At 47.0% G+C, this 142,345-nt stretch overlaps 4 protein-coding genes and 1 non-coding gene across 16 annotated transcripts in view; 3 read left to right on the top strand and 2 right to left on the bottom strand.

The window, feature by feature from the left end:
- CPNE5 (copine 5) overlaps positions 1-39,251 on the bottom strand; it is a 90,775-nt gene extending 51,524 nt beyond the window's left edge. For 3 of the 4 annotated variants that reach the window (XM_029244004.1, XM_029244002.1, XM_029244006.1), the window contains exons 1-3: positions 38,749-39,163; positions 25,050-25,090; positions 22,999-23,045 (exon numbers count right to left, since the gene is read on the bottom strand). In XM_029244004.1, coding sequence (XP_029099837.1) covers positions 22,999-23,045; positions 25,050-25,090; positions 38,749-38,843 — 183 coding nt within the window. In that variant the 5' untranslated portion in view covers positions 38,844-39,163. Of the gene's footprint in view, positions 1-22,998; positions 23,046-25,049; positions 25,091-38,748 lie in introns of all 4 variants that reach the window. The other variant, XM_029244005.1, reaches the window with a different exon arrangement.
- Positions 25,662-25,734, top strand: TRNAK-CUU. The gene has a single exon. It is a non-coding gene; the product is annotated as a tRNA-Lys (tRNA).
- A 9,086-nt stretch (positions 39,252-48,337) lies between the features above and the next one.
- Positions 48,338-74,275, bottom strand: PPIL1 (peptidylprolyl isomerase like 1). Of its 2 annotated transcripts, XM_029244048.1 has the most exons (4): positions 74,208-74,275; positions 71,539-71,693; positions 54,736-54,804; positions 53,285-54,194 (listed from the first exon to the last, which is right to left on the bottom strand). In XM_029244048.1, exons 1-4 carry the CDS (start codon positions 74,261-74,263, stop codon positions 53,974-53,976), a joined length of 501 nt encoding a protein of 166 aa, XP_029099881.1. In that variant the 5' UTR covers positions 74,264-74,275; the 3' UTR covers positions 53,285-53,973. The 2 variants fall into 2 exon arrangements, with proteins under 2 accessions (XP_029099878.1, XP_029099881.1); XM_029244045.1 differs by lacking the exon at positions 74,208-74,275 and having other exon boundaries at positions 48,338-54,194; positions 71,539-71,770.
- Positions 74,276-78,432: 4,157 nt separating this feature from the next.
- Positions 78,433-111,829, top strand: CUNH6orf89 (chromosome unknown C6orf89 homolog). 7 transcript variants are annotated; one of them, XM_029242654.1, is made up of 10 exons: positions 78,473-78,563; positions 81,925-82,016; positions 83,003-83,110; positions 86,500-86,707; positions 87,164-87,377; positions 98,373-98,527; positions 98,646-98,785; positions 99,950-100,079; positions 102,945-103,068; positions 105,954-111,829. In XM_029242654.1, the coding sequence occupies exons 4-10, from the start codon at positions 86,519-86,521 to the stop codon at positions 106,046-106,048; spliced, it is 1,047 nt and encodes a 348-aa protein (XP_029098487.1). In that variant the 5' UTR covers positions 78,473-78,563; positions 81,925-82,016; positions 83,003-83,110; positions 86,500-86,518; the 3' UTR covers positions 106,049-111,829. The 7 variants fall into 7 exon arrangements, with proteins under 7 accessions (XP_029098488.1, XP_029098489.1, XP_029098490.1 ...); XM_029242656.1 differs by lacking the exon at positions 83,003-83,110 and having other exon boundaries at positions 78,454-78,563; XM_029242653.1 differs by lacking the exons at positions 78,473-78,563; positions 83,003-83,110 and adding an exon at positions 78,599-78,799.
- Positions 111,830-128,501: 16,672 nt separating this feature from the next.
- On the top strand, positions 128,502-138,700 carry PI16 (peptidase inhibitor 16). Of its 2 annotated transcripts, none has more exons than XM_029244347.1 (6): positions 128,502-128,751; positions 132,702-132,923; positions 134,736-134,845; positions 135,131-135,219; positions 135,858-136,535; positions 136,751-138,699. In XM_029244347.1, exons 1-6 carry the CDS (start codon positions 128,581-128,583, stop codon positions 136,870-136,872), a joined length of 1,392 nt encoding a protein of 463 aa, XP_029100180.1. In that variant the 5' UTR covers positions 128,502-128,580; the 3' UTR covers positions 136,873-138,699. The 2 variants fall into 2 exon arrangements, with proteins under 2 accessions (XP_029100180.1, XP_029100181.1); XM_029244348.1 differs by having other exon boundaries at positions 128,557-128,751; positions 135,858-136,406; positions 136,751-138,700.
- The last annotated feature ends 3,645 nt before the right edge of the window (positions 138,701-142,345 follow it).

The raw sequence follows: 142,345 nt of genomic DNA, 5'->3' as shown, positions 1-142,345 counted from the left end.
AGTTGCGGCGAGCGGGGGCCACTCTTTGTTGTGGTGCGCAGGCCTCTCATCACGGAGGCCTCTCTTGCTGCGGAGCACGGGGTCTTCAGTAGCTGTGGCACGCGGGCTCAGCAGCTGCGGCACACGGGCTCAGTTGCTCCGCGGAGCGTGGGATCCTCCCAGACCAGGGCTCAAACCCATGTCCCCTGCACCGGCAGATGGATTCTTAACCACTGTGCCACCAGGGAAGCCCAGAATCTGTACTTCTAAAAATGCAGGTGACACTGATGTTGCTGGTGCAGGGACCTCCCTTGGAGAACCACTGGGCTAGACTGTGGTCCACAGGGATGGGAGCTCCCAGGAGCCTTCCCATGTCATGGAGGGCGGGCAGTGTGGGCACCGTTCCGGGCTACCAGTTCCATCAAAGCAGCTCTTTTACGTCTTCAATCCACTAGATATTTTTGGTGAGATTTTATTTTTAAAAAGGGACATGGGTCTAAAAGATAAAGTGCAAAAGCACTGTACACTCCATGGTGGTAGGGCATGATATTCCCCAAACTAAACAAGATAGGCAGACAAAATGAAAATATTTTAAATAGGTTGTCAATCATTCTTAACATGTTTCCAGTTGTCTGGGACATAGCTAGGTGTCCCCTTCTCCCCTGAAGTAAGTTAGAAACCTGCAAAGAGAACATCCCACCCAGGGCAGTGTGGGGTCATCTGGGGAGCACTAGATTTGGCACCTTCCTGCCCTCAGGCCCACAGCAAATCAATCTCTCATTCCCATCAATTCCATCAGCTAAACCTCTCCCCTCTCCCTGCCTCCTCTGCCGTGGCCTTGGTCAGGACTCTTCATTTTCTCGCCTCAAACACTGCAATAGCCACCTCCTGGCAGGTACCCCAGGTAGGCCAATCGCTAATGCTTAAGGCTCAGCTCCCCGGAAGTCCAGCTCTCTAACTCCCACCCCTTCCCTTGCACTCCCATAATCCTCCTCATATCCCTATGGCTGCACTCATCACAAGACCTAATAATGATCTACTCTTTCCATCCCACTAGACTGAGCTTCTCAAGCAATGGGTTGGCGGGGATCCAAGTGTTCCTCATCTTTGCAGCTCAGGACCTGACACAGTGTTTAACAGAGTCACAGGCTCACAGTCCCACATGATTATAGCACCAGCAGCTGCAGTAAACACTTCACACCATATTACCTTATTTAATCCTTTTATGGCAGGCTTCCCTATTTTATGGATGAGAAAATGAAAGCACCAAAAAGCCAAGTAATTTGTCCAGGGTCACATGGCTAATAATTGCTGACTTCAAGGCACAACCCAGGCATTCTGGCTCACGTTCTCTAAGCCATGTTACTCTACATATAAGGTCCTGAGGGCAAGGACAGCAGAAGCCCACTGCTCCCAGTGACTGGTATACAGTAGGTACTCATTGTTGAACGAAGAAAGGTTGAATGAGGAAATCGATGAGAAGGTTTGAGTCCCAACTTCATCACAAGATGATGGTGTGACTCGATCGGAGACTTTCAAAGCCTCAGTTTCCTCATCAGAAGATGGAGAATAATACTCGTTCTGCTTGCTTCTTAGAGTTATCCAACTCAATCCAATTATGAATTCAACAGTCTTTAAGCACTTATAAAGTAGGCCAGGCAGTGTGGTGGGTGCTGGGTTACAAACATAAATAGAACACGAATCCTGTACTTAAGGACTATCATAGGTGGGACAACTCAAACAAATAACTACAATACAGTGTGACAACACTGTTAACAGAACTATATACAAAGGTCTAAGGCAGGGTGCTCCACCCTAGCTGGGGAAGTGTGAAAGTTATTAAAATGTACAAAAAAGCAGAGCACTGGGCATCCTGTTTCGCATACTAGTCCAGGTATCTGATTTCATAGAGGTCTGCCCGTTCATTATCTCTGAGCTACTTTACAACTCCGCAAATTACAGAAAGCATAGAGTAATGCAGATGACTTTATCCATAGAAATGCAAATGGATTTCCTCAGTGGAACGCAAGTGATCATTTGATTACCACCCTGTGGATACAGACCAATTTTGCAGCTATTTGTAAATTCATTTCAGTATTCCTGATTTCATATACGTGTGTGGTGTTGGAATTATTTGAACGAGTTATAACATCTTTCTGGGTCCCTCATTGATTAATAAGTTGAATAAATCTTTGCCGTGTGTTCATTTTATATTTCTACGGGAATCGTGATTTTATCTTTAAAGAAACGTAGCCTTTAACAGGAGATTTTTAAAAATACCCATGCTTGGAATTCCCTGGAGGTCCAGTGGTTAGGACTCTGCGCTTTCACTGCCAAGGGTGAGGGTTCAATCCCTGGTAGGAGAATTAAAATCCCACGAGCCATGAGGAGCGGCAAAAAAGACAAACAAACAAAAAAACCCATCCGTGCTCAAGCCCTACCACAGGCCAATTAAATCCGAATCTCAGTGGGTGGGGCCTGAACAACTGTATTTTTAAAAAGTTTCCTACATGATTCTAAGATGCAGATGGAGTTGAGAACCACAGATTCTCAGTAGGAACATGGTAGGAGGAAGGAAGAAAACTAACATTTACTGAGCCCCTTACTGAATGCTTAGTAGATCAAGTGGATCATTGAATTATCGCATTCAATTCTCACAAAAACCCTGTGACCATTTACCCATTTTACAAGTGAGAAAACTGAAAATCAGAGAGGTTAAGTGACTTGCCCAAGCTCACACCAGCTAGGCACAGCTGGGATCTAAACCTAAGAATGTCTAACTCCAAAGCTCATTTGATATTTATATATATATATATATATATATATATATTTTAAATTTGAAGATCTAATTGGCTTTATTAAATGACTCACGAATCGGGCAGCATCTCATCTAGGAAGCACAGAGATACTCCCCAAGGCTTATTATATTTTTACTTCATCTAACTGCCAAGAGTCCTCAAGCATTATGAAAGCCAAATAAAGATGAGGTTTACTTCACAAGCATTTATAGAAGCCTCCCTGTGTGCAAGGCCATGGTAAGGACATTGAGTTGAATAAGACTGGGTTCCTGCCCCACCCCACAAATTCCATAACGATCTTATAACCCTGGTTGCAAAACAGTTCCTGCATTTTCCTCTCCTGCCCTTTCTAATTCTTAATCCCGTGTGTCTTCAGATGCAAAGAAAATTTCTCCTAATAGCTTTCTAGAATGTAGACTATTCCAGGAAAACACCCAGGTTCGAGAGAATCCTCTCTTAAGAAAGGGACCTACCTCCTCCTCAATGCACTGCCTTCCTCTCTCAAACACAATAAAAAAATCCCTCCGGCAGAATTTTATATAAACCCCAGCCCAGAAGAGGCAAGTATTCCTTTGTGCATCCTTCCATCTCCCTCCACTCCCGGCAGAGACTCCAAGGAAAACACCCATTAGGGAAGATGACAGCGCTGCTTTTAAAATGGCACTTGAAGCTCAATAGGGGGGAATTCCCTAGAGATTGATCTCTGCTGGAGAAGAAAATGGAGTTCCCCTGGAAACAGGACACGGAGGGGGACTCCAAGGGCACCCAATATCTCCTAGAGCAGGAAAGGGGACAAGTGAGCCTGGCTGGGCGGTGATAAATTACCAGGACCAGGGGTAATTAACATATATGCACATCCTAAACTACTGCGAATGAAATCTTAAACCCAGGGACTTACTAAAGATGTTTTATAGCCTTCATTACTTGGGCTAATAACAAAGGGAAAAAAATGTGAAAACTTGGATTTTAAAAATCCAGGAAGCCACTGGGTCCGTGTCAGACCCAATTTATACCCCTATTAATGACGGTCAGATCACAGCTGAACTGATGTTTTTTTTTAAAAGAAAAAGAAAAAATTAATTTGGTTGTATTTCGTTCTACATAGAGAATTAGAGATTTCAAGCCAGAAGGGACTTGGAGAGATGAGGTTTTAGCAGCGGGAAGCACGCAAAGGCACGAGATCTGACTCTGCTAAGGGGGGCTTGGGGAGGAGGGGAAGGTAGGTTAACCCCTCACCACTCTGTAACCCTGAGCCAAGCCAGCCCTGAACGCCCTTCTAGGTCCCTGGAAGGGCCTGTCCCTCCCTCCATTCCATTCTGAAGCCCTTTGTCCACACTTGGTCTCTAAGGATGGGAGGGGGCCTGACACTGCTCAAGTCTGGGGCACAGACCACCAAACACTGGTAGGCACAGGAATTCTCTGATTAACAAAGCTGCAGGGAAGCCCAAAATCTGCTTTGTTTTACCAAGTGATTCTGATGCAGAGAACCCTAGAGAATTGTTGGGTAGGCGGCAAGTGTGGACTGGGGAGGCTGTGGTATGAAATTGGGGAAGGGGCTGAGCAGTCGGGGAGGTGAGGGGACTTTGACCCCAGGGGCTGGGACAGCCTCCCAGAGAGGAGAAAGTACAAATGAGAAATAAGCCTGGAAATTAGGGTATTCACCCTCTGAAAAGCTTACTTCTTGTCCCTGGCAACAAAACTCAGTGGGAAAAGCTCCTGACATGTCACAAAAGATGCTCCCAAGGGTTCCTAAAACCCCTATGACTAAGTCCCAAGAATATCAATTAAGCAGCATTAATTATATATCATCAGTTTGAGCAAGACCCTCAGAGGGGAGGCAGACTTGAAACTTCTTTGAGGACTAAATTAAGTGGCTCCCAGGGGCTGTGCTGCACATAGAAGTCGAGATTTATGGGGGCAGGTGGGCAGCTGTCCCACCAAACTGCCCTGGGACAAGGGCCAGTGCAAGGCTGGGATTGAGCACCCAGGTCAGGCAGAAGGTCTTCCCTTCCCACATCCAACCTACAAGGCCAGGAAGGGGCAAGCCTGTGTCAAGACATGGGCCTTCTGACCTGCAGGGGGCACTGAGCTGGCAGTTAGTCCTAGACTGATTTGGAGGCTTGTTCTCCGTGCCGGAGAGTCTCCTGCTGCCGCCCCACCCTGCCCAGCTCCTTCTCCATTCCAGGAGATTGCTTCCCATCAAACTCCATCACCTGGTTCCCTTGCTCTGTGGGTTCCAGTTGGGTTTGGCCAGTGGGAGGCACTGGCAGATGGCAGATGGCAGATGGGAGACGGGAGATGAGAGAATGTGGGCTATTTCCTCCGTCTCTGGCCCAGTCTCAGCACCATGGTTCTGGGAGGGGCTGCTCCCCCCACGCCCACCACCACGCTCACCTCTCACTCACGCACAATAACATTGTCTCCTCCCACTGCCTCTTCAAGCCTGGGTGGAAACAGCTCCCTGTTGTTGCCAGGCCCTGGGTGCTGCACTGTCCCTGTGGGTGTCCTCAACCTCACCCATACCTTTGAAAGAAATCCATTAAATCTCTTCAGTGAAAACAACTGAGTAGAATTCTCTCTCCTGCTGGGACCCTGACTGATATATTTTCTCTCTCACAAACACATTCACACACTCATACCATTTCCAACTCACCTGAACACAAACCAAGAACGGTCCCCACCCCCACCCCATTCTTCTTAGACACGGTAACATTCATGTCACCAGTAAAGTGTGTGAATCCTGCCCATGCAGCCTAGGTACCCAAGGTCTGTGACAGCCCTCAGAGATGCAGGGTCCCAACCCAGCCATCCTACCTGTGGGCCTTGATGGGGACTCTCAGGGTCTAGGGCTCTCACCACAGCCTCTGCTTTGTAGAAAGTAGCCAACCTGGCCCCATCCACACAGATGTCAGAGAGCCCAGCAGGGAAGGGCAACCGCTAGATTAGAACCAGCTCTGAGTGGGCTGTGACACTCTGAAATTGAATGCAAATATCTGTACATGTCCTCATTTTCTGGGGAGAGAAGCCATGGTTTTCATCAATTTCTCAAAGGGAAGCAGAAAGCTTTAAGAACCACTAATTCTAGCTTTGAGATCTTGGGGGTTTGCACATAAGGCAGTAAAGTGAAGTAGTTAATAGAGCAGTCTGAGGCCAGGCTTCCTGGTTTCAAATCCTGGCTCTGCTATTCACTGGCTGTGTGACCTTGGCCAAATCCCTTTGTTAGGGAACCGTTGACCGAAACTGTCCACCTTGGCCAGGCACCATGATAACCACTTGCATAAGTTTCTCACAACAGGAGGTCCTGATAAGGAACATGGTACTGCTGCTGAAAACTAACTGGGAGAATATGGGAGGGGCCAAAGAGAGAGGGGAGATGCCAGCCCATAATACGTCTTGTAAAACTAACTGGAAGAATTTGGGAGGGGCCAAAAGGAAGGAGGAGACGCCAGCCCATAATATGTCCTACTAACCTCCCAGAATCCTTTCGCTGGAATCCATCTTGGCTGAGAGATGCACGCACCACCAGGAAGGACCCTGAGTCAGACCAAGTCTGGGCCAAGCAAGATGACTGGCCAGAGACAACCCGGCAACTAACCCCATTACCATAAAACCTGAGACTGTGAGCCACGTGGCAGAGCAGTTCTCCTGGGTTCCCTTACCCTGCTGCTCTCCACCCAGGCACCCCGTCCCAATAAAGTCTTTTGCTTTGTCAGTGTGTGTGTCTCCTCAGACAATTCATTTCTGAGTGTTAGACAAGAGCCCACCCTTGGGCCCTGGAAGGGGTCCCCCTTCCTGCAACACCTTCACCTCTTTGCCTTAATTTCCTCTTCCATAAAATGGAAATGACCATTTATCCACACTTTATAGAGTTGTTGGAGGCTTAAATGTGTATGTAATATACTTAGAAGAGAGCCTGGGACATAAAACATGCTCTGTAAATTTGTGATTCCACACTCTGGTTCTTTATAAATCCCAAACCCTGGCCCAGCCACCCAGGAGGTATATATCTCCCAAGTCTCTGAACTCAGCCCTGTCTCTGAGATGCTCCTGGCCCTAGCCGCTAACATTTCCTACCCATCTTCCATGCCTGAGAAGGTTTCTATCCTCCATCTAAAGGGGTCCTCTGTGCTTAAGTCCCCTGGAGGTCCCAGTTCTGTGTGGTTTCTCTCCAAATAACTTCCACATACAGGGTAAGGCTGAGGCGAAAATTCAGGGCTGGCCCTTTGCTCTTACAAACTAGCTGCTCCATTAAGATCAAGGTTCTGCCCTCCCTGTGGGCTCCCCTCAACACCTAGCAATGCCCAGGCCTCAGTTAGAAAAAAGGAAGTAGAATGTGTAAATTTTGCTTAGCCACCCAGGCCTAGAGAAGAAAATTCACTCTGGCCACTGCAGGAAAGGGAAGGCAGGAGGAGCCCTTGGGCAAGGAGGCTGCTAGTGAGAATGGGGGGAGTGGTGCCCTTGGCCCACTCATCCCCAGCTCAGACACTGGAGATGCAGAACAAAGGCAGCCTGGGAAGAGGCTCTCTCTGTTGCTTCCAGATTTCCAAAATCTGGTCCTCTTCTTCTTCCTCACAACCCACTTGCTGGGGGCAGTGACAGCAAGCAGCTCAGGGATGTCTTCCAACATGTCGGTCAACTCCCCACAGATGCCCATGGCTGGAGCCAGGGAGGTGCAGAGGGGTAGCCAGGCCAGTGGCCCAGGAGCCCCACTGGCCAGGGTTCTGTTACTTATTATCTATGTGGGACCACCTGGGTAACCCCTCAGAAGGTGCATTTCCCCATCGCTAAAACAGAACATCCTTCCTTCTCCAGGGGAAGGCTAGAGGGAAATGTGCATGAAAGGCTGCACAGAGCATCTGCTGCCCAGTTGGTCTTCAATACTGATAACAACTGTCACCAAGCCCTACCAGGTGCCAGGTGCTAAGTGTTTTCCATATATTAACTCATTTAATATTCATAATAACCTTATGAGGCAGTACTATTATCATCTTCATTTTACAGAAAAGTAAACTAAGATAAGGCTCAGAGAGACTGAGTGACTTGCCCAAGGTCACACAGCTAATGGGTGGAAGGAACAGGATTCAAACTCAGGCATTCTGGCTCCTAATCAATTAGGAGTTGATCGAGTCACTCAACAATAAGAGGTTAATACTGTGAATGAGGCTGGGACTATGTCCTATCAGTCTTTACCCCAGCCCAACCTCTGAACTTCTTCAGTGCTGACTGTCCCTTCCACCTGGTTAATTCTTCCTGTGGAATTGGGTGGTTCTACAGGTCAGGTGGCACAGGTGATCGCCCCGATCTATTCCTCTGCTCAACCTCCACACCACCTCTAACCCCTACACACACACACACACACACACACACACACACACACACACACACACACACCACAGTCCTGGTCCTTCCTATGATTTCTGTGAACATTCATTGACTAACAAGTTGACTCAGAACTGAAGATTTTAGGGCCAGAAGGAACCAAATCCTCTCAACCAATGAGAAAAGAGCGGCAGGGAAGCGGGGATGGGGTGCTCTGACAGAGGTCACATAGCTGATTAGGAAACGGGCAGTGACAAGAGCCCAGGCCAGGCGGGGCTCTGGCTCTGAGCAGTGCCCTCTTGTCCCAGAAGCCTGTCTATGCCCCCCTCTCCCAGGTTTCTCCCTTCCATCAAATCCTCCTCCTCCTTCCGCTTTGTATCGTGACTTCTCATCTTCACAACACTTCCACACATTCATGATCTCATTTAACCCCCCACTGACCCCCATGGAGATGATTTTATTATCATCCCCATTTTACACATGAAGAAACAGAGCTCCAGGAGGCCCGGGGGGAGGGCCAGGGCTCCCAGGAGTGACAGGATCACGGTGTTCACTGCGATCCTCTGCCTCAGTAGTGAGTGGGTGGCTCTGCAAGCCTGAACAATCTTAACGGCCCCTGATTTAAGCAGCTCTTGCCTTTTTACAAATTACAGCTGGATGAAGCCTCAGAGACCTTCCCCCCCAGCTGCGAAGCCCCCAGTGACTGTGCTGGCCAGGACAGAAGGAGGCCAGAGCTGACAGGCTGCTCTCTACCTCCAAGCTGCCCACCCTTCCCCAGCCGGAGCTCCCCTATAATTTTCATATATTACTGATGGCTCCTTAACGGCAGATTCTAACATCTTGCTGCAGAGCCCAGCCCCTGGACCCTCATGAATCATGTTCACTGGGATTAAAATTAGAGGCCAGAAATCTATCTGACTCAAATACAAATAGGACGAGGGAATCTGCTTGGCTCTGGGAATAGGGGACTGGGTGGGTATCCAGGGCTGGGGAGAATGGCCAGAGGTCTGGGCATCAGGCAGGAGGGCATGGGTTGTGCGGAGGGGCACAGAAGTCCCATGCCAGGTCCACCACCGTCTTGGGTCTGGAAATTTCTCTCAGGTTCTCTCACGGGAGGGGTCCAGGATCCTGTGGCCATCTCTTCCTTAGAGAGTAAGGGAAACGAGGCCCAGAGAAAGCATGGGGCTTACCTAAAGGCACACAGAGTGAACCATGACTTCTGTGGCCTGGTGGCCTCCCAGACCATTTCCTGTTTTGTCAAGGCCTCTAGGTGAGGAAGGGCAGAGGTGGAGATGGGGGGCCTGAGGCTCCAATGGCCTTCCCAGTGCTCAGGCCTGGACAGAGAAGGTTCCTGTTCTGGCCCCAGACACCAGCAGTGGCCTGTGAAATTTTATCAAGCTTCATAATAAAAGACTTCCTGCCAAAAAGCTTAGTTCCTAATTAGCCATTGTTTCCGATAATCTGTTAAATTGTCCCAGCTCCTGGGGGAGTGGCCCTTTTACCAATAAGCCTGGCTGCCAACCTGCCGGCAAAACACACTCCACTGGCTTGTGCTTCTGGTCCTGCCTGAGCAGCCGCTTTGGGGGGAATGGGGGAGCCTGAGAAAGCCTGCCACAATAGCACCTGTCCCCCAGCACACCCCAAAATGTCTATGGTTCCTATCAAATGGCATCATGACATCTGACATGATAGCATCAGTGGTTCCTTCCTTATACACCATCAGTGAAATGATAGCATCGGTGGTTTCTCACTTAAGGGCTTCTTACAGGAAAAGCCATTATTGAGCATTCTCTACGTGCCAGCCCCTTTACACGAGTTAACTCCTTTAATCCTCACAGCAGGCTTTTGAGCCTAAGCATTTGCCTAAGCGCCCCAGCTGGGAAGGTGGTGGCCTGGATTTGGACCCAGTTACCTTGACTTCAGAGCCTGCGCTCTCAACAGTTCAGCTGCAGCTATGAAGTGTGCCTGGACACTAACGCCAAAGAATAAATAGATTTATCAGCTACCAAGGGACCTGGCCTAGATCCTCGGGGTTTACTAGAAAGGCAGACTCCTTTCTTTAAAGGGAATCTTAGGCTCCTGTCTAATGTTATCACACAGAACTAACAAACACCTCTGGCTGAATGGGGGAAGGGGTGGCAGGAGCCACACACAAATTCACAGTTGGACCCTGAGGCACCACATCAAACCCTGGAGCCAGAAAAGCCCATTTTGAAAGTCAGTGGCCTGGGCAGATGAAAGGAGCCCGGACTCAGACTCAAGACCACATCACACCCCAGCTCTGCCACTTGCTAGCAGTCGCTGGGTGAAGCAAGGACCCCTCCATCCAACTGCTTCCTCATCTGGGATGTGGTGAGGGCCAAGGCAGATCACACGGTGCTGACGATGTGGAGACTGCATGGGGAGTAGGAGTGTCAGTCATCCTCCTGTTGAGGATCAGCAGGACAGGGGACAGAGCCGCCTCATAGCTTTGTCTGACTGTATTGCATAATAATACTATTTAAAGTATTGAGCACAACAAGGCACTGAGGTGATTCTGTCATTACGTCCCATCACAGCCCAATGAGCAGGCATCAGGGTCCCAGGGTCCCATTTTGCTGATGAAAAAAACTAGGACTGAGAGAGGTTATGGGACGTGGAAAAGACAGGATTTGAAGGGACATTGTAAGCAGGTTCTAAAGCCCTAACCTTAAAACTGGGAAAAGGTACCTGTGGACTCACCTGGTCCCTGAAGTAAGGCCTTGGTCCTAGACTGCCTGCTCCTGATGACAGGGAGTCAAGGCCCTGGAAATGCAGCTGTGTGACAAGAGCAAAAACCACTAAAGGCTGCCCAAGGGACCCAAGGCTCAAGAGGGACCTTTCTTTGCAGAGGCAGACTCCTCTCTGCAAAAAGGGGAGAGTCGGAAAGCCAACCCCATGCTGGCCTGGGAATCCACCTCCTAGCGAGGCTTGCCTCCTGTTTTGGGCTTTAGCAACAATAACAGTCCATTCATTACTTTAAATCTTTTGATAAAGGTCTACATTTTATGACGGGGGCCAGGTCCTGTTCTGGTCATCAGGGATCCCAACTGGGCTCACAGCCTAGTGGGCGGAAGGTCATTTCATTTCACACTTAAACTCTTGGCCATTGGATCAAGCGGATCCCCACTGCCCTTGCCCACCCCATCTTATCCCAGGAGCTCCACAAACACTGCAAATTGTCTTCCTGCGGCTGCCCCTTCCCCTACAATCTGCTCTGCACACAGGGGACAGAGTTATCTTTCTGAAACATAAACCAGGCTACATCACTCCCCTGCTCAAAACCCTCACATAGCTTCTCATCACACTTAGAGCAGTGTCTGAACTCCTACATGGCCTACAAAGCCCTGCAGGATCTGCCTGTGCAACCTCTGTGACCATATGGCCCACTGTCTTTATTATTCACACCACTCAAACTGTACCAGTCTTTCTTTTGGTCCTTTGACGAAAAGAGCTTGTTCCCACCTTGGGGCCTCTGCACTCGCTGTTCCCTCTGCCTGGAACCTCCCCACCACCAGACTAATGCATGGCACCACTTGGGGCTCAACTCGCGTCACCAGCCCCTCAGCAGGGCCTCCCCTGACGCCCCTTTAACTAAAGCAGCTCCCTTTTCCCAGGTCACTGTCTCATCACACTGTCTTATCTTTTTCACAGCACTGATCAACCAGCACCTGAAATTATCCAATTTCTTTGCTGACTACACTAAGCCTCTCCAGAGCATGGACTCTGCCTGTCTTGTTCTCCACTGTATGCCTGGATCAGTGTATGGCATATAGTAAGTGCTCAATAAATGCCAGTTCCCTGACTACTGATTCTGGAAACCGTGATAAAATCTAAGACCACATACTCCCAACAGGGCTCCCGGGGGGCGCCGCCCTCCCCTCTGGAGCTGATCTCTAACCTCCCTCCAGCACACACTGGGCTGCAGTTGGACTAAGTCACAGCCAGCTAGCTCATGGACACGCAGGCCATTCCCACCCCCAGGTTTTGCTCATGTCGGGTCCCATTCCTGGAATGCCCTTTCCTCCTCCCACCATCCTTCAAGTCCAAAGTATGGTGTTGTCTCCCCCTGGAAGCCTCCCTAGCCCTCTTGATCTCTCCCTGCTGTGAAGTGCTGAGAATTCATGTCTAAACTACTTGGGAGGCTCTTGGACTAGTTGTGGTCTGAAACTTGGGGCCTCAGAGAGGATCTGTTCCAACACCCTCAACAAGATGAATAAATGAGGCTTTTAAATCCTTCTATAGGGCTTCCCTTGTGGCGCAGTGGTTAAAAATCTGCCTGCCAATGCAGGGGACACGGGTTCGAGCCCTGGTCCAGGAAGATCCCACATGCCGCGGAGCAACTAATCCCATGCGCCACAACTACTGAGCTTGTGTTCTAGAGCCTATGAGCCACAACTACCGAGCCCACGTGCTGTTGCTACTGAAGCCTGCGAGCCTAGAGCCCATGGTCCGCGACAAGAGAAGCCACCACTCGCCGCAACTAGAGAAAGCCTGCATGCAGCAACAAAGACCCAACACAGCCAAAAAATAAAAATAAATAAAATAAAATTTAAAAGGTAAATAAATAAATCTTTCTATATATGTGTCTGTTCTCCCCAGCTCCCTGTAAGGTCTCTGAGGGCAGGGACCTCCCTGCTACAGCTTTGCACCCTGGAGGATACCACAGTGTCTTACCTAAATTACTTCCCTTCTCTTGGCCTCCACACTGCTATTTATAGAATGGGCTACCTGAGATAAAGTATATAAACTGCCTGGTACATTGCCCGGCACCATCAGTGATCTATTAACAAGAGCTATCTTTTACCAAGTGCCTACCTGGCTCCTGCAACTTATCCTATGTTATCTCAAATCCTTAGACAATCCAGAAGGTAAGTATTGTTAGTTGTTCATATTACATGTGAGGAATCTGAGGCTCAGAGGGGATAAGTGTCTAGGCCACACAGCTCTAAGTACCAGGGTCCTGAAACAAACCCAGGTTTGTCTGACTCTTAAAAGTGCCCAGGATCCCACCCCTCCTCTGTGGTCTGGGCATAATCTGTACCTGCCTGCAAAGTTGTTATAAGGATTAGGGATGATGAGTATGAGATGCTGGACACATGGCAGGCACTCAATAAAGGATGCCCGTTGTCACACAGATTTTCCATACATCTTGGTTGATTCTTTGAGTAGCTTAAATAATCAGAGTTATCAGGGAGCAATCATGGCTGCTGGGACAGAGGTGTCTGGGGATCTCAGAGACAGCTTAAGGTGGATCAGAGCTGGCTAAAGGAAAGGGCATGGTGGAGAATCTCCTCTGGAGGAATAAAGTGAGGGTGGGCAGTACGCCAGACTGGGGGCTATGAGTGTTTGGATGCAGGGAGAGGGACAGAGCTAAGAAGAGCTTCTTCCCTAAGATAGTGGGTAACAGGCCCTGAGGTAGGGAGGGAAAAGCCTGGAGTCAAACAGCTTGGGTTTTGTTCTACTGTCTGTAACACATTATTTTAAATTATTTTTTAATGAGTTTCATCCATCTTATGAGTGGGAGTTACATTTGAAAGACCCTAATTAGGAGGCCTCACCTCTAATACGTTATCTCCTGGGTACTGGAGAGCCCTATTAACAGAGGGATGTTAGCAATGATTTTTCACAACCAACAGGAAGGGGTAGAGAGACACCTGGATGGTTAGGAGTGCTGTACAAGCACTTAAGCACTTGCAAAAGCAGGGAGTGAGAATCTGCAGAAACCAGTGACCTCAAGCCTTGGGAGTGGGCCTGGGCTTCTGATACCCCTGGGTTCTCCCACAGATGGAGGCTGCTGTGGCCTGATCCTTACCAACGCTGGAACATCATCCCTTGGCTGACTTTCAGAAGCCTTTCAGGCAAGAGGCAGGCCCAGGGACCTCTCTGAGCTTGTAAGGACAGGTGTGTGACTAGGGGCCACTTACTAATATTAGGTTAGAGTCTAACCTTAACTGTTAGACCATATGAAATTGCCAAAATTTTCAAATTGCAGATTCATACGGTTCAATCTAATTCACAGGTGCGTGCGGCAGAAATCAGCCTGAGACCTGCTTTCACAGTTGTGTAGGTCCTGGCGTCGAGGTTGAGCGGAAGCAGAGATGTGCCTGCACCCACTCCTGACTGTGGGAGGCTGCAGGTCTCTGTCCCAAAGACCTGGCAGCTGGCCAACCAGGGTTAGGTGGCTTCATAACAGATTGAGTCCCAGCCCCACACTGATGAACTGCATGGCCTTGCATAAGCCGCTTCAGCTTTTCCCGTCTCAGTTCCTACCTGTGATCTGGGCCAATCACTTCTCCTCACAGTTGGCTGCAGCATTAGGGATGCGCCAGCAGAGCACACAGCAAGGGCTGAATCCATGGTAGTTCCTGTCTTATGGCCATGTTTAGGGTAGTCCAAATGGGAGAGGCTCTAACACCAGGCTAAGAAGTTGATGTTTTGTCTTAGAGCCTTGAGAAATGGGTGAATTCCTGAGCTGTCATTTGGAGAGCCACAGGAAAAAGCCCTCTTCTGTTCAGGAGGAGCTAAAAAGGAGACCTTGGGGATGAGCCTGGGGGTGACCTTTGGGGCCAGAGCCAGGGAGGATAGTCAGGGTCTGATAGGGGGCAGGAGGCAGACAGGCCACCACCAGAGAGGCAGAGTTTTGTGGGCAGACTGAGAGGAGATACCCAGGATAAACACCAGCAGGGGACAAAGGCGCCACAGAGTCTGGGAGTGGGTCTCCTGCACCATCCGCAGCCACCATCCTGGTGGCCGGTATGCCATGCTACAATGCTCTGGGCACGACACAGGGATGACATCCCTGTGTCCGGCCTTTCCTGAAAGAGCCCCTCCTGATGAGGGACTCCTCACACACAGGGTTGGGATGCTTCCCTTCAAGCCCCTCTCCCCCTGGAAGCCCTCACTCCTTGGAGCGAATCAGGTCCTACAGCCCCAGGCTGAGGAGGGAACTCGGGTTTCCCAGGAAGCTTGAGTATTTGAGAATGTTGGCTGTTGCTCCTGGGTTCCTGGTGCGGGCAGGGTTGGTTTAGTTCCCAGGGTCTCCAAGTGTGGCCATTCCCCCTGTGAAGGGCGCCCAGGGGCCCGAGCTGGGCAATGGCACACTGCAGTTGATATTTCCAGGCATTTCACAAGCATTATCTTAGTTAGTCCTTCCAAGAAGCTCTCCTAACCCCATTTTACAGATGAGTAAGATGAGACCTGGAGAAGATAAATACCTCACCCAGGTCACGTGGTAAATCTCAGAGCTGGGATGGGCATCAAGTTCAGGGCGTCATCTGACAAGGTATTTGACTGTTATTCATGACATCCTTAGGGACCAGATGCAGAAATATGAGATGGGTTATAACAAAGTTATGTAGATCCTAGGTGGCTGAACAGCACTCCCCAAAGGTCAACTGAGATCAATCTGGGAAAAGGTCTCTAGTGGAGGACCACAGCTCTCCATCCCTATCACTCGCGTGGACAATGACTGCCCCTGACCCAGGACCAGGAGGCACAACCATAATTCAACGTGATCTTCACAGACCTAACAACAGACTGAATCTGCCAAATGACATGTAACAGAGATAAATGTAAAATTTCACATTTAGTTTCAAAAACTCAATTGCCAAATCTGAGCTGGAGGAATTCTGTTTGGATAGCAGCTTGTTTGAGGAGGATACAGGAGCCCCCAAACTCAATATGAAGTAAGTCGAAGACACCTGCCAAAAAGGCCAGTGGAATTCTAGGTAATGTCGATAGATATATAACCCTTGGAAACAAACACACAGAATGCATGATTGTCTAGTCCAAGCCCCTGTGAGGAGGGAGCCAGCCCACGATGCTCTGAGCTGGAGAAGGGAATGGTGCAGGACACACACTTTGGGAAGAACATTGACAAATGGACGTGTGTTCCAGGGAGTGTGCCCAGATTAGCAAAGGGACAAGAGACAGTTATATAAAGAGGAACTCTTGATAGAAATGGTCACATTCTAGGTCTGCCCCAAAGCGTACTAACAGGGCCATGTGAGCTGTCCTCAAACATTGAAAGAATATGTGGGGGACTTCCCTGGTGGCACAGTGATTAAGAATCTGCCTGCCAATGCAGGGGACACAGGTTTGAGCCCTGGTCTGGGAAGATCCCACATGCCGCAGAGCAACTAAGCCCATGAGCCACAACTACTGAGCCTGCATGTCACAACTACTACCTAGAGCCTAGAGCCAACCACGCACCTAGAGCCTGTGCTCCACAACAAGAGAAGCTGCTGCAATGAGAAGCCCGTGCACTGCAACGAAGAGTAGCCCCCGCTTGCTGCAACTAGAGAAAGCCCTCGCACAGCAACGAAGACCCAACACAGCCAAAAATAAATAAGTTAAAGAAATAAATTTTTTTTAAAAAATAAAGAATATGTGAATGAGAAAATCAACTTACTTGCACATCTAAGGAGTGTGGAATTAGGAACGAGTGGAATTATGCCCTTTATGTATAACTCTATTATAGTTCTGACGTCATGTTCTAGAAACTACTTTCACATTAACCACTCTGGGCTTCAGTTTCCTGTTTTGTTAAATGAGGCCAATAATAATAATAACAGTAATAATGCTGCTGCTACCTCCTTCACAGGTTTGTTGTGAGGATCAAATGAGTTACTACAGTAAGTGCTTTTTAGAACAGTGCCTGGTACATCACTGTTAGATATGTTTGCTATTAGCATTACTATTGCAGTTATTGTTGTTTTTGTTACCTCCCTGAATTGAAAGTGAGCTCTGGCTGTAGGTAGTGTCTGGTCACCCTTTGTGTCCCCAGCATTCATCTCCCAGCACACAGTAAGTTGAGTCAAAGTTATGTGGAGGCTCATGTCAAGATGCTCCGAGGAAGATCATCCCAAATATCCAGAGATGAACTGTCATTCCCAGCTGGTGTTAAGATGTTCAGCAGGCTGAGGTTGCTCAAAAACAGACTGAGCGCTCAGGCAGGGACATGTGGTCATGGCGGCTGGGGCCACATGCTCTGCAGGTGGTGTGGGTTGATCAGCGGGACACCCTAAGATTCCATGATACACATGTCCTCCTTTCTGAAGGGCCCTCAGCCTGGACAGCCACCTGGCAAGGGAGGGGCAGGGATCACCCCTACACTTTTCTTTTTTTTTTCTTTTTTCTTTTTTTTGGCTGTGGGGCTTGTGGGATCTTATTTCCCCAACCGGGGATTGAACCCTCACCCTCGTCAGTGAAATCATGGAGTCCTAACCACTGGACTGCCAGGGAATTCCCAATGTGAAATTCATTATTATTATTATTTGCTGCACCCCTACGCTTTTCAAATGGGGAACCAAGCACAGCTCCCTCTTCCTAGTGAGAGAGTTTCTGGGACTCCTCCTACCTGGCCATCCTGCCTCTCCTGGGACATGCAGAAGGGCTTAGTAAGCCTTGATGCAAATAGTGGTCGATTTCCTGGGCTAAAATTACATCTTGAGTCAATTTTCACAAAGTGCAGTGACAGATTTAGGTGATGGGAAGACGGAGCTTTCTCAGAAGGCATTACAATGACCCAAACGGTTAAAATCAGCTGAAACCAGGCAGCCAGGGGCTGCGAGAGCAGCTTTCATCCTTCTGTGGTCTTATGCAAACATGGGAGACCCTGCCTAGGGAAACTGCTGTGCTTGCACTTGACTCCCTCCGGCCATGGATTGAGTATCTCTTGGCCAAGATTCCACTAACAGAGAGACTTTTTGCAATGAACTAGCAGGTGGAGCCATGGGAATGGGTTCGTGTTTACTAGGAAAAACAGGCTTCCATCCCAGGGACAGTTCCATAGAGATGGATCTGGATTATTCTTTAAACTCTCCCTTCCTGATACTTTCCTCTGCAGGTCACACAAAGAATCAGGCAAAGTAGGGCCTTGATATGTTTGAGGGTATCTTTCCTTCTACAGAAATAGCTTGAAGCCTGTGTCCCAGGGGTAGCCCATGCAACAGAGCTCTGTCACTGTCACCCCTGAAGGCTGGGCATGGTGCTGATGGTCTCTTGTAAATGGGGTCAGTCTCCTCTCTGACATTCTGACCCTATGACCCCAGCAGTCCTCAGCCTGAGAGTCAGGAGCTCCCTTCAGCTGCCTCTCCCTGTATCTTACCAGCCTCACACCCTGAACACCAGCCTCACTCATCTGCTCACCCTCTGTTTTGGATGGTCTCCGTTGGCCCTCTGGATCTACTTCCAGCCCTTCCCCACCCTGCTCTGTGCCCGGGAGGCCAACCTGTGTGGACTGGATCAACAGCCGCTCCCTGCTCTAAGTCTTCCAGTGGGATTCCACCAATGGGAGGTGAAGGCAGGAGAGCAGAGGGTGGGGAGAGAGTGAGGTTGCCCAGGCTGACCATGTCCATCCACTGAGGGCCCCTGCTCCGGTAGACAAGCTCCCTTGGGGTTCCAGGAACCACCTCCACCCCTTACCTCCTCAGGCCTGGAGTAGTCCCACTGTCCCCAGCCCCTGTGATTCACCAGCCCACGTTGGTTTCCCTGAATCCCCACTCCTTTATAATTAGCCCTGTATTATATCTCCCAACTCTGCAGGACCTGGACTGGCCTGCTTACTCCAGCCACTTCCATGCCTTTGCTTTCACCACCATCTTTTTTTTTACAAATTTACTTATCTATTTATTTATCTATTTATTTATTTAGGCTGCATTGGGTCTTCGTTGCTGTGTGCAGGCTTTCTCTAGTTGCAGCGAGCAGGGGCTACCTCTTCGCTGCGGTGCGCAGGCTTCGCATTGCAGTGGCTTCTCTTGTTGCGGAGCACAGGTTCTAGGCACACGGGCTTCAGTAGTTGTGGCACGTGGGCTCAGTAGTTATGGCTTGCGGGCTCTAGAGCGCAAGCTCAGTAGTTGTGGCACACGGGCTTAGTTGCTCCGCGGCATGTGGGAATCTTCCCGGACCAGGGCTCAAACCCACGTCCCCTGAACTGGCAGGTGGATTCTTAACCACTGCGCCACCAGGGAAGCCCTCACCACCATCTTTGATGCTGGGTCCTTGTGTATGGCCCCCGGCTTCACTGAAACCCAGATCGACTCAGCTCCTCCAAGTGGACGCTGCCACTGCACTGGGGTCCAGCACCCTGATTCCAACACATGAGGCCAATCCTGCTCCTCTATAGGATGAGGAGGGTGAACCAGCTGAGCCCTGAAGTTCCTTCCAACCCACATTCTCCTCTGCTCCACATCATGCATCCCTTAGCCAGATGGCTGGTGTTGAGGTTCAAATTCCACTGAAAAATCCAAATGACATTCTGGCTGTAATTTTCTCTCCTCTGAACTCCCATTCTATTCTCATCAATACCTCTCATCACAACCTCTGTTAGCATCATTCACGCATGGGAATCTCCCCTTCTAGGCTGCAAACTCCCTAGTTCCATCTTGCGCTTTTGGTGAAACACTTTTCTTTTGGCCTATCTCCCTCTTCCCCCCGCCCCATCTCAAGAATGCTTACTGTTGTAAATATTGACTGAAATGGGGGAGGGACCAGTAAGGCCCGAACACTCTGGATGATGTTGTACAATGATATTTACCAGACAATGACTACACAGCATGTATGTTATATCCATCATCTTGCTTTGCCCTCACCACAGGCCTACAACGTAGGTGTTACCCCCGTATTACATATGTGGAAACAGAGGTTAAAAGCAACTTGTTCCAGGGGACTTCCCCAGTGGTCCAGTGGTAAAGAATCCGCCTTCCAATGCAGAGGACGTGGGTTCGAGCCCTGGTCTGGGAAGGAAGATCCCACATGCCCTGGGGCAACCAAGCCCACGCACCACAACTACTGAGCTCGCGCACCTCAACGAGAGAGCCCACGTGCCGCAAACTACAGAGCCCACTTGCTCTGGAGCCCACACGCCACAGCGAGGAACCCACACACTGCAACAAAAGATCCTGCATGTCTCAATGAAGATCCCACGTGCCACAACTAAGACCCTATGCAGCCAAAAAATAAAGAAATAAAGAAAAATAAATAAATAAACACTGTGATTAAAAAAAAAAGGGACTCCCCTGGTGGCTCAGTGGTTAAGAATCTGCCTGCCAATGCAGGGGACACGTGTTCGAGCCCTGGTCCAGGAAGATCCCACATGATATGGAGCAACTAAGCCCACACACCACAACTACTGAGCCCGCATGCCACAATTACTGAAGCCCACGTGTCTAGAGCCCATGCTCCACAGCAAGAGAAGCCACGGCAATGAGAAGCCCACACACCGCAACAAAGAGCAGCCCCCGCTCACCGCAACTAGAGAAAGCCTGTGCGCAGCAGTGAAGACCCAACACAGTCAAAAATTAATTAATTAATGGGAAAAAAATAAATTAATTTAAAAAAAAGTAACTTGTTCCAGAAAGGGTTGGAGCCAGAAGTGAAAGCACAGGTGTATCTGATTCCAAGGCCTGTCACCGTTCCTCTGCTCCACCCTGCAGTGTGTGTGATAACAAGATGCAACATGGGGATTCCCCTGGCAGTCCAGTGGTTAAGACTCTGCACTTCCACTGCAGTGGGCATGGGTTCAATCTCTGGTTGGGGAACTGAGATCTCGCATGCTGCAAGGCGCAGACAAAAAAAAAAAAAAAAAAAGATGCAACATGGGCCCTGACCCAAATGAGACAAGTCTCATTACAGGATGTAATTAAGGGTTCATGGAGCAGAACCCTTCTGAAGAGGCCCTTCCAGACTTTCCTGAATGAATCACCGAGACATTAGGACATTACTGTTCTCTATGAAGCTCGGCCAAAAGGTCTCAAAAGTAATTAGTTCCTTTAAGCTAAACATTTCCCCAGCAATCTGGTTTACGCTTTAATTGGCTTAGAGTATTGGAGAGGAAGAAAAAGTCAACTTTAGCCCAGCCCCTGCGGAAATATTTCCCATACATTTTATGGATAAAATTCATTCCCTTTGGCCACTTGCTTCTGCCAAGCTTGAGGGAGGGCAGATCAGGGAGCAGGGCAGGTGATGCTCCAGTCAGTCCACCAACGAGGAAGGGGAGGTTCGTTTCTGAAGCCTGAATTACTGAAGCTTTACTGGCTGCTCTCATTCGCATCAAGTCACCTGGGACCACCGCCCCTGTGGGCTCTTGGCTTTGGTCATCTCATGCACCACTCCTCTTCCTTCCCTTTCCGCAGGCTCTGGGGTCTGGACCTGTGTCCTTCTGCTCTTTGGAGCTGTCTCTGTTCCATTAGTCATTGGTACCTCCCTCTCTCAGTGGAGACACCAAGCTGAGTCTCTATCCGGAGCCCCTGGGCCTCCCTCCCAGGTCTGGGTAGAGAAGGGCATGGGTAGGGCTGCCAAGGTCAAATTCCCTCTCGTCCCATCCTTGGGCCTCTTCTGATCACCAGAAGGAGTGAGCACAGCTATGAAGGTCACGGGAAACTCCCTTCAGCTCTGAGTCCAGTAAATTCACTCCCACCTCCTCAACCCTGGAAGAAAACATTCTTCACCTCCCAGACTTTGACCTCATCCTTGCTTGGCCAGATCCTCTTCTCTAAGAGTAAGGAGGTCTGCTCCTTCTTTGTTCAGACAGGAGCCAGGGGCTGCAAGGACCCTCCCCCTTGACCAGTTCCCCCTTTTATTCTCTGCACCTGAAAACCAGCTGGCACAGAAGGTCTAAGGGAAGAAGGAAGCAGAGACGGGAACGAGACAACAGCTGCCACATCCTTGCCAGCCTCTGTCACCTGGCTCCTTTTCCTAATCCAGTCATTCCTTCAACAGCCATTTATTAACACCTACTGTGTGCTGGGCATCTTTCCAGGTGCTCAAAATGTAAGAGTTAATGACAGATGAAAATCCTTCCCCTCATGGAGCTGACACATGACAAACAAGATAAATAAGTAAACCAGAGTATCGTTTATGGCTTATGGTGAAAAGTGATAAGGAGGCAAAATTAAGCAGGAAAGGGTGGAGAGGCTGAAATGTTAGATGGGGTAGCCAAGGGAAGGCCTTGATAGGGTGATGTCTGAGTCAAGATCTGAGGGAACTGTGGAGGGGCCACGTGAACATCTGGGGAAAGAGCATTCCAGGAAGAAGGAACAGCAAGTACAAAGGTCCTGAGGCAGGAAGAGGCAGGTGTGGCTGGAGTGGAGTGATGGAGGGGATGAGCAGTAGGGAATGGGTCAGTCAGGTAAAGGAAGTCAGATCCTTTAGGGCCTGTTGGGTCACCACAGAGACTTTAGTTTTGCAAGATGGGAGCTACTGGATGGTTCTGAACAGAGGAGGGACAGAATTTGACTTGGGTTTTAATAGGATTCCTCTGGCTTTTGGGTGGGGAATAGACTGAAGGTATCTAGCAGCCACCCACTAAAAGTGTCTGTGATTCTTAAGAGTGAGCACTTCAAGTCTGCCCTCTCCTTAAACACCCTATCACAAGGGGCAAAAGGCCTCTGGTGGGGACAATGGAATTGAGACAAGGCTGGAAAAGCGGGCCATCCTGAGTTATGGCAGAGCTTGGAAGTCAGACTAAGCAGCTGAGACTTGATTCAAAGACGAGGGGAGTCACCAAAGGTTTCTGAGCAGGAGAATCACCTAACTAAAGCCACACTCACTCACATTAGTCAAAAACCACGGGAAGGTTGCTCTGGCTGAGACATGGTGCTAGATGCTGTACCCATGTCTCTGGTCATGATCTTGGTAGGCCTGGACTCCCTGTCTCCCCCCTCAGACTGGGGCTCCCTGAGGACAGGAAATTTCTCTCCATCTTTAGTCTCTTCTTGCATCAGCAAGGACAAGACTCTGCACGCCTTACTATCCTTCCCGGGGGTTTAGATGCTGAAGTTGGAAACACATCAGGTGGGATGACTGCAGAGTTAGACGAACAGACAGACAGACAATCAGGAACAGGCTGATGTTTCCACGGTGGGAGAGGGGCTGTACCTACCTCCCGCCACTGCTTGTTCTCCATCCCTTGAGTATACATGACGCATACTGTGAGGAGAGGAGAGAAAAAAGGGTTAACACCCCAGGCCAAGAGGAAGGTGTGGGCCCCAGATGCGGAGGGCCCTGAAGGGTCAGGCGCCTCAGGACACTATGGCCTGGGTAGCAGTGTTGGGTCTGGGTGGTGTCAGCTTGGAGGAGGGGGCCCAGAACATAGGTGTGTCTGGGAGGGGCACCCTTTGGGAGGAGGGTCGGGGTCACTCACATCTAGGCTAGAGCAAGTGTAAAGTGTGAGGCAGGTAGACAGGTGTGCATGACAGAGGACTGAGTGGCAGAGGTGTGGCAGGAGAGAGCATCTGAAACCTGCTTGTCCCTTTAGAGCCCAAGGTGGCCTCATGGGGCCTATTATTATCATCAGCCCCACTTCCCTGATGGGGAAACTGAGGATCAGAGGAGGCCAATGAGTTGTCTGAGGTCATATACTTGAGCAGCATTGCTTAGGGCTAGAACCCTGGGCTCCAAAATCAGTGCTCATCCCCCTAGGCCACAGATATTTGGGGCTCTTAAATGCACTGGTTTCCCTGGGGCTGAGACCTTCTGAGCCCTCCCTACCCACTTGGTTGTGTTGAGGCTTCACAAGTACGGGGGCTGGGAAGGGTCAGACCTCCAAGTTTTCTTTCTCCAGACAGTATCTGTGAAACATTAGGTAGCCTTGATGTACTGGGAACGATGCCTAGTACATAGTGAGCACTCAGTATAGGCTCCTGTGTTGGCTACTGTAGTAGTCATAATGCCGTTGTAGCAAAGGAAAGTATAAAGAAAACAAAACGACAGCCTACATACAGACTGGGAGAAAAGATTTGCAAATGATGTGACCAACAGGGCTTAATTTCCAAACATACAAACAGCTCATGCAGCTCAATAACAGAAAAAGCAAACAACCCAATCAAAAAATGGGCAGAAGACCTAAATAGACATTTCTCCAGAGAAGACATACAGATGGTCAACAGACACACGAAAAGAGGCCCAACATCGCTAATTATTAGAGAAATGCAAATCAAAACTACAATGGGGTATCACCTCACACCAGTCAGAATGGCCATCATCAAAAAGTCTACAAAGTAGAAATGCTAGAGAGGGTGTGGAGGAAAGGGAGCCCTCCTACACTGTTGGTGGGAATGTAAATTGGTGCAGCCACTATGGAACACAATATGGAGGTGCCTTAAAAAACTAAAAATAGGGCTTCCCTGGTGGCTCAGTGGTTGGGGGTCTGCCTGCCGATGCAGGGGATGCGGGTTCGTGCCCCGGTCCGGGAGGGTCCCCCATGCCGCGGAGCGGTTGGGCCCGTGAGCCATGTCTGCTGGGCCTGCGTGTCCGGAGCCTGTGCTCCGCGGCAGGAGAGGCCACGGCAGTGAGAAGCCTGCATACGGCAAAAAAAAACAAAACACAAAAAACTAAAAATAGAGCTACCATACGATCCAGCAATCCCACTCCTGGGCATACATCTGGAGAAAACTCTAATTTGAAAAGATACATGCACCCCAATGTTCACTGCAGCACTAGTTACAATAGCCAAGGCATGGAAGCAACCTAAACGTCCATGGACAGACGAATGGATAGAGACGATGTGGTACATAGATACGGTGGAATATTAGCCACAAAAAGAATGAAATAATGCCACTTGCAGCAACATGGATGGATCTAGAGATTATCATACTAAGTGAAGTAAGTCAGACAGAGAAAGAGAACTATCGTATGATATCATTTATGTGTAGAATCTAAAAAGTGATACAAATGAACTTATTTACAAAGCAGAAATAGACTCACAGATATAGAAAACAAACTTATGGTTACCAAAGGGGAAAGGTAGGGGGGAGGGATAAATTAGAAGTTTGGAATTAATACTATATATAAAATAGTTAAACAACAAGGTCCTACTGTATAGCACAGGGAAGTATATTCAATATCTTGGAATAAACTATCATGGAAAAGAAAAAAATAAAACAATGTCGTTGCTGTTGTTGTTACTGTTATTACTGTCAGTGCAGGACTTACATGGGTCAGACTTGGAGAACATGTCTTTGTCCAAAAGGTTCCTGAAAGAGGGGGAGAGAGCAGGAGTTAGCACAGCCCAAGGATCTCAGGGGATTCAGGCTGTTACTGAGATCCGGAGGCTGCCTCGGGCCTGGCTTCAGGCAAATGCGAAGAAGGAGGCTCCTTCAGCACAGTTTATTAGGGTTCATTGGAGCTGGCTGGGCCCCAGAGGTTCCTCAGCTCAGCTCCTAGGGTGTGTAGTGCTTCCTGCTTCTCACCCCCGCCACCAACACACACTCCTGTGGACCCTGGTGCTCTGGATCCCACAGCCCCTTGCTCTTGGGCCGAAACACAATCTGCCCAATGTTGTAGAAATTGTTCTAGAAATTCTCCTTTTACCACTTCTCTGTCTCTGAAAAAATAAAGTGAAATCAAGCCACTAATGTACCATTCTCTCAGGGCTCTACTTACAGCCAGTTTATTCAATCATCTCACCTGTGCCAGTGGATTAATTAATGATACCTCCCAGGGGATGCAGACTCATTTGAACAGGGTCCTTTTGTGGTCAAGGCCAGAGCTAACACATGGTCCTAACAATTAGACTTGAACTCATGCAGCAAGATGACTGGGAACTCCCTGGTGGTCCAGTGGTTAGGGCTCTGCGCTCTTATTCCCAGGGTCCCAGGTTCAATCCCTGGTTGGGGAACTAAGATTTTGCAAGCCGCACAGCGTGGCCAAAAAAACAAACAAACAGAAAATGATGGACACAATGTTTGGAGGCAGAGAGCTCTCACAACAGGAGCGGAGCCCCTCCTTCCGTGCCTCTGTGCAATCATGGCTCCTACTCACTGAACCCCAGGCACTGCGCTAAGCGTTCTGCAAATATTAGCTCCCAATTCTCACTCTGTCCTGCAAGATCAGTACTGGGTAAGCATTATCCCATCTCACAGATGGGAGATCATAGGGAGATCAGGCAAGGGCGTGTCCTGCACATCTGGTGTCCCTCACTCCACAGTGACCCACTGCTGTCAGGAAGCAACATGGCTCAAAGAAAACTTGGTCTCTGGCTGGGAAGTGACTTAACCTCTCTGAGTCTGTTTCCTCATCTGTACAATAGAGAGAAGAGTGCCAGCTCTGAAGGTTGCTGATGCTCGGCCCTACCCCTTCAGCCCTCCTAGTTCCTGTACACACCCACAGTTTCCTCCTACTTCTCTTCCAAGGGCTTTCTCGGGGAGGCGGGGCTGCAAATACCAGGAAGTTTACACTCCCCACGGCAGCCCATGATGGGCAGGAGTTGGAGGATAAATGCCCGGCTTCCTGACTCCCCCCGGGACAGCTCTGAGCTGTGCTTCACACAGCCTCCCAGAGGTGCCCACCGGGAGACCCACTCATTGAAGACCCTTGTTGACTCGAGCAAGGGCTTTATTGCAGAAGGGGCTTCCTGTGAGCCCTCCCACCTGTTGGAGCTACTGACTCCTTCCTACACTGAACTAAGGTCAAGCTCTGCCCTTGCCAACCATCTTACCCATGTCCCACTTGCCTCCCAGATGTCCCCGGGGGTCTTCTCGTCCCCGCCTCCACTCCCCTACTCCCCCACGGGCCCCGATGCCCCTTGCACCCTTTCCCCAGAGAGGAGAAACACTAGGCTATGTGGCTTCCTGCCAGCCAACTCCAAATATCAGAGCTGGATGGGTCCCTCAGGATCATCTGTTCCACCTTCTCCTTGAGGAGGGGGAAACTGAGGCCCAGGGAGGGGCAGGGAGTAGCCATGTTGCACAAGCAGTGGCAAAGCCAGAAAGGTCTAGAAGGAGACCTCACCCTAAGTCACCATCACTGAAGCCATCAGCAGTGACAGCCTGTCTGGACAACTTGACCCACAGTCAACCCCACCACCCATGCTCCCCACTCTGAGGTGGGAGCCAAAGACCAACCAACAGACAGATAGATGCAACAGCAGCCTGGTGCCAGGATACAGCATCCTCTGCTACCCGGGGAGGTCCCAGATGGTGCTCATCAATCATACCAGCTCTGGTCCCCGACCAGATTCCCATCCTCTGCTCCAGTCTCTTCATTCAGGGCCCTCTCCCCAGAGGCAGCTACCCTGCTAGCCCTCCATGACCCAAAGGCACAGGACCCTTCTGCTGGCCTCCATGACCCCTCTCCCAGACCTGCTCCCAGCGGCTGTCCCTTTGGAAACCTTCTGATAAACCTCCCAGCCCACTGCAGTGAGCATCAGATGAAATGATACACAGGCAGCTCTGAAAAGTAGGCAGCAGGAGCTACAGGTAAGATACCAATTTGATATATGCTCATCCACACCGAGATGGGCTGACCTGGACCTGGGCTGACCCTCCCCTCCTGTAGTGTGCTAGGATTCAGGGCAGGAGTGTCTGTCTTGATTTAAACAAAGGACAAAATGCCTAAATTCCAAAGATGCCTCTACAGTGGTGGAACTCAAGATGCGGTGAGGAGCTGGAAAGTAATACAGAGGGTTGGGGGATGGAGAAAGAGGGGGCAGGGTGAGGGGGACTCCTACTAAAGCAAGTGCTGAGGTTTATCTTTGAATTCTGTAATGAAATTCTATAATTACATAAAATTCTAGAATGTTCAATCTGGAAGGGACCTCAGAGGCCACCTTTTCTAATTCCTTTATAAATCAGGAGTGTGAGACTCGGAGAGAAGGCAATTGACTTCTCCAAGGTCTGTGCCTCCTCCAAGTTTAGTTCTGGAACTCAGGTTCAGTCATGTCTAAGCTAGTGAGAAAGAGAGTGAGACCGTGTGTGTGTGTGTGTGTGTGTGTGTGAGAGAGAGAGAGAGAGAGAGAGAGAGAGAGAGAGAGAAAGAGAAAGAGAGAGGGAGAGATTGACAGAAAGAGAGAGAGATACAGATATGGGGTCTTATCTTCAAAGAGAAGCAGATGGGACCTGCCTGGGCGAGAGGCACACAGCTGGACTAAGAAATAGAACCCAGTCACCTAGCTTCGGTGGCTCCCTGCCCAGTGACCCTCCGGACTCTCACTGAGCCGTGTGGCATGGGTCATCCTGGCTATGGCACCTGAAGACAATGCAAACCCTCTTCCCCCTACTCTGCTGAGATTATCCTTACCATCCTTCCAGAACCATTCCTGTTCATTCTCCTCAATTCTGCCTTCCTTGGACAGACACTGACCAACAACCATTTCCTCTGAGCTCTCTCTGGCCTGTACTGTGCCATCCTCTGACTTATAGGACCCATTACCATACTCAGCACACCCTGGACTGCAAAATCAGGGGCGCCTCTGTCTCTCACACGGGGCAGGGACCCCAACTCTGCTCCAGGCCAGCCTAGCACCTGACTCAGAGCAGGGTCCTGGCAAATTGGATGGATGAAGGAAAACCAAAAGGAATGGCCAATGGGTGAGCAAGCCTCTTGTCTCCCAACATGGTCATGCTCAGGGCCGGCCCCTATACTTCCTCTTAGCTGTAGAGCCTAATGGTTAAGTATATGGACTGCAGTCAGATAAGCTGGGTTCACATCCCACCTCTGGACAAGTTACTTGCCTTCCTTGTGCCTCAGTTTCCCCACCTGTAAAGTAGAGTTAAAAAACAGTTCCTCCCTTAGGACTGCTGGGGAGCACTTGGACAGAGTGAGGCTCATCACACAGGTTAGTCTCCATCATCGGCCTGGTGTTGAGCGGAGCGGTCATTCTCCTGGTGGGTGCTCAGGCTCACTTGGTGACAAAGGAGAGATGGGACAGGTGACACAAGCCACTTCTACTTACAGGTCCCAGGAAGCCCATCCCATCACATACACTCCCAGTGCCCTGTTGGGGTTGATCCACTGAGGACGCCAAGGCTCAGAGATGGTGAGTGACTTGCCCACAGGCACAGAGCCAGTAAGAAGCCAAGGGGTAAAAAACCAGGTCTTCCAACGCGAAGCAGGGCTCAAACCGCAAGGACACAGAGAGACCAGACCATAAGTGCTTTTCTCCACTATCTTTCTTTGGAGAGCTCAAAGAGACTTTTTTCCAACAGGCAAATGTATTTTTCCCCCAAAAAAAGCATAAAATTCTTCAGATGTCCTAGCGACAGCCTAAAGCTTGGCTTCTTTTGTTCCTTAAATCAAGATCAGGGAGCAGAGCAAAATGCTCTTTTCCTCACTGCTCTCCCCCCCAAAATCATTTCAAAAACAGTTGCAGGAAGAACGGCCATGCACTGGGCGTTGAGAAGACCCCAGCAAAGACAGAAAGCACTGGAAAGGCTGAAATGAGAACTCCTGCCTGGTGCTAAAGGACAGGGCCTGAGGGTGACACCTTCGCAACGAGAAGCTTACAAGAATCAGAATACAAGCTGGGGCTCTCCAGTCAGAAAGAGGAAGAGATGCAGCCCTCCGCTCAGGGAGTCTTGTTGGAGGAAAAACAGCAATGCCATCAGGGAGCTGCAGCCTGAGGGGAGACACAGCCCCGCCCCCGGGGAGCCCCGGTCTGAGGGGAGAACAGCCCTGTCCTCAGCGAGCCCTAGTCTGAGGGGAGTCACAGCCCCGTCCTCGGGTAGCCGCGGTCTGAGGGGAGACGCAGCCCCCTCCTCGGGTAGCCGCGGTCTGAGGGGAGACACAGCCCCGCCCCCGGGGAGCCCCGGTCTGAAGGGAGACGCAGCCCCGCCCCCGCGGAGCCCCGGTCTGAGGGGAGACTCAGCCCCGTCCTCAGGTAGCCCCGGTCTGAGGGGAGACGCAGTCCTGCCTCAGGGAGTCCCACTTTGAGGGGAGACACAGCCTGACCCTTATGGAGCCCCAGCCTGTGGAAACACAATCCTACCCTCAGGGAGCCTCAGTCTGAGAGGGAGAAAACAGCCTTGCCTTTAGGAGGCCTACTCGGAGGGGAAATACAGCCCTCACTTCAGGGAGCAGAAGTCTGAGGGGAGACACAGCCCTGCCCTCAGGGAGTCCCAGTCTGAGAAGAGACACAGGCGTGCCTCAGGAAGTCCGAGCGGGTAGACACAGTCCCTCCTGTGCTAAATTACTCAGTGAACTGATCATCACACATTCAGGTTGTCTCTAAACGAAGCCCATACACGCTCCGTGGATTTACTAGCAAATGACTCTGGCTATAGAATAAAAGGAAACGCACCAAGAACACTCATCTCAGCTTTTCCTGGACTGGCGGTCCCTAATAGAGGTCCATGGACCCCCCTGAAACTATAAGCAAAATGTGGCATATTGGTCCATATGGATGCATTCTTTTTTTGCAGAATTTTCATCATATTCCCAAAGAGCTTCCTGAGGTTCAAAGGCTAAGGAAATATGGGGTTCTTTTGTTTGTTTGTTTTGGGTTTTTTTTTTCTTCATTATTTATTTTTGGCTGCGTCGGGTCTTAGTTGCGGTTCACGGGCTTCTCTGTAGTTGTGGTGCACGGACTCAGAGTGTGAGGGCTCTTCGTTGTGATGCATGGGCTCTCTAGTTGTGGTGTGCGGGCTCAGTAGTTGTGGCGCAAAGGATTCGTTGCCCTGGGGCATGTGGGATCTTAGTTCTCCGACCAGGGATGGAACCCGCGTCCCCTGCATTACAAGGTGGATTCTTAACCGCTGGACCATCAGGGAAGTCCCCAAAAATATGGTTTAACTTCTTTGCAACAAGCCTCCCTAATCATCCCTCCAACCTCTGACAAAAAGTTGGTGGTGATGAGCACATAGCTTGGATCTTCAATGCTGGGTCCAAAACCCAGCTTTACCCCTTAGCTGTATGACCTCACTTAGCCTCTCTATGCATCAGTGTCCCCATCTGTAAAGTGGGAGTAATAATAGTCCCTCTCTCCTACAGGTTTTCTGAGAATTAATGGAGTTCATATATGCAAAACAGAACAGTGTCTGGCACATACTAATTTGCATTTAAGTGCCTGGCATACAATAAATGCTCACAAAAGCCCTGTGGAGAATAAGGTGGCTTCTAGGGAATCCCCATGTTCTCCCCTCCCTGCTCCCTACTGCTGGGCTTGATCAGGACCTCGAGCACCTTCATGTCCTCGCCCATCAGGGTCCACCTGGCTGTTGTATAGCCTTCATTGAGGAGAGCAGACTGGGGACAGGTAAACCACTATCAGGGAGAAACAGGAATCCTGAAGAGGCTGGAGAGACCCCGAAGCTTGAGGGGCCCTCCAGATGCACCCTATTTCTCCATGGAGCACTTTAACACCAAACATCTGGTTAACCCCAAGCAGGCAAAGAGGGTGGGAGGGGGCCACATTAACCGTGGATATAATCGGCACCAAATCCTTTGTTGTGTACTTAACCTATGACACCCTGTTCACCCTATGTATCAATGCTGGGAGGTAGACATTGCCTCATTGTACAGGCAAGACAGCTGGGGCTGAGGTGTGCCAGTGTCACCCAGCTTGCCAGGAGCACCGAAACTGAACTCTGAAGCCGGAGACCATTCAGAGGTGCCTGCATTACTAAAATCCAGGGTCTCCCAAATCCCCACCAGCAGTGCCCCTCACATCCTCACTCTCCTGTTTCCTACCCCCAGCTTCATCAGGGGTGCTCTCAAAGGAACAGCTGAAGAGGACTGGAGGGCTTCCCATCTCTTCCTGCCCTGCTCCCTGTCCTAACAGGCAGAAGTAATCCCAGGAAAGGAGAGGGACCTTGGCATCCAGCCCCTGGCACTCGCCCATCTCCCCTTTCAAATCCTGTTCCTCACTCCCGTGCACTGTCTCCCTGCCAGGCAACCTCAGCAAGGTCTAAAAGGCAATTTTCACGTGGCTTAAAGAGCTCTCCTTCCTGGAGCTATTTGCATTTTTGTTATTATTAATTATTGTAATAACTGTCCCTCTTAAGCTACATGACCGAGGAAAAACAGCCTGAGCTCTGGCCTCAGATCCATTCAAACTAGAATCTCCACACAGCCACATGGTAATTCTGTGACCTTGCACAAGCTACTTAACCTCAGTTTCCTCATCTGTGCACGCAGTCACATACCTGCCTTGTGCAGTTGTGAAGCCAATAGCTTACAACAGAAATGTAGGAAGTGTGCTTGATTTTTCTCTCCCTCACGCCCACCCCCCATCCCATTCATCAAGTCTTAAAATTTCTCCTACTGGGAGCACTAGGCTAGGCCAGCAGAGGTGAGTGACATTAGGAGACAGAGGCACCTTGCAATGTTTTGGAATCACACTAAGTCTTTTTTTCTTGACCAGGAAACTAGCAGGAAAAGAGGTTGTCAGGGGTCCAGCCAAGCTGTGCTTGGAAAATCAGTCCCCAGTCACTTAACACTGGCTGTCCACTGACTGCAGGAAAATCTGAGGAGTCAGTCCTCAAAGACACCAAACTCGAGGCCCCTTGTAGCCCCAGGGATCTCAGGTAGTCTGTGGGTCACCTGGAAAGCCTCCTTGTGGCAGAGGCCATGGCTGTCCACCCAGCAAGCATTCCTCACTCCCTTCCTAATAGAATCCACACTGGTTCAGTTATCTGATGCAGATGGCCTAAAGTCAGAGAAGGTACGCTCCTGTCCTTTGTTGCTGTTGACTGATTGTGTAATCCCCCAAATTTATACATTGAAACACTAACCCCCAATGTGCTGGTATTGGAGATGAGGTCTGTGGGAGGTAACTAGGGTTATTTGAGGTCATGAGGGTGGGTCCTTCATGATGGGATTAGTGCCCTTATAAGAAGAACTTGCTCTCTGCTCTCACCTTCTCTCTCTGCCATGTGAGCACAGTGAGAAGGTGGCCATCTGAGGCCAGGAAAGAGGGCTTACCAGAATGTGACACCCTGATCTTGGACCTCCATCCTTGAAAACTGTGAGAAATAAATTTTTCTTTCTCTTGTTTAAGTCACCCGGTCTATGGTATTTTGTTTTGCCAGCCAAACTGACTAATATACTGGCCTGGGGTGGACATGAGACCTGCCTTTGGCCACTGAAATAGAAGGGGAAGTCTGCTGAGAGATTTTGGGAGCGACTGTGCTTTCTAGATAAAAAGAAATTTTCAGAGAGAGGCCTTTGGTCCAATGTCTTGCTTCCTGTCTTTGGATGTGGTTGTGATACCTAGAAAAGAGGCAGTCATTTTGTAACAATGAGGCCCACCATTTGGATGATGGCAGAATAGAAAGACAGCTGCATCCTTGATGGCAAAGTGAGCTGACAAATCGGAACTGAGATAACCTACGTAGAGACTCACTGTGATCTGAGAAAAATAAATGTATTTTGGGCTTGACCTACCATCAGATTTTCTGTTACCTACAGCCAAAGAATTCCTAACTGAATCTGATTCCTCTGTGCCCCAAACTTGTTCCAGCCTTATTCCACTCACCTCCTCCCCACCCTCTCTTCCCAATGGTAGGTCATCTCCAGCAATGGACTTAGGTCTGAGCAGGGAGACCTGTGGGCTGGAAGAGGACAAATGGTAAGCTACTACCATATGGTCTAGATGCCAGGGAAGGCCAGCTGCAATCCCATGACTCTCTCTGGTCTCTGCTCCCTAGGGATTCCTCTGGTTCTGGGTTTGCCTGGCATCCCTGAACAAGGAAGGCCTCTCATCCTTGGAGATAGAGTACCTACTTCTTGGCTACATCTACCATGGTTGGTACCCAGGCCCTACCATCATTCTCATCCTTGGAGACCCCAATCCTCAAACTCAAGAGGCTCTCAAGGTTTTGAAGTCTGAGGAAACTGGATTTGGATCCCCTTCTCCAAAACACACTAACTGTACAGCCTTGGGCCGGTTCCTTAACCTGAGCCCCGATTTCCTAATGAGCAAAAAGGGGAAAATACTACTAGTATTTTCCTAGTTCACAGGATTGTCATAAGGTTAAAAAAGATGCAGTAATTGTGGTAGGCAGAAATCTAAGATGGTCCCTGCGATTCCCACCCCCGGTGGGCAAGCCTGCACAATCCCTTCCCCTTGAGTGTGAGTGGGACCTGGGAATATGATAGGATACTCACTTCTGTTACTTTATATCAAGTAGCAGACTCTGGAGAGATTATCCCGCTGGCTTTGAAGAGGGAAGCTGCCATGTTGTGAGAGGCCCACATGGCTGGACCTGAGGGCAGCCTGTAGGAGCTAAGAGCCCCAAACCAACAACCAAAAAGAACACAGGACTTTAACCTTACAGCTGCAAGGAATTAAACTCTGCCAGCAACCTAAATGAGCTTGGCTTAGACCCCAAGCCTCAGATGAGATCATAGCCCCTGCAGGCACCTTGATTTCAGCTTGGAGAGACCCAGAGCAGACAAGTCAGCTGTGCTGTTTCTGACCTACAGAAACTGTGAGATAATAAATGGCTGTTGTTTTAAGCTCTAGGACTATGGTGATTTGTTATGCAGCAATTGAAAACTAATATAATAGTCTGAGTTTGTACCAAATTGCTATTTGAGTAGGTTAAAAACAGCTGAGTACAGGCAATTGCATATGGTTCAGCCTAGTACAGATGTTAATGCCCGGCATGTAGTAAGCACTCAATAAATCCCACTGTTTTTATTCCTCTGGCTCCACTAAACAGTATCTTAATGTAGTCAGTGGCTGAATAGACCTCTTTTTCCTAGCAATGGCTCTAACAGCTGCCACACTGCCCCCAGGCTCCTCCTTCCCCCAAAGCCACCCTCCCCCTGCCTGTCAGAAGACAGTGTTCTGAGCCCATTCACACCCCTTCTGAGAGGCTGAGGGCACAGCTCTTGAGCTAGGCTGCCTCTCCAAAACGCCAACCTGAACAGACAGCAGAAAACAACATCTCTGGGGCAGAGGCAACAGCTGCCCACCAGCCCCACGTCAGCTGGAGGGGAGAGGGCAGCTGCTTGAGAGATCCCAGCAGGGCTAAGCCACCACCTGCCTCTGGACTGTCCCCTCCTTGCCTTCCCTGTGGGTCTCAGGAGCCCCGCCATGTAGAATCGTTCAGTGGTTCTGCCAGCAAGACCCCACGGAAGTGCACAGGTTTCCTGTTACATAAAAAATGCAAATTGCTCTTTCTAACCAACACGCTGGTCTGGATCCCTGCATCAGACGAGGCATAGAGAAATAGTGGGGCCCTTGGGAACAGGACACTGGACAGGTGAGTTTTGACTGGGTCTGCAGGGAGGCTAATAAAGTCAGGAAAGGTCTGGAACAGACCAACAGAGAAAAGAGAAGCTCGTGGCTCACACTTTCTACGATGCCTGCTGGAATCTGGTTTCACAAACCATCTACCTTACTCCCCAAACAACCCCTCAGAATCTCTAAATGTACACAGTATGTCAAATATATGTCAATAAAGCTGGGGGTGGGGGGAAATAGAACTTTCTAGATGGATCAGATCTCCAGAACCCACACAAACCAGCTATAGAGACAGATTTTTATTTACTTTCAGGTGTCAAATAATAGGCAACATAAATTACTATTCGTGGCTTAGTCCATTTAATCCTTCTACTGTGAAAAGGATTATTACACTTACTTTACAGGTGAGGAAACCACAGCCCAAGTTAAGTGCTTTACCCAAAATCACAGGGATTTGAACCCAGGTAGACAGACCCCATAGACTCATGTTCTTACAAGCATTGAGCCAGACAACCAGAGGCTTTAAAATCTTTGGCCCGAGTTTACCAAAATCATTGAAAACAATTGTTTGGGAGTAGACTATAGATTAGCCCAGGAGACACCCAACACAAAGAAGCAGGGGCCCAAACACATCCATCCCACAGTGTCACCTGCCTTCAGCAGAGGCTTGGATGGGCCTCTGCTGTGGTCCTGTGCTAGGGCTCAGACATGCCCCTGTGCCAGGCAGCTTTGCTCAGCTAGGAGTGTCCTAGGATAGGCATGGTGGAGGTCAGGTCCTCCCCTAGGCAACAGCAGAGACCTCCTAGGGCTGCAGGGGATGGCAGGGACCTTCCTAAGGAGCAGAAGGGAAGGGAACTAGCTCCCAGGAATGCTAGTTTCCAGTTCCTTTGAAACACTGGACCCCTCATCCCCAGCTGCCCATTCTGAAGCCCCCTGGAGCTCTCAGTCCACCAACCCCTCTGCCTGCCCTACTATTCCCTGCCCACCAGCAGGTGTCACCTAGATGCTCTGGGCAGGGGCACCCTGTAGCCTCCTCCCCCGGGCTCAGTGAATGCTGACCATGAGATGCAGGGGAGGAGGCCTTGGCTCTCATTAACTGGTGGCCATGGAGTATAGAATATGCTGGAGAAAGCCATTCTGTGCAGCTCTCCCTCCTCCCCATCCTCCTCCTCCTTGCCTCCTTTTCCTTTTCTCTCTCTCCCTCTCTCGATCTGTTCTAGAAACTGGATAGTTAGACCTGGTTGAGGCGAAGAGATGGATTTACAATTTCAAGTTTATCCACATTGTTTTCTTGCCTCCCTTCCGTTCCAGGTGACTCCTCCCTCCTCACCCCGTCCTACCAAAACTCATTATTCCCCACTCTCTGGCTTTTGGGAGGGCAGGAGCAGAGCCTGGGTCATGCCCTTCTCAGGTTGATGTCCCATGAAAGGGAATGAACACCAGGGTTGATCCCAGAATCACATCCCCCAGGAACTCAACTGCATCCCTAGGTACTGCTTAGGCAAAAGGTTTGAGTCTTTGGACACCTCTGCTTCCAGAGAGCAAACAGGAGGGGCCAAGTGCTACTGCCTTACAATAATCACTGTAGTTATTTATTGAGCACCTACTGTGTGCGAAGCAAGTGCAAAGCAGCATGCTGGATGCTTCATGATCCTCTACTCCTGTAAATTAAGTCCTCCAACAGTATTCGGTGAGGACCTACTACATGCCAGCCATGCTTCCAAGCATGAGGGGTACCTCTGTGAATAAGGTTTCTCCACGAATAACAGGTTCGTTGTTTGCACTTGACAAATGGGGGAAAGCGAGGCTAAAAGTTTGCCCCAAGTGGTGGAGCAGATTCCATTTTAAAGTATCTGATTCCAAAGCCACAATGCCCTGTGCCCTCTGCCTCCTCTGGGTTCGTGGGTCTGAGTCAGGGTGGGGATCGCTGCCCTCAAATGCTTACAAAGTTGCTTTGGGGGAAGAGGAATGAAGTCTACACACCTGAGATGTCTTCAGAGGTTTTGTGCTCAATATGTGAGAGACCCGGTGGCCCAGGCTGAGTGCTCAGGACCCAGGGAACACAGAAGGCAGTGATTTGGGCTGCGTGTCTCTCAAGGGTGAGAAGGATGGCTGGAAGTGGGGAGCATGAGGCCGGGCTTTTCAGGATGGGGGGACACAAACTGGCAGAGATGAAGGCAGGGTGAGATATGGATGGAGATTGTGCTGTTCAGAGGCTCTGAGGTGAAAAGCCTCCCGAGACAGCTCCGACACAGGCATGACTGAAGGCTGGGAAGGAGCATCTGGCGCAGGGCTATGCACCAGCAGGGAAGGGAGGACAGGCTGGGGCAGCTGTGGATGGCTGAGGAGGTGAGGCCGGAGCTAATGGGCAGTCAGGAATCTCCCAGCAGAGTAATGGCAAGATGCAAAATGGCCTTGGGAGATAATTCTGACAAAACCGTATGTAGGACCATAGGGGAGACATGTGGGGTTACCACAGAGGCCCCCAGAAGGGCCTGATGCAGGGGCCAGCTATGTTCAACTTCATCAGCCCTCACTCCCACTCACCCTAAACCGCAGCCCCCCGCCAAGTCCTTCCCTCTTTCACATCCCAGCCCAGTTCCCCTGGCTCCATCTACACCTCCCCAATGCCACAACTTGGGAACACAGGGTTGGGGTGCCATGAGGGTGGGTGAAAGGTCTGATCAAAGAGAGGCCTGGGCGATTTGGAACAAGTGCACACCCAGGACCCCGGAAATGCTGTTGGTCACTTGGGGCAGGGGAATGGCATTTCCAGTGGAAACTCAAGAGGTGGCCTCTGCGTAGGCCACAGTGCCCCCTCACAATCCCAGCAAGGCAGTGACCCTAGGCCAGCCACAGGGTGACTGCACTAGGGATAAATTCCCCCTTCCCCACTTGTATCCCTTACTGCCTGGGGCAGCCTTCCTCTCAGATAGGAGAACCTGGGGGAGACCCAGCTTAGATGGAGAAGTGACTCCCAAAGCCTGTGTGACACGACTGAGGATTTGGGGGTGGCAGCCCACAAAAACTCTCCTCCCCCTCCCCTGCTGGACTCTAAAATTCCACACTCATCGTTCTAGTCCTTTGGCTTAAGATTTTGCACCCCCAGTTATTGTTTTTTTAATGGTGCACTTTAAGTCGTTATCAATGATCCACATCTCAGGATGAATGAGTCAATCTGATCCTTTCCTGAGAGTCAGTTTTGTTGTTGGAGGTGAAGAAAGGCTTTCAAATCCTGGGGTCTAGAATGGTGGGTGGGTAAGGGAGGAGAGGGTGAGGGTGTTGGGGCAAAGGAGGGGGGAGAAGAGAGGGAAGGAGGGCACAAAATGCAGAGGCTGGGCACGCCTGGGAGGGATGAGGCAAATCATTCTCTTCTGGATTTGGGGAGGGGATGATCAGAAATAGACTGCTGTGAAGACCCTGCTATGTCCTTTCACTCCCTCCCTCTCCCCACACGGGCGTCTGGACCCCCGTTCCTGTGTCTCCTCTCCTCTCAACAACAGCCCAGAGTGCAAACTTTCTGGGATACGACCCTAAGCCTGGCTTCCCATTCCGCAGTCGCCACCCGTGGCTGGGCAGGGGCTCTTGCAGGAAAGGCAAAGGGGCGTCCTGGAGAAGAGGACACTCTGGAAGGGGGCGCACGGAGGTAGATGGTCGGAGCCAAAGGGGCGCAGGGGCTCCGGGGCCAGGGGCGGGGCCGGGGGCCAGGGCCAGCGGGCGGCTCACCTGCAGGACACGGTGATCTCCACCTTGGTGGCCGGGATGCTGCCCGCCAAGGAGTCGAACTCGCTCAGCGACGCCATGTCCTCGGGCTGCTCCATAGCCCACCGCGCCCTCCACCCCAAATTAGTAAATCCCTGCGCGATTCACGCCTCCTCCGAAGCAACCGAAACCCTGGGCTCTCCCCCAACTCCAGAGCCGGGGCTGGGCGGCAAAGGGAGGAAAGAGGAGAGCGAAGAGGGGGCGTGGGAAGTGAGAGAGGGAAGCGGGGCGGAGGGAGCGGGGGCAGAGGATACAGGAGGGGGCGCGGGTGACGCGACGAGGAGGCTGGGGGCCCAGCGGAGAAGCGCAAAGAGCACAAGGGAGCTGAGGCGCAGCCGGGAGAGGCGGAGGAGCGCGGGGAGAGGGCACCGGGAGGGACGCGCGGAGTCGTGGAGGGGGCACCGGGAGAGGGGCGGGGAGCTTGGGGCGGGGACAGAAAGGGTGCAGGAGAAGGAGAGGGGTGTGGGGGGCCGGATGGGGCGCGAGCTGCGGGGGTGGCCGAACTCAGGCAGCGCGGAGCGAGCCCGGAGCGCAGGGGCTGGCGGCGCCTCTCGCTGGGTCTCCGCGGCGGGGTTGGGGACGCGGCTGCGAGCGCCACTTCCTCGGCTCGGGCTCTGGCTCCGGGGCTCCCGGGCTGCGGGAAAATCAAATCTGCCCGAAGCCGCCGCCTCCCGCCACCCGGGGCGGGCTGCGCGCCGGGTGCGCGAGCGCCGGAGGGGACGCCCGCAGGGGCCGGGGCGGGGCCGCGGGCGGGGTCTGCGCGCTAGTGTGAGTGTGTCCCTGCGAGCATGTGAATCTCTGTGCGTGTGGCGGGCGTGGAGACGCGGCTCCAGATGCTGGGAGCCTGGGGAGTGACAGCTAGAGATGGTCTCGGCCGTGCGCGTCTCCGTCTGCGCCCGCCCTCCACTCCCCACCTCCCTGAGGGGTCTCCATCTCCGGGGAGGGAAAGGGATGTGTGAACCAAGGGGCATCTGTATGAGAAGGGTCTATGCGGAGCGGGGGTGGGGAGGGACCTGTGCAAAAGGGACAGCAACCCCCAACCAGAGGTTTGGAGGGGGGGATCTTTGCTGAGGGTGCGCTCCAACGGAGGGCAGGTCTCAGTCCAGAAACAGATTACACATCTCCTGGGGAAGCATGTGGGGCCGACCCCGGTGTCTGGAGGAGCCGCCTCGGTTTCCCAGTGAGGGTCCTTAGGCCTAGGCAGAGTGGGTGCATGGGCGCTCCCCCATCCGCCTCTGGTTCTCGCCGGGCCTGGCCACGCGGAGTCAGCCACCTAAGCCACGCGACAGTGCCCTCCCCATCCCCGGCCCGTCGTGACCACACGGCTTAACCAGCCCCCAGGTCTAGAAGCTTCCTCCAGCCAGACAGAGGGCGGCCCGAGATCCCCGGGGGCTCTCTGCAACCTGCACCAAGTAGGCGCCTGCTGTGTGCTGGGCTCTGATCCCAGCCGTGGGAGCGAGGAGAGAGTTGAGGCACCTCTCAGGCGGGCCCCCTCCCAGCCAGGCCCGTTGCGGCCCCACCCTGCCCCAGTTTCGCCCTTCTGGGTGTGCTGTGGCGTCTCTCCAGGGCTTCGCACAGAGGGTCGTCTCCAGGAAATCTCCAGCGACCCCTCCTCAGCCTCAGTCTCACCCTTGCGGAGCTGAAACCTCCTCCGCGCCCACCGCCCGGCGTTTGGACACGACGCGCCCCTGTGCCCCGGAGAGGGGTCCTGGCGAGGCCTAGAGCCTGAGGCTGGCCCTGGAAAAGCCACGCCCCGCGGGCCTGGCTTTGGCAGCTGGGCCTTAACAGGCGCCTCGAGATTCTGTTTGAAGTCAATTCCCAGAACATCAGATACAGCCAGAGTCAAAGATAAATAAGAACACATTCATCGGCCTGGGTTAAGTGTTTTCCTTTTACCCATGGCTCAGGATTGGCTGCAGTGTGTTCTGCAACCTGGGACCCGACAGCAAGAACAAAGGCGCTGGGATGCCCAGGGCAGTGGGGGCTTGCTGCGTCAGAAGGCTCCACTCTCCGGTTTGGGCTTAAGACCCTCTCTGCAGGATAAGTCGGGCCTCCTTTTCTGAAGGATGCAAAACTGGGCTTGGACTCTCTGTTCCCTCCCCCCACCCCATACCTGTCCTACCCATGTCCCAGACATACTTGTGGAATATGTTATCCATTCATTCTACCAGTATTTACAGAATACCTGCCCTGTGCCTGGCCAGGTGCTAGGGCCCCTTGGAAAACTTCCTTGGTAACAGTGATAACCACCATTCCGTTTTCGAAGAGACTATCCTGGGCCAGACACCATGCTTAATTTTTAAGATATTATTTGCGTACTACAAAATTCCACCATCTTGTGTACAATTCAGTGGTTTTAAATATATTCACAAGGACTATGCGTGATTATAAATTCTCAAAATAAGTACAGGCATGAGGTATTATTATCCCAGGGAAGCTAAGTAACTCGCCCATGATCACCCAGCTGGGAACTGGCAGAGTGAGAATTTGAACCCCAGCCATTGAGACCAAAGCCTGACTGAACAAACCTTGACTGCCTCTTAGGATGGGGCCAGATGATGGAGGGTCTTAAAAGTCATCCATGAAATTAGGCCCAGTTGAGGAGGACAACAGGTGGGATCCACTGTAGGTAATTAAGCAGGTGAGTGGTGAGACTGAAGTTCTACCACATAACCTTGTAATGTGACAGCATCTGGTCACATAACCTTGTAATGTGACAGCATCCCCTGATTCTCTTTCTAGAAAAATTCTGGAACTTGTCTGTTTCTCTCCGTTCCCCCTCAGTCATTGCATTTCCATGGCTGGCTCTTTGGGGAAAAAAAATTATACTGGGCACCATCTCTGTGCCAGGTGCTGTGTTAGGCTCAGAGAATAAAGAGGTGAAAAGGACATAGTATCTGTCCCCAAAGAGTTCCAGGCCAGTGGGGACCCCAGGACATGCAGAAAATAAATGACAATGCAGCATGAGGAGTGCTGTTGAGGTAGGTATAAAGGGCCCAGAGAGTAGAGAAGAGTGACCAACAGCTCTACCCCAGGAGTGGGCACAAGGGAGGGTCAGGAGCAACTGCAAAAAGGAGGTGACACTGAGATGGACATTGATGATGTCTGTTTGGTTCCCTCAGAAGCAGACCCCGAGAGAAAGATTTAAATGTGAGCAGTTTATTGGGGAGATTAAGGAAATGCTATGTGGGGAGTGTGGAGGTGAGGTAAGGAAGGCAGACTATAAGGGTGGTTTATCAAACCAGTTATCACTGTGGGCAACTAAGGCTCATTCCCACTGAGGAGCTCTAGGAGACCATACAAAACACACCTCACACTTAGCCCACCAGAGCGGCGAGGGAGCAGGGGTATGTATACACCAACTTTCATCAGTCACTGGCTCAGTGGCTGAGGGCCGCTTCTGGAGGGCTTTAATTCCCTGACACTTCTGGCCTGACCAGCACAAAGTGGCAATGCAGGTTCCAGAAGCCAGAGAAAGCATCAGGCAAAGAAGTACAGGTGCTGACAGTTGGATGTGGGGCTGGAGTGCACTGAAGTGGTAAAGGTGAGGGTACAGACAGGACAGTGGCTGCTACGGATGATGAACTAACTTCTGCCTGGAAGACAAGGCCGAACAGGTGCTCCTGGCAGGGGACCAGCATGATTCAGGGCCAGAGAGCTGTGTTTGGGGACCCTAGTGTGGCTGGAGCACAGGTTGAAAGTGGCAGAGATAGAATATGAGGCCAGAAGGTGAGGGGCCATGATGCAAGGCCATGGGCCTTGGCCTCCTCTGGGCACAGAGGCTTTTCAGAAGGGGACACTGAAGGAGGGGTGGTCTGAAAGACACCCCATAGCTACATAGCTAACCAGTGACCGCAGAACACAAAACTTGCTGATCAGGCCCAGAGCAAAATGCTCACAGTGCTCGCGCAAATGAACTGCTGATGGTTCAAAAGCAGTCTATGGTGTTGACATTGGAGAGGTCATTTCTTCTTCGAGGGATGTGATAGTGTCAAGTAACTGAGGTCACCTGTGATATTTAGGCAAGCCAGCCGGCAGGCCATCAGGCACTGCAGACGTGTTGTCTGGGCCTGGCAACCAGATTAGAGCCAACCACAGCTCTGCCCACCCCACCCTGTAACCAATGCTCGTCCCTCTGATTACAAACTGTGAGCACAGAATGGGCCATGTCCAGAAGATCTGGAATAATCAGCATCAGCGTTTTGTCTTTGCCATCCAAGACTGCAAACATACTCTCATCTGACCTAATCTGCAGTGTTAATGGCAGCAGAGCAATTTCGAGAGGCAACCCGCAGCACTGGTGAGGAGAGGAAAAGCACCACAGGGCTCGGGAGGCAGAGCTCACAGATGAGGCAGCTGCTGCCCCCCGCCCTCCCCCAGGCCTGTCGTGTAAATGCTGCCCTCAGATCTGCCCTGTTTGAGGCTGGGGACGGTAAGACAAAAGGAACACAGAGGAGCAGAAGATGGAGTGAGCATGGGACAGGGGAGTGGGGGCTATCCATACTGCACCTCAGAACAAGCTGGAAAAAGGCCTTCTTTACTTTGGGTAAATGCATCCCTGAGCCAGCCAGGGCACATGGCTTGTGGAGCAGACTATGGGCTTGATTTGAGCCTCCACTTACTCCCTTGGCTGGGTGCCCCTGTGAGGTGAATGCCCTGCACCACTGTACATGGGAGCCCTGGGGAGATGGAAAGACAGAGGGCGTGACAGGAACCTGAAACCACTGTGGCAGTAGAGAGGTAGGGGAGATGCAGTGTCTGATTCCATCCATTAATAGAAATGCTAGAAGGGGCTTGGTTGGAGACCATCTAGGTTAAACCCCTTCTTTCACTAAAAAGTTTAGAGAGGGGGAGTAAAGGACTCAAGGTCACCTGACTCTTCCCTCAATAAGAAACTCCACTAATAACAGCAAGGTCAGGCACCCAAGTGCAGTGCGGACCTGCCTGAGAAGGTCTGAGGAGCAGCCATGTTCTGCTGGGGTGGAGCAAGAGGCACAAGCTGGCCACAGGGCTCTCCACACCTCCAGCCCCCATTCCTCCTGGAGATGCCCCACCATCCCAATTGGAACCCCACCCTGCCCCTCCTTTCTGCCTCTCCCCACATCACAGCATGGCTAGATCAGTCATCTGGGCAAAGGGAAGCCCCAGGGCCTTCCAGCTGCTGGCGCAGCAGCCTTTCCCGCCCCTAGGATCCCATCTGCGCCCCCCACTCCCACCCCTGGGCTTCCTCTCTCACTTCTCTTGTGCTCCTCCTTCCAGCCTCTCCTGCTTTTCCAAGTGAGGGAGCCCTCCCTGCCTTTACAGTCTAGCTACTAGAATCTTCACACCAGACAGGGGATCCACTTGAAACCAGAGTCGGGTTGTGTCACTCCTCTGCTTCAGACCCTGCCCTGGCTTCCATCTCTCTCTGTGGTAAAAGGACTTGATGGGCCATGGGCTCTGTGATCTCTCTGACTTCATCTCGTCCTTCTCTCCCCCTCACAGTCCTCACTCCAGCCACACTGGCCTCTTTATTGGCCCTGCAGGCTCCTGTCTCAGGGCCTTTGTACCTACTGTTCCTTCAGCCTAGAACACTTGTCCCGGGTCACCCAGGTCTCTGCCCAAATGCCCTCCCTGCAGGGGGCTTTCCTTGGCCACACTACCTAACACAGTACCTTGTTACTCTAAGCCCCCTGACCCTCCTTTATTTTTCCTCAGAGCAGTACCCTTGTCTGTTCCCCCACGAAAATACAAGTTTTATGCAAGCAAGAACTTTGCCTTGTTCATGGTTACACTCCCAGCTCCAAAGACAGTGCCTAGCACGTAATAGGTGCTCAGTTGATCGTATGACTACATGAAAAGTTCACCTCTCCCCTCTGAAACACTGACTCCTTCATGATGACCCTTGGCTTCCACCTAGCAGTCCCAAACAGGGCCCAAGTCTTCACTACCACATACATCTCACATCTAGCCTTCCATTTATTGAGCAAGCATTTATTGAGCATCTATTACGAATTCAGTTGTTGAATTGACAACTATCAGATTGAGAATCTCTGGGCTCCTTGACCAGTAGCACAGAGAAGGGAAGAGATTCCTTTTTTTTTTTTTTTTTTTGGTGGTACGCGGGCCTCTCACTGTTGTGGCCTCTCCCGTTGCAGAGCACAGGCTCCGGACGCGCAGGCTCAGTGGCCATGGCTCACGGGCCCAGCCGCTCTGCGGCATGTGGGATCTTCCCGGACCAGGGCATGAACCCGTGTCCCCTGCATCGGCAGGCGGACTCTCAACCACTGCGCCACCAGGGAAGCCCGGGAAGGGATTCTTATCTATTTATTTTGTTTACTGAGAACCTACCATGTAATAAGCTTAGCAATAAGAATTTAACATCCATCACACACTGAATCCTCACGATAACTATGATGCTATTGTCTCGTTTGATAAAACTTTACTACTCTGTGCAGTGAGCTGGGCTAGTTCACTGCCAGGGATAGAGAGATGAGGGAGACCCAGTCTCCTCAGAAGCTCTGTCCAGTGGAGTTGGAGCACTCGTTTTGAGTTATGCTATAGGAATCTGTAGAATACGGGCCTTAACTTGCCCAAGCTCACACGGATAAGTGGCAGAGACAGGATGCAAACCCAGGACTGTGTGAGACCAAAGCCCCTGTCTTCGCCTGACACCAGGCTCTCTTGTTCCAATCTTCACTCAGGGCTTGTCTAGGTGACTCAGTGTCTGCAACACAGCCCCTCGCATGTCCATGGGGCCTAGTCCAGCACCATGTGATCTGTGCTCAGAGCCTTGTCCCTTCCACTTTTCACCCTGTCCAGCACAGACATCACAGCGTGTCACTGTGCACCCTCCCCCTGCCACACACACACATTTAACCCAGTATTTAGTCACTATTGTTAGCTGCGGTATTGGAAACCTCAGTGCTGCAAAGGACTTTTAAGATAATGCAACTCACTTCGATTTTACAAATCTGAAGACTGAGTCCTAGAGAGGGAAAGAAATTGGCCCGAGGTTGTTTTGCTAATAAGCAGCAACTGGAGGTAAAAACTAACAGGAGTTCAGATTAGAATCAACTCCTAGACCTTTTTTCTCACCTCAGCTCCTTCAAGAAGGGATGGGTCCCCTTGACTTTATTTATAAATGCAAGTGTCCTATCTCTGGGCCTTTTGCGATAAGGGCCAATGTGAACCTCCATCTCCCCACCCCCACCATCAGCCTTTTACACCCAACCAGGACCAGCCACATGGTTGCCCCCAGCCTTTCTTCCTGCCATTTCCTCTCCACCAGGCCCACATTCTACCCTTCTTTCAGGTAAAATCTCTTCCAGAAAGCTTGCCTGGATTCACCCAAGGTCACCGAGTTTCTCCTTCCATTGAACCTCCAAAACACTTCTCTTAGGTAGACACTTCTCTCTTCTCCTGCCTAGCAGGGGGCGTGCCCTGAAGGTCTTGGTCTTGGATCTTGGTCCTCCACAGCCTAGCCTTTCCCAGGCCTCAGCTTCCCTCTCTTCCTTTTTGCTGGATTTAATTACATTTGAATATATTACCCCCCCAGTCAGCCAGTCTGCTCTTGGGCCTCCTGAACTCTCTCTCCTCTTGATATCAGCCCATTTCCTCTTATATTCGCATCTTGGGAACTGGAGAATGAATCCTCGCATTTGAATCTTCAGAAGCTTAAAAGCAGCCTATGTCCCTCCCTGCAGTCCCAGCCTCCCACCGACACACTTGATGATTTCCTGATTGGCCTGGGTGAGGGATGAAAGAGCTGGACTTTCAACTGGAAAGGCTTGATCGAGTCTATTCCCCCAAATCCCTCCCATTTCTCCCCTGCCACAGTTGTTTGAGGGTCTGCCTAGGCCTCAGGACTCTGTGCCCCTCCTCACCTCAGGCTGATGGGGTGGGGCAGGGGGCTATTTCCCACCCCACCCCCGCCCTCGGATTTTCCCTACACTGCTGCTCCTTAGCATGTCCCCTGGCTGTACCTGCACTGGGCAGTCTGAAAAGCCACCAAGGGTGAAACATTCTTTTTTTTTTTCCCCAAGTGCTAAATTCATTTTCATGCCAAGCTGCTTTTATCTGCCTGCCTGGCTGCTGAAGAAAACTGAAATGTGCACAAAATGCCACGAGCCTGGCTTTGTGTGGAAGCTGAAGTCCCAGTGGCCCTGCCCCTGGAGCCCGTCTGCTTGCATCTCCAGCTGCCCGATGTGATTTCCCTGAGTTTTATTAACTCTGGGCCCTGCACTGAGAGAGGAGCTCATCAGACACACTTCACATCTTGCCTCCTCCAACCCTGGCTAAGAAAAGTTGCTCTGATTACGGTAAGTATGTGTTCCCCAGTTCTCCGATAATTCTATCAGGAGCCAGGGTGAGGCTCAGGTGTCAGGGTTTGGGAGCTGCTGCTGACAGCCTCTCAGAGGCCGCCTGCCCGCCTGCCTGGGGGCAAGAGGCAGTGCTGGGTTGTCTCCATTCCAACCATTCATGTTATGACCTTGAACCCCTCATTCTATCTCTGCTTCTCAGGTTCCCCTAGCTTAAAAAATGGGGATGATGATACCCATACGCCCATCCCCTCCAAACTGGTATAAAAGTCCAATTAGATGAGAATGTGCTGCAAGAAAATACCATCATAAAACTGCCCAGGTTTAGACCAGAGAAACCAAGTCTGGCCTTCTCATTCCATAGATGGAAAAACTATGGCTCAAGGAAGTTGCCAAGGTTACACAATGACCTGGCTCGAAAACCAGCTTCCATATTTTCTGAGCTGGAGGGAGGAGGGGGCAGAGAATGGTATGGAAACCATTCCTGTGGGAGTTTTGGGTATGGCCGAGGGAGACAGCAGACCCCAAGCCTGAAGCTCAGCTCTGCCAAAACCCAGCCATCTGACATGGAGCTTCATCCATGAAATGGATTCATCTATGAAACGGACATTATGATGTCTTGTTCACAGGCCTTCAGAGGATTAAATGGAATAATACATGTGAAGCACCTGGCATGTGGTATGTTCCCCAAACATGAGTTTCTTCCCTTCTCGTTTTCTCTTAAAGTATCACAAATGCTTTCAAAAAGGGGAGGCACAAAGGGAACATTTTCTCTTAGAGCTGAATGTTTCCAAAGACAGTTGTGAACCTTGGACTCCCTTTCCTTGGGGGCTTTCCTTATACAGTGAATGTGAAATGGCCATTTTCCCCGTCAGCATAACGAGGAAGTAGAAATATTGCTTTCTCCCTCCTTCCCCACCACCTCTGCTGTACAAGAGCTTCCTCACAGGTACTCAGGCCAGCAGCTTTTAATGGAGCTGTGGCCAGATCCTCACAAAGACGAAAGTGAGTCTATGAGATTAGCTGAGTGGTGAGGCTAATACAGTTATGATCCAATAAACACACTGATTAGGGTCATTTGTGCTCCTTTCCTCCCTCCCTCCTTCCCCCCCTCCCTCCTTCCCCCCCTCCTGCCGTGCCTTGGCAGGCCTAGTGCAGGCTCTGCTTAGAAGGGTCTTGGAGATAACTAAGGCTGGAGCCTCCCAGCCAGCTTGGGCTGAGGATGCTCTAGGATGGACAGACTGCAAGGCAGGAGTTTTGGGTCCTAATGCCTACCCTGCCACCAGATCATTCTCTTTTTCTGCACCTCATCTTCCTCCTCTGTACGTCAAAGGTAGAGATAAAAGGGCTAAACTTGGGATCAGAAGTTCTCAAGTTCAAGTCCTAGACATGCCTTTTACTAGCCCTGCAACACTGGGCCTGTTATTCCATACATTCATTCACTTTGTACAAGGCTCAGTGCTACTTGTCTTTGGTCCTCAGTCTGCTCACCTGCAAACGGGCATAATAATGCCAACCTCAGAAGATGGCTTTGGAGATTAAGAGAAAAATACATATAAGAAGCTTCCACAGACCATGGAACAGAGAAAGGGCAATAATTTCTTCTAAGGTTCTTTTTTTTTTAATAAATTTATTCACTTATTTACTTTTGGCTGCATTGGGTCTTTGTTACTGCATGCGGGCTTTCTCTAGTTGCGGCGAGCGGGCTTCTCATTGTGGTGGCTTCTCTTGTTGCTGAGCACAGGCCCTAGGAGCACGGGATTCAGTAGTTGTGGCACGTGGGCTCAGCAGTTGTGGCGCAGGGGCTTAGTTGCTCCACGGCATGTGGGATCTTCCCAGACCAGGGCTTGAACCTGTGTCCCCTGCACTGGCAGGCGGATTCTTACCCACTGCATCACCAGGGAAGTCCTCTAAGGTTCCTTCTGGTTGACTCTGAAAATATTTGCTATTGCTGGGCCTAAAAGAGGGGCTCCAAGATTACTTGCTGAATGAATGGCTTCAACTGTAAAGTGCAATATTAAGTGGCTACGAGGGAGCTGGCTCTTTACAATGAGGCATGCTACAGAACCAGGCCCCGGGCACAGGGGCTCAAGCACCCTCATCATGCACGGAGGGCTTCTCCTCCATCTAGTCCAGTAGACAGGAAAGAGGGCTGGCGGGCCTGTGCCGACAGTCTTCCCAGGCCTTTTCAATGCCAGGCTGATGTCTCAATTCTGGCCCCACTCAGTCTGAGCAGCTGCTGGTTTTCCACACCCAAGGGGTGCCAGGCCTGGCTTAGAATCATGAAAAGGCATTGGTAGGCATCTGCCGTTTGAAGAAGCTGCAAGGCTAAACTGTATTCACACTGGCCTCTAGTGGCAAATTTCCAAAACAGCATTCTAAATGGAAATTCGGCAGCTGAAGGAATCTTCTCAGAATGACCTAGATTCAGAAATTTAGGGCTAATAGGGGCCTTGCTCTGATCTTCGTTTGATGAATGAGAAAACCAAGTTTCAGAGGTAAAGTGATTCACCCAAGGTCACACAAAAGCCTCACATCTCACTGTCCACAAACCTGACCCAAAACTGGCCATCTGTGGTTTCAGACAGTTAGGGATCATGGATTACCTACTTGGAAGAACAAATAAGGACCCATTTTTCAAAATCAGACCAAGCCGGCCTTAGAGTGAGACCCTAACATGTTTTCTTCCCCTATACTTTGCTTCCTTTTTTTGTTTTTCTCCCCTCTTTTAACTGTAAAAAAAATGTTGCTGGAAGATCCCTATCCAATATTTACCTGAAAAATAGTAATCTACCCTACAGGCAACAGGGCTCTGAGGCCATGAAGTGCTTTGTAGGCAGTAAACTCTGCCACTTAAACAAATGTGCTCTTCAATGTTTCCTCCTCCACACGTTGCAAGAATGTAGTGCCAGAAGGGGCCACGGTGACAGCTCAGATTGGCTCGAGGATCTGAGGGTAGGAATCGTTTCCCTTGTGCAGGGAAAGCTATTTTGACATATTCTGGAGACACAGTCCAAAAATAAATCAAGCTGAGGACTTCCACAGGGCTTAGTGGAAAGGCTTTGCTACCATACCAGCTAAAGCCTGGGTTTGGAGACTTGGGGTAATGCTATTATTTCTGCAAATGGATCTCAAATCTTTTCCTGACAGAGAACAATTTTTAATTTGATTTATTCAGCAATAACCTCAAAGAATTGCATAAGGTGCTAAGAGAACTCCCAGAGGGGAATAAGACAAGGGCTTTTGCTCTCAGAGGTTAGCCCAGCGGGAGGGAGAGGTGTGCAAGGTCAGGCTGCTGAAACGTTGGTGTGAAAAGGCAGAAGTATGTGGTGGCTTCAAGGGCCGCCGGTAATAAGGACAGCTGTTTCCTAAATACTGGTCCCTGTTCTAAGTACCTGCTCTAGCTCATTTAATCTTCACAATAGCCTTACGAGGTTAGGACCATTATCCTCATTTTATAGTTGAGGAAACTAAGGCACAGAGAGATTAAGAAACTATTAATAGTTCATCACACTGCTGCTAAGCAGTGAAGCTGGGCTCTGAACTCTGGCGTCTGGTTCCAGAGCCCTTTATCCTCAGTGTCATAATTGCTGATGACCTCTCCCCTGAATTTCTGTGATATCTACTGAACCATACCATCTCACCCACGCTGGTACCCTCACAGGATCTTAGTGTCACACATGGTCTGATGTCCGCGGTGTACTAAATGGGAACGGAAGGTGGAAGAGCATTGTTTCTTAAAGCTCAATCTTAGCAGCCAAAGCCAAGAGCTTTGAATCCCTTCCGTTTTCTAAGACCACTACTGGTCTAGGAGGCAGAAGAGAAGGTTATTGTCCTGATTGCTCCATGCTCTAGGAACCACTCCCCACCCCAATTTCATGTTGATAAACATGACCTTTAGGCTCTCACCACTCAAAGTGTAGTATCTGGACCAGCAGTCACCATCTCCTGGGAGCTGGTTAGAAACCCAGAATCTCTAGCCGGATGCTGAATCCGGATCTGCTTTCTAGCAGGCTCCCCAGTGATTCTTGAGTGTGGCAAAGAGTGAGAAGCCCTGGGCTAAGACCCTTGGGGGCCACGCACTTTCCAGTCTGGGTACCAAACTTCTAACCCATCCCATGGGCAGTTGTTTGAAGGCTTCTTTCGTTGGCTTATCTACTCCCAACTTCAAGCCTTCTCTAAAAAGTCTGGAATCTCCTACCCTTCCCACCAAAGCTATATATCTCCTGTCCCTTGATTAGCTCTCACAGTCCCACAACCTATCTTCATTAATCTCCATCTAAGTTACAAACTCATCCTGCATTCTCTGCGTAACCTACCTTCACCTTGATCTATCTGAGCTGTGACTGAAATGAGCTATCTGTGCCCTAGCACACCCCACTTCCACAAGACTTGTCGTAACTGTACTTTTCCAGAGAGGGTGTAGACACTCGTATGACGAAAGGATCAACCAGGATTCCTTTTACGCAAGCTCCCTTTACACAGAGTCAGGAATTTCTATATCTCTGGCTAACTGGCAGAATCACTGGAAACTGAAACAGTTCAAGTTTTACTCTTTGAGGTCACATCCTTTAGGAAAACTGGCATATGTTGCATGTGTGATCACCTCGGCATACATCTGGTATATTATCCAGAAACAAGGACCTGTGCCTGTGTAGCTCTTCCCAGTGTAATCACAACCTTCTTTACTTCTCAAAGTAGCGATGATATGTTTCCACCTCTCTCAATGACCTGGGTGAAAGCAGGGATTTTCAGGATTATAATTCTGGAAGGTCAGTGGTTGAGTGTCTTATTCCTTGCTCCTAGAGGTGGGTCCAATTATGTCCACCCAGTCCAGGCTGAAAGAAATATATTTCTATTTTCCCAGAATAGTACTCTATACCCCAAAACCATCTCTGGGAGGTTACAAAGTCATTTATATAGTTTGTTGATGGGTTTTGCTTTTTTGTTTTTCAGAGAAAAGAGACAGAGAGATGGAGAAAGAGGCTGAACATGGGGAAGGCTTGGGGAACAGAACCTTGTTTGGCCATTCCATAAAGTAAATCACCATTTCCAAAATATGTAGAGTGATAAGGATGAACAGTTAAGCTATAATCCCCTTTTCAATCAACAAACTACCCATTTAAGAAAACAAACACAATGGGGCTTCCCTGGTGGCGCAGTGGTTGAGAGTCCGCCTGCCGATGCAGGGGACACGGGTTCGTGCCCCGGTCCGGCAAGATCCCACATGTCGCGGAGCGGCTGGGCCCGTGAGCCATGGCCTCTGAACCTGCGCGTCCGGAGCCTGTGCTCCGCAATGGGAGAGGCCACAACAGTGAGAGGTCCGTGTACCGCAAAAAAAAAAAAAAGAAAACAAACACCACAACACATTTTGCCTCTGGGCTTGTGATGACATGCAGGTGTATCTCTTCCAAGTTCAGGGAATGGTTCAGGTCTCTCAGCACATCCACTTGGTCAATCTACAGGGGATTCCCCCTCACTCAGAAATGCTAATCAACATCACTTCTTTCTTTGGTGCTGCTTTTTTAAAGTCAAACCTACTATTGGATGGGAGAAGTCTACTAGAGATGCAAAAACCTAAAATGATATGAAAACTTGAATATCAGTCCTGCAATACTACTTGAAAGGGTTCAGAGGTCCAAATGGCTGTTAGAACCTCATACAATATTTAAAATCAAACTACAGCAGTGATTTCAACCATCAATGGCATTTTATTTTGGAAGTTCTATGTATTCCATAGGTATTAACTTCCTTTCTCTCACCGCCCCCTCCCTAAAAAAATCAGAAAGATTAAAAAATATATATATAAAATCTCTTATCTAGTTTCTCTAAAGTCTTAGGTTAAAAAACTTAAGTGGTGGGCTTCCCTGGTGGCGCAGTGGTTGAAAGTCCGCCTGCCGATGCAAGGGACACGGGTTCGTGCCCCAGTCCAGGAAGATCCCACATCCCACAGAGCAGCTATGCCCGTGAGCCACGGCCGCTGAGCCTGCGCGTCTGGAGCCTGTGCTCCGCAACGGGAGAGGCCACAACAGTAAGAGGCCCGCGTACCGCAAAAAAAAAAAAAAAAAAAAAACTTAAGTGGTGCTTCTCCTTTATGAGGATACTGCTTTTTAAGAAGAATTCATAGTCTTTCCGTATGCTCACTATAGATTTCTACTCCTTCCTGGGGAAAAAATGGTCAATGCTTCTGCTTCTTTTTAATAAATTAATTTCTCAATTATTACACATTATCATTCCCCACTTGACACATTCTTAGAAACTTGATTGTTGGATGCATTTTTCACTTGGCAAAAATTCAATGTGGCTTTGCGTGGGATGTCTAAGTGTCGGAAACAGCAGTGTTGATGTTCTGGTTTTGAGAGGGAAAATATATAGAGAGATGCATACAATCCCTGGAAGAACAAAGGCAAGAGACTGAAATAGGGGGTGCACACAGTTAAGAAGGCTGATAGACACTACTTGGTTTTGAATTCTACGGCTGTCAGCCACCAAAGACTGCAGTGTAGCCCAGAATATAAATTTCTGCAAGAAGAGGCTGGTTAGGCACTGCGAAATGACAGAGTTGGCTTCATTTCGTTCCAAGTGTATAGAGCAGATACACACAAGAAGGAGCAGTATGGGTCATTTGCAGTGAGCAGTAACCTGTGAACAATCACGCATGGGCATTTCTGCAAATGCTCTGTTAACACAGGCACTGGGGAAGAGAAAAGAAGCATCCTATTAAAATACACTTCCATCTCTAACTCACCCAAGACCCCAGGCCTCCTCAGCGCCTCAGATTTGCAAGACCAAAATGCAGTTTAGAGTTACGTGTCATTCTAGGTCATCTGGAAACTGGTTCACTGGGGCCATCTCAGAAGACCTGGGCGTGCGCAAGAGTGCGGCAAGTCTACCCAGAAGGGTATGCCTTAATGATCTTCACATCGTCCACAGGACGGTCCTGGGAGTTTGTTTCCACCATTCCTACTCGATTCACCATTCCTATACCCTGGCACACACGGCCAAAAATGGTGTGCTTGCCGTCAAGCCACTGAGTGGGAGCCAGGGTCACAAAGAACTGGCTGCCGTTGGTGTCTGGCCCGGCATTGGCCATTGCGAGAATTCCAGCCCCTGGCGGGAAAAAGGAAGAGAGGAAAGAGTATGAATAACCCCAATAGCTCCAGCCTGGATCTGCAACACCAGCCTAGGGATAAAAAGAAGCCAGACCAACCACCCGACCAGACAACCTTCCCCTCAGGGCAGGCTCTCTGCCCTTGCACAAGGGCTAAAAACTGCACTACCCGATGGCCTCATCTTCCTTGTCTTCACCTACTCCCTAGCCTCTATCCATCATGATCCCTGCTAAACTCTGGACCATGTTCTCAATTCCCCTCAAAAATTCAAGAAGGTCAACTGCTTCTTTGAGGAAGCTTATAACAGCAACATTCAACAAGTAGTTAGAATCAAGATCACTCAGATCGGCACTCTGAATCGCTCAGGACTCTTGAGGCCGCTTTCTCTAATCCGCCAGCGCTCTTTGTGGCTCTGCAGCTGGGCAGCTACATGGCACCGGGCCACGGTGTCAGGCATTCACCTTGAATCACAGCCAAAAGAGTGAGCTTTTAAAATCCACTCCCTCTTCCTACCCAGTCCAGACAGGTCATATACCTACCTGTGAATTTCAAGTCTGGATGAAGTTCATCTTCAAACTGCTTGCCATAGATAGATGCACCACCTCGACCTGCCAGTTAGAAGACAGGAAACCAATCAGCCCACATTCCACCTCACACCAAGAACCACAGTCCAGGGTTAAATGACTTTTGGAGTACAGGCAAGGAAAATCAGTGAGCATGCCTAGCACTGTGCTAAGTACACTGCAACTACACAGCCCGGCAGCAGAATCAAGCATTGGCACAGCACATTCAAGTCACTGGTTTCAGTTAGGTAAGACGTTTCTTTTCAAAATAACACTGAGTGTTTTTTTCCTGCTTATGAAAGTGATACATTTTCACTGTCAAAATGTAGAAAACATAGATCATTATCAAAGGAACATTAAAGTCCCCTGTAATCTAACCATCTACAAATAACCACCATTCATGGTTTGATGTGTTAAGAGGTTTCCTAATTTTTTACATTTTTACGGGTACTTTAGACAGGAGTGCTCCAAGTCCTGACCCTATGTCCATCACAGACACTGCTAATCAATCAGCACTCTTCCCTGCTGAGCTTAGACTGGGCTCTGAATCCTTATCAACCCAGAAATCCAGGCAGCCATTTTTAATGGATCAGATACAGCATAAGAATTGAAACCTATTTGTCATCCTTAACCTAGATGAAGGAAAATAAAATTCATTTAAGTCAAAGATAACTAGCTTAAGGAGAAACAAGGACAGTGCTGAGTGGCAATGTGGCAGAAAAGAATAATATTACAGTAGGGAGAATTCATTGGGAGGAGAAGCAGTATGCTGTAAGGAGAATATGAAGAAACATGGCATTGGGAATGATTTGCTAGCAACATCACAGGTTATTTATATATCCACAAGAGTCCATACCCTTGCTGTTCTGGGCACCCAGGTTTTGTTGTTAGAGAAAAATGATACGTTAAATAAGATTTTTCCATAGGAAAAAATGTCCTAATAGGAGATACCTCTCTTAATTATTTAGTCAACCATATGTCTTGTTGAACTACTTTGGTTTCTCCAAGTTGACCAGTCAAGACAAAACAGCCTGAAACAAAGTGAACAGATTTATCAGCTTACTCTGCTTGCCTGGCAGACAGGAAACAGGCCAGAGGCAAGGAGCTCACTTCCTCTTACAGCCTGCTGTGAAAGTAGCATGTTAAAGCACCATGTCCACCCCCAGAGGCCCCTGGGCCCTGCCAAGGTGTTTCCATGGTAAAAAAATCCTTTGCTGTGTCTTTTAGGATGCTCCATCACAGGGAGCCTGTCACAGCCCCCGGTTCAGGAAGAAAACGCTGTTCTCATGCAAAGAGGAATGGGGGTGAATGTTAACAGAGTTGGGGAAACCTCCCACCTGGCCCAGGCTACCCATGCTTCTGGAAAATTACTGAACTACCAAACTATGCAAAAATTCATTCCAAAAATTCCAACATGCCAGTATACCTCCAAACAGCAATTATATAAGCAGTATGTTCCCTCTGACTACAGAGTCAAGGTTCCTGCTTGAGCTTGGGGTGGGGGGTTGGTTAGTAGAAGTGCTAGGGCTGAAGATGAGAGAGGAGAAAGAGGGCTATGGGGACAAACTAAGGTCAAGCCCTACCTCCAGGGCTTGAATGAGCATGATGAGGATGAAGCTCAGCAGTGCACTGTCTGTCTGCAGGCTGAGCCTTGGAAGTGTGATCTCTGCAAGCCAAGGACTGCCAGAACCTCAGGGCCCCACTCTCAAGGAACTGAAACCGAACATATGAATGGCACCACAAACAGGATAGGCCAGTCAAGAGTCACAGATAAAGCCTGGGGGCTTAAGCAATCGGAAGGAGATGAGAGGAAAGGGCATGGAAGCCCCACTTCACTCACTAGGCATAGTTTGACCAACTGCAAGTAGTTTGGGCCTCGAAGGCACCATTTAATCATAATATGTTATCTTTTCATAACCTAATTCAACTCAGTAGGGTTTGCAGCAAATTGTCAGAAAGACAAATAATTCCAATCAAAACACTCCTTTGGGCATGCAGAATAGTGGAGAAATGGACAGGGAGTGATTAAAGAGTTCTCTGGTGCACAGCAGGCAACAGATGTCAATGATCACATATAAAGCCAAAAATTAGGAAGCTCTGTGGTAAAAACGTGCTGTGTGCCTCCTCTAGTACAGATACAAGGGAGACAGGCACAGGCCTGTTTTCCAAACTCTGTGCCCTCAAAGTTCTTCCACTCTTCTGCCCTCTCCTTTAAACATTTATTCAATGTATTTAATATTTCAGACATAAAAAGATACAAAGAATAATACGACAAACAACTGTGCAGCCTCCCCTCAAGAAATAAAGTGTGGCCAATCCAGTCGAAGACCCCAGGCACACACACCCTGTTTCCCTACCCCAACTCCACCACTCCCCCAAGAGCTAACAACTGCTGTGAAGGATCTCATTTTCCTCTCAGGTCACCACTACCCTTTCTGACCAGGAGTTTTGTCATTTCCGTGCATTTTCTTTTCTACTACATATTGTATGCATCCCTAAACAAATGTACTGTTGTTTGCATGTTTTTAGGTTTATATAAATGGTATTATACTCTATATATTCTTCTTCAGTTAGCTTTTTCTGGGTCACCACTGTAAGTGATATTCATCCATTTTGTTCCATGCAGCTCTCTGTAGCATTCGTTCCACTAAATGATTACAACACCATCTTTTCTCACGGTGATGGATAGTTAGGATCTTTCCAATGTTTTTGCTATCATAAACCATGCTGCAATAACCATTCTTATACTGTCTCCCAAACACAAGTGCAGGAGCTCTCAAGGACTATACCTCATGGGGGATATGCAGGCTCACAGTGTATCAGCATTTCACCATTACTAGATTTCCCCAACTATCTTGCCAGAAGTGGCCCCAATGTGCGCCCCACCCACAGTGCTCTCACTCTTACCCTTACTGCTCGAGGTCCTTTTGCCAGGCTTTTTCTAATGTTTGTCGTTCTGAAAGGTGTCAGATCTCTTGTGTGTTTTAAACTGCGTTTCCCTGAAGCTGTGCGTAATTTCCTGTTTACTGGCTATTTAGCTTCCCTCCTGTCAACAGCCACATTTCTACCGAGTGGTTTCACATTTTAAAATTTATATATATTTTATTAGCAGGATTATTCTAGACACTAATCCTTTGTCAGTTAATGCTTTTGCAAATACTTTTTTCCAGTTTACTTTTTTCACTTTTTTTTTCTGCTTTATAACAAAGTGAATCAGTTATACATATACATATGTTCCCGTATCTCTTCCCTCTTGCGTCTCCCTCCCTCCCATCCTCCCTATCCCACCCCTCCAGGTGGTCACAAAGCACGAGCTGATCTCCCTGTGCTATGCGGCTGCTTCCCACTAGCTATCTACCTTACGTTTGGTAGTGTATATATGTCCATGCCACTCTCTCGCTTTGTCACAGCTTACCCTTCCCCCTCCCCATATCCTCAAGTCCATTCTCTAGTAGGTCTGTGTCTTTATTCCTGTCTTACCCCTAGGTTCTTCATGACATTTTTTTTTCTTAAATTCCATATATATGTGTTAGCATACAGTATTTGTCTTTCTCTTTCTGACTTACTTCACTCTGTGTGACAGACTCTAGGTCTATCCACCTCATTACAAATAGCTCAATTTCGTTTCTTTCTATGGCTGAGTAATATTCCATTGTATATATGTGCCACATCTTCTTTATCCATTCATCCGATGATGGACACTTAGGTTGTTTCCATCTCCGTTGGTACATGACTCTTTCTGAATTATGGTTTTCTCAGGGTATATGCCCAGTAGTGGGATTGCTGGGTCATACGGTAGTTCTATTTGTAGTTTTTTAAGGAACCTGCATACTGTTCTCCACTGTGGCTGTATCAATTTACATTCCCACCAACAGTGCAAGAGGATTACCTTTTCTCCACACCCTCTTCAGCATTTATTGTTTCTAGATTTTTTGATGATGGCCATTCTGACTGGTGTGAGATGATATCTCACTGTAGTTTTGATTTGCATTTCTCTAATGATTAATGAAGTTGAGCATTCTTTCATGTGTTTGTTGGCAGTCTGTATATCTTCTTTGGAGAAATGTCTATTTAGGTCTTCTGCCCATTTTTGGATTGGGTTGTTCGTTTTTTTGTTATTCAGCTGCATGAACTGCTTATAAATTTTGGAGATTAATCCTTTATCAGTTGCTTCATTTGCAAATATTTTCTCCCATTCTGAGGGTTGTCTTTTGGTCTTGTTTATGGTTTCCTTTGCTGTGCCAAAGCTTTGAAGTTTCATTAGGTCCCATTTGTTTATTTTTGTTTTTATTTCCATTTCTCTAGGAGGTGGGTCAAAAAGGATCTTGCTGTGATTTATGTCATAGAGTGTTCTGCCTATGTTTTCCTCTAAGAGTTTGATAGTTTCTAGACTTACATTTAGGTCTTTAATCCATTTTGAGCTTATTTTTGTGTATGGTGTTAGGAAATGATCTAATCTCATACTTTTACATGTACCTGTCCAGTTTTCCAAGCACCACTTATTGAAGAGGCTGTCCTTTCTCCACTGTACATTCCTGCCTCCTTTATCAAAGAAAAGGTGACCATATGTGCGTGGGTTTATCTCTGGGCTTTCTATCCTGTTCCATTGATCTATCTTCCTGTTTTGGTGCCAGTACCGTACTGTCTTGATTACTGCAGCTTTGTAGTATAGTCTGAAGTCAGGGAGCCTGATTCCTCCAGCTCCGTTTTTTGTTCTCAAGGTTGCTTTGGCTATTCGGGGTCTTTGGTGTTTCCATATAAATTGTGCAATTTTTTGTTCTAGTTCTGTCAAAAATGCCAGTGGTAGTTTGATAGGGATTGCATTGAATCTGTAGATTGCTTTGGGTAGTAGAGTCATTTTCACAATGTTGATTCTTCCAATCCAAGAACATGGTATATCTCTCCATCTATTTGTATCATCTTTAATTTCTTTCATCAGTGTCTTATAATTTTCTGCATACAGGTCTTTTGTCTCCTTAGGTAGGTTTATTCCTAGATATTTTATTCTTTTTGTTGCAATGGTAAATGGGAGTGTTTTCTTGTTTCACTTTCAGATTTTTCATTAGTGTATAGGAATGCCAGAGATTTCTGTGCATTAATTTTGTATCCTGCTACTTTACCAAATTCATTGATTAGCTCTAGTAGTTTTCTGGTAGCATCTTTAGGATTCTTTATGTATAGTATCATGTCATCTGCAAACAGTGACAGCTTTACTTCTTCTTTTCTGATTTGGATTCCTTTTATTTCCTTTTCTTCTGTGATTGCTGTGGCTAAAACTTCCAAAACTATGTTGAATAAGAGTGGTGAGAGTGGGCAACCTTGTCTTGTTCCTGATCTTAGCGGAAATGCTTTCAGTTTTTCACCATTGAGGACGATGTTGGCTGTGGGTTTGTCATATATGGCCTTTATTATGTTGAGCAAAGTTCACCTCTATGCCTACTTTCTGCAGGGTTTTTATCATAAATGTGTGTTAAATTTTGTCGAAAGCTTTCTCTGCATCTATTGAGATGATCATATGGTTTTTCTCCTTCAATTTGTTAATATGGTTTATCACATTGATTGTTTTGCATATATTGAAGAATCCTTGCATTCCTGGAATAAACCCCACTTGATCATGGTGTATGATCCTTTTAACGTGCTGTTGGATTCTGTTTGCTAGTATTTTGTTGAGGATTTTTGCATCTATGTTCATCAGTGATATTGGCCTGTAGTTTTCTTTCTTTGTGACATCTTTGTCTGGTTTTGGTATCAAGGTGATGGTGGCCTCGTAGAATGAGTTTGGGAGTGTTCCTCCCTCTGCTATATTTTGGAAAAGTTTGAGAAGGATAGGTGTTAGCTCTTCTCTAAATGTTTGGAGGAAGGCGATCTCCGCGTCTTACTCTTCCGCCATCTTCCTACTTTTTTCACTCTTTTAATGGGATCTTCTCATGCAAAGAATTTTTTGCAGTTGAAATTCCTTAATCTTTTTCTTTATGATCTGTGCTTTCTGTTTCTTTAAAAAACAAAAACAAAAAACCTGTCTTATCCCCAAGACTGCTCTGATGTGCTTCTTCCTTCTCCTGCTCACTGACTGTAGAAACCTCTCAAGATGAACTAGAGTGGCATCTAAGACATGGAGAGTGGTCTCTTACACAAAGATTACCATACTTGGTGCTGCCTGTGCCTACCACTCCCATGCCACAGCTGATGGAATCACGGATTAATATCCAGCCCTAAAGCAGCCACAGGTCAGCCAGTTAGCCATTAGGAGGCCTACATGAAAGCTCTGCCTGGGGCATTCGACACAAGAAGGCAACTAACCAAACCAATCAAAGCCTCTCTTCCAGCAAGAGAGCCTCTAACACATACCGCAAATATCCTCTGAGCATTTCCAACCCCTTCTCCATGGCCTACCTCAACCTCAGAGACAGAAAAGGCAGGTACTGACCAGTCCCGTTAGCAGCTAGGGGTTGCCAGATGACCCAGTTCTGACTTACTGACATAAACAGTAGCCACTGAGTAGAGCTTCTAGGAAAGCTATAGCTTTCCTGATTAAAAAAGGACAACACACTCTTGTCTTTCACCCATAGCTCTTTCCTCATCTTCCTTCTTTGAAAGCAGAGGTGATGTCAGGAGCAGCAGCAGCCACCTGGCAACCATAAGACAAGTTTGAGACCAAAGGCCAACACACTGAGAATGATGGAGTGGAAGGACACAGCAAGGCTGGGTCCCTGACAACTCTGCTGGGCAGATGAACCAGTGCCTGCAACTGCTTACCTCCAGACATTTTGTTATGTGAGAAAAACAAAAGCTCTCTTTGTTTAAGCCTCTGTGGTTTGAGTTTTCTGTTACTTGCAGCCAGAAGCATCCCAAATTGATACAATCACTTTGTTAGTAACAGTAGGAAGGGTGAACTGACTAGTGGAGCTACTATTGGATTACCAGGGCAAATGCCAGATACCAGATCTAACACAGCAAACAATACTACAGTTCTCCAAGAAGCTTTAGCTCTTAAGATAGAGTCCTCTTTTCCTCACTTGCCTTTGGGGTCAGAGAGATCTGGATTTCGGTTCCCACTCCACCACTTACTAGCTGTGTAACCTTAAGCAATATACTTACCCTCTCTAAGCCCCAGTTTCCTTGTCCAAAAAATAGGAACAGTAGTAGCACTTATGTCTCATAGGACTGTTATAAGAATTAAATAAGACAATGCATGGAAACCATGTAGTATATAACATGAAGCAAACACAGTAGTATCAGTGATGATGAGCCTCCTTTAACTGAGATAATCTGAGCATTTTCTTTGAGAGACGACTGTAGGTTGTGACCAACAGTCCACCTTGGGAGGCAGTCTGGCCAAGTTTACGCCAGTTCCTCTGTCTTCAAACCTCCACCATTCCCCCTCTGCTCCTTGCCCTTTGTGGATAACTTTGCTTCTTATTTCACTGAGAAAAAGGAAGAAAGCTTTCACATGTTCTCATCACCAAATCCACTTTCCTTCCTACATCTCTACCCATTTACCTTGCTTCATCCATTATTAATACACTGTATAAATAAATTGTTCAAATGACTATCCCACCACCACATACTAATCAATCCCATTCACCTTTAAGGAACTTTGCAGGTACAATTTTCCCTTCTCCTGTATCAGTTTTTCTTTCTGATAGATCACTCCTATCAGCATAAAAACATGGTATTACTATTTCACATTTTGGAAAAATGACAACAACACTGTCTTCCAAGTATCTCCCCATTTCTCTTCATCAATTTCCAGAAAAAACCCATCCCACTTCTTCTCCAGCCTCTTGAACGCTCTCCATTCAGATGTTTGCCCTCACCACTTCCCTGAAACTGCTCTTGTCAAGGTCATCAGAACCACCACGTTGTCATTAAATCCACTGGTCAATCCTCAGGCCTCACCCTGCCTGATCCAACAGCAGCATCGGACAGTTGATGTCACCTTTCTTGAAATCCCACCTTACTGGCAGCTCTTCATTTTCCTCTACTGGCTCCTTCTCCACTTCCCTCTCTCCTTTCACAGAAGTTAGACCTGCACTGATATGTGAAGACTTCTCCTTCCAATACTTGCTCCCTCCCCCCTTTACCTTTCACAAGTGTTACCCCATTAAATCTCTTGGATTTCTCACTCTGTCTTGGCATGTGCTTCCCAGAGGACCAGAACCAACAGAACCCCTATCACCATAGTGCAAACTATAAGCTTTAGCTTTGACAACAATGAAAGTTTCTAATTCATCTCCCTGCTTCCGGCCTTGCCTCCTGCTTTCCACACCAGTCTATTCTGCATGTGGAAGTCAGGGGATCCTTTTAAAACAAGTCTCATCATGGCAGTCCTCTGCTCAAAATCCTCCAGTGACATTTCATCACACTTCAGACAAAGTCCAAAGTCTTCATCACAACTTACAAGACTTTCCATGATCTGGTTCTCTGATACCTCCTGCCACTCTCCCCCTCACTCACCTGCTCCAGCCACAGTGGCCTCTGTGCTGTTTCTTGCGGAGCACATTCTGGTTCTAAGACCTCTGACTGCCATTCCCTCTGGATTGTCCTTGTCCCTGACATTCTCATGGTTCATTACTTTATTTTATCCAGAGCTCTGCTCAAATTCCTTCTTATCAGAGAGGTCTTCCCTAATCACACTATCCACAGTAGCACCTCCCTCACTATCCCAGTGGTTCTCAACCAGGGGTGACTCTGCCCCCTGGGGACACTGAACAATGCGTGGAGACATTTTTGGCTGTCACACCGAGGACTTCTACTGGCATCTAGGGAGTAGAGGTCAGGGATGCAGCTGAACATTCTACAATACACAGGACGGCCCCCACAACAAAGAATTGTCCAGCTTAAAATGTCAGTACTGCCAAGGCTGAGAATCCCTGCTCTAACCCCTTGTACATCATTTTTTCCATATCATTTGTCATGTACAACCTGACAGTGTACTACGTACTTATTTGTTCACTGCCTCTCCCACCAGAATGAGAGTTCCATGAGGGCTTTCTTATTCATTATTGTATCCCCAGCTCTTAGAATAATGCCTGGAGTCCAACAGACATTTGTTAAATGAATTAACAACCAAAATAAATAATAAACACCCATACTTTTTTGAGCTCCTATTTTGTGTTGAACCTGTGCTAACCATTTTATAAACATCTGCTCGTTTACTACTCACAACAATCCTCATGAGGTACATATAACCACACTCCCCATTTATATATAAGAAGGCTCAGCAAGGTCACATAAGTTGTCTAACATAACACTTAGTAAGTGTTCGTGTGAAGCCAAGATTCAACCCCAAGCCCAGCGGGCTCCACGACCCTCTGTTCACCCCACTATACTACCTTGCCGTATATCACGGCTGGATTAAATGTCCTCACACATTTTTCTAATCAAGAGTCCCATATGGTCCCTGAATGATGCTAATTCAAATCTGAACTCCCATCTGGGAGTCTCCATGAACTGGCCCGATCTTAACCCCCATGCTGTCTCCTACTACTCTGTGCACTCTGCCCCAAACTGCTCCTCCCTTACTCTCCCCTAAGCATGCAGTTCGGGGGTCTTAGAAATCACATTTTATGCATCTGTCCTGGGCGTGGAGAGGTGGCTGGGTCACGTCACAGAGCCAGTCCAGCATGAGACGCGACACCTGGGGTGGTGGGTTCTCCTTCACACCCTACAGGTGTGTCACTTGTGCCTCCATTCTGTATTCACTCTTCTTCCTAAATCTATCAATAAAATGCCCTTCCCTGTCCTCTCAAAAGTTAAAATTCTACATTTCCTTCAAGGCCCACCTCAAAATATTACTCCATCCCATTCTAACCCCATTCCACTGTACTTTTTCTCTCATTATGAATTATTCCAACAAATGTTCTATACATAATCCATAGCATACCACCATGCATTTGCATATTTATCATATTATTACTTTCTAGTTGTTTCTTATAATGAATACACTGTCTTCTTGGCAGGGCAGGGTTCTCTGCAAAGAAGAGAAAAATGCCTTGGCTTCTAATGCTTAAATACTCCTCACAGGCCTTAGAATAGTACAGGATACCCCACAGATTCTTAGCAAATATTCATCAAATGAATAAAATTAACAAGAGCTTGCTGTTCAACACGTTAAATTTCAGGTGTTCCTGGAGCTACTAAGAGGTGAGATGAAATCAGAGTGAGGGTGACACACAGCATAATCAGCACATAATTAATCACTGTAATCATGGCAGCTGGTGAGCACTGTGAGGCTAAGTGCAGAGCTGGAAACGTGAAAGGAAGAGCTTGATAGGATGCCATGTCTTATAGGAAGAGGATAAAGAGAAGAAGTTAGTAGAAAACAGAGAAAAGACATTCAGAGGGCTAAGAGAAGATCCAGCATAGAGTTATTACAATAAAGGAAATTTAAAAGAAGAAAATGGTTTAAAATGAAGCAGGAGGTCAAAGACATCTGAATTGAGAAAACATCTGGCAAAGGTGTATCAGAAAGACCCTGGAGGACTTTCCTGGTGGCACAGTGGTTAAGAATCCGCCTGCCAATGCAGGGGACACGGGTTCGATCCCTGGTCTGGGAAGATCCCACATGCCACGGAGCAACTAAGCCCGTGTGCCACAACTACTGAGCCCGTGCTCTAGAGCCCACGAGCCACAACTACTGAGCCAATGTGCCACAACTACTGAAGCCCTCGCGCCTAGAGCCTGTGCTCCACAACAAGAGAAGCCACCACAATGAGAAACCCACATACCACAATGAAGAGTAGCCCCTGTTCACCACAATTAGAAAAGCCTGCACGCAGCAACGAAGACCCAGTGCGGCCAAAAATAAATTAATTAATTAAAAAAAAAAAAAAGAAAGAAAGAAAGACATGGAAAGTATAGTTCCAGAGGAGCCGGACTGAGGGACAGAAAGGATACATCGGGGATAGAAAAGCTACATCGACCTGCTGAAGAGCCCAGAATGCCACATGCTGGTCATCTGAGATGTTCAGCAAAAATTATGTTACCTAGTCAGCCAGCAGTCCATACTAGTGACCCAGGAGGGCCTAACTCCTGTTTGCCTTCCACCATAAGCCTGCCAACAGGCTCACTATACTTGAGGCTGGACGCAATTATTTGGAAATCTTTTGAGTGATTCAATTTCATTAAAATTACCTCATGGAAATGTGACATTATGAAGGATTGCAAACTAATTACAGAAATACAGGGAAGTTCTGACAAGAGCACTCACATCTGAGTCACTTCCAATTCTTGTACACTAATCAAGAACTCTCAGTTCACTGGTGTTATGAATTAAAATTTTATCTCATAACAACAAGAAAGAGGAAGAAGACAGGAAAGAAGTACAACAAAGTGTTGACAGGACATTTTCAGATAAAGAAAGTGGACTGAAGCAGAATTAGACTCAGCCTTCCCCAATAACTGATGAAGCAAACACAAAAAATTCACTTTCTTTCAAAGCCAAAAATTCATCAGCAACAACCAAATAAGAAAAGGGAGACAAACTTATTCCAAAGATTCTGAAAAGAGTCAGTCAGGGAAAGAAATAAGAGATCCTTCTGCCTGCACTCCTGAAAAGTAGTAATCAGGAAAGGAGGAGTGTCACCCAGAGAATTCTCAGAAATACCATCCAATTTTGAGAAGCCAACAAGGGGAGTGGGTGAACAACCCTGAAGAAGTTAAGAAGCCCTTGAAGACAGAAGCCCACACACCACAGGCGCTCAGGAGTGGCAGGTCAAGATAATAGCAACGACCACCTTAGTCAGGTGGAGGAACACAGGGCCATGACAGGGATCAGGACATGCTACTCCAAAATTAGGCACCCTGGCATAATGAGTATTTCAAGTTGAAGGAATGTGAGAAACAGCAGGTGCAGGAAGGACTTTCTGACATTCCTCTGAAGTGGGTCATAAGACTCTCAAATGAGAGGTCCCCTCCATATACCTGGAGGAAAGGAACATCCCTACTTTCATGAAAGAGGGACACCCAAGAGGAATCTGAATGAACAAGCCTTGCTAAGTCTCTCCTAGTTTACTACACTGAGCTTATACTCATAACCCTTTTGTCCACTCACATTTCCCCACAACTTTCCACTCTTTATCAAACCTAGCCTAAAAACGCTCAAGGTAACCCCTTCTTCAGGTCTTCATTTCCCTATAAAGGAAATGTCATGCAGAACTTATATTAAATAAATTTGTATGCTTTTCTCTCGCTAATATGTCTTCTGTTATAGAAACCCAGCTGAAAACGAAAAAAAGGTATGAGGCCTCTTTTCCCTCTGCTACAGCTGTACTCAGGGGCTACCCAGGGCCTGGGGTGGGGGTAGAGGGACACCACCGGCATGGAGTCTGGGAAGATAGAACAAAAGTCAGCCCTCCCACAGGGGCTCACTGTGGGCTGAGCTGGTGTTCTCTCCCACACCCTCAGCAGGCTAGAATAAAATGGAAAGAAAGCAACCTAGCATTTGGGATGGGGAAGATGACTGGTCCCACAAAGGTAGGGAGAGTGACAAAGAGAATCCACTTACACTGTACCCAAGCAAATAAAAGATAAGGTCAATGCAGGTTCCGACGTTAAGTGTGGATGTGACAACAAGAAATGGCACAGAGACTACGCAAACATATACAACAAATGGAAGGAGAGAAAGAAGGGAGAAAATATGGGCTTCCCTGGTGGCACAGTGGTTGAGAGTCCGCCTGCCGATGCAGGGGACACGGGTTCGTGCGCCCCGGTCCGGGAAGATCCCACATGCTGCAGAGCAGCTGGGGCCGTGAGCCATGGCCGCTGAGCCTGCGCGTCCGGAGCCTGTGCTCCGCAACGGGAGAGGCCACAACAGTGAGAGGCCTGCGTACCGAAAAAAAAAAAAAAAAAAAAAAGAAGGGAGAAAATATAATCCAAGAAGGGCTTCTCCATGGTTGTCTCAGCTACAGATGCTTCAACAAAAATAAGAATCCAAGAAAACAAGAGCTCAAAGACAAGATAACAAATCAACAGAATAAGGTGAAAAGATTGCAGAGCTGAGAAAACAGACTGAGAGCCAAATGACACCAAGACAGCTCTAATAAATAAATTAGAGCAGTAAAGAACAGAATAAACAGGGCTCAAAACTGAATAAGGCACAGAGTAAAGGTCTGAGATTATTTCAGTGGATGCAGGAAAAAATAGAAAAATATCATCTCACTTACTCAGGAGAAATGTGACAGATATGGAAGGCAAAGGCAATGAAATAAGGAATAACTAGTTTCCTGAAACAGAAAATCCAGTAAGTGTAACAGAGAAAATATTCAGAAATACAAATTTAAAAATTTCCCTGAACTGAAGGAAGGAGTAAATCTGGCCTGAGTATTCTCCAGAGCCATGTTCAAAACCAGAAGGCAATGTAACAGAATTGTCTAAAAAGATCTGAGAGAATTAGTCTGGCCCAAGAACAGTAAATAAGTCATGATCTTTTTTTTTTTTTTTTTTTTTTTTTTTTTTTCGGTACGCGGGCCTCTCACTGTTGTGGCCTCTCCTGCCGCGGAGCACAGGCTCCGGACGCGCAGGCTCAGCAGCCATGGCTCACGGGCCCAGCCGCTCCGTGGCATGTGGGATCTTCCCAGGCCGGGGCACGAACCCGTGTCCCCTGCATTGGCAGGCGGACTCTCAACCACTGCTCCACCAGGGAAGCCCCATGATCTTTTTCAACTATAAGCGTAACTGGCAGAAATTCTCAAACATGATTGAGTTTGAAAATATAACACCCTCCAGCCCTTGCAATAAAAACCACTCAACAATAAATTCTGCCTTCTACCACTTGTGAATAGAAAAGCCTAGTGGTGAGCACTGAACCCTCTGAAATGTAGAACCCACACTGTAACTGAGGGATTCACGGGTGCAGAATGGAAAATGCTGGAAACTCTGATAAGGAAAAATAAAACTAACAACAAAAAAGTGGGAGCAAGGGAGGGAGGACAGGTGTGAGATAATAGAAAAAAAGATGTATCTATGTATACAGAGCCTCTAAAACCTTTGTAAATTCCTAAGTGGTAAGAACACCAGGAGCATCTCTTGTTCTAATATTTGGTCTTTGACCCTATCCCTGACACAGGGGATAGGGTCAGGCTCCTGAAACCCTTATAAATTCCTAAGTGATTAGAGCACTAGGACCATCTTTTGTTCTAATGAGATGACTCTGGGTGGAATCCTGGATGGGGGCTGGTCACCAGAAAGACCAAGTCATGATTAGAAGCTTGGAATTTTCAGTGCCTGCCCCACCCCCTTCTCCAGAGAGGGAAGGAGGGGAGAAAGGCTAGAAATGGAGCTAATAATTGATCATGCCTACATGAGGAAGCCTCCATAAAATCCCAATAGTACAGGGTTTATAGAGTTTCAAAGCAGACGAACACATCCACCCTGGGAGGATGATGCACCCCAACTCCATGGGGACAGAATTTCCCATTCTCAGCACCTTCCCAGACCTCACCTGAAGCATCTCTGTTCATCTGTATCCCTTACAATATCCTTTAATAAACTGGTAAATGTAAGTAAGCACTTAGGTTTCCCTGAGTTCTCTGACCTGCTCTAGCAAATTAATCAAACACAGCTGGTGTCACAGGGAACTGCTTGTTGTGGGGAAAAAATTCCATACATTTGGTGACCAGAAGTGTCAGTGAAGTGTTCTGTGCGACCATATAAAAGTAAAGGAAAAACCCAGGAGGGAAGAATTGAGTTTTTCCCAACATAGGAAGCAAGTAAAACTAAGTTTTCCCTAAACAATAGGAATGGGTAGAAATTTAAGTACTAACTGTCTCATCTTTCATAGCCGGAAGTCAATTTTTCTGTTAAGTATATACAAAATTAAATAAAATACTTTTTGTTTTAAAAACAATAGCATGCATGACATAGCCTATTCTCTTGAAATTATTTCCATCTAGCTAGTTATCCATCCTTTTAACTAGGTATCTGAAATGAAAGATGTCTAGAATAATGGCCGCCAAAAGTTAACGTTCATCATTTCTGAGAGGTGGGACATTGGGGGAATAGCTAATGGTGGTTAGGAGCTAAACTTATGAGTGATTTTTTTTTCCTTTTCTTTTCTTTTTTGGCCACGCCGCATGGCTTGCAGGATCTTAGCTCCCCAACCAGAGAGTCCTAACCACTGGACCACAAGGAAATTCCCTCTTATGAGTGATTTTTCCATTCTTTTTTCTACTTTCCTCTATATTCTATATTTTGAAATGCGTCCATATATATTGAAAAACTAGAATGCCTCTTCATCATAAAGGATAAAGGACAACTGAGAATGACAAGGAAGAAAAAGACTGAGAAAAAACTGCCACAGAGAGAACCAAGCTTATTTAAAGGCAAAAGAGCAGGAATAGGAATTAGCAGAGAAAATGCAGACTGGGAAGCAAGGGCCCTTGAAACTTATAAATGTTGGCATCTACCAATTTCACTAATAAATCCCAACTCAACAATGATAACTCCCAAATTCATACCTCCATCCCCAACCTTTCCATGAACTCTACACTCATATCCCATTAATCAACATTTCCACCAGAAGATCTGACAAGCATTTCAAACATAGTGTGTCCAGAACCAAAACCAAATTTTTGATGTTCCCCCTCCAAACATGCTCCTCTCTCCACCTTCACATTTCACTTAACTCCAGTTAAAACCCTTGAAGTCATTCTTGACCACCTCTTTCTCACACGCCTGTCCTTCCCAGCTTCCAACCTCAGCAAATCCCATTGGCTCCATTTCTATCAAAACATAACCTGAATCCAGTCACTTCTCACCACCGTCTATACTATTAGGCTAGTCCAACCACATATATCTAGACTGGATGACTACAACAGCTTTCCAATTGGTTCCCAGCTCTCACTCTTGCCCCACATCATCTATTCTCCAAACAGCAGTCAGAGTGACCTTTTTTTTTTTGGCTGTGCCACACAGCATGTGGGATCTTAGTTCCCTGACGACCAGCGATCGAACCCGTGCCCCCTGCAGTGGAAGCACAGACCCCTAACCACTGGACCGCCAGGGAATTCCCAGAGTGATCTTTTTAAAGAATAAGTCAGATCATGTCACTCCTTTGCTCAAAACCTTCTAATGGCTCCCATCTTATTCAGAATAAAACCCAAAGTCTCTACTATGCCCTACAAGGTCCTACATGATCTCCTATCTAGGCTCCTGACTCACAGCCTCTGGGTCTACTCTTCCCTCCATGGGAATGTTCTTCTCTCAGTCACAAGGTTCATTCCTTCACTTCCTTCAGATCTCTGTTCCAATCACATCTTTCAGACAGGACTTCCCTGACCTTTCTACTAAAATCCCATCCCCACATCCTTTTCCTGCTTTATTGAGAGCAGGAAGTTTTGTTTTGTTTTTTTTCTCTAGGCACAGCCATATCCCAGAGCTCAGAAAAATATATGACACAAGGCAGGTGCTCAGTATTTGTTAAATGAATGAATCAATCTAAGAACCCACTATTTTCTTTTCCTCAAAACACTGAAAATGTCCTTCTTTACTCCTGATTATCCAGACTACTCTATGCATTACTATAATTCAGGCAAACATTATTTGCTCTTAGTAAGCAATACACAGAAGTTATGAGAAGCTCTATAGAGTCCGGGAGTCAAGATTGGTTTCTGGTCAATTCCACTTGTGTGTGTTTGGGGAAGGGGGTGTGCTAGCAAGGGCAGAAGTAGTCACCAGAATCAACTAACCCAGTCCCTGGTATGTGGAAGAGAGCCCTGGCTACCTTCTACTCAGTTATAACAGCAGAGGCTTCAGAAACTAACGTTGACTTAACTGTACCTGTCCCTGTTGGGTCACCTCCCTGGATCATAAAGTCTTTGATGATTCTGTGGAATTTGGTGCCATTGTAGTAACCTCGACGAGCCAATTCAGCAAAGTTCTTACAAGTCTTTGGAGCATGCTTCCAGTACAGCTCCAGCACGATGATCCCCATGCTGCAGGGGGAGAGGACAGTAGAGCTCCAGTCAAGAACAAGGTCACAGCAGACAGAAACGTTATGGGACTGCTCCATGACTCTTCCTTTTCAAGCTTATAAATCATGAAATTATGATAAATATCAGATTTCATGCTCAGCAAAGGAAAACAACACAATGCAAATAACATAAACACAGATACCTCCTTTGAGTAAAACATGCAGGGGCTTCTGGTACTTCTTTTAAGCAAAATAACCATGGACAACTAAAAATTCTAACACCTTGTATACAAGAAATCACTGATCATTGGAAACCAATATAACCAACCCCTGAATTAGGGGAAAAAAATCTTACACTTAATTTGTAATTTTTTTTAAGTTGGACATTAAAAAATTGGGAATTCAAATTTATTTATACATATATAAGTTTCTGGGTGGGGGTGGAAAGTGGGTAAATGGGAGACAGGAAGGTTTTCAGTGAACATCTTTTTTAAGCTTTTGTAGTTTAGAGCTATGTAAATTACTACCTATTCATTAAAAAATTTAATGGGAAAAAAAAAAAGGTACAGTTTGTGTGTATTTAGGAAGGGTACAACAAAGGCAAAATCTGATTACTTCAAAGCTTTATACCTGCCCAATGTGATGAGTGCTTTTCCCCTAGAAGTAGTGCTAAGGAAAAGGAAGAAGTAAGACTTAGGACAGGTGCCTTCCCCTCCATTTCATCACTCACCTAGACTTTAAGCTCCAAGAATGTGTGAACTGAGTCAACTCTGTACAGCCTGAATACCCAGTGCCAAGCACAGTGTAAGCACTCTATTAATAAATGTACTATGTGCTAGAACATAGCTTTCTAAAAGCCTTTCTACTGGCAATTCATCCTTCACACTCCTAACATTCAACACGGATTAACAACTACTCTGTACAGGATACAGTTCTAAGTGCTTTTCCTCTCACAGAGCAACATTCTGGTGGATATTTGTAAAATACAGGGAATAACTTCTTGGAATGGCAATCAGAAAATACCTATACAAGTTGGAAATGTGCATACCTTTTGACAGCAATTTCAACTTCTAAGTTTCTATTCTATGGAGAAACTTACAAAAATGCTTAAGAATACAATATGTGCAAGGATGTTTATGCCAGTTATTTGTCCTAACAAAAAAAAATATGAGAAGCAATTTAAGTCTTCAAAAAGGGAATGACTAAATTATGAAATATCCATACTACGGAAGGCTGCATGTACTAGTGTGCGAAAGAAAAGCAAATTACAGAAAAAAAAAATATATATATAATATGATCATACAATCTTATTATTGTTTAAAAATAGAACGTAAAAGAGATGCCTGTGTGTACAGAGAAAAAGATCTGGATGGTCATCCAACAAACTACTAATGGTGTTTTTACAGAGAAGAGTTGCTTTCACTTCTTATTCTATACACTTCTACAACTGCTTGGATTTAAATTTTGATTTATGTTGTAATTAAAAAACTAACAGGTGAATTCAGAAATAACATACTTTCAAGTTGAGGCCAGAAAAAGTAGAATTTTCTCATTAAGAAGGTGGGGAAAATGGCCAAGGGGCAAGAGCAGCATCTCAGAGAACTGTGCGCTGATGGAAAAGCAGCATGGGCAAGAATAGAAAGATGGAAAGACGATGGCTGGAACTTGGCTGCTGATGTGAGAACAGCAGATGTAGGGAGAGAGGTAGGCAAAGGCCAGGATGAAGGTCAGACTACAGAATTTCAATTTTATACTGTTGTAGTAGTAAGAAGTTACTTAAGGTTATTTGTCCTACTTTGGAAAGATCACTTTTAACTTTTTCCAAGGAGGCAATGGAATGAATGGGGCTAAAGAACCTAGCACGTGAGGCAGACAGACCAGGCTCCAAATGAGGTTCCCCTACTTACTAGCTACATGGGTTTAATCAAGCCATTTACTCTGCAAATTTTGACATTTCTCCTGCTAAAACTGGAGAGAAGCTGGAATTGTACCTACATGATCTGAGTTGCTAAGAGGATTAAACTAAATGGGATGCTACACATCAGGGGCATGGCACTAGCTGTTTGTGCTCAATATTATCACTCTTTGATAGGAGAGAATAAATGTGCTTCTTCCTGTGTTCTCCTAAAAATCTGTTTATACAACTGTGCTACTTACAACCTTAATATTTACAAATCTGTCTCTTTCACTATACTGTAAGCTTCTAAAGGCAAGACTGTGTTTTATCCACCTCTGACCCTCAGATCCTACGTCCCCGGCCTGTAGATTCAATACACGTTAGTTGAATGAAAGGATGAATGAACGGAGGGGTGAGAGGAAGTCAATCGGGCCTCTGTCGCTAAAGTCTCAGCGCGAGTCGGTGCGGAGCTCGGACGCGGGCATTGGCGGTCCCCACTCAGCCCTCAGGCCGCCCCCACGACCGCGGCTCCACGAGGAGGTCGGCCTCCCGAAGGAGCGCGCCGGGAACCCAGCCCCGCGGCTAAGCCTGGGCTCCGCGTCGCCTCCGCCAGCCCAGGCCCAGAGGCCAGACCCTCACCTGGTCTCCAAGTATACGTTTGGCGGCTGCCAGGAGTCTGGAGGGATCGCCGCCATAGCGAAGCTGGCGGAAACTTCCCGTAGCAATTGTTACTTCCGGCGATTCGCCTGGGACCCGATTCGCCGGGTACCCGCCACCGCTGCACACACTTCCGGTTCCCGCCATTCACCTCTAGCGATGCCAAAATTTGGGTGTTTGAGATGAGGAAGGGGAAGGACCCCCACCTCCAAGGACGAGAATCCGGGGTGCAAGGCGAAAGCAAGCTGTCCGCAAGGACGGAGAAAAGTGCAAGCTCTATAAAAGTTGGCCTCCAAGTGGAGAGAGGCCGCGCCACTCTCCGGACGCTCTGATTGGTTCTTTTAGGCGTGGAAGGCGTGACCAACCAGCAAATCTGCACTTCTATTGGCGTTAAATCCTAACCTTTCATTTGGAAGAATTCACTAAGTCCCACAGTCTAAGGAGAGGAAGAGTGGAAGGGAATAGAGATGAGAGACGCCAGTAACTAACGCTTGTAAGGCGCTGTATATTTACAGAGCACTTGAACATTATAATCTACTGCGCAAAACAATCATATAAAGTAGATGTTGTTATTGCCATTTTTCAGATGTGAAAACTGAGACTCAGCAATTAAAGGACTTATTTGTCCATAGCCATACAGCAAATCAGAGCTTCTAGACTCCAAAGGCACAGTCTGGAGAGAGGGGAGAGGGAAGGACAGGGAAGAAAATGAGAGATAAGGGAAGGGAGAGACAGGAGAATGAAGATCAAATAGATCAGGGCTAGAGCAAGGCTTAGAGTGACTGTGGCTGGGATAGATGATGCCCCAAGGTTGTTAGAGTTTGCTCAGGATCAAAGAGAAGCAAAGTAGAGGCAATGAGACGAGGTTTGGAGGGAGGACAAAAAAGAAATGGGGTAAATAAACATATAGTAAATGCTTTGCACACCACTTAATAATGATGGCTAAATGAATGCTTACTTTGTGCCTGGCATCCAGCTAAGGACTATTGTGTACTTTCACATTGTTAAAAATCAAACACAAATGGAGCCCAGACTTGGAAATTCCCTGAGCAGACAAATCAGGTTAGTCATACAAGTAAAACTTAATTTAGCTTATTCTGTAAAACAAGCAAAACTTAACTTGGGCCATTTCTTGTTAATGCCTCTGAAAATCATAAACGAAACTTAAACTTCCCCAAAATTAATGTGAGGTAACCACTTTTAACCCATTCCCTATCACTAGGAAAACTCTTAGTAGTATAACCAACCACTGTGAAGAATAAACAACCACTGCCTCCTCACTGTATAAGCTGCTTTATAAAAATATACCTTTGAGCCTCTTTCCATGTTCTGAGTGCCCCAGTTTGCAAACTGTTGTGTGTGTGTGTGTGTGTGTGATTGTGTGTGTGTGCAATAAATTTTACTAACTACTATTCCAGTGATCCAGTGTTTTACTTCTGCTATTTCTGAAATTTTTAAAAAACTGAGGTACAGGGACTTCCCTGCTGGTGCAGTGGTTAAGAATCCGCCTGCCAATGCAGGGGACATGGGTTCGATCCCTCGTCTGTGAAGATCCCACATGCCACAGAGCAACTAAGCCCACGTGCCACAACTACTGAAACCCCTGCGCCTAGAGCCCGTGCTCCACAACAAGAGAAGCCACAGCAATGAGAAGCCTGCGCACCGCAACAAAGAGTAGCCCCCTCTTGCCGCAACTAGAGAAAGCCCGTATGCAGCAATGAAGACCCAACGCAGCCAAAGATTAAAAACAATTTTTCTTTAAACTGAGGTACAGGGGTTTACTGGTGGCGCAGTGGTTGAGAATCTGCCTGCCAACGCAGGGGACATGGGTTCGAGCCCTGGTCTGGGAAGATCCCACATGCCGCAGAACAACTAGGCCCGTGAGCCACAACTACTGAGCCTGCGCGTCTGGAGCCTGTGCTTCACAACAAGAGAGGCCGCGACAGTGAGAGGCCCGCTCGCCACAACTAGAGAAAGCCCTCGCACAGAAACGAAGACGGAACACAGACATAAATAAATAAATAAATAAATAAAAATTAAAAAAACAAAAACTGAGGTACAGTCGATTTACAATATTTTGTAAGTTTCAGGTGTATAACCTAGTGATTCACAATATTTAAAAGTTTTACTCCATTTATAGTTATTATAAAATATTGCTCTATTGCTCTATTCCCTGTGCTATGCAATATATCCTTGTAGCTTATTTCTGAACTTTTGACAACACTTAATCTTCAAACCCACAGGAGGTAGATATCACTATTCCCTTTTTACTTTGAGGAAACTGAGGCTTACAGAGATTAAATAATTTGCTCAAAGTACCACAGCTGTGAGCCTGTGCTCTTGACCACAGTTCAATCCTAGTTTCCTTAATTGCCAAGCAGGAATAAGGGTATACAAGGTTGTAAAGGTCAAAGTAGACAGTGAGCTCCTTGAAAGTATAACTGTGCCTCCTTCATCTTTGTGCCCTCCTTGAAGAGGACTGAACATAGGATGCTCAGGTTTCATTGAATGACTAATGGACAGAAAATAACTTTTTAGACTGATGAGTGTTGTGCTAATGTAAGGTATAATTAATTTTACACTTCCTGCAGTTTAGTGTTATGACCCTTGAGCTGGATGGAAAAGTTTTCATCATTGGTCCTTTCTGTCTGTTATCTGAGTTTCCTTTCTTTGGACTTTATGTAGTTCCTTACTGTATATCTTGGGAGGCTTAGGGTACAATGAGGACGTATTGGGGTTTAACACAAGAATAAGACAGCGTCTTGCTGGCTCATTCCAAATCCTTCCTCAAGAGGCTCAGTATTTGTTGGCCTTTTTGTCCCCAAGAGAACATTAGATGTGACTTCAGGACAGAGTTGACAAAGAGGTGTGGATTCCTTTTCTAAATTCACTATTAAATTGTAGCTTGTATAATACTTCATTTATTCTGTATCTAAGCTTAATGTGTCTTCTGAATAAATGTCCCTTACTAAAAACAAAATTATAAACTTTTACAGAAACATCATTTTTTGAGCTGGAAACCTGAAGATCATCCTCTTTCTCTCTGCTCCCTATGAGTGACACATCAAGATGTGTCAGTTCTTTTTTCCAAAGATCCCCAAATTGTATCCCTTCCTTCCCATTCCCACCGCTGTTTCAGACCTTTAACACCAGGATTATTTCAGAAGCCCCTTTGCTGGGTTCCCTGCCTTTTGGCTTCCCCCCACTAATACATCTTACACACAGAAGCCAAAGCCCTCCTCCCGAAATACTACAAGATATTGCCATGAAGTGTTAAATGGCTTCCCTTTGCCCATTAAAGTCCCAAATCACTTGGCCTGGGCTTGAAGGCCCTTCATCATTGACCACTCACTGACTTCTCCAGCCTGATTTCCTATTATTTTATTATCCAAGCCTTAAATGTGGCACCAGCATTCCCACTTCCAGACCTCTGCCCAAGCTAGTCCTTTTCCTTGCAATGCTTTCCCAAACTTCGCCCATGTCCTTGTTCCAACTCCTTCAGAAAACGTCTCTTCCTGTCTACAGCAGACTCTCTCCCCTTCTCTCTTCTTGGTCTTTAATTCAGTGCCGCCTTCCATCGTTGTCTAACTGCTTGTGTCAGATTTTCTTCTCACCGAGAAGATTGTTAACAGCCCATGTTACGGACCATGTCCTAATTCAGTTCAACATTCACACGGCCTGTTCCACACCAGAACCTGAACAGAGGGAGCTTCCAGTGTAATCTCGAGCAATTTAACCTTTCCATAAACTTCAGCTTGTTTGGTATGAGGGTAAATGGAGGTTGTTGAAGCAGTTTCGCGAATGTAAAGTCCTTTGTAATGTCTGGCAAAGAGTAAACTCTCAATTAACATTAATGAGTGGGCAGTGTGTAAATCTGAGTGATTTGTTTGCCTGCCTTTCTTTTAGATCCCAAGGGCCTGCCCACCATTTACGTTATCCCTCCCACTCCGACCCCTTAATGCCTAACACGCTGCCTGGCACGTAGTAGGCTCAGCAAACGCTCACTGAATGAATCAGTTCAGCTATGAAGTCCGTGGTAGCCCACGAAGAGGAGAAACCCTGGAGAGAACTGAAGAGGACCGAAGAAGAAAGAACGCCAGGGGGAGCAGGAACCCGTTCTCTCCAGATCTCGCGAGAGTTGCCGAGCGCTCCGAGTCTTTGTGCTTTCGGCTTCTGGCGGAAGCGTGGGGCGGGTAGAAAGAGCGCTGCCTCGCCTTTGGCGTAGGAGTTGCTTCCGGGTTGCGCGCCCGGAAGCAGGAAGTTGTCGGCCTATACTCCACGCCCGGCAGTTTAGTGTCCCCGAGGCGGGAGGAGCCCGAGGGGGCGCGGGCCACGCATGTGAGTGACTGGGGCCCAAGGCCGGGAGGGGGGAGGCAGCTTCGTGACAGCCTCGTCACCGCACCCGTCTATGACATCCTCGCGCAGCCCACCTTTCGGGGCCACTGCCACTCCTGTCCCTGCGCTGACCCCTTTTCTGAGCCTTCGGCGTTTTGCAGACTGACGGCATCCTCCTGCAACTCCCCCGGGGTCGAGTCCCTTGTGACTTTTCCTCTTTTTTTCTTGGCTCTGCCGGGGTGAGCAAAGCGAGTTCGATCTTAATTGAACTTGTTTCGCGGGCGTCATAAGCAGTGTCCAACACAGCGGTGCTAGCGAAGTCTAGATTTCACTGCCCTTTTGACAGATTTCTAATTTTTTTTCTTTTTGGTAGGTTGAGAGTAGATTCCCCGCCCCCCCCTCCGAAACATCTTTTTCTAATAATTGTTAAGGAGAGAATGCTTTTTTAAAGTGTGATCTTGGTATATGATAAACATGGCATCTCGGATTTCAGAAAGGAATATGACTTGGTTTATTAACCCAAGTAAATGAGCTGTTTGTAATCTTTTAGAACAAGGAAATTTGCCTGCCTCGTGTTCCGCGTAGTATTTTAAGACCATTAACCCTGCAAGCCACACTTTTTCTGGTCTAAGAGCCTGCATAGCCTTGGTATTCACCAGTATACTTCTTTTAAAGTATTTGGTCGTCTCCTTATAATAGAGACTATTCCCAGATACTTACTATTCTGGCTTTTTCTGTTTGCTCATTTAGTTGTTCCCATGGTGAAATGTTCTTTGGGCATCTCTCCCTTAATAAGTTTGCTTATTTGAGTTTGAGTTATCACAGTTTCCCTCTAAGGAACAACATGCCTTAACCAAATTTAGCTTTGCTACGTTGAAGTTTTACGCGCAGGCTCAGCGGCCATGACTCACGGGCCCAGCCACTCCGCGGCATGTGGGATCCTCCCGGACCGGGGCACAAACCCGCGTCCCCTGCATCGGCAGGCGGACTCTCAACCACTGCGCCACCAGGGAAGCCCTACGTTGAACTTTTGACTGAAGTTCACATCGCCCAGCTTGAATACCATAGGCCCTGTTTACCCTTTCTGCTTTGGACCAAAACAATTTTCGAGACCCAGTTTGAATCCCTATTCTTCCACAGCTGCTCTCAAACTCAACAAAAAATATCCAAGTGTAAAGTTCCTAACTTGCTCACCTAACCTCTCATTAGGCTGATGTATTTTTAAAAAATAAGAAGAAAAAGTAAAATAAATGAACCATTACTTACATCAAATTAGTTTGAGAACAAAATGATCACTTTAGATCTTTTCTATAAATTTGTTCAACAGACACTGATAAGGTTCCATGTCTCTGAGGTGAATTTCCATGTCTGTTATTTGTGTTGTTATTTTCTCCACTTATCTCTGCTTTCAAGAAACAATTTAGTGTGAGAGGAAGACAAGGAAGTAGATGTAATACAAAATGATAGAATTGTGTTTAAGGTTCATAGGGCAAAAATGAAGGTTGGGATAGCGTTCAGTCATTGGGCAAAGCACTGGGGGCTAGGTTTTGTAAGCAAAGGAAATTATGTGTACAAAAGCAAAAAGATGTGAAATAGTATGGCAGTGAAAACTGTGAGGGAGGAATGGGAAATGAGACTGAACAGGTAGGCAGTAACCAGATCATAAAGGGCCATGCTAAGTAATTTGGACTTCATCTTATAATAATTATTAAGTATTTAATTTGGGTATTGAGACAAATGTTTTTGATACATCACCTTATAATCCCTTAACAACATGGTTGGAAAGACACAATTATCCTCATTTTATAAATGAAAATTTGAGGCTTAAAGAGGGTAAACAGTGACTCATGGCCACACAGTAGATGGAGAATCCAGTATTTGCATTCAGCTTTTTCTAACTCCGGTGCCTGTGTTCTTAACCACCATGCTAAATTGTTCCCTAGCAGGACATGGGAAGTTAAGGAGGGTGCTTTAAATAGATGAGCAATGTGCACCAATTTGTGTTTTAGAAAAATAACTTGTAGAGGATGGATAAGAAAGGAGAAAGAGGATTGGAAATATAGAGATTAAATATATCTTTGTGATGGTGTGTGGGAGAGATGTTGAGGGCCTTGACTGCCGCTCACGTAGAGCTGAAGAGGAGGTGATGAATGTGAGAGCTATACAGGATGTAGAATTGAGGATTTGGTGATTGGTTCATTAGTGGGGATGAAGAAGCAGGAGGAGAGGTTTTAAATTTGGAGAACTGGTGTTTCCATTAATTAAGAAAAGGAATATAGTAGGAGAAATGGTTTGCAGGGGAAAAATAAGTCAGTTAGGAACACATTACATATAGGGGACTATAGGAAATTTGGGCCAGGGTGTCTGGTAGGTAGGTAGATAGATGGGTCTTGAGTTTTGGAGAGAGTTCTAGACTGGAGAAGAGATTTGGAAATCACTAATAGCTGGTGATTAAAGCCATGGAGGGAATGAGACGGTCAAGGACAACCGTGATGAATACCAACATTCCGGGACATAGACTCAGAAGAGAACAAGAGAATTATGCCAAGGTTTGAGAGCCCTTGAGGGAGATAATGGGTAGCAATGGCAGCTGCTGCAGAGAGGTCAGATAAGGTGTTAACTGAAAAAACGTCCTTTGGACTTGGCATGTGTAGAAAGCCTTTGGTGACCTTAGTGAGAGCAGTATCAGTGGCCTGAGGGGGTCAGAAACGAATGGTGACCTGAGAAACAAGAAGGTGAAGTGATACTTTTTTTTTTTTTTTAAAGGGAGCTTGGCTCTGAAGGGAGGAAGAGTATGAGCTCTGGAAATCTGAAGAGGAAGGATTTTTTTTTTTTAATGGTAGAAACTAGAAGTGGTGAAGATAGGAATAAGTAGAAATATGTTTAAAGATGTGGGGATTCCTGCTTCAAATATGTCAATGTCATAAAAGGCCAGAAAAAAAAAACACACACACACCAGCATCTATTGTAGATTTAAGTAGACCAAAGAGACATGACAGCTCACTGTGATAATGTGATCATTGGTTGTATCCTAGACTTCTAAAAAGTTATATGGCTTGCCTTTCTTTCTTTCTTTTTTTTGGACCTTTGGGGGAAATTTGACTGTGGACTAGATATTAGGTGATGTTAGAGAATTATTCATTTTAATAGCTATGATTCTGGAGCAGAATCACCCCAGTTGAGATTCCACTGTTCCGCAGCAAAGTCTCCTAATTGTGGGGTGTGTCTGTAATCAGTAGGGAAGAGGTTTGAAATCTGCACCTGGGTCCCATTCCCAAGGTTCTGACAATTCAGTATATCCAAGGTGGTGCATGATACCTTGATTTTTGCAACTCTGCAAGTGATTCTGCCTGTGCCCTTGCAGGTATAAGCCAGTGTTAAGAGTCAAGCTCGCTCATCGGAACTTCCCTCTGAGGCAAAGCTCATTTCTGCCAGAGTTGGACCTTCTTTCTGGAGGTAAAGGGATTGCCATCAAGCTTCAGCTGATTTCACTCAGTCTAAATGAATATACTTGATGCTTAGCCATGATTTTGTGTGTTTTTTTTTTAAGGGACAAGTTTTTTGTTTTTGTTTTTAATACAAACTGTCGTGTTGAGGGTTAACTTGCAGCAGATCGCAGCAAGGGAGCTGCTCTATAGTCTGACCTAAAGGGACAAGATTTTTTTGTTGTTTAATTAACGTCATAGCCTAGATGCCAGTAGTACCCTCAAGTGTGACAATCACAAATGTCTCCAGACTTTCCAAATATCCCCACAGGGGCAGAGTTGCCCCCAGTTGAGAACCACTGATCTTACCAAAGGCGAAAGGAAGGCTTTTTATCAAGACCTCCATGTGCTCTTGAAAACGTCACTAAATTATTAGTAACTACCCTTCTGATAACTTGAGAAATGTGTCAGAATCTCGGAGAAGAAGGATGTACAGCTTGCAAAAATGTATGTATTCAGTATCATATTACCACTGTGTACTTGAAATTAAAAAAACCCTATTTGCAACACAAACTGGGAGTTTAATGAGATTTTTATGCGTATCAAAAGTGGGCAGAGGTTTACAAAGATTGTGAAACAGTCTTCAAAACCGATGATAGTTGGTTCTCCTTTTAGCCTCACCTGCACTTCTTTCCCCTTCACGGTGCCCCTAAGTGCACACCAATGTGACGTTCTCTTCTCCCTGAGGATACCTACAGGTGCCCCCATCTCTCAAATCTTTAAAGTTTTTTACTGGAATTTTTTTTTTAGAATTCCCACTGCTTTCCTTTTCTGGTCCTCTACTGAGTTTTAATGGATTTTGACTGGGTATTGTTGGATAATTTATTGTAGCTTGCTTGCTTGCTTGGAATATCTTTGTTCATTTAAACAGGAAAATGCTGTGTCTCTGGAATCACTGGTCACAAAAGCAAGATGTGAAAAATATTGTAATAAGTTATTGCTTTATTCTTTTTTCAGGAATCATTGTAGTCGATCACTTTCCAGTTTTCAACCACTCATTTGTGATAATCAAGGGACACGGTGTTGTGGTTTCGGAACTGCCTGCTCAGAATAGGAACATACTTGGTAAGGGAGGCAGCGTGCATAAAGATTAAAAGCACCAGCCCTGAAGTCAGGCACACTTGTGTTCACATCCTGGCGAGTTATGAAACCTTTCTGAGCCTTAGTTTCCACATCTGTGAAACGGGATTAATCACACTTACCGTATGGGATTGCTGTGACGATTTACTGAGATAATGTTTCTGCAGTGCTTAGCACAACACCTGGCATATCAGATGGCATAACAAGAAATGGTAATATAGGAATGCAGTTGGACATAAGGCTTTAACTTCTAATGTACTGAATTTTTTCTGCTTCCTGAAATATTCATATACTCCTAGAATTTTAGAGCTAGAGGAAACTTGAAAAATTTTCTGGTTCAATCCTCTTATCTTTTGGATGAGGAAATAGACCGAGTGACTTAGCCAGAATCATAGCAATGAGTGTAATAAATGCCACAACAGGATAAGTTCAGATTCTATAAGTCCACATTTTACAACATCTTTATTGAGATATAATTTCTATGCCATGAAATTCACCATGAAATTCATTATAAAATGTACAATTCAGTGGTTTTTGTATATTCACAAAGTTGTGCAACCATCACAATTTGTTTTGAACATTTTTGTCACTCCAGGGAGAAACCCTATATTAACAGTCACTCCCCATTCCTCCCCACCCCCTCCCCTAGGCAACCCCTAGTTAATCTATTTTCTGTCTCTATAGATTTGCCTATCCTTGACTTTTCATATAAATGCAGTCATGTAATACGTAGTCTTTTGTGACTGTCTTCCTTCACTTAGCATAATGTTTTCAAGGTTCATCCATGTTGTAGCATGTATCAGTACTTTATTCCTTTTTATTGTCCAGTAATATTCCATGGTATGAATATTATTGATGTATGGATATTATTAATATCCATTTTGTGTATCCATTTATGGACATTTGGGTTGCTTCCATTTTTGAGCTATTATGAATAATGCTGCTTAAATGTTCACATACAAGTTTTTGTGTGGATATTTGTTTTAAATTATCGTGGGCACATACACGTGGAATTCCTGGGTCATATGGTAACTCTACATTTGAGTTTTTGAGGAACTGCCAAACTGTTTTCCAAAGCAGCTGCATCATTTTACATTCCTAGCCACAGTGTACAAGAGTTCCACTGCCAGCACTTGTTATTATCTGACTTTTTGATTATAGTCACCCCAGTGGGTGAGAAGTGGTATCTTATTGTGGTTTTGATTTACACTTCCTTGATGGCTAATGATGTTAAACATCTTTTCATGAGTTTGTTGGCCATTTGTATATCTTCTGTGGAGAAATATCTATTCAAATACTTTGCCCATTTTTAATTGGGTATTTGTCTTTTTATAATTGAGTTGTAAGAATTCTTCATGAACTCTGAATACCTGTCCCTTAACAGATATATGATTTGCAAATATTGCCCTCCCATTCTGTAGGTTGTTTTACTTTCTTGATGGTATCATCTGAAGTACAAAAATTGTTAATTTTGATGTAGTCTAATTTATTTTTCTTTTGCTACTTGTGCTTTTGGTGTCATATCTAAGAAGCCATTGCCTAATCCAGTGTTATAAAAATTTCCCCCTTTGTTTTCTTCTAAGAGTTTTATAGTTTAACTCTTAAGTTTAGGTCTTTTATCCGTTTTGAGTTAATTTTTGTCTGTGGTATAAGGAAGCATCCAACTTCATTCTTTTGCATGTGGATATGCAGTTGTCCCAGCACCATTTGTGGAAAATACACATTTTATTTTATTTGGCCACGCCACACAGCTTGTGGGATCCTAGTTCCCCGACCAGGGATTGAACCTGGGCCCTTAGCAGTGAAAGCACTGAGTCCCAACCACTGGACCGCCACGGAATTCCCAAAACTACACATTTTAAAATAGAGTTTTCACCATCCTTTTACCTGAACCTTGAAATGAAGGCCTTTGTGGTCTTAAAAAAACAGTTTGAGCAACGGCAGAGAGTTTGGAGAAAGGTTGTGTCCCCTTTAATGTGGGGTTCCTCCCTCCCTCCCCCAATCCCCAAAGTCTAGATTACCTGCCTGTTAATCCACCATTAGAAGTCTGATTCTGATTTAGTTGGTCTTGGGTTGGGGCCCTGGTATGAGCATTCATTAAAAGCTCTCTAGGTGATTCTAATGTGCAGGCACAGTTAAGAACCAGTGAAGTAAAAGGTTAATAGAAAGAGGACCAAAGGGAAGGAGTCATCAGAGGAGGCATTGTTAGAAGAGGAGCTATGCCGGGATGTGTGCTGGTTTGTGGCAGTGCAGACCTCTTCCTCTGCTGGAGCTTCATGACTGTTGTCCTCTGTTCTACAGGGGGCAGCATCTCCTTACTGAGGAAATAGTTGTACCATGTCAGTGCTTTTTGATCTTAGCAACACCTTGGGGATGAAATATGTGAAATAAGAGGACCCTCTGCAATGTAAAAGCAAGAAAATAACAACAACAACAAAACCCAACCAGCAGAAGAGAGCACAGATCCCAAGCACTGCTTTTCCTCCTACAAATGAAGAAAAACATTGTTCTGTAGCACAAGCACTTTTTAAAAGAACTTTTTAATTTCATTTTACAAATGATACAGAGAATTCTATTTTGCCTTTAATTTTTGTCTTTTATTCTGTGGCCACTGTGAAACATGATACAGAGAGAATTCTTTTTTGCCTTTGATTCTGTGGCCACTGTGAAACAATCTGGCTTTAAAATAACTATTAGAATGCAAATTGAATTTTGAAATGAGTTATAGATCTTAGGCCTTTAAGTATGTAAAATATAAACAGAATGCCCTTTATTGTCTGAGATTGTATTTGCAGAAAAGCATGAGGACTGCAACCTGCTAAGTCTGAAGCGCTACCATGCCATGGTTTTGTGTTGTCTGAAATTCTTGGTCTGTCAGGAGCAAAGCATATCAATGTGTTCCTCAGTAAATCTTGCCTTCAGTGATAAGTTCCTCCCCTTGTGTTGCTAAAAGGTTCATCTGATGTGAAAGGAAAGAAATAATTGATCAACAACACTTTCCATATTTCATTTCTTTTTATTTTAGTAAATTACCAGCAGCAGATCTCCTGTGATTGGTTTCAGAAATCATTTTGGATGGCGCTAGTGTTTCTGAGTCCCATTAGGGATTTATTGTGCCCTGGACAGGTATTCCTCAAAGTGTTTGGAAACCAGTGCTGGCCTGTGAACCATTTATTACTAGCCCACAATTAAAAAACACTTAAAAACTTGTATTGCATCTTGACATTGTCTCAGTGTATTCATTGTGTTTTACAGAAGAATTGTTCCTTCCCCACAGGTGGTCAAAAAGCACTGTTCTAAAGGAAATAACTTTGTGGAGGAAGTACTTTAAAGAAACCATCTTTCTTTTTGCATTCATTTTCTCTCTCTCTCAGGGATTTTGTATTAGAAGACATGGATCTTGCTGCTAATGAGCTCAGCATTTATGACAAACTTTCAGAGACTGTTGATTTGGTAAGACAGACGGGCCATCAGTGTGGCATGTCAGAGAAAGCAATTGAAAAATTTATCAGACAGCTACTGGAAAAGAATGAACCTCAGAGGGGGCCACCCCAGTATCCCCTCCTTCTAGCTGTGTACAAGGTAAAAATGTGTTCTGACTTGGAAATAGCTTAGAGCACAAACTCTTCAACATTCTCCCCAAATATTACTGTTGACTGATTCCACCACTGAACCTTGGTTTTTCTATGAATAAATTGGCCTTTACTCTTTGTTACGATGTGTTATTAGCAAATTTGACTACTTTGTTAAATGTTCTAGATGAAAGATGTGTATTTATCATTAACTGTATCTGTGTATATTTTTAAATGATGGACATAGCCCCTGGTCTGTATGATAAAAGCTTGGTGAGCCTTGCAGTCCTCACAGTTCTCAAGCTTTAAATGCTTTCAGAAGTGAATGTCAATGGCTTGTTTATGAAAACGGATTAGTTCTTAAAGCACACTGGAAATAGTAGAAGATGCCTGTTTTTTTTCCTTGGCCTAAAAGTATTTTGTTTGCTGTAACAATTATTAATCCATTTCCTGTCTTTCCTTGTAGGTCGTCGTAACCCTGGGATTAATCTTGCTCACTGCCTACTTTGTGATTCAACCTTTCAGCCCATTACCACCTGAACCAGTGCTTTCTGGAGCTCATACCTGGCGCTCGCTCATCCATCACATCCGGCTGATGTCTTTGCCCATTACCAAGAAGTATATGCCAGAAAATAAGGGAGTTCCTCTGCATGGGGGTGATGCAGACAGACCCTTTCCAGGTAGAATACTGCATTTGTTATTTATTAGATACGGCTTTCTTGGCAGTATATCATGAGAAAGGAAATAACATTTACTGACATCGAATGAGAGACACTTTCCCTATGTTGTCTCATTTAATTCAATCCTCAGGGAAACTCTATGGGATGGGTTTTATTACCCCATTTTGCAGATTGAGAAACTGAGGCTCAGAGGATTAAGAAGCTTGTCAGAGAAACACACCGGGTGGAGCCAAATTCAAGCCCCTGATTATAAAACACACATGATGGGGATGCGTGTTTTCGCTCATAGGAGGGATTTGAGTGTATCTTACTCTACTGTTTTCTCTCCTGTGATCCCTATCCGTAATAGATTTTAATAAATAGCTATTGGTTTATTGAAAGCATGAGTTCATATCCTCTAATAATCCTTAGCTTGTTGGCTAGGTTTTTGTCTAGGTATATCCCTCTCTTTCAATTGAGTCTTTTCTCTCTGTTTCACAGTTCACTATGTGGTGCTCCTGAGTATACAATTTTGCCAGTAAGTTGAATTAAAGAAGCACTTAAATTTAGTAACAATGTATCAATGGTAGCATAGGAATTCCTGGTCCGATAGACCATTTGAGGAGTTCCCTTTTGAGAATAGTGTAATGTGGTAAGATTCGAAATTTACTTTTGAGAAAGAATAAGGGGGTATTATTTGGGGATTTTATTTTATTCATTTATTATTGTTTTATCTTAGTGTTTATCTTATTTGCCTGTATGAAGGAATATGTAAGTTAATATCACAAATGGATTATAGAACTTTTTGTTTAACTGTGTTCTGAAACCTTTAGGCTTCAGCATAACTGTTGAGGAAGTATGTTTTCTCTTCAGTGTTTTCAAAAAATATTTAGCAGTTGAAACTAAGCTTTATAATCATAATGCTACTCTTTAAGCCAAGATCTAATCAGTCATAAAAATCATCACTTGGTTTGGGTCTCCTTTCAAAGCTATTTTTGTGCACTTGAGGAAATCATGGAAAGATTTCGAGAATTGTATCAAAATCAGAGGAAGGGAACATTGTAAAACAAAAACCCAGCCTCGTAAGTTTTTTTAAAAAATCAACTTATGTATTTAAACGTTTAAATTCCAAATATATAACTTTCTTGTATTTACTGGGGAGGTTGTTTTTGAAACAACAAAGCTCAAAAAAATGAAGTTTCCAGCTCCTATCAGGAAGGTCCAGAGCATGTAGGGGAAAGAGCCAGAGAAACGTGTCAGTTAGGCCAGCCTGTGCTGCTGCCTCGGATGCATCAGCCTCCTTTCCTGTCTTCCCCTCACAGCCTCCCTAAAGTCATTTTCTACTCTTTGGCACATGAGATACAGTCAACAATTTTTAGGACCAAGTTGATGGCACCTACTTTCTTTCTCCCCATCTTACAAAGTACATCTCCACAGACTGTTGAGTTAAGCAATAATAGTCAATGGACAGTGATTGCTCATTCTGTGTATCGGAGTTTAAAAGGTCAAGAAACATAGGTGTCTTGTCAACAAGCCAGGTTGTTTGGCCACTCCAAATGAATATGTTGCCTTGCAGATAGAAATAAAAATGAGTCCTTAGAGCTCACTTGTAAAGAGAGAGCATTGGAAGGGTGTGGTTTTAGGTCTTTAATGTTGTTGATTCTATTAAAGTGCTGCTTTTACTTGTAAATGGAGATACTGCACCCTATTTTCCTATGTGTGATAATTCTGGGAAGCTGTAGACATGTAAAACTAACAGCATTTTGCATAGCACTTGGAAGGAAACTTAATGCATAATTAAGTGGTGAATAGAAACATACTGGGGAGAACTAGGTATAAGAAGGGCAAACTGCTGGGCCTGAAAGAGGGCCAGAAAAGTAAAAAATATATAACTCATTCCTATTGTCATGGTACCCCAAAGCAGCTGCCTTTCAGTTAGGACTACTTAGCATCACCTTTAAAGTAAATGCCGAGGGAGAATGTAAAGTGAATGTAGCTCCCATGGGAAAGCCCTTCAGCGTATTGTTTCCTTAAGGGCTGGCCTAACGCTCCCGGGGATCATCTGACACTCCTTGAAGGGAGCAGCAGTGACCTACCAGTTTCACCACCTCCAGTGCTGCTAGGTTTCTTCCTGACCACTGGTGGGTTTTCCGCTTGACTCTACCCAGGGAACAAAAGGCAACAGAAGTTGTTCTTCTTCTAAGTTTCAGCCGTGGGTAGGATACCCTGCCCCTAACTCCTCTTCATGGAGTGAATGAAGTGACTCTGCAGTGAGTCATGTAAAATCCCACTCTGCAGCAGAAAATAAGCTGACTTATTTAGTACTTACCAGATGCCAGGCCCTGTTCAAAGGGCTTTCCATATATTGGCTCATTTGATCTTTACAATATCCCTATGCAGTAGGCTCTGGTTTTATGTCTGTTTTACAGATGAAGACACTGAAGTAGAGTGCGATTAGCTCACTTGCCTGATCTAATAAGGCTAGTTAGTCATGGAACCATGATTTGAACCTAGGCCGCCCATCTTCAGAGTCTGAGCTCTTAACCTCTGATATGAGTAGTTTGTAGCTACATGGTATACCTGAAGAGTCTAGCTGTAAGTTTGATTTTGGAGTTCAACACTCTTTCAGGTCACCAGATGCCTTCTCTCTCAGCTCCCTAGTCCCCGAAGAAATAAGGTTCTTTCTGGCTGGTACTGCACGTCCAAAAATAAATGGTCCTCCAAGCCATTGGCCCTTTAGAATTTTCCTGAACTAGTCTTTTCCTAGGCATTCAGCCCAGCTCATCCTCCCAGTCTGCACCCTTATAGGTAAGGTTTGACTTACTGTTTGACTAAGTCCTTTCTCTTATTAACCTGCAGTTTTCTCTTCACATTCACATTCTTAGTTCTTACCCACCCCCGCCCCTGGCCTCATATCTTTATATCTGCTTTGACCCTGCCAGCCACCCTCTTGGCTTTCACCCTTCTGTGGAATCATTGAGTCTTAGAGCTCAAAAGGAACTTTATAGAGTTGATCTGGTACATACCCCTGTTTTGTAAAGAGGAAATTGAAACCAGGAGAGGTGAAATAGCTTGCTTACCCAGCTAAATGTGACAGACTAGCACTTGAACCTTAGTTTCTTTAGTCTAGCACGTTACAGTTACTGCCTGCTGCCTCTGCCCTCATTCAAGCCAGGTTCCAGAATGTTAGGCCCAACTATTTTGTTTACTTGGGGCATTTATAATTTGTAATTGTAACATCCATATATACTGAGGGGGCCTGGGACAGTTCTCACATACAATGAGAAGCTGCATCTCTGTATCTGTACTGCATAATTGGAACTTTATGTACCCATGAACTTTCAAGGGAAGGTTGAAGTAGATCTACCAATATCAAGGAGTTTGGGATCATTCACAAGCAGATCATTCACTGACTTAGAACTAAGGTAAGGACCTAATCAGAATTAGAGTCCAGGCCAGTGCTCAGCGTGAAATGCTAGGACCTGTTTATTTACAAATAAAAGAGTAAAGTGATAACAGGTCTGTCGGGCACTTACAGTATACTTGGCACTGTGCCGTATACTGTGCCATGTATTCCTCAGTCTTCACATTAGTCACGTAAGGTAGTTAATATTTTTATGTCCATTTCAAAGATGAAGCTGATGAGCAAGGGGGTTGACTAACTTGCCAAAAGTCTCACATTTAGAGACAAATTTTTATACAAGGAGAACTTATAAAAATAGATGGACTTTCTGGTTTGGAATGGTTCAAACGTGTTGCTTCCTGAAGGCAAAGCTGTTGGCGAGATGATTTCTTGGGTTCCTTCCATCCCTACGGTGTACGAAAGTGGCTCTGGGCCTATTACCACCCATGCAGGGGGCCTGGCCAAGGTCAAGACATCACCCCTGCCTCACGCCCAGGATGCTAGAAGTGCTAAGCAAAACAAGCTGCTGGAGAGTAGCCTGATTAAATACTGAGCACGTACCAGTGAAAGTCACAGAGACTTTGTCGTGGACTTTTGCAGGGTTTTCTTGGATACGTTTCTAATATGAGAAATCTAAGAAATCATGAGGTTATATTTATTTAATCCTTATTTTGAGGTTTCTCCAAGTTCAGATTACTTGTTTGATTTTTCTCCCCATGGACTTAATCCTATTGTTAAAGCTTCTGAAAAGTCAAGGTTTCATTCATTCATTCATTCATTCAGTGAGTGTGTATTCAGATCCTACTGTACACCAGCAACTGTTCTCAACAGAGCAGTGAACAAAACAGTCCCCCTCCTCTTGCAGAGCTAGTCTTGGCTTTGTGCCTTTCTTCTTCTCTATCCTTTTTACCCAGAGGGAGGTTTTTTTGGTCCTGGAAAAAAATCTGTTTTTTATTTTTTATTTTTTTGCTTTTTGCTTTTCACCAGATTAATAGTCTGTGTAAAAGGACTCTCTCCACTTAGAATTCCAGAGTATGTTATGGTTGTCCACAGCGAGCCAGCCTGAGTGCGTTTTCTTTGTAAACAACTCTCAGGCACCAGGAAGCCTCCTGACAGTCTTGGCTCACCATTGTTCTGCAGAGTGCCCAACTTGCAGAGAAGGCTGGGCGGTTACAGTTTCTGCCTTTCTTAACTTCAAGGCTGTGTTTTGTCTGCAAGACCATTTTTGACACCTCAGACAGCAAAATGATTCCGTAATCACGGTGAGAATTTGGAATACAGACCATGGTGTTTTATTGAACTCTTAGATATGGAGTTTCACTTCTTTGTCACACCTTTTTTTAGTATGAAATAGCTAGTATAAGAAGGATGTCTTGCATAAAGAAGCCTTGGAAATCAAAAGAAAGTTAGGAAGTCGCTATCCAGCTTCCACTCGCCTTTCTGTCTGGTGCTGGAGGAGTGGATAGAAGCAGAGGAGGGCTGCAGAGAAGTGAGATGCAGCATGTTAGGTAATTGAAGAAAAGTTGTGGCCTGGGGTGGCATGGGATGGTTTTCTGTGTGCTACTGGCTGTTTTCTAGCATGGGACTTTGATCACTCCGTGGTATGTTGGCTCCAGCCAGTTGTATAGTGCACACATCAGATAAAACCTTTTCAGATAGATGGAGGCCAAGTTGAAGTCTGGGCACTTCTTCTTGTTTTTGGAAATTCTATGCGAAGGGGAGAAGGAGCCCCAACTGTACACTGCCCCCTACTCACTGCCTGGCCATTCCTCAGTCCCTCAGACCAAATATAAGCACATTCTTTATCCACCTTGAGGACGAAGCCTGCAGAGAAATCAAAAGTAGCTCTTCCTCTTGCAGTGTGCTCCCCTAATTCAGGTGGATGGTATAAACTACCCCTTTCCAGTGATCTTTTTTCCTCATCAGTCCCCTCTTCCTTGGCTGGCCGCCAGCCTAGCCACAGTGCCTCTTCTTCTGTCGGGTACCTCTCCAGGGGCCTGCCTTCCATGATGACTGAACTCTACTTTAAAAGGTAACAATCTCAGCTTGAGTTTTCATGGTCTCCAAAGACCTTTTTTTAAAAAAAAAATTTAGTTTATATTGAAGCATAGTTGTTAACAATGTTGTGTTAGTTTCAGGTGTACAGCAAAGTGATTCAGTTATACATATACGTATATCTATTCCGCCCCTCTCCCCTGCCATGCCGCACGGCTTGCAGGATCTTAGTTCCCTGACCAGGGATTGAACCTGGGCCCTCGGCAGTTAAAATGTGGAGTCCTAACCACTGGACCACCAGGGAATTCCCTCCAAAGACATTTTTATTTGGAAAATAACATAAAACATTTACATACAGGGACTTCCCTGGCGGTCCAGTGGTTAAGACTCTGTGCTTCCAATGCAGGGGGCGAGGGTTCAATCCCTAGCAGGGAACTAGGATCCCACATGCCGTGCGGCGCAGCCAAAAAAAACACTTACATACGAAAACAAAAAAAGAGGTAATGAGATTTTTGATTTTTAAAAATATACTTTTAATGAAGTGAATTTTCTCACCTCTATCCCTCTAACTCTTCCACCCAAGCAACCACTGGTAATAATTTCATATACATCTTTCTGAATTTTTCCATGGCTGTACAGATAGCTATACTTAATATCTATAAATATAAAATAGTTTTTGAGTCACACATGCAAGAAAGGGCTTATGTCCATATTTTTGGCTAGACACATTGTATTAGTTTCCAAGGCTGTCGTAACAAAGTACCAAAGGCAGGTGGGTTAAAAACAATAGAAATTAATTTTCTCACAGTTCTGGAGGCTAGAAGTCCAAAATCAAGGTGTTTTAGGGCTCTTCTTCTCAAAGGCTCTAGGGAAGAATCCTTCTTTGCCTCTTCCAGGTTCTGGTGGTTGCCATCAATCCTTGGCATTCCTTAGCTGTGGTAGCATAACTCCAGTCCCCATCTCTGCAGGGCCATCTTCCCACTGTGTGTCATTGTGCGTCCTCTCTTCTTCTAATAAGGACACCATTTAGATTGAATTTAGGACCAACCCTACTTCAGTATCACCTCATGTTTAATTACATCTGCAAGGACCCTATTTTCAAATATGGTCATCTTCTGAGGTTCCAGAAGGACTTCAATTTTAAGGGGGACGCTATTCAACCCAGTATACACATTTTTCAGGATTTTATATTATTCCATTCTGTGAGTATTCCATAATTGAACAGTTTCTAGATTTTTTACTATTATAAAAAAAAAGACTAGGGACATTCATATACACACACTTTTATATACATATACTATTATTTCTGTAAGATAGATTCTCGGAAGTAGAATAGCTGGGTCAAAGATCGTTCACATTTTACATTTTAATAAATACTAACAAATTATCTACGTAAACTTACACTGATGTGTAACTTCTATTAACAGCATATGTAGATCATCAACACTGGATATTGCTGTTGTTTTGCCAGTCAAGAAACTGAAAAGTGGTATCTCACTTTAAGTCACCTTTTAGTGGAGTTGGATGTCTTTTCATGTGTTTCTTTTAGGCCATTTGTGTTTATTTTTCGTGAATTACTTGTTCATATTATCTACACAGAGAGAGCAAAGCAATGCCCTTTCCCTCTAGTCCTGCTCTCCTCATGTGTGGCACAAAGAGAGGCTCGAGCTCTCCAGTGACCCATGAGCAGTCAGAGGTGAGGGTCCTCAGGTCCACAGTCTGCCCAGTGTCTGTCACATGAGGCTCTTAATATAGTCTCTGACTCTATCTGTGCCCTGAGGGGAGTATCCGCTGTAGATTTTAAGCCGTGACCATACTTCGTGATTCATTTGTATTACCCCAGCATGCCTTCTGGCACTTAAGTATTTCCCAGAGTTAATTTGTCAGGGGGCGGGTTGTTGCCTGTTGCCATTCTCACACATTTTTTCTTCTAGATGAACTTTAGAATGCCGTGGTCACAACCCCACCCCATCTGCACCTTCACCAGTAAGAGACTCTGATGGGATTCTATCCAAGTTGTATTAAGGTTCATATATGTATTTTTTGAGTAGACTTGACATCTTTATGACATTTAGTCTTCCCATCGAGGATCATGGTATGATATGTTTATTTAGGTCTTATTTTATATCCTTCAGTAAAATTTTCTAGTTTTACCTTTCTTGTTAAATTTATTGCCAGTCTTTATCAATGAGATCATTTTCCATTTCCATTTTTAAATGATTATGGTCCGCACTGTAAGAACACTATTGATGTTTACATGTCTACAGATCTCATCTTGTGTTCTGCCGCCTTGTTAAATTATCTGTTATTGTTTTCTTTTCCTTTCTTGACTTTCTTTGGGTTTTCTTCCTCCACCTGCTTTTCACATATCTCTACCTGTTAATCCCAAGAATATCTAAAGCTCAGAATAAAACTAAAATAAGTTACAGTTAAAATAATCTCTTGATACCCTTAGGTTCAGAACTGCCTGCTACTATAGCCCATGAAGCACCTCTGTATAAATTAGAAGAATTTCTCCTGACACTTTACTCTTATCTCCTGGGAAGATTGTCATAATTAATTGATTCATTTGGAATATGACACATTACTACAGAAAAATGTGATGATAAATATATGCAGCTCTCCAGTGTCTCCCTTAGATGAGGAGCTCTTGTGCCATCTCAGCCTGCACAGACGTTCTCCATAGTGCTACTTAGAGCCATAGATTGTGTTATCACTGCCTCCGGAATCACCCCTTTCTTCCCAAGCCCACTACCTCAGTTAAGACTCTCGTTATAGGGACTTCCCTGGCAGTCCAGTGGTTAAGACTCCGTGCTTCCAGTGCAGGGGCGTGTGGGTTCAATCCCTGGTTGGGGAACTAAGATCCCACATGCTGCACATTGCGGCCAAAAAAAAATTTTTTTTTTAAAGAAAAAAGACTCTCGTATTTCACCTCTCATCACAGTACAACCCCTCCCTCCCCCAAAAAAGGACAAAAACAAAGTACAACCGGGTCTTCCTCTTCCCACCCTCTCTCTTCCAGGACACCCTAGTCACAATCCAGAATAACCTTCCTAGAAGGAAGCCCTAGAAGTCCTCATCACAGTCTTCCTCAGCAGCCTCTGTCCTCTTATCCCCGCCCCACCGCATCCCCTGTGCTCTCCCACTGCACCCAGGTGCCTCGGTAATTCCTCTTGCCTCTCAGTCTCAGTCTGCTCATCTGTAAAATGAGAATAGCAGTGCCTCCTCAGTAATTATGTGGTAAAGAGTAAACGATATATTACCTGCAGAAATGACTCTTATTGGGCTTGGCGCTGAGCACGTTAGTTTTCTTTCCGCTTCCTACCGCCTCCCTCACAAGTACTTTGGAAATGGAAATGCTGTATAATTGTAACATGTTGTTACGATTATTTATGCCTCGTTGTATGTCCATTACCCAGAGTTCTTGTATTTCGGCAAGAATTCATCATATTTGACCTCTAATAAGGAACATTTGAAAATACTCCAGAAGGGAAAAAAAAAAGTTTAATTGCAGCCTGAGTATGCCACTGGAAAAAAAAAGCATACTGCAGCCTCAGTGTGCCACTGAAACAAGTTCCATGAAAGGGTTTTCTGCTGCCCTTGGAGGCTCATGGTGAACACTGTGTGTGCCAAGGTGTGCGCAGTCCCCTGGATGAGAAGAGTGGGTGGCAGCTGCCTCAGGGAAACACAGGTTCTGTCTGCAGGAGATGGAGGATGCTCAGGAGACGTGCTGAGAACAAACACAGCCCTCCCCCCGATGAGGATTTCTTATACTGCATGACTGCTGCCTTCTGCTGACTACAGAAAATGTTTTGTGGTTAAGAGTCGGTTTCCACATGTGTTTATTGGTTTAAAGAGCTGACTTGGTTTCGGCCACATTTGGTTGTCTGTCGTCTTTTGTTGTAGGCTCTCTCCTGATTGGGTTTCCATTGGGTTTTAATCAGAAACCATCTGGTGAAACATTTTGGATTCAAATGAGAGTTTATCAGAAACATCTATCTCAATTCTCTAGCATATTTTTTTTACATGAAATGTTCTCTATTAACTATAGCAGATTCAAGAAAACTGAGATGTTGAGATTCTGGGCAGTCAACAATGGCCACTCAAAAGACCTGCTATGTTACATTAGCCTCCTAGCATGTATGCTTCAAATACTAAAATTAAAGTGCTATATGGTTACGTTGTATCTGGTCCCTTAGGATTAGTTGTGAATAAAGTCAATCACAAACTCAATTATATGTAATGATTTAATATAAAGCAATTTAACATTAAATACCTCAGTTCTTTTACTACTAATCAAATGAGTAAAAATATGAACATTTAAATGAACTAAAGGGAGATGGTGATTTGTTAGTTGAGGTATTTGAAAAGCCCCACTTGTTTGAAACACATGTGAACAGTTACAACTCTTTCTTGACCAATACAGTACTGTCTACTATACTTTAACTTTTATGTATGACTTAGAACAGGAAGTTGTTGGTTAGAAAGCTACTACTTGTCTCTCTAAATCCCTTCTGTAAGCAATAAAGTAGCAGTGATAGATATATGATAAAACTAGCATAGTAAAATGTTAATGGTAGAACCTAGGTAGTGGATATACTGATATCTACTGCAAAATTCTTTCAACTTTACTGTATTCTGGAAATCTTTCATAATAAAATATTGGGGGAAAATTCATCTTAAAAAAAAAAAGGAAAGAAACATCTATCTCAGAGAACAGAGGTGAAACCCAGAACGGAACAGAAAGCAAACAAGAAATAATGTAATAATAATATGAACAGAATAGTCTCAGAGGGAAGGAACACAGAGAAACTGAGAAGAGCTGCATAGAAACAGAGCCAACCCCTCACAGAAGGACCAGAGAAAGGTGTGGGGAGCCAGCAAGCTGTCACATCAGGGTCTGGGTGGGACATTCTTCTAATTCTGACCAACCTGCAGTCCTTGGGGCTAGAAACCATGATTAGTAGCCCCTACCCACCCTGAGCTCGGACAGAGTGCTTAACGGGCAGATGCAGTTCACTCCACTCCAAAGATGGGCCCCTGAAAAGTCCTGTCTCTCCTTTCCATCCCTACTGTCTGTGCCCTTTTCTCAGTTTTCCTTCCCAGAGCCGTCCTGGCCTCCACTTGTACTTGTGAACCCAGGGCCTAGGGTGTCAGAGAAGACATGCATGCAGAGGGGCTCATCACTGACGATGGGACCACCCTTCCTGCCTGCCCCTCCCCCATGTGCTGTAGCCGGGTCAGACCTATGGGTTGCAGGTTTGAAAATGGTGGAAGAACTGCATCTCCAACCCCATGTCTCTGAATATAGCTCCTCAAACTGTTCGACTTCAGTTGTTGATTTGACTTAGGAGATACTTGTATGTGTTAAAAAATATTTTCCACAAAGCCTAGAAGAGTATACAGAGAAAAGTACCTCTCCTTTCCACCTCTGGCCCCTAAGCCCTCTCTCTATTCCCTTCTCTGGGGTTAATGTATTTGATATGTACCTTTTCAGAGGTCACATGCGCTTATCACTGTTAGGTTTTAAAATTATTCTTATGTCTTTCTGCTTCCATTGCTGTGGCGACTAGATTTACCAGCTCTATCTGTTTTCTCCATATCCCTTCCTCTCTCAGACTTTGACCCCTGGTGGACCAATGAGTGTGAGCAGAATGAGTCGGACCCCATCCCTGCCAACTGCACCGGCTGTGCCCAGAAATTACCCCTCAAGGTGATGCTCCTGGAAGACACCCCAAGGAAATTTGAGAGACTCCATCCTCTGGTGATCAAGGTGAGCAAGAAGGCAGATTCTCCCACTGATCGATTACCCATTTCATGGCTAGGCTGTGACATTCGTGATTAGTAATTCCATGTTGTCTTGTTGCACTTTTGTTTTCTGTCTTGCCAAGACCGGACAACCCCTGTCATCTGAGGGGCTTCAGCGTTTTTTGTGCCAGTACCCTGAGGTTACAGAAGGCTTCACCGAAGGGTTTTTCACCAAGTGGTGGCGCTGCTTTCCTGAAAGGTGGTTCCCGTTTCCTTACCCATGGTGAGTGTGGAAAGGGCCGCTCAGCGTGCATGTGTGCAGAGAGGGGGCAGACCAAATGTCAGAACCGTACTATGGATAATTACTGCCAAGACGCTGCTATGCCCAGCACTGTGCAAGCACTTTACAATATACTCTTCAAGTCAAATGATACTCAGGAGTGCACTGTTGCAAACTTGATGAGAGAAAGTGGGTGAGTCCAAAGAGGTGTGTCAAGAGGGGCACCACTGTGGTGGACACCGAGATTGCCTGATAGACTCATAATTTACTTCTAAGTATGTGTTTAGCATTTGTGTTCATGCTGAGTGGGCCCTGAGCATTGAGGACTGCAGAGAGAGCACAAAGAATAAAAGGGAAAGTTATTTCTTGGCAGCCAGGCTGTGTGCCTTGGTACTGAGTATCTGTTACTCGTTGGTGATGCTCATAATAGCTCTGGGAAGTAGGAATTATCACTGTCATTTTTCAGATCAGAAAAGTGGGAATCAGGTTAAGTACCTTGCTTAAGGTCACCCAGCCAGAATTGAAACCCAGGTCTATCTCCTTGTTCCTTGCTGTGTCCTATAGAAGACATGGTCTGTTTCTTCAGGTGAAAGTTGTTTTCTAAAAGAAAAGGAAGGCCAGTTTACTTCTAGAACCATTCCAAAGAGAATTAAAACTGCTTTTTCAGGCATTTTGTCGGATGATTTCTGTGCTTCTGCCTTTCTTTAAATTTGTCGTTTATTTACATGATCAAATACTCAGTGTTACAAGCTGATACAGGCTTCCCCCTTCATGCTGCTCCACCTCAGAAGGTTCACGATTTTTGCTTCCTCCTCCTCCCTTCTTCTATCTTGCCCTGTCTGCTGTTACTTCAGTCTTTTTGCCAAGAGAGGATGAATGGAGTGTTTCTTTTCTCCCTCTGTATGTTGTTTTAGCTGGATTTTATAAACACCCCACCCACACAGACAAATCATGGCAGTAGAGTTTGTGTGTGTGTGTACATTTTACTATTAATTGATTTGGCATGACTGTTCTTCATGGACCTAATACTTCAGATATTGTCCTGACATTTTTCCCTCTTCACCCACCGCCCACAGTTTTCCCACCCTTGCCGAGCTCTCTGTTAGTCACGGAGTTAGGCTGGCTTGCCCAGTTTAACTACATTTTTCTCTTTTACACATTTTACAGGAGAAGACCTCTGAACAGATCACACCTTTTACGTGAGCTTTTTCCTGTGTTCACCTACCTGCCATTTCCAAAAGAAGCCTCCTTGAAAAAGTGCTTCCTTCTTCAACCAGAACCTACTGTGGGGAGTAAGGTAGGAAATTTTGAAAGGACTTGGCTCTAGAATTTTTCTCATTTGGTACCTGGGCTGATGTCATAAAGCCTTCCCTGCGTGTCAACTTAGGGGGTGAATTGAGGGGTCAGCCACATAATCTAAAGTTCTCTTCTCCTCCTGCTTGCCAACAGACCTGACTTTTTTTACTGAAGACACACTTACAGAAAGTCTAGTTACCTTGCAGATGTATTTCCTGCCCTTAACACCTGGGGGCAAGTTACTTTTCTATATTAAAGGAAGTAAAATCCTAAAAACTGAAGGGTCCTGAGCATCCCGTTAGTCTGACTTCCCTACCTCCAAGTAGAAAGCAGGCAGACTATGAATGAATAGTATGTAAATGAATAGTCCAGCTTACTCATTTTATAGAGAAGGAAACTGAGCCCCAGAGAGATTGTCATTTGCCCAAGGACACAGCAAGTTAATAAGAGGTCTCTCCTCACCCTCCACTCCCAGGTTGGCTTTCCCCAGAAAAAAACAAATGAGAAACTTCAGATAGAGAACCGGGAAAGCAAAAAGCTTGGGAGCATGGAGAGGTTTGGGAACAAAAGGGCTGACAAGCCTGTGCCTGAGGCAGGCAGCCCAGTGTGTGTGGCAGTGGTTCTCACCTCAGTCCGTGGCCAAGTACCCAGAGCCCACATTTACCGTCTCTGGGGCCAGCGGACTGGGCATAGCTGTTCTGTGTTTGTGTCTGTTTACTTTTCTCTGAATTGCTCTTTTTTTGAGTCTCATTCCTGAAGAAGGTTTTTGAGCCTGGATTGGTTTGGAATAATTAAAAGGATGAGTTTTCCTTTATTAAAAAATTAAATTTGCTGAACTGTGACCCCTACCCACTCTGGGTTGTGTCTTTAACCTCCTGACACTATTGTTTGGCTCCAATTTGCTGAATCGTGTTAAAGGAATTTCAAAGCCTTTAAAAACAATCATTCCATCTAGAAGTAAGAACTTCTGTCTGCCAGCTGTAGGGTGGAGGTGCTGGGCTGTTGCCTCAGATTTTAAAGAAGTTTATCCTGCTGTTTTCGGCTAGAACTCGGGGCCATAGTATGATTTCATCTTCATAATTATGATATAATTCTGGGTGAGGGCCTCGATCTTTATCTTGGGTTTTCCCACTTGAGCCTTAAGTGAATTTCACCAGTCTGCTTAACAGGGACACCAAGGAGCCCAGCCAAAGGGTTAAATACACAGTTACACAGACTGTCAGAGTCATCTTGTTGCAGTTCTCAAGGATGTTTTGGGAAGGGGAGTGGCCCAAATAGGCAAAAATCCTGAGAGTCTGATTTCTTAGAGCATCTGTTCCCCACCCTGGCCCAGGCTGTCCTTCCTCCACAGCCTTGTTACTCCTCCCTTGGTCCACATCCCTGTGCCCTGGACCCTGGTAAAGTCACATGTCTGTGGGCCCAGAATCCAAGAGGCAGCCTTGGGATAGAAGATAAGCAGTGGGGGCTGATTGTTGAGAGGCCCTGGGGGAAGAGGTGAGGGGTTCCAAGGCCCACTTTACCCACCCCACGGTGTTGCCTAGGGCTGGCCCACTCCATCCCATTGTCAGTTCCTCCTCATCCTGAATGTGGAGGAACATGGTCCCACCCCCTCTCAGGCCTATATGAAACAGAGATACATCCGCTTATTTTTGTCTTCTGGGATTTTTTCAAGACTGCATATGTCAGGGCTTCTGCCAGTGTTACTACCAGTTAGTCACAGGCCAGCTCAAGACACTAGTCCTCCTTCTGTCACTATAGCAGCAGTTGAAATGGCTCTAGCGTTTCCATGGACACAGAGTCATGGCCAGGGCCTGTGGGAGCAACCAAGAGACCAGGGTTGGGAAACAGGAGAAGATAGGGCCACATCCCAAGGCTCTAGAGGACCCAAGCGGTGAAGGAAAAACCAGGATGTGGCCCAGGGAGTCAGACTTCTTACCCCTGCTTTATAAGGGCATATAAAGAGCTTCCCTAGAGGGCAGGGGCTGGGAGGAGGGGGAAGAGGGGAGGGAACGGGAGACGCTAGGGTTTTCTCTCACCATCTAGACAGGAAGAGAAGCCTGAGCAAGACCAACCTCTCCCTTTATCTCTACTCCCTGCCCCCCCCCAACCCCAGGGTTCACAGCTCTACCTGGTACACAGCAGGTTGCACTTAATGCCTGTTGGTAGCAGTATTATGCCCTCAGCAGTGCAGTAGTTACCTGTGTAGGTGTATATCCTGTTATCTCCTTAGCTTTCAAAATCAGAGGCTGATCTTACTGTCATTAGTTTTTAATCAGTAGCAACATGTATCTGCTCACTTGAGTCTTGCCAAAAAGTATAAACTTGAACTTGCTGCTGTCAAAAGCCTAACAGTAAGTGATAATGTTCCATGGACCATTGTCCGAAGGACATGCAAACTATCTATCTGGGTCAAACCAGACCCTCAGAAGATTGCCTATTTAGATCACCACATGTTGGCCTCTGCTAGACTTTTGTTAAAATACAATTAGGTACTTTGCCTTCGACCTACTTTGAAACTGTGGCTAGAAATAGTTGTGAATTATGAAGCTCGTGCCGTTGCTGCTACAGGGCTGTCATTGAGGATGGTGCCCACAAAACTACACGACGTCTCTTTAGGAAAAACCATAGAAGAAATCTTACCCTGGTCTCAGTACCAGGAGATGCCATACTTAGGAGAAACTAGTTTGTTTTTGTCTTTTGGACATAACTGTGAATTGTGTTCTTGGTACTGTTTTCCCCTTTGCTTAGGCTGCGAGGAAGCTCAGAGCCATATGTGTAAGAGTTTTTGTGTATTACTGTCCCATGCTCCGGGGTTTTATTTCGTTTTCCTCTCCTTCCTTTTCTTCCCCCATGTCTTTTCCTCCAGATGCATAGGATGCATGACCTGTTTACCATTGGCAGCGGCGAGGCCATGTTGCAACTCATCCCTCCCTTCCAGTGCCGAAGACATTGCCAGTCCATGGCGATGCCACTAGAGCCAGGGGATATTGGTAGGTGGAGCCTCCGGCGGGCAAGGTCACTGGAGGGTCTTTTTACTTTTTAACTCAAAAAACATTCTAAAAATTAAATATTGCCTTCACAGAGATTCATTAAGTAGAGTCAAAAATAGCCTTCTTTTATTAAAAAGGTCAATATTTATGCTTAGATGTAATGAGAAGTAATGAGAAAATGTAGCCGAGAGAAATGTCTTGTATGCACATTTAGAATGTATGTGTCCATTGGCTTTATTTATTTATTTTTTTGGCCACACCACGTGGCTTGTGGCATTTTAGTTCCCCGACCAGGGATCGAACCCAGTTCCTCAGCAGTGAGAGCATGGAGTCCTAACCACTGGACTGCCAGGGAATTCCCTCCATTGGCTTTAGAGATTTCAATTTAGAAAGAATTATTATGGGGAGTATTTAGAGTGGTCCTTTATTTTACGGATAAGAAGATTGAGATCCAGAGAGGAGAGGTGACCACCTCAAGGCCCCACCATCAGTTAGGCAAAGCATCAGTGTTAAGTGACTCCTTTCACTGAGTCAGGCCAGAGGAGGTACAGTTCAGATTTGAGGAAAGCCTTTCTGTGCCTATTTTGCTAATAAAATGATGCAGGCAGTATGTAAGGGCAGCAGCCACCCAAGGAAATACTACCCTCCGTGTGTGTCCCACAGCCAGGTCACAGCCTCACAGTCATCACTCACCTTTGGCTCCATGATTTCCCAATGTGACTTGTTCTGTACCTGATATTCTAAAAATCCGTTCCAAAGAAACAGCCTTGAATCAACTGCTGTCAGTAGCTGTCAGTTTGACAGTGGAATTTCCTTGGCAGAAGCACATAAATCAGCAAGCATCACCATCATCCTCCTTGTTTTTCTTGCCTCACAAAACCTAGGGGAGCCCTGGAGTTCCTGGCAGAGCCCAGACTGGTTTTCCAGTTGATTTCTTTTAATTTTATCTATTCGGAAGATCCCAATCCCTAGAAACCTCTCATCTCATTTGGAGGTCGGATGCAGACTGCGAACTGCCAAACTTTAACCCAACCAAGTTACGTAACTTTTATTTCCATTTAAAAATGAAAAAATAAAAATAATGCACAAATTAAGCATTAACCGATAATGGAGCACAGCTGGTCTGGCCCTTGAGACTTACTGCGGAAAAGAGGATTCTTATGTGGAAATTATTCCAAAACCATCTTCCTTTAGTGGAGTGACGCTGCACAAGTCTGTATGGCATTCTGGGTTTGCAGTGTGTAGTTGTGCTTGAAAAAGTTTCTGCCTTATGTTCTACAAACGCCTGACAGTTCAGACAACTACAGAAACACTTTAGTTATCCAAATTCCATGTTTTCGGCTCCCACAAGCATCCAGAATGCCAATTATAGAATTAGGGAAAAAGAAAAAAAGATGGTGAGTGGCAGTGATCCAAGAAGCTTTGCGCCACAAAGCCTGCTGCGGCTGGTCCAGAACAGCTTAAAATCCAGAGCCTGATGCTTGTTGTGCTGTGACCGGCAGACTGCTGACCAGAGGGGAAGGAGCCCTGTGGTCGGCAGCGTCCATGAAGGCCAGCACATGACAGGAACGTCGAGAACTAATGGAGACCGACCAGAGCAAGGGGAAGCGGGCAAGTCAGGAGAAGAGTGGAGGTGGAGAGGGCGGAGGAGGACAGTGGACACTTGAAGCAGCGGCAGAAATAGAAGCAGTGGCCGCAGCTGCCACAGTGAAAAATGAGGGCAAGAAAGCAGACCTTGACAGTGGAGGAGACTAATTTAGTGGCTGTAGGACAGGTGGCAGCTCATGCACCTAAGAGACCCTTAAGAATAGCACTGTGACAAGCAGGTTCTGTGTTTTTTGACAAAATAAGCATTATCCTGTGAAAGCGGAGGGGAAGGGGATCACCAGAAAACCTGTGACGGGCGGCGTTTTCAAGAATGACGTGGGTGTCAGTCAGGCATCAGAGGTTGATGCTGGTGAGCCCACACACCTGCCATGATGGTACAGTCACGGCTCGTAGTAACCTTTCTGGAGCCACCAAGTAGAGGGCACATCCCGTTCAGTGCTGTCAGTTCAAAGATGGGTGGTATATATCATTCTCTAGAAATGTTTCCATCAGGAAGTTATTGAAGTGTTAAAATTGTGTAACTTTACCTTCCTAGCCTATTCGTATCGCTCAAATGATACAGGTCAGTGTTTCCTAATCGATTCTTCGGATCACTCATGACCCTAGGGGGCAAATAGGAGCCCCTTGGAAAGACCTTTGGCAAATAGGGCTCTTGAGTCATTGACTTTGGGAAATGCCTGTCTTGTTGAAACATAGTATACATTAGTGTACAAAAGGCTCTGAGAAGCCTTGGAGAAATCCAGTGTTTTTCAAACTTACTTGACCAGGGAACCCTTTTTCCTTGGACTATTTTATGGGATGCTACTGTCTGCAGAATACAATTTAGGAAATACTGGTTTGGGTTAATCTGGAAATTCTGTAATGAGACCATATTATGTATAACCTCAGGAGAATTGGATAGGGGGTCCTGGCGCCCCTCAGAACCCGTTCTGTCTTCTTGCTGGAAAAAATGAGACCTGAGAATTGATGTCCCATATCAGCCTTATCTAGAGCATCCTGCTTTTGTAAAACTGCTGAATGGTGATTCACAATTACCCAGGTGAGGGCTGGTGATGAAGCACTTTGGTTCATAGTGGCTCCCATTGGCTGTCAGGTTACAGAGAGGACTGATAATAACTGGGGATACTTATGCCAGGAAGAGCTAAAAGACCTCCAGAGCAAGCATTGCCTCTGAGTCTGTAGGTGAATCTGAGGGCAGCTCTGGTGGACCTGCCTTGCTCGTGCCCGCGGGTAGGCCTGACATTCACATGCTTTCCTTGTTCGTGTCTCCCTTCAAGGCTATGCTGGCGCCACCCACTGGAAGGTCTACATTATAGCCAGAGGGGTCCAGCCTTTGGTCATTTGTGATGGAACCACCCTCTCAGAACTGTAGGAAACAGAACTAAAGGAACAGGTTTGAGAGCTGAAGACCGGATCGAAAGGGGGAAAATAAAAACAAAAAACGATGAAACCACTTTCCAGGGGTTGGTTGCTTAGTTGCCTGCCCTGTGCATGCGTGTGTGAGCCAGTTGTGTGCTGGAAGCAAAGGCCAGAGCCCAGCCCTCCCAACTCTTCCAGCCCAGCTGCTTGGCCAGGACCTTGCCAATACCCATCTGTGAGAGACTGGCCTCTTCCAGGCCTTTTGGCACCAAAGCCTTGAGGCTGCCCTTCAGGCAGGGAGCACGGTTGATACCTTCCCTCACTTGCATGACATGATCCCCTCTGCTGGCTCCCTGGCCACGAGAGGGCAGTCACCAGGTCCTGACTTTAGAGCCATCCTCTACCAGGTGGGCCTGCCTGTCCTCTCTTCCTGGTCACACCACCCTGTACTTTTTTTGGAAAGCCATGGATGATTAAAGAAGTCATTGCAGTTTCCCAAGCAGAATGGAATCTAGAACCGGTGAAAAAGGATCAAATAACCTCAAACTGCACTCAAGAAGTGCACTTCTTTCCCAGTGTCCATGGCTCTTGGAGTATCAGCGATGCCAGGTCAGAGTCTGATTGTAATTGAAATGGTAATTCCTAAGGTAATTCTTGTCTCCATTCTATCAGTTCTTATGCCTCTCCCCTCCCTCCGCTTCTCCCTTGCGTATCTGGATGGCTTCTCAGAAGTTGGGCTCCTGGTCCCCCTCCCTTGGATGGGCCAGCGCCCTTTACTGCTGAGGCAGCACTGCTCTTGTCAGCTCTGTTGCTTTTACCAAATGTCTTCGGAGGGGGAGAGGGTGCCTCCCCGGGTTTGATCTTTAGGGTCCAACTTTCTGCAGGAAAGATGTTTTACAGACGTGTCAAGCTGATGTTGTAATGTGGTTGGGGAAGGAACTCCAGACCCAGAGTCTTGGCCAGCTGGGCGTACGACTGTGTGACCCTCTGTCTTGAAATGATTTCTCTCTCTGTACTGGGAGCCAAGGTGAGGTGTTTTTATTTTTTGTGAAATTATAAAATCATGTTCTTTTGATTGGATGATTCACTATGCTCATTGTTTTCCCCAAGTGCTTTTAGTGTGTCTTAAGTGTGTAAAGAAGGACACTCTTTTCTTGTTTCCTTTTTCCCTTTATTATTCCTTTATCGACTCTTAAAAATCTGGCTTCTGAAAATGCCATTGCCAAGTTGAAGAAAAAGCAAACCACACTGCAGCCCTGGTTCTGAACTGCAGAAATCAAACAGATACTGGAGGTGTCTGTGTCGAGTTACAGACCAGAGGCAGACAGTGGTGAGGGAAGAGGGTGGGTGTGACTCCTTATGGGGTCTTCTTCATCCTTGCAGGCACCCCTGCACCTTGTCCCCAGGCCCTCTTTCTCTACACATCTCACAAGCAGCAGTGAGGATCGTCAGGTGCTTGAGTGGCCTGTGTGTGGGCTTGTAAAGGACGTGGAGGGTTCGCAGAGTCCAGGGTGGAAAAGCTCAGAGCCTCCTCCACGGTCTTGAGTGAAACTAGGATGAATTGTACCTGAGGGAATTTTTCCTTAAAAGAATCAGGCCTTGTGTGAATTGATACAGGAAAAACAAAACTTTGTGTCCATATGAAAGTCATGCTGCTAAGCAGTTACAATTTAAGAGGTTTTAGATCAGAGAGATCATTTGGAGGCCAGCTTTGTGCAAGTTTTTCGAGCCTTTTCAGTGTCCTTACCCCTACTGCATAAGGGGAAGGTTTATACGTAAACAAGTTCTTTAGAGGCCTCTCAGCGTTTTTCTTAAATTAGGTCCTCTGGGTTAACAAAAGACAGGGTTCCTTAGGAGCAAAGCAACTGTTTTGTTGATGGAAATTTCTGTTTTTATGAATTACCCTGTGTTCCTTCCCCATTTTACTCCAGCCCTTTACACCTTAAATGTTCATAAAATACCTTCCTCAGCTCAAAACTGAAAAACCGTTGTATGTGTTGGTGTTCTGAGTCATCCTCTGGGAGGTCCCCTGAGCTGTCTACAGTTCAACAAAGAATGGTATGGCAGCAGATAAGTAGAGACTTTTTAAAATCATTTAAAAATCTGTCCAGTTCAGAATTGAATATAGATTTATGTTAGGGGAGAAGTTCTCCAAAGAGGTTTTCCACTTTTAATTACTGGATACTGAGAAGTAATTCACCTTTTTCTCAAGGTAATTCTGAAAAGCAGAATCTACCACTGACCAGTCAATGATCAATGGGTTGCCAGCCAATTCCTTTCTAGTTATCTAAGTCTTTGTGTGAGGGTGCCGCAGGATCTCCCCTGCTCACCTAGCTCTCAGCTCCTCCGTTGAAGCAGCAAAAGTCCCTCCACGTTTCCCGGTGTGGGAAAAGGGTCATAAAGATGAGGAAACAGGGTCGGGGGGCTGGTGGGACCACATAACTCCCCATCTCTACCACCACAGTAAGAGCAAAACCGCAGAGCTTGCTTTAAACAGAGGGACTTGCTCTCGTGAATTTGAGTTGTTTAGTAAGAGGTCACATGGCGGTGACCTCCGCGCATGGGTTAGGTTCCCTTTCTTGTCAGTTCCCAGAGCAGAGGCTCATGTCCCCAGAATTCAGCTCTCAGGGGAGAAAGGCTGCTTTGGTACCAGTTTGAAGTATTACATCCAGGTGTCCTGAGGTCCCCAGGAGTCAGGTGTTGAACAGACTCTACACCTGTTCTGGCTTATGAAGAGAGGTAGAACTTACCCGCTCGCCACTCTCAATTTTTCAAGGAAAGGAGAGCGTGAAATAACTGGTTTATGAAAACAGAATCTGCCTCTTCGGCAAAATACAAAACGTCTATGAAGTGGACAAATTTGGGGTCATTTTCTGAGAGAAAGAAATAGTAACATTTGTCCAGTCCATTCCAGCTTGAGTGTCTCGAGGGGCTTCCCTGGTGGCACAGTGGTTTAGAATCCACCTGCCAATGCAGGGGACATGGGTTCGAGCCCTGGTCTGGGAAGATTCCACATGCCGCAGAGCAACTAAGCCCGTGCACCACAACTACTGAGCCCGTGCGCCACAACTACTGAGCCTGCGCGCCTAGAGCCCGTGCTCCGCAACAAGGAGAAGCCACCACAATGAGAAGCCCATGCACCACAGAGAAAAGTAGCCCCTGCTCGCTACAACTAGAGACAGCCCACGCGCAGCAACGAAGACCCAACACAGCCAAAAAAATAATTAATTTTAAAAAAAAGTGTCTCGATATACATGATCTCTGATCTTTTGTCAGTCCTGTAAAGCAGGTATTAGATCCTCATTTTACAAGTAAAGAAACAGGACAGTCCTGGGGCTGAGGACTGTCCTGTAGATGGCTGGTTCCACCAATAATGGTTCCACATTATTTTCCTGCTACAGCAAGTATCGTGCCCAGGAATGAAGCTGTGGGTTTAATTGACTCAGGTGTGCCCAGCCAGGTAGGAGAACCTAGGGGCAGGGTCAGCAAGCCGGGAACTCTTCAGGGTTTGTTTTCAAAACTGTTTTAGCCAGAAATGGAGAGAATCTAACAGATGACTTTTGTAAAAAGCCTTTCACTTTTTCCCTCCCCATCTGAAAGCTCTTTTAAGAGTGAATGTGGCTGGAACACAACCATGTCCAGCCATCTTCCCATCACCACAAGTTTCCAGATGTGTGACCAGAAGAAGGACTCTGCCCAATTCCGGTTGTGGGTCCCCTTGGAGTTTACATCACTTGTTTTTGAGTTCTCGGTTTTCTATTCCCTTCTTCCAAAACCCAGCATACACCTCAGCGTAGGAACAATTATTTTAAAGCAAGATAGTTCCTCACCTGCAGGTGATGGCCTCAAGCATTTTAATACAGTCTAGATGATATTTTGCTCATTAACCAGTGCCTTCCATAGTGAAAATTCAAAACCTCAAAGCAGATGTTTGCTTCTCATCTAATCCTTGTCCAGCAGAAGGCCAGGTCGTAGGGGAAAGTGAAGTCTGGTTGCAAGGAGAAAGACACTCTTGTCTACCTTTTGAGAATCAATTATTAAACAGGAATCTCTTAGGCTTTTGAGTTCTCCTATCGATGGAAGAAAAACTCTCCTGAGTTACAAGTTCCACGCTCATTAACTTTCATTTTTAAACTTTTTCACCCACTAAAATTGGTTGAAGGACGGGAGTGCCAGAGATGTGCTTTAAAATAGCATTTTGGTTTGAGAGTCTCTCCACGTTTGGACCTGCATATATTGGGTCCAGAGCAGACGCATATCTGAGCCAGGAGGCTATGAAGGTCAGGCGCTTATGGAGAGAGCCCTGTCACAAATGAAAAATGGGAGGCTCTGGGAACGTGCTGTGTCGCCATCAGCCTCCCCATATCTCCAGCAGCTTCTTCTGCAAAAGCATCTCAGAGAAGATGGACGGGCGGTCTCCCTTGTGCACCACATCCGAGTCCACCCACTGGGCGCAACGTGGCTTTAAGTGCTGGCCTTGGTGAGAAACCTTCCAGCCAGCTCGTCTATGGTCCAGGTCCTCTAGTGTCTGGTTTCCCTGTCCTGCGTAATTTAAGCATTAGAGCTATAAATCTGTCATTTCTCCCTCTCTGGAGACTGTGAAATGTCCAGCCCTCTTCAGAATAGTAGAGAGAAGAAATGTTAACTGCAAGTGGAGGCCTGGAACTGTCCAGACATGGTGGGGCTGCCCACAGGCCATTCCTCCTGTCTTCATGCAGCTGAAATCTGTCAGTCAGCCCACATCAATCCAAGAGTGAGCCACAGCTGCAAGCACCTGTGCTGAGGAGGGAAACCAATTTAGAGTTTCAGACAGAAATTGGAGTGTCGGGACATCTGCTTTGTGCCAGGCATAATTGTCCTCATTATTCCTAACAACAGCTCTGTGGGGTAGGTGAGGTCAGCAGTGTCCCACCCTTCAAACTTCAGCCCCTCAGAGCACTTCCAGCCTTTCAAGGAACAAACTCGCACTTAACCTATGAAAATTGGTGACGGAAACTGACAGACCTGTGGCATTCCCAGAGAAGCCCCAGCCTCATAGGCGACTTTCCCTCCAAACTTCTTTCCATAGTTTCACCCTCAGAAAAGTGCTGGCTGTGGTCTCTTCCTCCCCCTCCCTCCTGGGGAAAGGTCAGTAACAGACACCTAGGCTGGGGGAGAACACTGGAGAGGCAAAGGGAAGCAGGATCTCAGTGCTCAGCCTCTTCCCCGCCGCCATCAGGGACGGGAGCCAGGACGGCTGCAGCTCGTCTTCAGGGAACCAGGGTGGTGGGCCTGGGTGGTCCCAGTGAGCAGAGGAAGGGGGACACCTGTCCCGCCACAAGTGCTCCAAATGGTCTAAGCTCTTACTCTGTGTTCAGTGTGGAATGTTGACCATAACTTAATGTCCTGCAAACTTGTAAAGAATGTATGTAAATTAAACTTTTATGTAACAAAAATTTTTACTTTTTGCAATTAAAAGTGTGTACGTTGGTTGATAAGAACTTTCCTGTACTTGATGTCATTCTTTGGTTTCCAGTTTTCTCTTCACCCGTAACTCGGAGACTTGTAGCCACATCCTACTCGTGAGGCAGGCCTCAAGGCTCTTCTGTGGGCCTCCGGGTTACCTGTCCACATGGGCCTTGGTCCTTCTAACACCTACACCCGGCTTTGTACTCGCCTGTGTTCACAGATTCTTCTGTTATCCCTGTTCTAACCCTTTGCCCACAATGACTTCTGATCTCCTGTTCCATGAGTTCTCAAATCTCAGTCCTCCTGTTAATACTCTCCCCTGTTCTTGCACTTTGCCCAAAATTCAAATGAGACCCTCAACGCCATTTTCCTTCTCCCAGACGGCTGCACACGGCCCAGGTGCCCTCACAGTGTCACTTCATCCGTGAATGTCCTTGGTCCTTGCAGGAGGACAGCCAGGCCCCCTTGCTGGCTCACCCCCGCTGCCACAAGATTAGGGCCACTCAGCACTCAACTCAGTCGAGATTTGATTTAAGTCATTTTTGTGTGTTCATTTTTTTATAATTTCTTTTTAATATATGCATAGTTTTATATAAATGCATAAATATGGCCGTTTCTTATATAGTGTTTAGTGTCCTGTTTTCTTTTATTACTTGCTGCACCCTTCTCCCTCTCCTCCTCCTTATCCCTCCCCCTTCCCATGTCAGGTAAATGTAGTATATACACAGCCATACCCTGCCATGTATCTTTCCACACTTTCTTCCTTGTTCTCTAATCACAATCAGAAATCATAAGATTTTGGTCATTGCTTTGCCAATATTGGGATCATATTACAGGCGCTTGATGTTTCTTGCTTTTCTTACTCAATACCCCACAGAGTTCTCTTCAAGTCAGCTGGCATAGCTCTCTAATCCATTCTTTTTAATGGCTAATATTCCATGGTATGAATTCAACCGTTGTCTTGTTGGTAAATCACATCCTGTTAAATGATTATCCGGATTATAAGTCAAGAAGTCTGCAGTTAATTTTTAAAATACTTGTTTTTAAAAGATGTATATCCCTTCTCATTTGCTCCAAGTCTCATGTAGGTTCTTCAAAAATTATCCCATTCCACAGTGCTATTCATTTACCTGCTTGAAAAATGCACTTCAACATAAATAAATAGATAGATAAATAAAAGTAAGGCTTGATTCCATGTAAAAAGGTGGCAGATAAATAAAAGTAAGGCTTGATTCCATGTAAAAAGGTGGCAGAGTTGCCTGTTTTCAGTCCTCTTCTTTCTCAATCCCTCTGTAGCCCTTGTCACTGACCTGTGGAAAACACCTCCCTCCCTCGGCTTCTGTGAAACTCACTACTCCCCTCCTGAACCTCCTCTTTCCGCTTGTCTCTGCTGTAGGATCTTCTGCCTGTCTCTGAAACACTGGTCTCCCCTACCAGTCTGCCCTTGGGTTCTCCTCTTTTCTTTCTCCCTGGGAGAGATCTCAACTCTGTGCTTTACCTTCCACCCATGGGCAACCTCCGTGCCCAGCCCACTTCTCACTTGAGCTCTAGTCCTGTAAATCCAAGTGTCAGGAGCTCATCTCCATCAGCTGTCTCCCAAAGCACCTCTACTTCTGGTCAGGACCAAGCTCTGGAGCGTTTGCCTCCTTGTCACATGTCCAACCCCCTGGCTACTGCCTCAGTTTAGAACCTTGCTGTTTCACTCCTAGGCTTTGCCAGTAATTGCCTAATATGTTTCTCTTTTTTTTTTGGCTGTGAATTCATGACTTTATTTTTTTTCCAGTTTTTTTTTAATTGGAGTATAATTGCTTTACCATGTTGTGTTAGTTTCTGCTGTACAGTGAAGTGAATCAGCTGTATATATACCTATATCCCCTCCCTCTTGGACCTCCCTCCCACCCCCCCGACCCCCCACCTCATTTGTTTCTCACGCACATCCTACCATCCCAATTCACCGTCCACTTAGCTGCCACAGTGATCTTTCTAAAGCACGTGTCACTTCACTTCCGTGCTCAGCACTCCTCAATGGCTCTCCCTTACCCACAAGACAAGAAGTCCTGGCTGGCCCCTCCAGCCTCATTCCACTTCTTGGCTTTGCCTCCCCTCCTCATCTCCTGTGTCCCACCTCTACTAGACCATCCATAATTCCTGGAAGCATCCAGGCTATGTGTGTGTTTTGTGTGTGTGTGTGTGTGTGTGTGTGTGTTAAGAGCAGTTTTAGGTTCATAGCAAAACTGAACAAAAAGTTCAGAGAGTTCCTGTATACCCCCGGTCCCACACAGACACAGCTTCCCCACCACTGACTTCCTGCACCACAGTGGTACATCTGTCACAGTCAGTGAACCTACACTGGCACATCATCACCCAGAATCCATAGTCCATTTGCATTAGGGGTCACACTTGGTGTTCTACATTCTGTGGGATTGGACAAATGTATACTGACATGTATCCATCATTATAGTATCATACACAATATAATATATAGAATAGTTTCACTGCCCTAAAAAATACTCTGTGCTCTGCCACTTCAACCCTCCCCCCCTGTTAACCCCTGGCCACCACTGATCTTTTTACTGTCTCCATAGTTCTGCCTTTTCCAGAGTGTCATATAGTTGACATCAATCACACAATATGTAGCCTTTTCAGATTGGCTTCTTTCACTTAGAAATATGCATTTGAGTTTTCTCCATGTCTTTTCATAGCTTGAAAGCTCATTTCTTTTTAGTGCTGAATGATATTCCATTGAATGTACCACAGTTTATCCATTCACCTACTTGGTTGCTTCCAAGTTTTGGCAATTATGAGTAAAGCTTCTATGAACATCCATGTGCAGTTTTTTGTAGGGACATAAGTTTTCAAGTCCTTTGGGTAATACCCAAAAAGCACAATTGCTGGATCGTATGGTAAGAGTAATGTTTAGTTTTGTAAGAAACTGCCAAGCTCTTATAAAATGTCTGTACCATTTTGCATTTCCACTGATAATGAATGAGTGCCTGTGCTCTTCATCCTCATCAGCATTAGGTGTTGTCAGCGCTCTGGATTTTGGCCAGTTTAATAGTTGTATAGTGATACCTCATTGTTTTAATTTGCAATTCCCTATAACATATGATGTTGAACATCTTTTCATATGCTTACTTGCCATCTGTGTATCTTCTTCAGTGAGGTGTCTGTTCAGACCTTGGCCCATTTTGTAATCAGGTAGTTCAGTTTTTTATTGTTGAGTTTTAAGACTATGTATATTTTGGATAATAGTCCTTGATCAAACGTATGTTTCGTAAATATTTTCTCCCACTGGTGGCTTGTCTTCTCATTCTCTTGACATTATCTTTCATAGTGCAGAAATTCAAAATTTTAATGAAGTCCATCCTATCAATTGTTTCTTTCATGGATCATGCCTCTAGTGTTGTATCCAAAAAGTCATCCCCATACCCAAAGTCACCTAGGTTTTCACCTATGTTATCTTCTAGGAGTTTTATAGTTTTGCATTTTACATTTAGGTCCATAACCCATTTTAATTTTTATGAAGGGTATAAGGTCTGGGTCTAGATTCTTTATTTATTTATTTATTTTTTTGCGTTACGCGGGCCTCTCACCGCCGTGGCCTCTCCCGTCGCGGAGCACAGACTCCGGACACGCAGGCTCAGCGGCCATGGCTCACGGGCCCAGCCGCTCCGCGGCATGCGGGATCTTCCTGGACCAGGGCACGAACCCACATCCCCTGCACCGGCAGGCAGACTCTCAACCACTGCGCCACCAGGGAAGCCCTAGATTCATTTTTTGGCGTGTGGGTGTCCAGTTCTTTCAGCACCATTTGTTGAAAATACTATCTTTGCTTCATTGTATTGCCTTTGCTCATTCGTCAAAGATCAATTTGCCATATTTATGTGGATCTATTTCTGGGCTCCCTACTCTGCTCTATTGATACTTTGTCTCTTCTTTTTCCAATACCACATTGTTTTGATTACTGTAGCTTTATAGTAAGTCTTGAGGTCCAGTATTGTCAGTTGTCTGACTTTATTCTTCTCCAATATTGAGTTGGCTATTCTGGGTCCTTTGCCTTTCGTAAACTTCAGAATCAGTTTGTTGAAATTCACAAAATAACTTGCTGGAATTTTGATTGAGATTGCGTTGACTCTGCAGATCTAGTTGCATCCAGGTTGTTTTAAATTAGAAGTTATAATTCCTATCCCATGATAATATTTTTATACTCCAATATGTCCTTTTGCTCAGTTTGAATTCCATTGTATTAGGGCACATTCCTTCAACATGACACATGTACTTTAGGCTTTCTTAATAAATCCAACTGACAAGCCTCTAGGTACCATGTAGATATTTCACCAATCTTATTTTTTCATAATAATGACTTTATTATTTCTATAAAAATGATTCATCTTATAAAGAATTGAAGACAGTTTGAGTGATCTTATGAAAACCTCCACCCAGCGATAACTACTGACTTTAGGTGAACAGCATTCTAGGTATCTCGAGGGTATTTCTAGTTAGAAGGCTAGATAGAAATGCTTTTATTAAAATGGGCCCAGTCATGCCATTTAAAGAATAAAAACACTACATCAATTTTATGTGAATGTAACAGAAGAAAAAGAAAGTGAAGTAGACATTTCTTTCCCACACACACAAAAAATTAATTCCTAAAAGATCTCTGTGAAGTTAAGATGATGAGAAACATTGAGAAACTACAGCTGTTCTTAATAAGGTTTCCTTTTTAGATGGCATGGTTCAAGGCTCTGAAGATAAGGGAATAGCCTGCTCTTTTACCAACTTTATCTCTTCCTCTACTTTCCAATTTGTGTGAATTATAACTATATTGACATTATCAGGGTCTATTGCATTTCCTTCTGCTCTGAAACCATAATTCTCAGAGTTATTTAGCCTTCATTTTATATTTAAAATGATTTGTGACTCACCACCAGTACTTTTACCATCACTTCTTCATTCCTGAGTTGTTTTTAAACTCTCAGTTGGCTGAATCATCACTAAGTTTTTCAAGGATGGCTCATCAACGCTGTGTTTTCTGTATTTGAGAATGTTTCTGTGGTCTTTATGCTTGAATATGACTTGGCTGAATAAAGTATTCTTGCATCACATTTCCTTTTGCTCAGAACTTCGGAGGCATTTCTCCATTGTCATTTGGCAGCATTGACTGTTGGTAGGGACAAGACAGGCCAGCCTAAGATTCCCCTTTAAAATGAAGGTGCCTTTCTTTTTTTCTTTCTTATTCTTCCTCCCCTCTTTTTCTTTCTTATTCTTCCTCCCCCCCCCCCCCCCGCTCCTCATTCTTCTTCCTCTCCTTTTTTTTTTCCCAAATAAGTGTATTTATTTATTTATTTGGCTGCGTTGGGTCTTCGTTGCTGTGCGAGGGCTTTCTCTAGTGGCGGCGTGCGGGGGCTACTCTTTGTTGTGGTACGTGGGCTTCTCATTGCGGTGGCTTCTTTTGTTGAGGAGCACAGGCTCTAGGCACGCAGGCTTCAGTAGTCGTGGCATGCAGGCTCAGTAGTTGTGGCTCGCGGGGTGTAGAGCGCAGGCACAGTAGTTGTGGCGCACGGGCTTAGTTGCTCCGCGGCATGTGGGATCTTCCCAGACCAGGGCTTGACCCCGTGTCCCCTGCATTGGCAAGCGGATTCTTAACCACTGCGCCACCAGGGAAGTCCTCCTCCTTCTTCTTCATCTATGTACCTGAAGAATTCTTTCTTTCTTGTTCTTTATCAGTTTTTCCTGGAAAAAGGTGTGCGCTTTTTTTTTTTTTTTTTTTTTTGGCCACACTGTGCGCGGCTTGGGGGATCTTAGTTCCCTGACCAGGGATTGAATCCGGGCCCCTGCAGTGAAAGCACCGAGTTCTAACCACTGGACCGCCAGGGAATTCCCAAGGTGTGCTCTTTTGAGTTGCAATTCCATTCTTCATTCTGGGGAAGGTGGTTTGTATTTTCTTTAAAATGACTACTTTTTCTTTTCCATTTGTTAGGTTCTCTGTTTCAGATTCTATATTTATTCCTTTGTTTCATTGTCTTGATCTTTTATGACTAGTGTCTTCTCTTTTTTAATACTTACCTTTTTTCTCAAAAGGAAGGAAAAAAGCCATCTTACGAAGTTCTCTCAATGGTCTGTGGTTCCAAAGAATGGAGCCATTTTCTCTCTGTGTTCATCGTGGGCGGAGGGAAGTGTAGGGGCTCAGCTCTGTCCGAGAAGCGCACGATTTACCCACAGCTTGTGGGCTGGCTGGAGGCTGGCCTGACCTTGGGGCCCCACTCTTGGCAAAGATAGTGAAGAGCAGCATTCCCTGATTGACTTTCACGCCTTCTAGGTTAAATCTCTTTAGAAAAATCTCAGCGTTACCCAAACAGAATAAAAATGTCCTTTCTTATTTTGGGGAAAGATTTGCACCGACATCTAAAATAACCCCATTTAAGCTTTTGAAATGGTGTATAGTAGAACTTCGGTGTTTCTCCAGAGATCAGTACCTGTGCTGTCATCACAGGGTAAAAAAAATATTCAGTATGTAAATAAAACAGGGGAAAAAAAAAAAAGATGAACTGCTTTCTCAGTTGCCTGCAAAGCAGAGGCAGAGTTCTTTAGCAGGCCTGCTTGCACAAATGCAAATGTTGAGATGACTTTCCGTAATGTATAAAAGCAAACTCGGCCAGGCGTTGATCGTGAAATGAACTCACAAATGACTGTACACAGCTGGTATAAATCAGTGCCACCCGGCAAAACAGAGGAGCCTGATCAGGGCTTGGTTGTTGCTTTTCTTGAATTCTTTCTTAATATATCTGTTTTTTTAAAAAAAATGATTCTGTCAACTGGGATTATTACACTGCATAATGATATTTTTTATGTCCAAACATATGAATAAAATTACTTTCTCACCATGTATATTATGGTTATACATGCTTTCTGAAAGTGAATTAACACAGAAATAAATCTGTGATGTCAAGAATGTACATTAACCTGTTTGGGCCTTATAAATATGTAAAAATAGCATCTAGCTTTTTGCCTCTCTGTGGAGGTATACTTATATCTTATGCTGAATCTAGAACTGGACATTTTGTGTATTAGCATATACAGTTACATTTACTTGGTACAGTTTAACAATTTTTTTTTCTTTTTTTTTGTGGTACACGCGCCTCTCACTGTTGTGGCCTCTCCTGTTGTGGAGCACAGGCTCCAGACGCGCAGGCTCAGTGGCCATGGCTCACGGGCCTAGCCGCTCTGCGGCATGTGGGATCTTCCCGGACTGGGGCACGAACCCGTGTCCCCTGCATCGGCAGGCGGACTCTTAACCACTGTGCCACCAGGGAAGCCCTAACAATAATTTTTAAAATACCACGTGTTGGGTGTTGTACCTGGTGGTCTAGGGAATACAATAAAAGGCTTTAATGTAGTCTTATTATGAATACCATAAAAACACTTACCTTTTTTCTCATTTACCATGATTATCTTAAGTCTTCCCTCCATATCAGTTTATTTTTCAGCCATATCTACTCAGTTTCTTGTTACTTCTGATATGTTAGTTTTATAAAAGTGCCATCAGTTTGTTCCCTTTTTATCTCATTCTGTCATTTCACCTTTGCTTACTTGAATTCATGTTGTTGTTAATTTTTTTTAATTTTATTTTATTATTTTTGATTGCGTTGGGTCTTCATTGCTGTGCACGGGCTTTCTCTAGTTGTGGTGAGCTGTGGCTACTCTTCATTGTGGTGAGCAGCAGCTACTCTTCATTGTGGTGCGAGGGCTTCTCATTGCAGAGGCTTCTCTTGTTGTGGAGCACAGGCTGTAGGCGCGTGGGCTTCAGTAGTTGCAGCACATGGGCTAAGTAGTTGCGACACGTGGGCCCTAGAGTGCGAGGGCTTCAGTAGTTGCGGCTTGTGGGCTCAGTAGTTGTGGCTCGCGGGCTCTGGAGTGCAGGCTCAGTAGTTGTGGCGCACAGGCTTAGTTGCTCCTTGGCATTTGGGATCTTCCCAGCCCAGGGATTGAACCCATGTCTCCTGCATTGGCAGGCGGATTCTCAACCACTGCGCCACCAGGGACGTCCCGTTAAATTTTTCTGTAGTTCAGAATGCTGTAGGAAAATTTTTTTCTGTTCCTTGGGTTACATTTTTTTCTAGACTTGGTTTTCATCGATCACATACATGTTCCTTTCTTTCATATATTTCTGTAGCTACCCTGCCATTTCTTTTCAATGTCTCATGCTTAACATGGCAGCTCTGGCCAAACCTTTTGTTTGTTTCTGTATAATCTGGGTACATTCTCAATTCTAACAGCGTCTGTACCCACCACTAAGATTTTACAAATGCTAACGTTTTACCATATTAACGAAGTATTGACTTATGCAACCCATTTAGCACTTGCCACAAAAGCCCCATCTTTGCACTTTCTTACCTGAGGATCCTCCTCACCAGGTAGACAGCTGAGACTCTCTCTCCCTGTCTTCCTGACCTCGAGTCGACTTTCTCTGCCTTCACTCTGTCCTGATCAGGAACTCATATTTTCTCAACTTCCTACCATATTCCATCTTCTTGTTTAAAAAAAAAAAAAAAATCCTTATTTTCCATCCCCACAAAGTGAAAGTACTGAAAACTAAGTTAATGAAAACCTTGTAAATCTAAGAAACTACAGCATTAGTCTAAAAGCCAACTCAATAGTCCCTTCCTTTTCATCCACTCAGGCACATACCCACACACAGGGCCTCCTTGCCCCTCAGGAGCCTCCCCCTGAGGTGGAAGGGCCAGGGACTCAGGAGCCAAAGGCCTCAGTAGGAATCCCACTTCTGGCTTGCTGGGACACTGACCTTGGGGAGTTCCACTGACCTCTCTGGTTTTGGTTTCCTCATCCCTAAATCAATGCAGCTAATCCTGTCTTCGGAACATCAGTATAAAGATACCTGAGACCAGGTATGTGAAGGGCCCAGCTCTGTCCCTGCACAGATCAGGGACTCGGTGTGTTCTCCCACTTTCCTCTCATCCTCAGCCTGTGTCCTCTCTCACAGTTAGCTTCTGCCCTCCACTGTGGACAGCCCTCCCCCAGCCTCAAGAGCCATCCTTGAAATCACAGGCAGAGTTAGACCAGACCCCAAAGGTTCTCTAATCACCCCCTCCCTTTTTATGAATAGGTAAAGCTGAGGCCCGTAGTTGGTGGCTGAATCAAGAGTGGAAGCACCCACCCAGTGCTCCCGACCACCAATCCTCTTAGGTTGATGGAAATACTGTCGTTCTGCTCCCCGGTACCCTGCATAGTCCTCTCCTTGGCTCCCCTTAGCCCAGTTCCATCCTGAACCCTCGGTAAAAATCACCTGAAGATATCACCTCCCAGCCTCCCACCAAGCTCAGCCTTCATCCTCTTTGCTGGCTCCCAGCATTTAATGCTTTCCTTCACCCTGTCTGGCCCGGGTTTGTGGAACAAGGACAAAGCTCGTTCTTTTCAGCTGAATTCATCGCCAGCTCCTTCGAGAGGCTGGGTCCTTCAATGTTCTGTCAGAGGCCCCATGCTGCTCTCCTGCCCTCTGGTTCCCTAAGGCGGATCATGTGGACAGAGGCAGCCACATTCTCCTTCCACCCACACAGAGCCCTTCCTGGCTGAGGACAAAACTCTACAAAGATGTGCAGCCAACAGCATACTTACGAGGCATCAGAGAGAACTGTCTTGGCCCAGAAGATACTTCTTGGCCCTCAGGCTCCCCAACTCCTGCCCGACCCCCAGTGCCTACAGGTCTATCCTCTGCCAGTCTCCAGGCATCTTGAGTCGAGCTGTGCAGAGCACCAAGGGCTGGCTGTACGTGTTATGTTTTAGTCTAGATATCCTTGGGGTTACAGAAAAGAACGTGGTCCCAGCCCCCTGAGGTTTAAAAATCTTGTTGTGGAGACATGGGGATCAAGTGTAAAGTGCACTTTAAGAACTGAATACTGGGAAGTAAGATGCTCTCTGAGGGTTAAACCGTATCAATACAAGATGAATTAGATGCAAAGCCACCTGAAGGAATGGTTTCCAGACTTGACTGAAATCAGAATGGAGATATAACATAGAGAAACATTAATGTAAAGATTGTGCCCATCAGAAAATGGAGAGAGTGGCCACCGGTGGAAGCCCAGAAAAGGGAGAGCCTTGGAGGCAGAGGCTGGTGGTGCCCATCTGACTGGGGAGACAATGCCCCCCAGGTGGTTGGCATAACTGGCCTTACCCACACCTCCCTGGATTCCAGAGCTTCATCCATGCTAAGCTGCCAGGGGAGTGCAGAAAGCTGGGAGCAGGGGGTGGGGGGCAGGGGTGGACTGGAGTCGCTGGTGAAAGCCAGGCTGTGAGCTCCATGAGGACACTGCTCTTCACGAGCGTTTCCTGAATGAATGCTGCAGGATGAAAACTACCCCAGAGAACGTGAGGCCTGAGCTGGACCCTCAAATATGTTAAAGGACTTAGGTATGTGGACGAGGGGCAGGAAAATAGATATTCCAGAATGGGTGCTTTGCATGGAAAATGAAGGCACAGAGGTAGGGAGAGCACGATGTGTGCAGAGGACCAGAAGGAGGCTGGCAAACAGCGAGTCCTAGGGTAGGGCCAGGTTGTGAGATCAGATGCCATGCAGTGGGAGCCATTGAGTTCCTCAGAAGGAATGACACAGGATGAAAGTGGGGTTTGAGTATCATCAGCCTGGCTGCGCTGCTGACAGGTGCCAGGAGAGGAATGGGAATGTGGGGGGCAGAGACCGGGGGCCAGGCAGTTAGCTAGGAGGCTGTGGAATAACCCACATCAGGGTCATGGGACTGTTTGCCACAGCAGGCACTAGAAATAAAGTTGGGAAAGACTGGCAGGGATATGTACAAAAAGCATTGCTGCAGCATCGTTTGTATTATTGAAAACAAAACAAAACAAAAAAACAAAAAGGAAACAGCCCAAATGTCCATCAGTAGGAAAACAGGTAGATGGCTATGTATTCATACAGTAGAATACTGTACAGCAGGGAAAATGATCAGGTAGCTCTACATGCCTCGATGTCAAGAAATCTTAGGAAGGAAAGAGGGAAGAGGGAAAGAAGGGAAAAACAAGTTTTAGAAGGATCTAACCCATGCTGTCCAATGCAGTAGCCACAAGCTACATGTGGCTATTTAAGCTTAAATTAATTAAAATAAAAATGCAGTTCCTTAGCCCCACTAGCCACATTTCAAGTGCTTGATAACCACATGCAATTAGTGGCTACCATACTGGATGGTGCAGATAACATTTCCACCATCACAGAGAGTTCCTTTGGACAGCGCTGACCTTTTAAAACATACAAAACAATATTACATATTGTGCCTGGATAAGGAATGTATAGTAAAAGTACAATGGAGATCATGCAAATGTCGAACAAATTCAGACAGTGGTATGCCTGGGAAGGTGAGTGTTAGGATCAGAGAAGGGACACTAGGGGCTTCCATGTTTTATCTCCGAAGCCAGGTGGTGGCTAGATGAGTGCTCATTATATTATCATCTATACTTTCCTATGCCTTAAGCATTTCATAATAAATACATTTTTAAAGAAGATGGACTGGGACTTCCCTGGTGGCACAGTGGTTAAGAATCCGCCTGCCAATGCAGGGGACATGGGTTCCTGGTCCTGGAAGAACCCACATGCCACGGACCAACTAAGCCCGTGCGCCACAACTACTGAGCCTGTGCTCTAGAGCCCGCGTGCTGCAACTACTGAAGCTCGCGTGCCTAAGAGCCCATGCTCCGAAATAAAAGAAGCCACCGCAATGAGAAGCCCACACACCGCAACGAAGAGTAGCCACCGCTTGCCACAACTAGAGAAAGCCCGAGTGCAGCAACGAAGACCCAATGCAGCCAAAAAAAAAGAAAAAAGAAGATTGGAATGGACCTGAAGGACAATGTGATGAAGACTACATACAGGCCAGGCAGGAGACAAAAATGGCTTGAATTTTTTGCCTGGAAAATGGCAGGAGGAAGGGGGTGGTGCTGCCTGCGGGGATATCTGACCTTCCTCATTCTGGTATCCACACCGTCCCACGTGTACCATTCAGCCACTCCCTTGTTGCCATCACCATCCTCCATCCTCATAGACACTCTTCTCTGGTCCTCGTCGCCCTGGTTACCTGGCCTCCAGACAGCTGTGACGGGGGCAGGCACAGACACCTGTAGAGGCTGGCCCCCTGCTGGTCACACACACACCTCCAGGTGGCCCTCCTGCTGGCCCAGACTTAGCTCCCACAATTCTGACCACAGGCTCCTTCACCCCAGCTCCAAAACCAAGCCGGCCCACACTCCTACAGAGGGCCATTCATGTCCCATTAGTGTCCCAGCAAGGCCTGGGACAGCTGTGCTCTGTCAGGAATTTGCACCAGGAAGCCAGTGGCCCAGGGGAGGTCTGGGCCAGGCGCCCAGCCCTGCTGAGGCCAAGAGTCTCCGGGATGCAGGCTTTGGGCCTTAGCTGAGCTTGGTATTTCAGGGGAGAGAGGGAGACTCCGACCCCAGTGGGCTGGGCGCCGGGACCTGGTCATGATTCGGAGTTGGCTGGGTCAGCTAGGCTCTCCTCTTTGGAGCCACTTGTTGTGGCCCCCACTCTGGTGGGGATGCTCTCTCCTCAGAGCCCCTAGTCCCTATTCCCAAAGCAAGAAACCCTAGACCAGGAAATTAGCAGATCCCATTCTGCCCCTGTTGAGGCACCTGGGGACCTCCTGCCTCTTTCCACTGATTCAAAACAGCTACCATTTATCAAGTGCTACGTATTTGACATTGATTTTATTGAATCATCCTTGCAAGTCTCTGAGGAAGGTGGTATTATCCCATTTTACATATGAACAAAGTGAGGGTTGAGGGGGTAAATGATTTGCCCAGCTAATGTATGACAGTCATGCTTAGAATGTGGATGTGTCTGACCTGTTTTCACCTCTGAACTCTCTTGACCCCCTTTTCCTCTCCCTTCCTCTGGCACTCACCCTGCCTCCCTGCCCTTCAGTCTGTCTCTTCCTCCCCAGCCTTTCTCTGAACCTCTGTGTGACTCCCTCCTCTGCTCCTTTCTCTTTGCCCCATTTCCCATCTCCCCTACTCCCTCTCCTTCCCTGACCCAGAAACACAAAGATAATTCACTATACAGTGAATTGTGTACCATCAAGTGGCTGGGACTGCAAAAGCCAGGCTTCCAGGGTTTGGATTCAGTGCCGGTGACCTTTCGTTTCCATGAGAACACGGAATGTGGCATCCAGCAATCTGACCTGAGCCTGACGTGTAAATTCTAATAAAAGAGCAAGCTGAGCTACAATGGTGAGAATAGGAACTAAGAAAATAATATCCACGATATAAGAAAAAGCCTTGCGCCCAAAGGCAAATGATTCACCTGATGTCTAACTTTGAGAACGGGATAAGTTACACCACAGCTACTCTGTGGAATATTTTGCGAACATTGCAAAGTGGTAGTTAGAAAGGTATGAGCAAGTTGGAGAAAAAAAAAAGTCACAACCCAACATTGTACATGTGCTGTTCCTTCATTAAGGAAAGAAAAAGGAAACATACTAGGACCGTGCTTCTCAAATTGTCAGTGGTAAAGGATGAGTTTGTGTTTTTAAAATTTCCAGTCCATTACAAACCAACAGTTTTGTAAAATACCATAAAAATAAACGACAAACATGTATGCGTCAAAGGACGAGCATCTAAAATTGTACTTTTTTTTTTTTTTTGCGGTACGCGGGCCTCTCACTGTTGTGCTCTCTCCTGTTGCGGAGCACAGGCTCCGGACGCGCAGGCTCAGCAGCCATGGCTCACGGGCCTAGCCGCTCCGCGGCATGTGGGGTCTTCCCGGATCGGGGCACGAACCCGGGTCCCCTGCATCGGCAGGCGGACTCCCAGCCACTGCGCCACCAGGGAAGCCCTAAAATCATACTTTTTTAAAAACTTGCAAAACTAAACAGTCAAAAAACACACAAAACAATCCAGTTCGAAATGAACAAAAGACATGAACAGACACTTCACCAAAGAGGATGGCAAATAAGCACATGAAAAGATGTTCACTATCAAATGATCCACTAGGATATGCAGAGTAAAACCACAATGAGATCTCACTGCACGCCGATTAAAATGACCACATCAGTTTCCTAGGGCTGCATAACAAACTACCACAAACTGGGCAGCTTAAAACAACATAAAACATTAAAAAATTATTATTATTATTAGAAAAGCAAAATGAAAACTAGATATACAAGATGCAAGCTGGGGACTTCCCTGGTGGCACAGTGGTTAAGAATCTGCCTGCCAGTGCAGGAGACACAGGTTCGAGCCCTGGTCCGGGAAGATCCCACATGCCGCGGAGCAACTAAGCCCGTGTGCCACAACTACTGAGCCCACGCTCTAGGGCCCGCAAGCCACAACTCCTGAGCCTGCGTGCCGCAACTACTGAGGTCTGCGCGCCTAGAGCCCCTGCTCTGCAACAAAAGAAGCCACCGCAATGAGAAGCCCGCGCACCGCGAGAAAGAGTAGCCCCCACTCACCGCAACTAGAGAAAGACTGTGCGCAGCAATGAAGACCCAACACAGCCATTAATTAATTAATTAATTTTAAAAAAAAGATGCAAGCCTCAATTTTTGAATAAGATGTTCAGCAGACATAAAACAACTATGTCAAATTGCCGTTAAGAGTTCCTCAATGCCCACTCTTGTTTTCTGCACCTGTTGTGCTGAGAAGCAGTAGTGAACATCTGGCAGAATGGCACTGGGCTGTTGACCACACTTTGAGTAGCACCTGCTCAAAGACGAGAAGCAAATACTAGAGGTGGGATTTTTTTTTCCCCTCTTTGGCTTAATTTTTTGTTGTGGAATTATATTGCTATTCAAAATGAAACAATTTAAGGAATTCCCTGGCAGTCCAGTGGTTAGGACTCCACTTTCACTGTGGGGGCCCAGGTTCAATCCCTGGTCACGGAACTAAGATCCTGCAAGCCGCCCGGTGCAGCCAAAAAAAAAGAAACGATTTAAGGCATGTATAGATAGTAACACAAAATAAATTTCCCCCGAGTTCTGGTTAAAGAGAAAAACACAGTTGATGTAAACCACAGCCAAATCCTGCATGTGCTTAAATGTGTCACCACCCCTCCCTCTCCTCCTCCCCTAACTTCGCCTCCTGTCCTCCATTCCTCTCTCTCCCCAGTCTGCTTGCCCTCAACCTCCCTCTCTCCCCAGTGGCAGGTCCCAGGCTCTGGTGCACCCCTCCCCAGCCCCCAACATTGAGGAAATCACTTCACCTCTCTGAGCATCAGTTTCCTCGTGTGTGGTGATTATGAGACCCACCTCAGAGCTGTCATATGAGGAGTAAATGAGGTCACCCACACAGCAAGGACTCTGAGCACTGTGTGGGCATGTGCATGTACAGAGTAGGGCCCTCTGGCTGCATGCAGCGGTCCGCAAACACTCGGGCCAGCTCTGGTCGGCCTCCCAGTCTTGTTCCATCTCACCCTCCCCTCTCAGGCAAACCAGGCTCCTTCTCCACCTCCTCAGTCTGCATCCTCTGCCCTCCAAGGGTGCATGTCCTCCCCGTCCAGCTGTGAGATCCGCCAGGCCAAGGGGGTTCCTCCCCAGAGGAAAAGCCAGGCCAGGCTGCTGTATTTTTTTCTCTACTACAACTTGAGGCCCTGTAATTTCTCCCACCTGTAATAATAATAATAATAATAATAATGAATACATTCATACTGGCTAACTCAATGAGCACTTAGTATGTGCCAGGCATTATCCCAAGCCCTATCAGTGTACTAACTCATTTAATGCTCATGACCATCCTATGAGGTAGGTTCTGTTCTAAGCCCAATTTACAGAAACTGAGGCCAGCAAGCAGGGAAATAGCTTGCCCAAGGCCACCCAGATGATAAGCCCCATGCACTTAACCGCAATGCTCTACACGTTTCCTGGCAGTTTCCCTGCTTCGTGATGGTGGGGACCAGATCTGTCTTATTCACCCAGCTCAGTGCCTGGCACAATGGAGAAGCTCTGTAAATCTTTGTTGAATGAACAGATGAATGAATGGGTGAATAAATGCTGCTCATTGGGCTATCTTAACCAGTTTTATGTGTATAGTTCACTGAAAGTGCAGGCTTCAAGGATCCCAGCTAAACTCGAGAGTACTGGTTCCCACTTCCTACCTCATGCAAGGGCAGGGACCAAGGCCAAGACCTTGGTCCCTGCCCTTGCATGGTCATTGCAATGCAAGTGCTTGGCCACTGGGCCTATTTCCCTTCCAATACACCCACCTCAGAGCTCCTGCTATATCAACTCACTCACCACTCTGCTTTTCTGCTCTCTCTTGATGTCAAAAACAGACACATTCTATTTTCTACATATTCAGAGCAGGAAGGGTCCCAGCATCCCACTTCCAAATGAGCACCTCAAGCACATGCAAGCCACAATTGTATCCATAGTGAAAAGCCTATTCCAAGGCTGGGTGGTTGTTGTCTACTGTTACTGAGAGCCTACTATGTGCCAGTTACTGTACTGGGTGCTTTTTATACATTTGATCTCATTTAATCCTCCTTCCAGTTCCGTTAGGTAGGTACTATTACTGTCACTGGTTCAGTTGAGAAAACTGCCAAAAACACAGCTAGAAAAGGAACAGAACCAGGATTCAGACTTAGGTTGGCCCAACCTTTGCCAAATACATCTTGTCTTCCTCCATCCTGCCACATGCCGCCTGTTGCTTCCTCACCTCTGGGGGTAGGATCCATGTGACTCCCTTCTTGTTAGCTGTCCTCAGCACCCAGTGGGTGTGACCTGGGGTGCAAGCAGTCGTTGCAGAGGTTACTGTGATTTTGCCCCTGGAGACCTGTCCACAACTCAGGAGGGACTGCGGAACTCACGCAGCTCTTGGCCTGAGCCCCTGTTACCAAGCGAAAGGAGGCTTTAGCCAAGGACTCTGAGGGGAGATAAATGCTGGGAGTGGACTCAACTCTGGTCGGGACCCAAGCACCCAGCCCTCCCCGAGACATTGTTTGAACTGGGCCAGGCCACCAGACACAGCCCCTCCCGCCCGCCCCAGCCAGGGTGGTGCTTGTGTGGGAAGGACTTTAACTCCAGCTGCCAGACCCCTGAACGGGAGAGGCAGAGAGGACTGGCCAACATGCACAACTTCCGCAGCCTCCTGGCCCGTCTGCTGCTGCCGCTGCTACTGCTGGGGGCTGCCATGGGCCCTGCCGGAGCCCTCAGTGATGATGAAAGACACGTGATGGTGGAGCTGCACAATCTCTACCGATCCCAGGTGTCCCCACCGGCCGCCAACATGCTGCAAATGGTAAGTGTGGCCAGGGCCCCCACCAACCCCTTTCATGGCGTGAGTGGAAGCTATCTCGGGGATTCATCTCTCCGGCAGGAACAGAGTCCCTGACATTGTAGAATTCACAGGCCCCCATAAGCAGCCTCATTATACAGATGAGGAAACTGAGGCTCAGAGGGACTTGCTGGTCCCTCAGGGGCTTGTATGTCCCATAGCTGGTAGAGCCAGGCCTGAAAGCCCTGCTCCCTGATCCAATGACCCCTTCCCAGCACTTCCTAAAATGCATGTGCCCCTGGGAGGGGGAACACAGGAAGTTCCTAACACCTTGATGAAACGATCTTTCAGATACCTTCCAAGGAGATGAGGAGAAAAAATAGGGCAGCAGGATGAGTCCCAGCACCCAGGGTAGGAGGGATGTACTAAGGAGGTGGGGTGAGAACAGGAACCAGAAGTAGACAGGGCTCTGAATCACACAGATCAAAATCTGTCTCGACCACTCACAAGGCCTGTGATTTGGGGTGAGTCCCTTAACCTAGTAAGGACCCTCAGTTTCCCATCTGTAAAATGATGTCATAATTAGAGCTACATAAATATCAACATGGACAGAATCTCACAGGTATAATATTGAATGGGGGAAAATGAAATCTAAAAGAAGTACACATACATATATTTTTAGTATAGTAGGGTATATTTACATGAAAGAGATAAAGTGAGAAATTCACCCCCTTCCTGCCCTCCCTGAGGCTAGCTACACTGGCCCTTATTCTCCAGTCACCCTTAGGTGAGGGGCAGTGTCCAGGGACCCCCTAGCTGTTGCCTGAGAGCAAGGTTGCACCAGGCGTCCAAGACCAGAGTTCTAACAGCTCTGTCCAATCAGCTGAAGTGACTCTGGGTGGACCCTTTACCTTCAAAGGCGTCTGTTTCCTGATCACATGGTACGGGCGGTCCCTGCCCTGAGGGTCAGACAGGATGACCTATGAAAAAGATATAGGAAGGGCTCCACGGATGCACACAGCACCGCCCTTTACAGCCCTCTCGGCCTTGGCAAACAGGAATTGCAGACAACAAACTAGGAGCTCCCGATTCTGTTACCAGCTCTGCCAACAGTTCCCCAGTTGAGGCCTGGAACACATTGTTGGGCCTCAGTTTCCCCATCTGTAGGTCCCTGATGCCCTAGAGTCTTGCTGGCTGAGGCTGGGGGCTACACAGGCTGCAAGCTGCTTTGTAGACAGAGATGGACCTCAGGAGTGGGGCAACATTCTAGGAAGCAGTTCAGATATTGATGGGATATGCTGCTGCCTGGTAGGAAGTGATCTGAGGAGGGGGAGATAAGGCTGGACTGGGACACTAGGATAAATTTGGGACAAGGCGTAGGCTCAGCTTCAGCAGTGGTAAATACAGAGACTCTGGAGTCAGATGGCCTGGGTTCAAATCTTGACTTTGCCATTTATTAGCTATGTGACCTCAGCCAAGTTACTTAACCTCTCTGTGCCCCAACTGTAAATCAGGGATGATAACACTATAATAACTCCCTTGTAGAGTGGTTGAAAGGATGAAATGAGTGACTATGTGTAAAGCATTTAGAACAGGGCCTGGCACACAGTAAGTGCGCAATAAGTGTTTGATAACAAAAGAGGGAATGGATCCAGGGTGAAGCAGGTGGGGGTTATCACAGATTCTTCTCTCTCCCTCAGCCTCCAAGTCTAATCGTCACCACTTTTACCTCCCAGAAAGTTCCATTTTTCTTGAATCCTATCTCCCCCCCACCCCTCCGCCACCTCTTTGACACAACCCTGGTTCAGTCTTTCATTTCTTTTCCCACGGAATTCTAGAACAGCCTCTACCTGCTTTCCCAGCCTCTGGCTTCTACTACCAGGATGAATGATCCAACACACTGGCCTGACCCTTTTCAAAACCCTTCCATGGCTCGCATTGGCTCCCTGCTGCCTCCAGATAAAGCCCCAGCTCCTGAGAAGCCCCACTCTATGTGTCTGGCCTTGTTTACCTCTCCAGCCTCCTCTCCTTCACACTTTCTCCTTGAGGAACCCGAGCAGCTTATCTTTCCCCCACCAAAACCTTTCCCATCTCCATGCCTTTATTCATGTTTGCCCTCTGTTCAGGATGCCTTTCCCCTCTCCACCTGGCCAATGCCTCATCTTTTAACACTTAGCTTAATGTCTCCTTCTCCATCCTCAGGTTGCACTAAATGGCCCTCTTTTGGTGCCCCTATACTACCCATCGCATATCTGTCAGTTACCACATGGTGGCCCAGTTAACAGTTTATGACACTGGGAACTTGGGCTTCTTAGTCCTTGCTGTCACCCCAGGGCTGGCATAGTGCTCAGGACTGTTGAATGAATGAGTGAGTGGATGAATGAATGGACTTGCTTTCAGATGGTGACCAAGTGGCCAGGGAGGGTGGGTACCTTGACTCTTGAACCTCCACAGGGTTCTCTGGACAACTGAGAAGCCTTAAGACTCACAGGAATGACTCTCTAATGGTGGGACTCCAGACATCCAGTCAGGATGGAAATTACAGCCGAGCTCTGTAAGGAGAGACCGCTTTAAGCAGGGCTGTGTCTCAGTCATCAACAGCTGAGAAATGTCTGTTGAGCACCTGCTCTGGGCCAGCACTGTGCCAGACATGCTGAAGGAGCTTACAGTCTAGTCTGGAGCCCCGAAGGTCATCCCAGACACCCTGAGCCTGGTCCCCAGCACCCTGCCCCTTTCCCGCTCCCTATCCTCCACTACTACCAGTTTGAGAGAGCCTCAGGGACCAGTGACTTGGGACAAAAATGCCCACAGAGGGAAAGGGATTCACCTGAGTTTACAGCATTTTACTATCCCAGCCCAATGCTCCCTTCCGTACCCCAGGCAGCTGCTCCTGAGAACCCTGGGAGGGGTGGGTGGGTGTGGCCACACAGCCCCCTCCCCTCAGGGTCACCCAAGCTCTTGGTACTTTATGGGCTGTCTGGCTCCCACAGCTGGCAGGCCCCCAGAGGGTGGAGCAAGAGTTGCTGCCAGGCCATCCATTTCTAGGAGAGGCCAAGGACAGTTTAATGGGATCCAGGCCTCCTTCCTCAATCCCTTGGTCAGATGCCTTGTTAATCTGTCTTCCCACCCACACTGGGCCCATCCTTCCAGCCTGGGACACAGAACCTCAGAGGCCCTCTAACCTGAAATGCCCCCTCCCACCATCTCACCTGAGGTCCTCCCTGGAGAACACTGCCTTTGGGACCTGACAGCTCTTTGGGCCACCAAGCCTCTGAAAATAGGCCTCTCAGCGAGGGTCACACACACACACTTAATTTTCTTGGGGAAAGGGGTTGTCCAGTTGACAAGACAGCAACTGGGAGGGAAGCCCAGAGCTGGTAAAGCTGGGCTATCCCAAGGGGAGAGTGGGAGGTTAAAGGGGGTGCTGGCCCCTCAAGTAAGATTTCTGGTGGGTAGGTAGAGGGAGTGGAATGGCTGAATAAACAACCCAGCCCCGGAACATCTCACTGGACATCGTGTGTGCTTCACAACAGTTCAGGCAGCCCTGGCAGGGGCATCACCACCCATCTTGCAAATAGAATGACATTAGTATTAATTAATAATTCCATTATCAAAAACATCATCTCATTTTTTCTTCCCAAAGTCCTATGAGAGTTCAGAAAGTTAGGCAATCTGTCTAAAACCACACAGCTGGTGAATGGTCCCAAGTTTGCCTAACTCCATGGCCTGGGATGGCACCCTCCCACCTCCCCACAGAAGCTCCCCATCAGCACAGCTGTGTTCCAGATCATGTCCACGAGTCACCCTGCAAGGAGGGGAGGGTCTTCGGCCTCCAGAGGCCCCCCAGAACACCTTCCACCTTCTTTTCTGATCCTCACCCAATTTGGACGTCCTTACCTCCCTCTCCCACCCTCCTTTCCCGCCTCCACTGAGCCCGAGGCGTCCTCACCTCCCCCTCGCAACCTGACCCGCAGAGGTGGGACGAGGAGCTGGCCGCCTTCGCCAAGGCCTATGCGCAGCAGTGCGTGTGGGGCCACAACAAGGAGCGCGGGCGTCGCGGCGAGAACCTGTTCGCCATCACGGACGAGGGCCTGGACGTGCCGCTGGCCATGGAGGAGTGGCACCACGAGCGCGAGCACTACAACCTCAGCGCCGCCACCTGCGCCACAGGCCAGATGTGCGGCCACTACACGCAGGTGCGAAGCTGGACGGGGCGGGGCCACAGGGCAATGGGCGGGGCCGGGAAGGGCCGGGCGGGGCCACCTCTCCAGTCAGAGCCCGGGAGTCCGTAAGCCCCGTTTGCCTCCTTCATAAAAGTCATCTCTCCACAGGAATTCATGTGTTGTCCAGGCCCCCAACGAAGTCTGCTTCTCAGACTGTCTAAACCATTTTCAGTTGTCTCTTTAAAAACCACAATCTTCTGAAAACCTAGGCGGCCCCTCTCGGCCTCCTGGTCCTGAAGAGACCTGAATTAGGTGTCCCAGAGCCTTTTTCCTGGAGGGTAGTTACTGTGCCAGGCGATCCTGATCGAGCTCTAAGCAGTCTTGTCCTCCGGCCAAGGTTACACACGGCTGTTTGCCCCAGCAGTGAAGGGCTTCCCCCTGCCTTCGGTCTTCTCTCTCTCACTGTCCCTCTTGTCATTTCTCAGAGTGTCTAAGTTGCTGCTTCCAATCTGCCAGGGACTGATAAAGCAAATACGAAGTTTTTCTTCTGCCTTGAAAAACTACATGCGAAATAAGAGTAAGCTGTCACCAAGTGAACGTTTCAGAGAGCCTTCCGAGAGCATTTCCTGCCTCTTGCTATGTCAGGGTTTTACTGCATTTTGAAAGTTTGAGTTTGCAGACAAGGGGCATAGGGGTGTGTGTAGGGGAGTTAACGTTAGTGTTATTGAATTCTTTTTTTTTCCTTCCCAATGCTTATTTGTTGTTCAAACAATAACATGACAAATTTTAAAAAAAGAAAAAGGAAATGAACCAACCATCTTCCCACCCATATCCACCAATTCCATTTTCCAGTGTTTCTTTGGGTGGTATTTTTAGTGCTGATCTTTAGAGAAGGAAATCCTAACATCACCCACCCAGATCAGGAAGTTGTGAGGCCCCAGCCCTCCCTGCCCCCTTCTCTCTCTTCCCTGCCACCTCTCACACTCCCCGTACATACATCCTCCTGCAGGAATTGCTGTCAGTGCCCAGCAGGAGTCGGGCTGCCCCATCTCCACCCCTGTGTTCTCTAAGGCTGAGTGCATGTGCATTCTGGGGTCATTTCTGCCTGGGAGATGCTCGACAGTGGTCCCTCGGGAACTCTCAGCTGATTCAAGCAGCAAGACCCCAATCCTGGGGAGTTGTGCAGAATTAACAGCAAGAGCCAGATCTCACAACAAAAAACGGGCCTCAGTTTGAGTGACTCCTGGGCAGACTGGGCCTAGAAATAGCAAAGGGAAGCTATATTGGCTTGTCTCAGCCAATGGCAGGGCACAAAGTTTGTTCTGACTTTTTAAAGTTTATACTTAAGACAGAACGCCTTCTACCAGTTAGGAGACCCACACTTAGAAATGGCAGGGCAGGTCCCTGCTTACTTGTGATTTGGGGGGAAGTTTTACTTCCAAAATGGCTCCTCCTGTTCCCTTCCTTGGCCTTTGCTTGTTGCTGATGTTTAAGATTCTCCCATTTGAGATTCACTCCTTTGTTATATCCCTTGTTTAAAATGCAAGGGCCTCTAGAAGGAGCCCACAGGAAGAATTCATGAGGGTCTATCAAAGGGGAAGGTTTTCAGAGGGAGAGAGTCCTAGTGAAATAGTGTGTGTGGTTGGTAGAGGAGAGTAGGCTGCTTGGGACAAATTTTCCCCCAAGCCCCCTGTTCAGAGTTTTGTCCTGAAGCTGTGTGTCCTCAGGGACTTGGATCTTACATATAGGGTTCCTCCTCTCCTCACTCATAGAAGGCTGATGTAGAGAGACACTAGCTAGGAGCCATCTTGCGCAGGCTAAACTGTTGGGTTTTCCCTCCTTCAGGTGGTCTGGGCCAAGACAGAGAGGATTGGCTGTGGTGCCCACTTCTGTGAGAAGCTCCAGGGCGTTGAGGAGACCGATATCCACTTGCTGGTTTGCAACTATGAGCCCCCGTGAGTGGGGAGGGAGCCCTGGGGGAAGGGGGTGGGCAGAGCCAAGGGGAGGGCTGAGCTGGACACAGTCTAAGGAGGAGGAAGGGGGCCAATCTGGGGTCCATACCCTATACCCTTGGAGGAGCTGCGAGGGCACCCATGGGAGTCTGCTCTTACTGGCCCAGCAAGTTAGTGTAGGGCAAGTAAGACCCAGGGAGCGCTTCCAGACTAGGTGTGTGTATGAGGGATAGGGACAGGGGTTGGCAGGGACCCCCCTCCCCCCAGCATCCTCCTCACCTCCTGCAGGGGGAACGTGAAGGGGCAGAGGCCCTACCAGGAGGGAACTCCATGCTCCCAATGTCCCTTGGGCTACCACTGTGAAAACTCCCTGTGTGGTGAGTCCGGGGTGGGGTGGGGTGGGGTGGGGTGGGGTGGGGGGAGGCAGGTGAGGCAGGGGACGCCTGCTGGATGGTCTGGTGTCTTCCAAGGCTCCAGAGTGGTGCGTGGGCCAGGGGAGGAACCCTCAGCGGCCCCACCCCATCCGGGTTCCCAAGCCCGCTTTACCTGCTTTGCCCTCCTTGCGCACCACTTTGGCGCCCTGGCATTCCAAGTGAACAGCTTTCTACCCTCCAAGCAGAGGGTAGAGAAGAGTTGGGGGCTCCTGAGCACAGGGGGTGCGGGGGTGGAGGTGGGAGGCGTGGCCAGATGGGTGGTCAGAGGGACTCCAAAGGCCAGGCCTGCAATGCGATGGGTGTTTTAGGAACAGGAATCCAGCGGGAGAAATCCCCTGAAAAAGTGGAAATGCATGTGTAGAGAGGGGAAGACTTGGACAAGGAGGTGGATGGAGGGGCAACTGTCAGTCACAAGAAATAACATGTATTATCAATGAGGGACATATTCGCTGGAGAGGGTGTGTGCATGTGTGTTTGTGTGTCTTCGTAGGACATTTGATCACCTCACCTTGATTGCGGTGGGGTGAGGGATGCGGGGTCCTGCTTGCAGCACTAATGCCAGGCCTTGTCTCTCTTATCAGAACCCATCAGAGGCCCGGAAGAGGCTCAGGATTTGCCTTACCTAGTAACTGAGGCCCCATCTTCCCTGGCAACAGAAGCCTCAGGCTCTAGGAAAGAGGGTATCACTTCTTCCTTAGCAACGGAAACTCCATCCTTCTTGGTAACAGAGGTCTCAGGCTCCCTGGCAACAAACGCTCTACCTGCTGTAGAAACCAAGGCCCCATCTTCCTTAGTAACAGAAGACTGCCCTTCCATGGCAACAGAGGCTCCACCTTCCTTAGCAACTGAGGTCCCTTCCTTTTTGGCAACTCACAGCCTACTCTATTTGGATGAGAGACCGGCTACCCTCCCCAAATCAACCCATGATCCTACCCCCAAATCAGCAGATAAAGAGGCCAGCAGTACAAGAATGCCCTCCAGGAGCCCAGAGAGTTCTCTGCAGCCCAAGATGTCCTTGACGGGGACATGGGAGCCGCCACCCCACTCCCAGGAGGAGGGCGAGGCTGAGGCCGAGTCGCCTCATTCCAGTGAGATCTTGGCCTCAGTTTTTCCAGCGCAGGACAAGCCAGGTGAGCTGCAGGCCACACTGGAGCACAAGGGACACACCTCCTCCAAGTCCCTGTCCAACTCCCCCAGTGCCTCTGCCACCGCTAATGCCATGGGTGGGCGTACCCTGGCCCTGCAGTCCTCCTTGCCAGGTAAGGCCTGTAGCTCCCATCCTACCTTCCCTCCTGGCTCCAGAATGTCAGCACCCTGCCTCTAGTATAGATGATATAGGCACGGCGGGGCATGCACCCTCCGAATAGGAGCTTCCTCCCTGGCTGCTGGGCCCCACGTGCATGCCTTGGTAGGGTGGGTGGGAGGTCAGGCAGAGCTGTCTCCAGGCTGAGGCAAAGCCTCTCCCTTCCTGCAGGTGCAGAGGGCCCTGAAAAGCATGGCATCAAGTCAGGGTTGAACTCGAGCCCTGGGCACGGCTGGGGCCTCCTCCTGGGACTGCTGCTACTGCCTCCCCTGGTGCTGGCTGGAATCTTCTGAAGGGGTCACCACTCAAAGGCAAGGCCTCATGGGGGGGACCCTAGCCTCATGCCCACTCTGGATTCTTTCTCCAATGAGAGACCACAGCTTCCTGGAAGGTCCTCTCTGTGGCCCAGCAGCCCCCTTCACCCCAGCCAGACTCCAGGCCAGAGGCCTTGTGCCCTCAGGAGGCCTCGACAGGGACGATGCCTCTGCCTTTGGGGAGGTCCACCCCTCAGCCAGCTGCAGGTTGTTCTGAGCAGTGTTCCTGTGGCCTATGCCCACTCTCCAGCTGTCCTGTGGCCACAGTCCTGCTCTTCCAGGGACAGAAGATCGCAGGGCTTCCCAGGAACCCCTCAGCCCCTTCCAGTCCCCCGGCCTCTTCCTTGAGCCATTGGAGTCTAAGGCTGTTCCCAGGAGTGCTTCCTGCCTTCCCAGGGTGAAGAGGTCAGCTGTCCTCCTGCCACCTCCCCCACCCTGTCCCCAGCCCGCCAAACAAGACGTTTCTTGGCTGAAGTCCCTCTGGAAGGGAAAGGCTGCAGGGCATGTGCCTCATCCACAGACATCTTTGGGGGCATGGGGCCTGGCCACTGCGAGCTCAGGTTGCTGCCCGCTGACTGCGTGTGTCTGGACCCCTTCTGTTCCTCCCATCTCAGTCTGGGGGCGGCAGTGAGTGAGGACTCTGGGGAGGTCCCTGCCTGCCTGGCCTTGGGTTGTCTGCCTGGGCAAGGTAAAGGTTCTCCCTGAGTATCCGGTCCCCTAACTTTCCTGTTTAGAAGGCAGCGGGTGTCCTAAGGGGCAGATGAAGGACAAGCCCCATCTGAGAGGGGTTCTATGGGTGGGGCAGGCAGGGACCAGGGAAGGGAGGCAGCCCCTGACTCCTGAATAAAAGCCTGTGTAAGAGGACCAGTCGCCGTGCTTGTGAGCAACAAACGGGGCAAGGGAGGGCTCTTGGGCGGGGGGCCCTGAGAGGCTCACCTCTTCCCCTACTGACTCATGGCAACTGTTCCTTCTTCACACGCCCTCTCCCCCAAACACTCCATTTAGTTCTTTGAGGCACTTTTCCTTTCCTTCCTAACCCCCGACCCCAAATCTTCAGGTAGCCGGCGGAAAGGGGCTAGGGCCAAGGGTTGGCGAAGGGTGCTGGGCTGACTCTCCCAGCTCTGGGAGTGACTAGTGGAGCCTAGCTGCGTTCGTGACCCAGGATCAAGGAGTGGCACACGACCTCTTCACAGGGGTCCTGCTGCCCACGCCCACCCAGGACACAAGGTCTGAAATGTACCTCAGCATGATTTTGCCAACCCTTGGTGCTTAGAGGAGTCCTGAGAAAGGGCTCTGGAGTCCCAGACACCCTCCAGGGAAGCACAGGATTGTCCCGAAGTGCTGTGGGGCAGGAAAGCACAAGTGTGTGAGTAGGGCTAGCAATGGTAGGTGATGAGGGCAGCCTGGGACCCAGCTGGGGCTGGTGGGGAGGGGCAGCTAAACAGGAAGCATACAAATCAGTCCAGGGCTGAAGGCTGTGTGTGTGTGTATGAGATGATAGAATGTATCTCCATTAAGGTATAACTCATATAACATAAGATTCACTCATTTAAAGTGTACCACTCAGTGGTTTTTAGTATATTCACAGGGTTGTGCAACCATCACCACAATTTGGGAACATTTTTATCACCCCAAACAGAAACCCCACACCCCTCAGCAGTCACTTCCCATTTTCCCTTCACGCCCCCCAGCCCCTGCCCTAAGCAATCACTAATCTATTGTCTCTATGGGTTTGTCTATTCTTTTTTTTTTTTTTTGGCCGTACGCGGGCCTCTCACTGTCGTGGCCTCTCCCGTTGCGGAGCACAGGCTCCGGATGCGCAGGCTCAGTGGCCATGGCTCACGGGCCCAGCCGCTCCACGACATGTGGGATCTTCCCGGACCAGGGCACGAACCCCTGTCCCCTGCACTGGCAGGCGGACTCTCAACCACTGTGCCACCAGGGAAGCCCTATTCTGACATTTTATATAAATAGAATCATACAATATGTGGCCTTTTGTGTCTGGCTTCTTTCACTTAGCATATTTTCAGGTTCATCCATGTTGTAACATGAGATAGTACTTTATTCCTTTTTACTACCAAGTAATATTCCTTTGTATGGAATATATTTTATTTATCCATTCATCAATTGTTGGGCACTTGGCTTGTTTCCACATTTTGGCTATTATAAATAATGCTGCTACAAACATTCATGTAAAAGTTTCTGTATGGCAATATGTCTTCATTTCTCTTGGGTACATACTAGGAGTGGTATCATATGGCTACTCTGATCATATAGTAACTCTATGTTTAACTTTTTCAGGAACTGCCAGACTACTTTCCAAAGTGGCTGCACTATTTTACATTCCCACCAGCAATGTACAAGGGTTTCAATTTCTCCACACTACCAACACTTGTTACTGTCTTTTTCAATTAGAGTCATTCTAATGAGTGTGAAGTAGTATCTTGCTGTGGTTTTGACGTTCATTTCCCTGATGGCTAATGATGTTGAGCATCTCTCCACGTGCTTAGTGGCCATCTGTATATCTTCTTTGGAGAAATATCTACTCAAGTCTTTTGCCCATTTTTTAATTGGGGCATTTGTCTTTTTATTATTGAGTTGTAGGAATTCTTTACATATTCTAGATACAAGTCCCTTATCAGATATATGATTTGCAAACATTTTCTCTCATTCTGTGGGTTGTCTTTTCAATTTTTCTTGATATCCTTCAAACACAAAAGCGGTTAATTTTGAGGACTTCCGACTTATTTCTTTTGCTGCTTGTGCTTTTGGTGTTACATCTAAGAAACCATTGCCTAATCCAAGGTCACGAAGATTTATACCTGTGCTTTAAAATTTTTACGTTAATTGTGTGAATTAAAGTGTGAATGTTTCTTTCTGGACTCCCAATCATATTCCATTGATTTATGTATCTATCTTTATGCTAATGCCACACCATCTTGATTACTGTAGCATTGTAGTTAAGTTTTGAAATTGGGAAGTGCAAGTCCTCCAACTTTGTTTTTTTTTTTCAAGACTGTGAATTTCCAGTCTTTTTTCAAGACCCTTGAATTTCCATACAAATTTTAGGATCAGCTTGTCAAATTTCTGCAAAGAAGTCAGCTGAGATTTTGATAGGGATTATGTAATCCACCATTTTAGCAATGTTAAGGCTTCCGATCCATGAACATGGGATGTCTTTCCACTTATTTAGGTCTTCTTTACTTTCTTTCAACAATGTGTTATAATTTTCAAAATATAAGTTTTGTAATTCTTTTATTAAATTTGTATTTTATTAATTTTTATGCTATTATAAATGAAATTGTTTCACTAATTTCATTTTCACTTTGCAAGTGTATAGAAATACAATTGATTTTTGTACATCAGTTTTATATCCTGCAACCTTGGTGAATTCATTTATTAGTTATAACAGTATTTTTAGTGGATTCTTTAGGATTTTCAATATAAGATCATGTTATCTGCAGAGACAGTTTTGCTTCTGCCTTTCTAACACAGATAATATTTCATTTTCTTTCCCAGTTGCCTGGGCTAGACCCTCCAGTACAATGTTGACTAACGGCAAGAGCAGAGCCTTGTCTTGTTCCTGATCTCAGGGGGAAAAACATTAGGTGTTTCACCATTTGGTATAATATTAATTACGAGTTTTTCATAGATGCCATTTACTAGGTTGAGGAAGCTCCCTTCTCTTTTTAGGTTTTTGAATGTTTTCATCATGAAGGGATGTTGAATTTTGTTAAACACTTCTCCTGTGTCTATTGAGATGATTGTGTGGTTTTGTTCCTTCAGTGGACAGAAATGTATTACATTAATTGATTTTCAGAGGCTGACCCTGCTTGCCTTCCTGAGGGGGGAAGGGCGTCCCTCCCTTTGTGGGCCTGTCTTTGCAAGCTAGTCCCAAGTTCTATGAGGTGGTCAGGTGAGGTAGCCTCTGGGCAGAGCCAGACTGTGGAGGCCCAAACCCATCTTTCTCAGTTTTGGGGTGGGATGTACCAGCCTCCTGCAAAGCAAGAACACCTGTTTCCAGCACTCAGGTTCCAGCCCAACCTGTCATATGAGAAAACCTACTAAGACCAGCAGCAGGAATCTCTTTGGAAATTTTTTGGGGTAAATAACACAAGCCAAGACATGGTATCCCATAGTAGTCAGGGAGGGGAGGAGAATGGGAGGGCATGTTCAAAAGGAGGGCAGGGGGCTGGCACTCTGAGGCCTCAAGGACCAGAGTAGGGCAGGTCTGCTCCCGCACTCTGCTGCGTGACTCCCAGGCATCTGGGCACTGGCGTAGCAACAAGGGCTACAGTAGGGCCCTGCAAAGACCACCACTGCCACCTCGGGCTTCATCACAGGGCGTCCCAAAAGGCCTGTCAGAGGACATTCCAGCTTTGTCCATTGCAATTAGGTTTTCCAGGAGGGGAGGGAGGTAACTGGGTCCCCACAGGGACATTCCCACTCCTGTCACCCCTCCTTTTGCTGGCAGCTCAGCTCCCCGCACCTACCCCCCAAACCCTCCACCCCCCCACACCCCTCCCCCGCCAATTCAACCCAATCTCCTTTCTCAGTTAAGGACCCTGTCACTCTAGTTTCCAGGACTGAGAGGAAACATGCCAGGTGCTGGGGGGGTTGGGGGAGGGGAGCAGGTGAGGCTTCAGCCCTCAAAGAATGAAAGGTTCAGGAGACAAAGGGAGCACTTACCATACACAACACACGCACCTTAATACCGAACTGAAAATGGTTAGGAATAAAAACCTGTACTTAGCTCAACTAAAAACCGAGACAGAGCATCAAAGGTGATTTTCTTGCTGTTTCTGGGTGGAAGATAACCTGGGAAATGTAGTCAAGACCCTGAAATTCAGAAATCCCAGGGTATTACCTGGGAACAGCACTGCCTCCCCTCAAAGTGACTCGAAAGGCCCACCCAGGCTGGCTCTTTACCTTGGTGGCTTCTCCAGACACCTAGGAGGAGGTGGCTGTCAGAGGGAGGGGCTCTTCAGGACCAGCTCAGCTCAGACTCCTGAATCTGGGGGACCACAGGAAGGAATTGCTGCAAAAACAGGACTTGAGGGTGGAGCAATGGGAAGAAAAGTTACCCCAGGGCAGTGGTCAGTGCCATGGGAAACCACACTGGGCTAGAGAAAGGTCATGTGCCGTGCGGGAGACACACCTCTAAAGGGCCTTCCTCCTCTACAGAACTGGTGCCAGCGAGGCCTGGCCTGCTCACCTTGCCATGTGCTTTCCCTCCCTGCCACTTCAGCTGTCTGAAGTGAGTGTGAGATCTTAGTAACCCCCACCAATGTACATTTACAGGATACCTGCACAGGCATGCTCCTGTGTTCCTGGGGAACAAGGATACGTAAGGTAAACTGGGGTAACTGTTACTAGGCCAATGGGGAAAACCAGTTCTGCAAAAGCATCCCAGGGCCTTCCCTGGGCATGACCCAGCCCATACCTGTGAGGA

The sequence above is a fragment of the Monodon monoceros genome, unplaced genomic scaffold (genome assembly GCF_005190385.1).
Source record: "Monodon monoceros isolate NGI ecotype Baffin Bay Population unplaced genomic scaffold, NGI_Narwhal_1 Super_Scaffold_3, whole genome shotgun sequence".
Taxonomy (NCBI): Eukaryota; Metazoa; Chordata; class Mammalia; order Artiodactyla; family Monodontidae; genus Monodon; species Monodon monoceros.
This window is presented reverse-complemented; position numbering and strand designations above follow the sequence as displayed.

Coding starts and splice junctions, on each gene's coding strand:
- PPIL1 (XM_029244045.1), bottom strand. CDS start 71,770: ATGGAGCAGTCCCATAACGTTTCTGTCTGCTGTGACCTTGTTCTTGAC. Junction 54,805..71,538: donor AGGTGACCCAACAGGGACAG/GTACAGTTAAGT, acceptor TCTAACTGGCAG/GTCGAGGTGGTGCATCTATC. Junction 54,195..54,735: donor TCCAGACTTGAAATTCACAG/GTAGGTATATGA, acceptor TTTTCCCGCCAG/GGGCTGGAATTCTCGCAATG.
- CUNH6orf89 (XM_029242655.1), top strand. Junction 86,708..87,163: donor TCCTTCTAGCTGTGTACAAG/GTAAAAATGTGT, acceptor CTTTCCTTGTAG/GTCGTCGTAACCCTGGGATT. Junction 100,080..102,944: donor AACCTACTGTGGGGAGTAAG/GTAGGAAATTTT, acceptor CTTTTCCTCCAG/ATGCATAGGATGCATGACCT.
- PI16 (XM_029244347.1), top strand. CDS start 128,581: ATGCACAACTTCCGCAGCCTCCTGGCCCGTCTGCTGCTGCCGCTGCTA. Junction 134,846..135,130: donor GTTTGCAACTATGAGCCCCC/GTGAGTGGGGAG, acceptor CACCTCCTGCAG/GGGGAACGTGAAGGGGCAGA. Junction 135,220..135,857: donor CTGTGAAAACTCCCTGTGTG/GTGAGTCCGGGG, acceptor CTCTCTTATCAG/AACCCATCAGAGGCCCGGAA.